Source organism: Procambarus clarkii, chromosome 63 (genome assembly GCF_040958095.1).
Source record: "Procambarus clarkii isolate CNS0578487 chromosome 63, FALCON_Pclarkii_2.0, whole genome shotgun sequence".
Lineage (NCBI taxonomy): Eukaryota > Metazoa > Arthropoda > Malacostraca > Decapoda > Cambaridae > Procambarus > Procambarus clarkii.
Window position 1 is genome coordinate 28987144 of NC_091212.1, and position 144179 is coordinate 29131322.

At 42.8% G+C, this 144179-nt stretch overlaps 1 protein-coding gene across 1 annotated transcript; it reads right to left on the reverse strand.

The window, feature by feature from the left end:
* Positions 1 to 22651: 22651 nt before the first annotated feature.
* On the reverse strand, positions 22652 to 114295 carry LOC123769443 (uncharacterized). The gene is made up of 6 exons (XM_045760546.2): positions 113620 to 114295; positions 84453 to 84572; positions 61148 to 61275; positions 54857 to 55593; positions 52436 to 52607; positions 22652 to 23359 (listed from the first exon to the last, which is right to left on the reverse strand). Exons 1-6 carry the CDS (start codon positions 113627 to 113629, stop codon positions 22757 to 22759), a joined length of 1770 nt encoding a protein of 589 aa, XP_045616502.2. The 5' UTR covers positions 113630 to 114295; the 3' UTR covers positions 22652 to 22756.
* Positions 114296 to 144179: the final 29884 nt, after the last annotated feature.

Here is a 144179-nt window from a genome sequence, read left to right on the forward strand (position 1 = left end):
GGGATGCCAATTATGTTACGGCCCTCTCGGGACGCAACGGGGTTCTTACTCTGATGTTGTTAGAGTTATATCCGACCCCAAGTCAGTAGTGGCTTTCAAGGAATGAGATCCGTGACGCAATAAACTTAACAGGGGAAGGGAAAGAAAGTTAAGAACTTAAGACTATAATTTTCACCATCACCAAATAAATAATATATAAAATAATGCACAGGGGGAGGGGTATTAACACTTTACAAGGGAATTGTCTTCGTACTGAAGAATCGCACAATCGTCTTCTCCTGAAGACTCTGGTTCAACTCTCTCGGTGCTGAGTCCTCGGTGCTTTCGTGGCCACACAACGAATCCTCTGAGAAGTTGAGCCTACCCTGGCCACAGGTCAGCCAAAACACAGGTCCACTGGGGGCACCGCCGTGGAGGCCGTCAACCACACGTCCAGCTGGTCTGCTGGCAGGTTCCGGATCAGCAAGGCTGGTCAGGCCACTCCACGAACGATATAAGGGGAACGCCCTAGACAGGAGCCTCGTGTGACACCACAAATCACTCTCCTGTCCTCAATACCCCAGTGGATGAACGTCTCCAGCAGTCGGTCCCGGGTAATCCTTCTACTGCCACTCCACTGGCAGGGTAGCACCACAGTGTTCTTCCGGGGGACGACTTCACAGCTGCTGCAGCAAAGCACAAGGTATGGAGACGGCTGCCTTGGGTAGACTGACTCAACTTCCATCACAGCAGTCCCAGGTCGACTCTGTAAGCAGACACGTCATCAATAACTGGGACACACTAAGGCACCTCACTTACAGGCTCAGACACAAACGCCCACCTATCCACTCCATAGATGGCGCTGGTGTCTGAGCACCACCTCACCAGAGGTCAGCAGCGGCTGTGTTGAGCGCTGAACAGGACTGGAAACTGGCCCTCGAGGCCAGTACACGTCGTCCTCACCAGGTGTCGTCATCCGTTTGGAGGGGGTTTCAGGAGCTGACCCACAGATGGCGCGGTCGTCACTGCTACGGGCTCGGACGCTGGATCCGGGTTCGTAACACCAGTCTAAGTGCTAGTAAGCCCTACTTGTAGTCACACCCCCTTCTCCTTATTCATTAGGTCTTTTACGGCCTCTTGGCCGGGTACATTACGTGTTATGTGGTCTCTCACTTATTAGTTATTCTTTGTGTCCTGCTTGTTATATCCTAGTGTTATATAATTACTACACATTTTCACTCGGCCTTAATTCTAGTACCAGTTAACCTTTAGGTTTCTGCAGAATTAGTTTCCATGTCACTATAGGCTAAGGTCTCATACTTACTATGGGTGTACCTTTTAAGTTAAATCTAGTCCTCGGACTTGGAATTGTTACTGTTAATTCTTACTTTATATATTTACTTTATATATTTTAATATAAACGTTATATATTTACTTACTTTATATATTTGAAACTTTATATATTTACATGTTCAATATTAAGTTTAATATAATATAAACTTTGTTATAAGTCTATAATATAAACCGTGTTTAATATAAACTTTATATATTTACTTACTTTATATATTTGAAACTTTATATATTTACATGTTCTGCAGAATTTAATCTTCAATAAATTTAAAGCCCCATACTGCCAGTATCTTTCTCCCCCTGATCAGAAAAGGAAATGTGTGAAACATTAAACAAAATTTCCAAAGTGTGCTTGTACAAAATTAAATCTTCAGGGAACAAGACACAACAAGAATTCCAGAGAAAAACATAGAGCACATAGAGGTGTCTAGAGATGAAGTGGAAAAAATGCTCAAGGAGCTAAATAAGAACAAAGCAGTTGGTCCAGATGGAGTTTCACCAAGGGTTCTGAGAAAATGTGCACCTGAGCTCAGCAATCCACTTCAACTGATTTTTCAGGCATCCCTGTTTACAGGAGTTGTAGCTGATGTGTGGAAAAAGGCTAACATAGTTCCAATCTACAAAAGTGGAAGCAGGGAAGAGCCCCTTAATTATAGACCGGTATCATTGACAAGTGTAATAGTCAAAATATTGGAAAAAAATATTAAAAATAAATGGGTAGAACACCTGGAGAAAAACGATATAATATCAGGCAGTCAGTATGGTTTTCGATCTGGAAGATTCTGTGTAACCAATGTACTCAGTTTCAATGATTGAGCCACAGAGATTTTACAGGAATGAGAGGATTGGGTTAACTACATCTATCTGGATCTAAAAAAGGCTTTTGGCAGATTTCCACATAAGAGGTTGTTCTGGAAACTGGAACATATTGGAGGGGGTGACAGGTAAGTTTCTAACATGGATGAAAAATTTTATGATAGAAAAATGAGGGCAGTAATCAGAGGCAATGTACCGGACTGGAGAAATATCACAAATGGAGTACCACAGGGTTCAGTTCTTGCACCGGTAATGTTCATTGTCTACATAAACGATCTACCAGATGGAATATGGTCACTGCTTGATCGCAAGCGGGGATTTTTCTGGCGGGGGAGAAAGAAACAATTGCGCAGCGCGTCCCGCGGCGTTGCGCGGGCAGTTTGGGGCCGTATAAATACGGGCGCACAATGGGGCTCTGCCTCACTCCGCTTGCCCTCGCCGCTGCCCTCGCAACCACTCCCCGGCCGCCCGACTTCGCACGAGATGGACAACACGCCAGCCGCCTCGGTACCTGACCTCTCTCTCACGGACATCCTGGGGCCCTCGACACCCCAGACTGTTCCGGCAGGGCCCTCCTGCCCTACACTTTTAAACCCAAGGTGAGGTTTTCTGTTCAATTCTAGTCAGGTCTTCCCCAGTGCGGCGTGTGCCTTGCGCCATCCCCTCGCGGTACGTGTGTGCCGCCTTAGTTAGTCCTTTGGGCTCTCTGCTGTTAGTTCCCGGAGAGCTGGGGCGCCCTCCTTGGGCCTGTGCCGGGCGCCCCCGTGCCGTGCTGGTCGCGTGGCTGGCTTAGGGTCGGCGTGCCCCGGGCCGCGTCCCTAGTGGCCTGCGTTCGGTCTCCTCTCTTCTGGGGCCCCGTCCAGCCGTGCCCGTCCGTGTCCAAGGGGCCCCGCAGCGCGGCGTGCCCAGGCGCACGCCCTGCCCGGGGCCCCGTCGGCGGCCAGGCGTGCCCTTGCCGGCGTCGCCATGTGGCAAGGCGTGGTGGGCCCTACGCACTTTGTGCTCTGCCTTGGGGCCCTTCCCTCGCCGCCATCGACCACGTGTCTGGTCGTCTGGGCGTGCTTCGGCGTCCTTCCCGCCTTTCCTTCGGGGCTCCCTGTCGCCGGCCCGCCGGGTTTCCCTGGGTGTCTCAGGGGGCCAGGCTTCGCCTTGTCCGAGGACATGTGTCGCCGTCGACGACGGATTGTGGCCAGGTTCGGTCCTACGCCCGGGGCGCATGTTCTCGGCGGCGGCGACACGTGGCCAGGCGTGGGCGGCCCTATGGCGGGCCCCGCCTTGGGGCCCATGCATGCCTTGCCGGGTCGTCACGTGCCTGGCCGGCAGGGCGTGCTTCTGCGTCTTTCCTGTTTTTCCCTCGGGTGTTCCCTGTTGCCGGTCTGCCGGCTTCCCTGGGATGTCCCCAGGGGTCGGGTCTCCCTGAGCGGACAAGCGTCGCCCCTGGCGACGACTCGTGGCCAGGTCCAGCCCTCCGCCCGGGCCTGCTACGGGGCACGCGCCTGGTCATGCTGCCACGTGGCACGGCGTTCCGTGGCGCGCACGGTTGGGCTGTGTCCCGCCCTTCCTGTTCCCTTTTGGGTGCTAATCCACGTGGCTTTGCGCCACAGCTTCCAACGTCGGGGCTCGGGCTGCCTCGCGCCCGTACGGCCGCGCCTGTGTACGCCCCCCCCCCCTCCCCTTTTCGTCTAGGCCCTGAGCATGCCGTGTGGCAGCGCGTGGTTGGTAGGCCACGGGGTCCTTGCCGTGTGTGGTGTGTTCTCTGCTAGGCACGTCGCCCTCGGACGTCTCGCCCGGCCGTGTTGCCCGGGGTGTTAGCCCCAGGCCCTTCGGTGTCCCGGAGTCCCCAGGTACGTCTTCCCCAGAGTGGCGCCGATCAAGATGTCCCCAGACGTCCGTCGGCCGGTGTAGTCCGGCATGTAGTCCCCAGACGTACGTCTGGCCGGTGTTGCCCGGTGTGTTATTTCAAGCTTTCCGCCGTCCAGGCCCTCAGGCACGTGCCCTGCTTGCCTGGGGGGTAGCCAGGACCGTTACTCCATGTCCTCCGTCTGGCCGGTGTTGCCGGCAGGTTGGTTCCCAGGCGCTCCCGCCTGGCCAGTGTAGCCTGGTGTGTTTGTCTTAAGCGCCCTGCACGTCCGTTGTAGCAGGGATTCCTCCTACGTCGTAAGTTCAGCATTCGTCCGCCTGCCCGTCCGCCTGTGTCGTCTGTTGTTCTTCTTCGTCGGAGGGAGACGCCGGCTTTGGAGCAAGGACCCGAGATCAGCTCGACGACGACGGCAGGTTTACGTCTAACGGTACGCACCACAGGCCCTGGGTTCGGCGTTGCCGCCGGCAATCCAGGATGACTTCGTTATGTCCGTTAAGTCCTCGGCGTCCAGTTCCAGGGGCCGTGCCCTGGACAGGGGGGTGGCCCCCATGTTGCCTGGGGCACGGTATCCTCCAGCAGATGGCGGCGTCGAAGCGTCGTCGGGAACGTCGTATATTTAATGATTCTCATTCGTTGCCTTCCTAAGACACTGTAAATTAAGACTTTCTCACACTTGGTGTGAGAAAATATGGAAGGTTTCTTATTTTGTACTAGCAGACATCTCGCGACATGCCTTGCCCTTATTCATATTTATGTTCTACATTTCAGCACTGACATGCCTCTGCTTCCAGATCACCTCGGATTCACTTTGCCACCAGCCTAACTTTTTACTCAGGCATTCGTAGCCTTGTGCATGTCGCACGTTCAAATCTTCGCGTTCGCTGTGTTACAGTATGCTTGTTCACTTTTCCTTGTCTTACGTCATTAAGTAAAGTCAGCCATGATGTCCTATTTGCAGAGTTATAAGTAATTTATTAAGTAAAGTCAGCCAGTAGGTGCTATTTGCAGTATTTGCGGGCCCTTAATTTGCTTTACGTTCCCTGGCCCTGCATTTTGCCTAGTTTCCTCAGTAGTTACAGTACTTTCGCTTGGCTCTTGCAGTTTATTCACGTCGCTTATTTGGTTATATTTATGTTATGCATCTCCTCCGTTCTCTTAATGTAAAATGGCTATATATCCACGCCGATCGTATACCCTTATTTTGTACTTGCAGATACCACGTGCCATGCCTTGCCCTATTCATAATTATGTTCTACATCTCAGCGCTAACATGCCTCCTGTTTCAGGTTACCTCGGACTCTCTTTCCCAAACAGCCTCCTTAATTTACCCCGACAGTTGATGCGTTGCTCATGTCGCATGTTTAATTTTGCGTTGCTGTGTTCAGTATGCTTGCCCACTTTTACCTTGCCTTACGTCATTAAGTAAAGACAGCCAGGATGTGCTATTTGCAGAGTTACCAAGTAATTTATTAAGTAAAGTCAGACAGGCAGTGCTAGTTGCAGAGTTACTAAGTAAATTATTAAGTAAAGTCAGCCAGGATGTGCTATTTGCAGAGTTCCTAAGATTTATTAAGTAAAGTCAGACAGGATGTGCTATTTGCAGTATTCGCGGGCCCTTATTTTAGCTTCACGTCTCCTGGCCCTGCATTTTTGCCTAGTTTCATCGGTAGTTACAGTAGTTTATGCTTAGCTTTGCAGTTTGGTTTCCTCAGTGGTTACAGTATTTACGCTTGGCTCTTGCAGTTTATTCACGTTACTTATTTGGTTATATTTATGTTATGCTTCACCTCCGTTCTCTTAATGTAAAAAGGGTTATATACGCACGCCGATTGTATACCCTTATTTTGTACCTGCAGATATCACGTGCCATGCCTTGCCCCTATTCAGGTGACCTGGACAGGGGGGTGGCTCCCACGTTGCCTGGGGCACGGTACACTCCAGCAGATGGCGGCGTCGAAGCGTCGTCGGGAACGTCGTATATTTAATGATATCCCGTTCTTAGCCTTCCTAAGACAATGTAAATTAAGATTTGTTACACACTTTATATGGAAGGTTTTCTTATTTTGTACTGGCAGACATCTCGCGACATGCCTTGCCCTTCCTCTTAATTACGTTCTACATTTCAGCACTAACATGCCTCCTGCTTTCAGATTACCACGGATTCCTTTTCCCAAACAGCCTACCTTAATTTACTCCGACAGTTGATGCTTTGCTCATGTCGCATGTTTATTTTGCGTTGCTGTGTTCAGTATGTTTGTTCATTTTTCCTTGCCTTACGTCATTAAGTAAAGTCAGCCAGGATGTGCTATTTGCAGAGTTACTAATTAAATTATTAAGTAAAGTCAGCCAGGATGTGCTATTTGCAGAGTTACTATGTAATTATTAAGTAGTCAGCCAGGATGTGCTGTTTGCAGAGTTCCTAAGTAAATTATTAAGTAAAGTCAGCCAGGATGTGCTATTTGCAGAGTTACTAAGTAAATTATTAGGTAAAGTCAGCCAGGATGTGCTATTTGCAGAGTTCCTAAGTAAATTATTAAGTAAAGTCAGCCAGGATGTGCTATTTGCAGAGTTACTAAGTAAATTATTAAGTAAAGTCAGCCAGGATATGCTATTTGCAGAGTTACTAATTACTAATTACTAGTCTTTTGCTGGGTTACCTTTATGCTTCTCCCCTTCCTGTCTAGGTATGTTTAGGTATGGCTAGCGGTGCGCGAGCCGCGGCTTATCGGTTGCCCCCCCCCCCCCCCTGGTTCCCTGTTTACTCGGTCTCGCCCGCTTACTTCCGCATTCTTCCATCCCATTCTACGTTATCGCCTCTCGCTTTTGGGCCTATGTCCTTTCTCAGACCGGGTTGTGTGCCGTCCAGCGCGCCTCGGCGACGTTATCTTCTCTTCGGCCCTCTGTCATTTCCGCCCCCCCCCCCCCCCAGCCGTGCGGGCTCGCCTGTGGGAAACGTCCCCTTGGTTCCTCCTACGTCTGCGTATCTGTTAAATTTGTTATTGTTGGACTCGCAATTTGATTTGTATTTATTACGGCAAATTTTTCTCCCGCAATTTACTCTTTGTTTAAGTTTCACGTTCAATTTCTTTAGAACAGGAGCACGTGCTCCATTTCTAAAGATGTTGACGAAGTTCACGGCGTACTAGCTGCGGCTCGCAGACGCTCATTGACAACACAAGACTACACTCAGCGGCCACTTAAGGCAGACTCCTTGGCTTCTATCCAGCCCAATCACCCGTCTGGAGGCAGAGATGGGATAGAGACCAAGGGTAATGTTCCCCGCTCACATTCTACATCCGCTTAGGACACAAGCATGTTATAGATTTGGCTTTAAGAATTGGTTCTTATTCCATTTTATTGTTTATGTATATGTTGCTTAGTTGTTATACCCGTTCTTGGTATATGTATTGTTTATATTCAAGATTTATAGTGTTTCGTCTTACCCTGTTATAGTTGCTTTGTGCTTCCTTGCTGTTCTCCTACTGGTTTTCTCCCACCTTTGCTCTTAGCAAAGGTACTTCCCCCTTCCGTTTGCTGGAAGATTCTTAGAATTGTTAGCCCCCTTCATTGCTACAGTATAATTATTCGGATGCTCTTTATTCATCCAGGATTGTTAATTAAGGTTTCTCTTAATTCCTGCTGCCGGGCTCCCTCCCCCGTTTTTCGTCTCCGTATTGATTCAGCTAGGGTTTCCCTCTCGTCTGTGCTCTTGCCTGTCACGATAACACTGCACGCCGCTTCTGCCCACCCTTACTGCCTTATATCTTTCAGCCCGGGGGAGGTGAGCTACGCGACAAAAAATCGACGCACGCTCCGACTGAACCAGGTATCGCTTACATGGTCAGGAATCAACACTCTTCGGATCCTACAAGCGCTCCTGTAACCAGCCGAGATTTCTCCAGGATCCTACGCGCTGCCCTCTCGGCGCTAGGCGTGACTTCAGATGACTACGCTCCGCACCCAGCTGTCTCGGGACGGGCTCGCCACATCAGAAATAATGGCAGACGGCAGGCGGAAGAGTAGTGCTCACATCCTACGTCAGACGGGACGTTGTTGCTCTGCTACTTTGAGTGCCTCACGCTGCAGCTGGCACTCGCCCTTCGGGGGGGGGGGGGTCCGGCCGCTGGCCTGCGGTGGGGGTGCAGCGCCGGTCCCCAAGTGTCCCGCTGTCCGCAGCTAATACTTTGCCCAGTCTAGGTGCTAGTAAGCCCTACTTGTAGTCACCCCCCTTCTCCTTATCCATTAGGTCTTTTACGGCCTCTTGGCCGGGTACATTACGTGTTATGTGGTCTCTCACTTATTAGTTATTCTTTGTGTCCTGCCTGTTATATCCTAGTGTTATATAATTACTACACATTTGCACTCGGCCTTAATTCTAGTACCAGTTAACCTTTAGGTTTCTGCAGAATTAGTTTCCATGTCACTATAGGCTAAGGTCTCATACTTACTACGGGTGTACCTGTTAAGTTAAATCTAGTCCTCGGACTTGGAATTGTTACTGTTAATTCTTACTTTATATATTTACTTTATATATTTTAATATAAACGTTATATATTTACTTAATTTATATTTGGAAACTTTATATATTTACATGTTCAATATTAAGTTTAATATAATATCAACTTTGTTATAAGTCTATAATATAAACCGTGTTTAATATAAACTTTATATAATTACTTACTTATATATTTGAACTTTATATATTTACATGTTCTGCAGAATTTAATCTTCAATAAACTTTAACGCCCCATACTGCCAGTATCTTTCTCCCCCTGGTCAGAAAACAGAATTATATGAACATGTTTGCTGATGATGCTAAGATATGGTCACTGCTTGCATCACAAGCGGGGATGTTTCTGGCGGGGGAGAAAGAAACAATTGCGCAGCGCGTCCCGCGGCGTTGCGCGGGCAGTTTGGGGCCGTATAAATACGGGCGCACAACGGGGCTCCGCCTCACTCCGCCTGCCCTCGCCGCTGCCCTCGCAACCACTCCCCGGCCGCCCGACTTCGCACGAGATGGACAACACGCCAGCTGCCTCGGTACCTGACCTCTCTCTCACGGACATCCTGGGGTCCTCGACACCCCAGACTGTTCCGGCAGGGCCCTCCTGCCCTACACTTCTAAACCCAAGGTGAGGTTTTCTGTTCAGTTCTAGTCAGGTCTCCTCAGTGCGGCGTGTGCCAAGCGCCTTCCCCTCGCGGTACGTGTGTGCCGCCTTAGTAAGTCCTTTGGGCTCTCTGCTGTTGTTCCCGGAGAGCTGGGGCGCCCTTCCTGGGCCTGTGCCGGGCGCCCCCGTGCCGTGCTGGTCGCGTGGCTGGCTTAGGGTCGGCGTGCCCTGGGCCGCGTCCCTAGTGGCCTGCGTTCGGTCTCCTCTCATGTGGGGCCCCGTCCAGCCGTGCCCGTCCGTGCCCAAGGGGTCCCGCCGCGCGGCGTGCTAGGCGCGCGCCCTGCCCGGGGCCCCGTCGGCGGCCAGGCGTGCCCTTGCCGGCGTCGCCATGTGGCCAGGCGTGGTGGGCCCTACGCCCTTTGTGCTCTGCCTTGGGGCCGTCTCCTTTTAATTGGCCTTGGGGTCGTCTGGGGTGCTTCGGCGTCCTTCCCGCCTTTCCTTCGGGGCCCCCTGTCGCCGGCCCGCCGGGTTTCCCTGGGTGTCTCAGGGGGCCAGGTTTCGCCTTGTCCGAGGACATGTGTCGCCGTCGGCGACGGATTGTGGCCAGGTTCGGTCCTACGCCCGGGGCGCATGTTCTCGGCGGCGGCGACACGTGGTCAGGCGTGGGCGGCCCTATGGCGGGCCCCGCCTTGGGGCCCATGCATGCCTTGCCGGGTCGTCACGTGCCTGGCCGGCAGGGCGTGCTTCTGCGTCTTTCCTGGTTTTCCCTCGGGTGTTCCCTGTTGCCGGTCTGCCGGCTTCCCTGGGATGTCCCCAGGGGTCGGGTCTCCCTGTGCGGACAAGCGTCGCCCCTGGCGACGACTCGTGGCCAGGTCCAGCCCTCCGCCCGGGCCTGCTACGGGGCACACGCCTGGTCGTGCTGCCACGTGGCACGGCGTTCCGTGGCGCGCACGGTTGGGCTGTGTCCCGCCCTTCCTGTCCCCTTTTGGGTGCTAATCCACGTGGCTTTGCGCCACGGCTTCCCACGTCGGGGCTCGGGCTGCCTTGCGCCCGTACGGCCGCGCCTGTGTGCGGCCCCCCCCCCCTCCCCTTTTCGTCTAGGCCCTGAGCATGCCGTGTGGCAGCGCGTGGTTGCTAGGCCACGGGGTCCTTGCCGTGTGTGGTGTGTTCTCTGCTAGGCATGTCGCCCTCGGACGTCTCGCCCGGCCGTGTTGCCCGGGGTGTTAGCCCAGGCCCTTCGGTGTCCCGGAGTCCCCAGGTACGTCTTCCCCAGAGTGGCGCCGATCAAGATGTCCCCAGACGTCCGTCGGCCGGTGTAAGTCCGGCATGTAGTCCCCAGACGTACGTCTGGCCGGTGTTGCCCGGTGTGTTATTTCAAGCTTTCCGCCGTCCAGGCCTTCAGGCACGTGCCCTGCTTGCCTGGGGGGTAGCCAGGACCGTTACTCCATGTCCTCCGTCTGGCCGGTGTTGCCGGCAGGTTGGTTCCCAGGCGCCCCCGCCTGGCCAGTGTAGCCTGGTGTGTTTGTCTTAAGCGCCCTGCACGTCCGTCGTAGCAGGGATTCCTCCTACGTCGTAAGTTCAGCGTTCGTCCGCCTGCGTCGTCTGTTGTTCTTCTTCGTCAGAGGGAGACGCCGGCGTTGGAGCAAGGACCCGAGGTCAGCTCGACGACGACGGCAGGTTTACGTCTACGGGTACGCACCTCAGGCCCTGGGTTCGGCGTTGACGCCGGCAATCCAGGATGACTTCGTTATGTTCGTTAAGTCCTCGGCGTCCAGTTCCAGGGGCCGTGCCCTGGACAGGGGGGTGGCCCCCACGTTGCCTGGGGCACGGTATCCTCCAGCAGATGGCGGCGTCGAAGCGTCGTCGGGAACGTCGTATATTTAATGATTCCCATTCTTTGCCTCCTTAAGACACTGCAAATTAAGTCTTTCTCACACTTGGTGTGAAATAAAAATTTGGAAGGTTTCTTATCTTGTACTAGCAGACTTCCCGCGACATGCCTTGCCCTTATTCATATTTATGTTCTACATTTCAGCACCGACATGCCTCTGCTTTCAGATCACCTCGGATTCACTTTGCCCCAGCCTAACTTTACTCAGGCATTCGTAGCCTTGTGCATGTCGTACGTTCAATCTTCGCGTCCGCTGTGTCACAGTTTGCTTGTTCACTTGTCCTTGTCTTACGTCATTAAGTAAAGTCGCCAGGATGTCCTATTTGCAGAGTTATAAGTAATTTATTAAGTAAAGTCAGACAGGACGTCCTATTTGCAGTATTTGCGGGCCCTTAATTTGCTTTACGTTCCCTGGCCCTGCATTTTGCCTAGTTTCCTCAGTAGTTACAGTACTTTCGCTGGGCCCTTGCAGTTTATTCACGTCGCTTATTTGGTTATATTTATGTTATGCATCTCCTCCGTTCTCTTAATGTAAAATGGCTATATATCCACGCCGATTGTATACCCTTAATTTGTACTTGCAGATACCACGTGACATGCCTGCCCTTTTCATAATTATGTTCTACATTTCAGCGCTAACATGCCTCCTGTTTCAGGTTACCTCGACTCTCTTTCCCAACCAGCCTCCTTAATTTACCCCGACAGTTGATGCGTTGCTTGCCGCACGTTTATTTGTACGTTGCTGTGTTCAGTATGCTTGCCTATGTTACCCTGCCTTCCTCATTAAGTAAAGTCAGCCAGGATGTGCTATTTGCAGAATTACTAAGTAAATTATTAAGTGAAGTCAGCCAGGCAGTGCTCGTTGCAGAGTTACTAAGAAATTATTAAGTAAAGTCAGCCAGGATGTGTTTTGCAGAGTTCCTAGAATTATTAAGTAAAGTCAGACAGGAAGTGTTTTGCAGAGTTCCTAGAATTATTAAGTAAAGTCAGACAGGCTGTGCTATTTGCAGTTTCGCGGGCCCTTATTTTAGCTTCGTTTCCTGGCCCTGCAATTTGCCTAGATTCATAGGTAGTTACAGTAGTTTATGCTTGGCTATTGCAGTTTATTCACGTTACTCTATGGTTATTTATGTTATGCTTTCCTCCGTTGCTTAATGTAAAATTGGTTTTATTTATTCTAGGGCGATATGTTCCATTTAGCCTACCACAATTTAATACATCTTACTTATTTGGTAACATTTGTGCTGTGCTTCATTTATGGTTGTCATTAAGTGTTTCTATTTATTATAGGGCGAAATGTCCCATTCACCACTATCCATCCCTGTTACTTATTTGGTTACACTTGTGTCGTGCATCCTTTATGTTTGTTATAAAAACATTTTTTGTTTACTATAGGGCGATTTGTTACATTTAGCTTACGTTATTCTTTGTCTCAGCCATCCTTTGTTTCCTTGGCAGTGTCTTCAGTTAGTAGTCCCCTTTCCTTCGCTGTGGCTTCTAGGCAGCCAGGATGCGCGAGGTGCAGTTGTGGCCCCTCGCCTCTTGCTTTATGCCTCCGGCCCTGCACTTGTTGGGTTCCCCTTTCTTTATTCTCGTTTACGCCTAGTCTCGCTGTTAGCTATGTTCTTCCCCCGGTTCCTCTGTCGTTCAACTACGCTTGTTGCTTCTACGTCTGTAAGGTCTTCTAGTTCGCCTTGCCTTCGGTGTTGCGGCCCCCTTGCTTCTCGCTTGTTTATTCAGGCTACGTTCCCCCCCCCCCTTTCCTGGGGTCTCCTTTTTTCTCTTTTTTTGAATGTGCCGCAGCAGGAGTGCCGCAAAATCCTTTTTTTGCCTAGTTTCATCGGTAGTTACAGTAGTTTATGCTTAGCTTTGCAGTTTAGTTTCCTCAGTGGTTACAGTATTTACGCTTGGCTCTTGCAGTTTATTCAAGTTACTTATTTGGTTATATTTATGTTATGCTTCACCTCCGTTCTCTTAATGTAAAAATGGTTATATATGCACGCCGATTGTATACCCTTATTTTGTACCTGCAGATATCACGTGCCATGCCTTGCCCTATTCAGGTGACCTGGACAGGGGGGTGGCCCCCACGTTGCCTGGGGCACGGTACACTCCAGCAGATGGCGGCGTCGAAGCGTCGTCGGGAACCTCGTATATTTAATGATATCCCGTTCTTTGCCTTCCTAAGGCAATGTAAACTATGTTTTTACACACTTTATATGGAAGGTTCCTTATTTTGTACTGGCAGACATCTCGCGACATGCCTTGCCCTTCCTCTTAATCACGTTCTACATTTCAGCACTAACATGCCTCCTGCTTTCAGATTACCTCGGATTCCTTTTCCCAAACAGCCTACCTTATTTTACTCCGACAGTTGATGCTTTGCTCATGTCGCATGTTTAATTTCGCGTTGCTGTGTTCAGTATGTTTGTTCATTTTTCCTTGCCTTACGTCATTAAGTAAAGTCAGCCAGGATGTGCTATTTGCAGAGTTACTAATTAAATTATTAAGTAAAGTCAGCCAGGATGTGCTATTTGCAGAGTTACTATGTAATTATTAAGTAGTCAGCCAGGATGTGCTGTTTGCAGAGTTCCTAAGTAAATTATTAAGTAAAGTCAGCCAGGATGTGCTATTTGCAGAGTTACTAAGTAAATTATTAAGTAAAGTCAGCCAGGATGTGCTATTCGCAGAGTTCCTAAGTAAATTATTAAGTAAAGTCAGCCAGGATGTGCTATTTGCAGAGTTACTAAGTAGATTATTAAGTAAAGTTAGCCAGGATGTGCTATTTGCAGAGTTACTAAGTAAATTATTAAGTAGAGTCAGCCAGGATGTGCTATGTGCAGAGTTACTAAGTAAATTATTAAGTAAAGTCAGCCAGGATGTGCTAGTTGCAGAGTTACTAATTACTAGTCTTTTGCTGGGTTACCTTTATGCTTCTCCCCCTCCTGTCTAGGCATGTTTAGATATGGCTAGCGGTGCGCGAGCCGCGGCTTATCGGTTGCCCCCCCCCCCCGGGTCCCTGTTTACTCGGTCTCGCCGCTATTACTTCCTCATTCTTCCACCCATTCTACGTTATCGCCTCTCGCTTTTGGGCCTATGTCCTTTCTCAGACCGGGTTGTGTACCGTCCAGCGCGCCTCGGCGACGTTATCTTCTCTTCGGCCCTCTGTCATTTCCGCCCCCCCCCCCCCCAGCCGTGCGGGCTCGCCTGTGCGAAACGTCCCCTTGGTTCCTCCTACGTCTGCGTGTCTGTTATTTTGTTATTGTTGGACTCGCAATTTGTTTTGTATTTATTACGGAAAAATTTTCTCCCGCAATTTACCCTTTGTTTAAGTTTCACGTTCAATTTGTTATTAAGGGACTATCAATTAGGATTTGTATTAATCTATTGCTTTGCCTCTGTGCCTTTAAGTTATTTTCAGCTAAGGTACGCTAGTTGCAGTGCATTCGGGTGGCCCCCCCCCCCACATTTTTTTTTTCCTCCGGTTATTTCGTCCTATTACACTCGTTTCCCTCATTATATATTCTATTCTGAATTTTGTGCATTATATCTGACCACCCATTCTTCATCGTATCGACAGTGCATTAAGTTACATTTGGATGCTACCGAGAAGTTTAGCATGGCCTCGCGCACGGTGTCATGCAAAAATCTGGCCATTCGGCCTTCCTTTCGGCAAGCTCAAGCCAGTCAGTTAGCATGACGTCGGCCAGCTTGTGGTTGGCCAGCGCAGCCAGCATGCTGTTGGCCATAGGTCGCTAACGTTCTTTGGCCTCCGGCCTTCTGGGCTATTTTACTCTTCTTGTTCCTTCGCCATTGTTGTTTCCTACTACGTAATAGTATTCTATTTAATTTTACCTCATCTATCATTAGGTTAGGGGCCCCTTACCCCCAACCGCTATTCCTTCCACTGCGCTCTGCCCGCTTGGCGCTCAATGCCGGTTTCTTCTGTTCCCTTTATTCGCAGCCACGACAAGCCGGAACCCCCCCCCCCCCCCTTCACTCCCTACTGCGGCGAGGAAGAGAACGCGAGCCGGATATTCCTCTGATCACCATCAACGCACGCAGCGGTGCCGGGATGCAGCCGCCCAGGGCCTACGTTAATACTATTATCTTCTCTTTATTTGCTGGGCTATATGGCAGTATTAATATTATTCCGTACCGTTACTGTCATTCCAGTATTATTTTATTAAAATATAAATTGTTATTATGGTTTGGCGTTGCTTTCTTAATTTCTTCCATTCTGCGGCACTTGCCGTCATCTGTTATTTACGATATTACATTGTATTCTGCATTGTACGATTATTTACGACATTGTACTCTTATTATTATCCTTATTACAGTTACTGAATGGCAGCTCCCTGCCGTCGATTTCACTTTGCTCCTGTTCTAAAGATGTTGCCGAAGTTCACGGCGTACTAGCTGCGGCTCGCAGACGCTCATTGACAACACAAGACTACACTCAGCGGCCACTCAAGGCAGACTCCTTGGCTTCTATCCAGCCCAATCACCCGTCTGGAGGCAGAGATGGGATAGAGACCAAGGGTAATATGTTCCCCGCTCACATTCTACATCCGATTAGGACACAAGCATGTTATAGATTTGGCTTTAAGAATTGGTTCTTATTCCATTTTATTGTTTATGTATATGTTGCTTAGTTGTTATACCCTTTCTTGGTATATGTATTGTTTATATTCAAGATTTATAGTGTTTCGTCTTACCCTGTTATAGTTGCTTTGTGCCTCCTTGCTGTTCTCCTACCGGTTTTCTCCCACCTTTGCTCTTAGCAAAGGTACTTCCCCCTTCCGTTTGCTGGAAGATTCTTAGATTTGTTAGCCCCCCTTCATTGCTACAGTATAATTATTCGGATGCTCTTTATTCATCCAGGATTGTTAATTAAGGTTTCTCTTAATTCCTGCTGCCGGGCTCCCTCCCCCGTTTTTTCGTCTCCGTATTGATTCAGCTAGGGTTTCCCTCTCGTCCGTGCTCTTGCCTGTCACGATAACACTGCACGCCGCTTCTGCCCACCCTTACTGCCTTATATCTTTCAGCCCGGGGGAGGTGAGCTACGCGACAAAAAATCGACGCACGCTCCGACTGGACCAGGTATCGCTTACATGGTCAGGAATCAACACTCTTCGGATCCTACAAGCACAGATCCTACAAGCGCTCCTGTCACCAGGCGAGTTTTCTCCAGGATCCTACGCGCTGCCCTCTCGGCGCTAGGCTTGACTTCAGATGACTACGCTCCGCACCCAGCTGTCTCGGGACGGGCTCGCCACATCAGAAATAATGGCAAACGGCAGGCGGAAGAGTAGTGCTCACATCCTACGTCAGACGGGACGTTGTTGCTCTGCTACATTGAGTGCCTCACGCGGCCAGCTGGCACTCGCCCTTCGGGGGGGGGGTCCGGCCGCTGGCCTGCGGTGGGGGTGCAGCGCCGGTCCCCAAGTGTCCCGCTGTCCGCAGCTAATACTTTGCCCAGTCTAGGTGCTAGTAAGCCCTACTTGTAGTCACACCCCCTTCTCCTTATCCATTAGGTCTTTTACGGCCTCTTGGCCGGGTACATTACGTGTTATGTGGTCTCTCACTTATTAGTTATTCTTTGTGTCCTGCCTGTCATATCCTAGTGTTATATAATTACTACACATTTGCACTCGGCCTTAATTCTAGTACCAGTTAACCTTTAGGTTTCTGCAGAATTAGTTTCCATGTCACTATAGGCTATAAGGTCTCATACTTACTACGGGTGTACCTTTTAAGTTAAATCTAGTCCTTGGAATTGTTACTGTTAATTCTTACTTTATATATTTACTTTATATATTTACTTTATATATTTTAATATAAACGTTATATATTCCTTAAATTATATTTGAAACTTTGTATATTTACATGTTCAATATTAAGTTTTATATAATATCAACTTTGTTAAGTCTATAATATAAACCATGTTTAATATAAACTTTATATAATTACTTACTTTATGTGAACTTTATATATTTACATGTTCTGCAGAATTTAATCTTCAATAAACTTTAACCCCCCATACTGCCAGTATCTTTCTCCCCCTGGTCAGAAAAATAGCTATCTTCCCTAGGGAAGATAAGAAACTTAGATGATTGTCATGCCCTTCAAGAAGACATGGACTAAATAAGTATATGGAACACCACTTGGCAAATGGAATTTAATGTGCATAAATGCCATGTTATGAAATGTGGAATAGGAGAACATAGACTCCACACAACCTATAAATTATCTGAGAAATCTGTAAAGAATTCTGATAAAGAAACAGATCTAGGGGTAGTTCTAGATAGAAAACTATCACCTGAGGATCACATTAAGAATATTGTGTGAGGGGCCTATGCTACACTTCTAACTTCAGAATTGCTTTTAAATACATTGATGCGGTCCGTCTATAATTACCAAAAACTACCAAATGCTACACACGCTTCAGAAAACTTCCTGGCAATACATTAGTAATGAATAAATATGATATATTTACTCATTACAATGTTGGTGCTGAACATACAACATGAAAAAACATAATTTTAATCCGAAAAAGTTTCTTTTTATAAAGAAATTAGACGAAAATAAAAAGCTGGTGACGCCAAATCAAGTTGACGATCCAAGCTTCGGTTAGGTTAGGTTAGGTTTGGTTAGGTTAGGGTAGGTTAGGTTAGGTTAGGTTAGGTTAGGTCAGCCTAACTTAATATATCATATTTATTCATTACTAACGTATTGCCAGGAAGTTTTCTGAAGCGTGTGCATGTAGTATGTGGTAGTTTTTGGTAATTAGACGGACCCCATTGATGGAGAAATACTAGAGAAATTGTTGACAACTTTTGTTAGACCAAAGCTGGAATATACAGCAGTTGTATGGTGCCCATATCTTAAGTAGCACATCAACTGGAAAAGACGCAAAGACATGCCACTAGGTCTCTCCTAGAACTGAAGAACAAAAGCTATGAGGAGAGGTTAGAGGCATTAAATATGCAGAACTAGAAGATATAAGAAAAAAAGGCGATATGATCACTATGTACAAAATAGTAACAGGAATCGATAAAATTGATAGGGGCAGAATTCCTGAGACCTGGAACTTCAAGAACAAGAGGTCATAGATTTGAACTAATGAAACAAAGCTGCCGGAGAATTATAAGAAAATTCACTTTTGTAAACAGAGTGGTAGACGGTTAGGTGAGAAGGTGGCTCACCTTCAGTGGTAGACGGTAAGGTGAGAAAGGTTAGACAAGTTAGGAGAGAAGGTGGCGGAGGCCAAAACCACTAGTAATTTCAAAGAGTTACGTGACAGAGTGCTGCGAAGACGGGACACCACAAGCGTAGCTCTCATCCTGTAACTACACTTAGGTAATTACCAGTTGATTTACAGTTGAGAGGCGGGATCAAAGAGCGAGAGCTCAACCCCCGCAAGCACAACTAGGTGAGTACACACTGGCCCAAAGACGCCAGCTGAATTCAAAGATGAGCTCCCGATAAGGTGAGGAAAGAATAAAAATCCATCCTCCGAGATGAGAATATTAGATGAACTTATAGTTAGTTTTTGAGCTACACTGTGTAATTTTTCATATACTGTAGAATAGAGTAGCAACACATTGCTGTGTATACCTAAGCTTGTTAATAATAAAAAGAAAGGGAGTGAGAGCGCTTGTCTCTTCTTTCTCTGCTAGGCTGGTCGGTTGTCTCCCACCAGTTCCTTTGTCATTTTTTCTGATTTCTGCAGTGTTCTAGGGAACACAGAATCTACTACAGACATGTTCCCAAAATTTTTCATATTTTTTCACCATACACCTTTGTGTTGCAACCTGTCCTTAGGGGGTTTGAACCTTTGAGGTAATCACTTCACAACCACTTACGTAATTATTTAAGTTATGTTATGTTTGCTTACATATAAAACATTGTACAGCTGTATTTTCTGAGGTGAAATATGAAATTCAAAAATTATTTAAGTACAGTATTTTCTAGCTGAGCCTAAGCCAAGCAGTAGTAATATTTAAGAGTATGCTAATTTTATTGCATGATTCATAGATGTGTGGTTCTTCTTGCATGATAGTAAATTGATAGAAATGCTTAGGCTAGCCTATCCTACCCTTACACAGAAGCCCACAAGAATTTAATAATAATAATAATAATAATAATAATAATAATAATAATAATAATAATAATAATAATAATAATAATAAAAATAATAATAATAATAATAATAATAATAACAATAATAATTTATTTGGAAGAAGGTACTGTACAATAGGTTGGTGAGATTATGTAAGATTGGTATTTTTACATTCATGCAAAGCCACTAACATGTACAGCATTTCAGGCAGGTCCTTACTCTAACATATCAGGTAAGATGAAAGGGTACATTGTAGTAAGGTCTTTATATCAACAAATAACTACAACATAAGTTGGCAGAGGTGATTACACTGGTAAGGATAATTGTCTTAACCACAGTACATTGGGGAAGTGGGTAGTAAAACATACAGTGTAAGTTTGAAGCACAAGGTAGGAAACTATGTGGATGAAATTAGGTACTCTTTGTATTTTACTTTTGAATAGGGCATGGGTTGGATAATTGTTTAATTCATCAGGAAGTGAGTTCCAAAGACTGGGCCCTTTTATGTGCATAAGAGGGTTTGCACAGATTTAGTCTGACTGAGGATATTAACAAGATATTTATATCTGGTGTGATGCTTATGGGTTCTGTTATACCTATCAAGGAAAAGTTTCAGATCAAAATTAGTATTTAGGAACAAGGTTTTGAACATGTAGATAGCACATGAGAATGTGTGGAATGAGTGTATGTTTAGCATGTTAAGGGATTAAACAGAGGGGCTGTGTGTTGTTTGTTATCTGAAGACAGAGTTTGTTATAGTTCTGATAGTAGATTTTTGCTGAGTGATGATAGGCTTGAGGAAATTTGCAGTGGTTCAACCCCATGCACAGATACTGTATATAAGATAAGGATAGATTGGTGCATAGTATAATAGGAGGAGAGTAGAGTGGGGAACATAATATCTGATTTTATTAAGTATACTAACCATTTTTGAGACTTTTTTGGCTATGTGTTGTATGTGGGTGCTGAAGTTCAGTCTCTTGTCTATGTATAGGCTAAGGAACTTCCCCTCATTTTTATTAATAATGTTAACATTGTCTATCTGAAGTTGAATCTGATTTGATGATTTTCTACCAACTAAAATGTAGAAGATCTTTTCTATGTTTAGTGTAAGTTTGTTGGTTGACATCTAACTTTTTTTAATTCACTGTTGACATTATTATTTAGTGTGTGGGGTTGGAGTCAGAATAGACGAAGGTAGTATCATCTGCAAGTAGTATAGGTTTAAGAATGTTAGAAACATTTGGCAAATCATTGATGTATATAAGAACTAGGAAAGGTCCCAAGATGCTGCACTGTGGTACCCCTGCTGTCAATGGTAGAGTGGGTAGAGTGCTACTTCAACTTTTTTATTGAAGGTCAACATTGTTCATAATGGAGAACTAAAATGGGAAATGAACTCAAGATGTATCAGACTTATAATTTGTACCAAGAGAGACAACAATGGCACTTTCCTGCACCATAGGAGAGTACTACGTTTCCAATTTGAAGCCTTCACTTTCCACCCTAGAAGCACAATAAATTTCAGCCCAAGTTTCGTCTTGAGGTAAAGTTTGACACCTTAAGCCATACTGATGCTCTGTTCACAGAACATTCTCTCAAACCATATATGTACACTGATGGTTCCCTACACCTGCTCCAGTGGATAAGGGCAATAGGAAGCAGAGAGTTACTATGAGGGGTGAAAACTCAGATTGGCATGAAGTCACCAGCAGAGTTCCACAGGGTTCTGTACTTGGATCTATTATGTTTCTGATATACGTAAATGATCTTTCAGAGGGGTATAGACTTATTCCTCTCAATGCTTGCTGATGATAAGCCCATATCAAGAGGATAACATCAGCAACATATGCCAGGTTGGCCAACATTAGAACGGCCTTTGGGAACTTGTTTAAGGAATCATTCAGAACCTTGTATACCATGTATGTCAGACCAATCCTGGAGTTTGCAGCTCCTGCATGGAGTTCATATCTTGTTAAGCGTAAGACTAAATTGGAGAAGGTTCAGAGATTTGCCACCAGACTAGTGCCCAAACTGAGGGCATGAGCCATGAGATTACAGGAATTATACCTCATGTTGCTGAAAGACAGAAGTTGGGGGGGGCATGATCACCACATACAAGATACATTCCTATCAAAGGAATTGATTGGGTATACAAATTCAATTTTTTTTAACACAATGGACACATATACTAGGGGACACAGGTGGGAACTGAGTGGCTAAATGAGCCATAGAGACATTAGAAAGAATGTTTTTAGTGTCAGAGTAGTTAATCAATGGAATGCATTAGGAAGCAATGTGGTAGAGGCAGACTCTAAACACAGTTTCAAGTGTAGATATGATACAGTGGAGCCCAATACGCTCAGGAACCTGTACACCAACTAGTTGATTGATAGTTGAAAGGCGGGACCAAAGAGCCAAAGCTCAATCCCAGCAAGCACAACTAGGTGAGTACACCTTATGGGTGAATGGTGAAAAAGTATCTGCTGTTTTCTGCTCTACATTGTGGCTTAATGAGCTATAGAAACCATGGCTCCTTGTTTGTGTTACATGAGACCTTTTGAAGGTAAAGAAATGAACCTGAATGTTTTGCCTTGTATGGGAATCAAACTCATATTTTTCAGTTTTGAGATGACTGCAATCTGAATTGTGTTATTTCTAAGACTTGCCCGAAACTGTGTAATTACCTAAGTGTAATTACCTAAGTGTAGTTACAGGATGAGAGCTACGCTCGTGGTGTCCCGTCTTCCCAGCACTCTGTCATATAACGCTTTGAAACTACTGACGGTCTTGGCCTCCACCACCTTCTCACCTAACTTGTTCCAACCGTCTACCACTCTGTTTGTGAAAGTGAATTTTCTTATCTTTCTTCGGCATCTGTGTTTAGCTAGTTTAAATCTATGACCTCTTGTTCTTAAAGTCCCAGATCTCAGGAAATCCTCCCCATCGACCTTATCAATTCCTGTCACTACTTTGCATGCAGCAATCACATCACCTCCCCTTCCTCTGTCTTCCAGCTTCCATTCAACGTGTGCGTGTGTTAGTGGGTTTGTGAGATTGTACCAGTTAATCACAAAAATCTGAAATAACATACCCATTGTACCTTTGTGCACATATATTCAGTAAATCAAAATAAAATACTTTGGAATGTGTTTCTTTTCTTATTAGCAGAACTGTTATGCTGCTGATGAACAAAGCCAATAATGTGAAGATTAAATTTGGCAAAACAGATTATTCTTCTGTATGAGCTATGTAAATAATTTTGAATTGTACAAATTGTTGCAAAGCATTACTTTCATAAATCAATAAAGAACATATGAAAATTAAACCCACATATTAAAGAAGAGAAAATGACAATGACTTCAATCATTGCAAGGTAGCCTTGGTCCATACTTTGGCTAAACTATATTTTTCATGTGTAAATTTTAAAGGTAATGTAGATGCTCTGTTAGCACACTCTTCACCTCTCACAGTCACTGTGTCTGCCCACCTTTAAGCACAGGGGATATAATAAAAACAAATTTATTAAAATATTTTCCCACAATAGGATTATATTTATAAGCGTACATCAGTATAAAGCACCTGAATTTTTTTACCCCACGTAAAACTTTCCCACGTGTTTAGAATTAAGATTGTTGAACATAGTGAAGATATTCATCAACGGAATAATCAAATAACTCAAAGTCTGGCTTATATTTTTCATATAACTTCGTCAATTCTGTTTTGGTGATAGTGGCAAAGTATTTCTGAACAGTTTCTGAAGTCTTCTTGCCTTTTGTCAGATGCTTCCAAGATGGTTTAATCTTCTTTTCCAGATGATTTTTTTCTATTATATAATTTTGGTCTCGGTTAAGTGTTTCAAATTTGGCAATGACATCGTAATCAATGAGACATGGAGTGCAATAAAGGTAATATGGCATCCAGTGGTCATCTGCATAATGAATTAAATCTGTATCAATTATATACTTAACAAACTCGGCAAAGGTTGGTTCAATGCCACTAGGAGCTGGTAAGTTTGGATCATCCATATCCTGAGAGTAACGATTTGGAGGAGGACCTTGGCCTGCTGGCCGATATTTTGCCACAATTTTCTTTCCATACTTCTGATAGAAGTGATCAACACCATTTTCCTTGCCAATGTTCACATTTTCGAGCTTGTCCCGGTAGGCAGAAACCAGTCGCTCAAATGGATGGCGCACAATCATGAATTTCAGACACACCTTTAAAGCCTGTTCAGAAAAAAAGGAAAACTTATAAATTTGCACTTGTAAAAATTAAGTAATGAAATAAATCTTAATCTGGGCTTAGCATTCACCAAATACTAAAACATATGTTAACCTTCATTAACCTTACTGATATTTGGTTGCCACAACTATAATGACTGTCTGAATTTGTCTTTAATTCACTGTAGCTTTATCTCCCTATAACGATATTTATGTATCACTATAAACATAATGTATTTTGATTTGTTATCTAAAATATGGAGATTTGTTATAAAATCAGAGAGGTGGTTGTACTGCTCTTTACTACCACCAAGAACTGACATGCTTAAAAATACTGTACTGTAATTAGAACTAGACTTTTGTGGCGAGTATATCTTTGCCCATTTCAGAGTCAAGAGTGCTGAGGCTGACCTGACTGTGGGAGCAGTTTACTGAATTCCTAACACTAATATTGCTGAATTCAACTCTAACCTTTGAAATCTAATTCTAGCAAATAACTTAACATAAACCAACTAATAATTTCAGGGGATCTTAATATAGCCCTCTGTGAGGCTGATAACCCACAAGTTGCTAGTTTCCTCAACTGTATGAATTCCTGCTTCTAAATACCCTTATTTACTAAACCTACTAGAATTACTAAATACTAATACAAAATACAAATATTTATTCAGGTAAAGTACAAAAGGTAAGATACAAAAGTTGATGGATGTATAGATAGAGCTAGTACATACAATGCCTAAAGCCACTATTACGCAAAGCATTTCGGGCAGGAAAAACACTAAGACAAACTTAATACTAATTGAGATTAAAGTATAAATTGTGTTGAGAAAAAATAAGAAAAAAATGGAAAAAGGGGGGGGGGGAACATTGCAGAAAAAAAAGCAAAAATACAATTTGGTCAACAAACAGCATTGTTTAAAATAGTAGACATGGGTTGACATTTTGGGGGTGAGGTAGGTTACATTGAGTTAACTAGGTAGTGCTTCGTTTTTATCTTAAAACTGGTTGGGAGAGGTACAGTCTTTAACATAATTGGGAAGGTCATTCCACATTTGAGGTCCTTTGATTTGTAGAGCATTTCTAGTTTGACTAGGTTGTACTCTTGGAATAACAAAAAGGTATTTGTTTCTGGTGTGGTGCCCATGGGTTCTGTTACAGCACAACCTTCTAGGAAGTCTAACCTCTAGCAGTTGTATCTACTAATACAACTGCCTCTTCTTGACCACATCTGGACTAACAACCTCTCCAATTACTTCAGGGATAATCACTGATAGGACCACAGACCATTATCCAACATTTCTTCTAACCAACATTAATAAACCACCTCTATATACAATGAAGATAAGTTTTAGGCTTCATAGAGAAACTTCTATAGGCAACTTTATTGCTGCTGCTGCTGCTGCTAATATTAACTGGAGACTGAATTAGGTAACATAGTGAACATCAACCTAGCAGTGCAAACATTTCTTCAGAAAACTCTGAGCCTCTATAACACCCACTGTCCAATGCTAACGAAATAAGTCACAACTAAAAAGTTAAACAATCCATGGCTTACTAAGGGTATACTTAAATCTATTAATAAAAAACATGACCATGAGAAAAAGCATAGGTTAAGGGTCATCGCCAAAGAAGTTTCAGGGAGATACTCATCAATGCTGTCCAAATTAATTAGGAGAGCCACAATAAAATACTATGAAAATAAATTTGACCAAATTACAGGCAACATTAAAAAACTTGGAACACTATTTTCCAAATATGAGAATCAAAGAAGATCTTGAATAAAAAACCAATACTCCTATGCAATGACAATGGTGTGTTTCTGCCTCTGAGACTGCTGTTAAATTCAATAGTTTCTTCTCATCCATTGGCACATCCCTTGCAAGTAATATCCCATCTTCCCTAACTACCCAGTCTCCCAATCTTTATGTACCCAATCTGAACATCTTTACCATTGTGATCATTGCTGTCTTATATGTGCTGTCAATCTGCTGTATGGTGTCTATTAACCTTATTTAAATTACTAATCAAGCTGTTAATGTAATCAATCAGAGCTTTAATATAACAATGTGCTTTAATATACTTACTTATCTCTCTCATCTCATTTTTCTCTTGTAATGTATCTTTATCATTTATCAATTCTGATTGAAATTACCTACTTAAAATTATCTGCTAGATTAAGGACCTACCCGAAACGCTGTGCGTACTAGTGGCTTTACAAGAATGTAAATACTGTACTATCCAATGTATTCTCACAAACCCAATGTACCTTCTTGTATATATATAAATAAATAAATAAATAAATAAATAAATAAATAAATAAACTAATGTTAAGTACTACCATACAGTAAACTATCCAGAGCCTCTGTCCCTAACTCCTGCTAATTCCTTTGATGTCAGTGAGATAATCCTTTCTCTTAAAACAAAATCAAGTGCCTTTGCTGAGATACCAACTCTATTTCACAAAAAAGCCTCTAGATTTCTAGCTCCAGCCGCTGCATTGCTCTACAATAAATCACTTGAACTCCAAACCTTTCCAGACGTTCTAAAAAAAAAAAAGTGAGAGTAACCACAGTCCATAAATGTGATGATTTCACTGATGTCAACAATTTCAGACCTATATTAATTCTGCAGGCGATGAGTCACAATAACGTGGCTGAAGTATGTTGACCAGACCACACACTAGAAAGTGAAGGGACGACTACGTTTTGGTCCGTCCTGGACCATTCTCAAGTCGATTGTGATGATTGATTGATTGATAAAGATTAAGCCAGCCAAGAGGTGGCATGAGCATGAATAGCCCGTGTGATGATTGATTGATGAAAATTAAGCCACCCAAAAGGTGGCACGGGCATGAATAGCCCGTAAGTGGTGGCCCTTTTGAGCCATTACCAGTATCAAGAGCTGATACTGGAGATCTGTGAAGGTGCGATTGCACCCTGCATGACGGGAGATGTCTCCCATGCGAATGTGTTAAGATGAAGATGAAGCCACCCAAAAGGTGGCACGGGCATGAATAGCTCGTAAGTGGTGGCCCTTTTGAGCCATCACCAGTGTCAGTAGATGATACTGGAGATCTGTGGAGGTGCGACTGCACCCTGCGACGGGAGATGTCTCCCGTGAAGGAGAAGGGAGAGAGAGAGAGAAGATTAAGCCACCCAAAAGGTGGCTTGGGCATGAATAGCCCATAAGTGGTGGCCCTTTTGAGCCATTTCCAGTATCAATAGATGATACTGGAGATCTGTGGAGGTGCGACTGCACCCTGCGTGACGGGAGATGTCTCCCGTGAAGGAGAAAGTGTGATGATTGAAGGAGAAGGCAATAAATAGGCAGAAGAGAGGTGAGGAGAAGAAAATCTTAGAGGAAGAGAAGGCAAGGCAAATGTAGGGAAGGTAAGGTGTAATAAAGGGGATAGTAAGAATGAGAAAAACAAGAACACAAGAACAAAGATAACTGCAGAAGGCCCATTGGCCCGTACGAGGCAGCTCCTATTTATACCACCCAAAAGAAGGGGATAGTAAAAGGAATAAGAAGAGGAAATGGTAGGAATAAGCAAGAGATCATAAGAGAAAACAATGGAAAGATAAAGAAAGAAAAAGGAGAAGAAAAAGAAAGATAAATGGAAGTGTAAGCTTATGTTAGGTCACGTTTGTTAGAAAGTTTAGAGCATTTAAGCATGTGAAAGGGAAGAGTCAACAGCAACAAAGCCAGGACTCAAGTTCATGTTGGGTACGTTGTGTATTAGAGCCAATTCAACAAGACGGCATCTGTGTAGAGTAGAGAAGAGGCAGGAAAGATAATTTTGGAGGAAGACCAATCAATAGTATGATTAGAATCCCTAACATGACAGAAGAGAGTATTGTTTGTGTCTGCAGACTTAACACTTCTTTTGTGTTCTTAAGTCTGTCATTAAGTGTACGGCCAGTTTTTTCAAAGTATTTGGGAGGACAAGACAAATATGAAATAGAGTAGACACCAGCAGCATTAGAAGCAGGAGTAGTGTGAACTAGATTGCTACGAAGTGTTTTAGTTTGTCGAAAGGCGAGCTTTGTCTTGCTATGAAAGGCGAGCTTTAATTCTTTCATCCTAAACCTGTTTCCAACACTAGTAGCACTGTACTCTGCCTTCCTGCCTTGACATAAAGCTCGCTTCTTGACAAACTAACTCCCGCACCGTGCTGTGAGCCCGATGGAAAGATTGACCCCATTGCCCCTGGCCGGCCTGGTAAATACTGGTCACAAAACCCCAACCAAGAGATGACACATCCGTAAATACATCGAGTGAAGGCTCGGGTAGGCGCCAAGACACTGAACCCTGAAAAACCCGAAGAGGAGGCCGGCGATGCAGCAACCGATGCAATGCCCCTGGAGGACGAACCCAGTGATCGCGAGAGAGGCAGAAGGGGTATCCCCGAAGGAACCAGAACAGACGCCGAAGCCAAACCCAACCCAGAGGGAGACCAACACGGTGAAGTTCAGACTCCCGCACAACTGCTCGAGCAATCGCCAAGTGACCTGGGATCCCCCCCAGAAATAGCTGAAGGCAGGACCGCAGCAACATCTCCGGAGGGAGAGACATGGAAGCGGTTCGAGAGTCCCAAACAAGACCCAGCCGCGTCCGAATCTGGGATGGAACCAAACGGGACTTCCTCCAGTTCACCAGGAACCTGAATCTGGCAAGCTGGGAATGAATCACACCCCTGGCGAGCAGACAAGCAGACCAACTGGGAGACCACACCAGACATATTCGAGGTAGGCCAGGACCCAAACCCCTAACAGACACAGACGGGTCACAATGACCTGGGTAAGAAGCATGAATACGCGAGGTGCCAGGTTCAAGCCAAATGGAAGGCAGGAAAAGGGGTAAGCCTGACACCCCACCATGAAACCTAATCAGTCCCTGAACCCCATGTGAATAAGAATGTGCCAATAGGCATCCCTGAGGTCCAGGGACACCATCCTGGCTCCAAAAGAAGCCGGATCCGAGATAGAGTGGTCATCCGAAAGGAGGTGCAAGGAATCCAAGGGTTCAGATGGGACAAGTCCAGAATGAACCGCAGATCTGCACAGTCCCGTTTCGATATTGGAAACAGGTGGGAAACCCACCTGAGGAACGGGGTCGTTTCAGCCAGGCCCAAGTGCACTCACTCCGAGATGACCCGACGAAGTGCAGGGGACGATGACTGCCTCATGAGCCCCGAATCCCCTGAAGGAGGAGCAGCCCAACTCCACCACAGGCCGGTGGAGACGAACCAAAATGCCCACAAATCATGGAACCAAAAGAAAGGAACTATCAGGGAAGAAAACACTAAACCATTAAGACTATATAGCACTTGGAAGGGATCGGGATAAGGATTTGGGATGGTAAGGAGGGAAGGAATGGTGCCCAACCCACTTGGACGGTTGTGGATTGAACACTTGCTTGAACACTCGCTTGAAGCGAGACGTGAGCAAACAGTGCGAGCCTCCCCACATCGCCCCGTCAACGGGGCAAACAGCAAAAGGGCCAACGCCCCTTACGAGAAGCCAACCGATGAACAGAGAGATCACAGCCCTGACCAGACGACGTCGGCGCTGAAGGCAGTGTTGGCTCAAGAAACTGGCACCAATGGCCCACCTCGACCAGCAGAACCCCAAGCCCTGGAATGACCCTTCTGAAAAGGCCGAAAATGGCCACCCTGGAGAACCAACAGGTTCGACGTGGGATGACATCTAGATGAAGCCGCCTGCAGAAACTGCATGAGCGCAGTCTCTGTAAACAGCAACGGACAAAACAAAGACGAAAATCTAAGAACTAGGGCCCAAGCAGATTCCAAAGAAAGAGCAAGTACAGCCTGACGGCACGCAAGGCGAGAAGCAAAGAACAGAGACACCACTTCCTTGAGAATCGGTGAAAAGAGCTTCAATAGCGCAGACGTTGCTCGAGCCACTGAGGTCAGCGCAACAGATGAAGACCTGGCACTCAACGCCTCCACAAGACAGGTCGAAAACAGCTAGAGATAGGAAAAGAAATGCATGACCGAAGCCAATTGCCCATGGGCATGCAAATTCTCAGCGACCAAGGATGCGAAAAGGGAAGGAACCTGCACATGGAGCTGAAAAAGGCCAATGTCTCAAGGAAGCACAGGGGCAAACAAGCATGGATTAAGATTCTCAAACTGGCCTCCCCCCCCCCCCTCAGGTAAACCTGCAGAACAGTAGAAGTTTCACGCCAATCAAGTGTGCGGGTCCGACAGAATCCATGCCACGCCTCAAATGAAAAGAATAGGCAGTCTGCCAGTCAGGAAGACTCCGGAACCTCCAAACACACCCAATACGGGGAAGAAGAGCCAACTCAAACAAAGACAGATCCATCATGGAGGCAGAATCTGGGTCTCGCAGGAGGTATGCAGCAAGAGTCTCCCGAACCTCCTTAGGTGAGATTCGAGAGGCAGAAAACCGCCAGAAGAATGGGGCCAAGGAACCCAAGGTAACCCAGACTCAAACCCAGGGAGGAGCTGACCCCCAAATCATACTCATACAGGAAGGGGGGGTAAGAAAACCCCTCTTGCTGCAACAACAAGCCCCATGAAGAGGGCACCAACACTCATGCGGGGTCAAAGGGGGCCCAAGGTCCCCAGGTCAACTCCTCTAGGCCCAGGGATACCCTACATCGGTGTGAGGGAATGAAAATTCCCTCAGCTAGTTTTTCTAGATTAGGCTAGTGTGTATGGTGCACTCTAGACAAGAAGTTCACCAACTACATGCCCTTGTGTGATGTCGGCTGAAAGCCCATGCTTAGACCTATGCATTAAGACTACAAGGAAGTCTGTAGTTGCTCTGTGTAAAGAGTTACATAATTTAACATGTTTTACTGAAAAAAATGTGTACAGCACATGGGACTAGAGAGTGAGTGTGGTACAAGGGAGAGAGGCCAACGGTTTCAGGGGATGGGGGTATGATGTCATCCTCCTAGGCCTCCTCCGCCCTGTGTGATGTCACGAGATGCCGCACACCCGAGGACATCTGTGATTCGTCGAGGCACGCCAGCCTTGGGTGATGTTTTGGGCGGGAACGTCTGTGATTGAAAGCGGCATCGTAGGGTTACCAGCTTCCCCCTGATTGGTCAAGGCAAGATGGGGGGGGGGGGAGGCCAGCATGGTGGCTTTCCCCTAAGCCACCAAAATTCAGTTTAGGACTGGCATTGTGAGAGCAAGACGTGTTGGTGGTGGCAGCCCAGCTAAGACCGCCACCACCTCTGTTATCGCAGTGTTATCACCTATTCCTCATCACCACGATGGATTGTGCCTGGATCGAATTTGCATGATCGTGAGCCGATTAATGATTAATGATTAATGATTAATTTTTTTTTTTTTTTTTTGTCATCTTTGCCTGTTTTATACTCTTAATTATTTGTTCTTAGTTAATCCCCTTGTCACTAAACCTAGGGCTTTTTATTACCCTGTTAATTAACCATTACTAAGCTAATTATCTTCAAGATCATTTTTTTATGATTATCATTTTTCTTATTATTTTTTATTTTACATTAATATTGTCAGTCTCTACTGATTTTTTGTTTTTTTATTTTATGTAACTTCTGTGTCCTCCCTGGCTAACTATTGGATCTTTATTTTACTTCTAAATTGTTACTATTTTATTGTATTTGCTTTTATTCTTGTGTTTTGCTTTATCGTGTATCTTATATCGTGATCCCTCTGCATCTCTATGCTCACTGATATTGATCCTGATCAAAATCTTCTGTCTCATATCTACACCAACCAGCACATTGATCATCATTATTGCAAGTATTTCACAGCACACCAGGCTAAAAACAAACTTCAAAATAGCACCTGTCTATCAGTTTATAACCAAAATGTTAGATCACTTGGTAAACATTTTGACGATTTAAATGCATTACTCACAGCAATAGGTACTAACCTATCGTTCATTATTTTAACAGAAACTTGGCTAAATAAAGACTATACCCAACTCTACAACTTAGCTGGTTATAAAGCCATTCATAACTGTAGGCCTAATAAAAAAGGTGGTGGCACAGCTATATATTACCGAGATACATTTATCTGCAACAGTGTTATTAGTGACAGAGATGACTACTGTGAATATACTTTTGCTCAGTTTTCAATTAAATCCCTTAAATCTTCTTTGACTATTGGAGCCATCTATAGATTTCCCAATACTAACATAGCTTCTTTCTCAGACAACCTAAGGAATCTTATTATAAACAACAATCTCAACAAAAACCACTTCATTCTGGGAGGAGACTTTAATATTGACCTGGGTCAACAAAATTGCTCTCAAGTTGACTATTTCCTTAACAGCATGAACTCCTGTATGCTAATCCCCACAATCACCAAACCTACCCGAGTCACTCAAACATCAGCCACTACCTTGGACCACATATGGACAAACATAACAGCTCCCCTTGTATCTGGTATAATTTACGACAGAACAACTGACCACTATCCTACCTTTCTCATAGCGAACATGGACATAACACCACCAAAAAGCAAGAAACTTTCATTTAGGCTACACAGTGAATCAGCTTTAGACAATCTTACAGAGGCACTTTATAATATTAACTGGGATTCTGAATTCAATAATACCCATGATATAAATTCATTAGCTAACCTCTTCATCTCCAAAACTCTAAGCCTCTACAACATTCATTGTCCCCTTCTTACCAAGCAAGTAACTGACAAAAGATTAAACAATCCATGGCTCACAAGTGGCATTCTCAACTCAATCAACAAGAAACATGAATATGAAAAGAAAGTTAGGATTGGCCTAGTTTCAAAGGAAGTAGCTAAAAGGTACTCATCAATGCTTACCAGTATCATAAGAAAGGCAAAACTTGCATATTATGTCAATAGATTCAATGAAGCAAAAGGCAACATGAAAAGCACTTGGAAAACTATCTCTAGTATCCTAGGAACTAAACAACACTCACATAACCAAATAAAACTCTACAAGGATGGGGGTATACCGTCAACTGACTTAGAAATGGCAAATGAATTTAATAGTTTCTTTTCATCGGTTGGTGCTAATCTTGCCAGTAAAATCCCACAGACTCAGACACATATTAACACATATCTCTCAGGCAGCTATCCAAACTCTCTTCTCCTTTCACCAATCAGCCCGGCAGATGTTGTGTCCATCATACATTCTCTAAAAACCAAGGCAGGGAACACCAGTGAAATTCCGTCCATTGTGTACAAGAGAGCCTCCCATGCCCTTTCCTCACCCATAGCACTACTGTTCAACAAATCTATAGAGTATCACACCTTCCCTGATATCCTCAAAAAAGCAAGAGTAACGCCAGTCCATAAAGGAGGCAATCCGGCGGACATAAACAATTATAGACCAATATCAAATCTACCCATTCTATCAAAAATATTTGAAAAAATTATTTACAAACAGCTCTATTCCTACCTCGTAAAATTCGACATACTCAGCCCCTGCCAGTTTGGCTTCCGGTCCCAAAAGAGCACCAATGATGCAATCATTAGTCTCCTTGACATTATCTACTCAGCCCTTGACAAAAATGAGTTTCCGATTGGACTCTTCATTGACCTAAGAAAAGCCTTTGATACTGTTAATCACAACTACCTCTTACTTAAACTCCAGCATTATGGAATCCGAGGCCTTGCCCTTGACTACATCCGATCCTATCTTAGTGACAGACACCAGTATGTAACCATCAATGATACAACTTCTTCCACTCTACCAATTACCGTTGGAGTGCCACAGGGCAGCATCTTAGGACCTCTTCTATTTCTTATATATATAAACGATCTGCCTAATGTCTCTAATATTCTCAAACCTATATTGTTTGCTGACGATACTACCCTTATCTACTCAAACCTCAACCCACATACACTAAATAATGTTGTGAATAATGAATTAAAAAAAGTCCACTTATGGATGTCAACGAACAAACTAACATTAAACATCGAAAAGACTTACTACATCTTATTTGGAAGCAAATCATCAAATGCAATTCAGCTACAGATAGACAACATTAACATCAGTAATAAAAATGATGGCAAGTTTCTTGGCCTATTCCTAGACAAGAGACTCAACTTCAGCACCCACATTCAACACATAACTAAGAAAGTCTCTAAGACAGTTGGTATACTCTCCAAAATCAGATATTATGTTCCTAACTCTGCTCTCCTCTCACTATATTATGCACTAATCTACCCCTATCTTAATTATGGTATCTGTGCATGGGGGTCTACCACTGCAAACCACCTTAAGCCCATCATCACACAGCAAAAATCTGCTATCAGAATAATAACTAACTCTGCTTTCAGACAACACTCAGCTCCCTTGTTTAAATCCCTAAACTTGCTAAATATTAACTCCCTCCACACATTCTCTTGTGTCAACTACATTTACAAAACCCTGTTCTTAAATGCAAACCATGCTCTGAAACTCTCCCTGGACAGATGTAATAGGACCCATTATCACCACACCAGAAATAAATATCTCTTTGATATCCCCAGGGTCAAACTTAATCTGTGTAAACACTCTATGCAAATTAAGGGACCTAGTCTATGGAACTCACTCCCTAGTGAATTGAAAAACTGTAAAACTTTTGCCTTATTTAAAAGCAAAACCAAAAAGTACCTAACTTCATCTATTTAGTTTCCTACACTGAGCTTTAAATTTGCTCTGTACCTAGTGTTACCCAATCTCCTAATTTTTATGTAATATCAAACAACCTTATAATTGTGTTCATTGCTGTCTTCTTTTATGTGCTAGCCATATGCTGTATTGTGACTACCAATTTTTGTCAACTACCATCCAAGCTGTCATTGCAATCAATCTTATATTGTTTCTGCTGTATTGTGCCTACCAATTTGTTGTCAACTACCATTTTAAGCTGTCATTGCAATCAATCATAGCTACCTATGTGCTTTAATATACTGTACCTATAATTTTCTCTCATCTTCTTTTTTTTCATTCCATGTAATCTGTTGTCATTTTTTTGTCTATAAATTTTGCAAGTATTTACTTCCTTAAAATTTTCTTAGATTAAGGACCTGCCCGAAACGCTGCGCGTGCTAGTGGCTTTACAAGACTGTAATTACCATATTTGTATCCTCACATTCCTTATGTACATTCTTGTATATGCATAAATAAATAAATAAATAAATAAAATGAGAATTTGAGGGAGAAAAAACTCTGTATGGGTGAACACGTGTTCAGACGGGGCACGAGGCAGCCACATTGTGATCTGACGTTTTTTATAACATCCAGCGTTATGCATTATCTTGTCTATGTGGTGGAATCGGGCAGGGTTTCCCAGTGTTCAGGGGAGCCCTCGTGTGTAATATTTGGGAGATTACAGGCCCATATTGGACTTTGAAATTCCACCTTGTCATGTCGTCCATGTTGTTTCACCTGGCATCCATCACACCTGGTGTATGAGCGAGCCCGCTCATGGTGTGTGTGCGTGTGAGTGAATCTTCAAAACCCATTGTGTACGTCTGAGGGTGACATGCGCCGCCTCAACCCTGTGCGCGACACCGAGACTGCCACGCACCACTCCATGGCCACACCCTGGGGCCACACGCCCCATGGCCACACCCTGGGGCCACATGCCCCATGGCCCCACACCCTGGGGCCATGCCCTGGCCACATGCTGGGGCCACACTCTATGGCCACATCCTGGGGCCACATGCCGGTCGCTGCAGTGGGAGCGAGTTGGGTGTTTTTCAGCTTCATTGTTTCAGCAAGGAGGGTGAATGTGGATGAATGTGGAGACTGGTAACATGAGTACACATATTTTATGTAATGTAGCTACAGAGTCTCCGGGTTGATGTTAAATCAGGTACCAGCTATATTGTCCCATAGCGCCTGCTAGGCGAGGAAAGCCAACTTGGAGGAGGCATCTGTATGGACATCAAGGTGAGTGGGCACAGACTGAGTGTATTGTGATGTGAGAGTGCATGTTATTCACAGAGACACAATTTCGATGTATATGTAATACAAATTGTGTGTTGACTGACTCGAGTATGTAAACCGGTCAGTGTGGAGATTTTTCCCATACAATGTTATGTTGATCTGACGATTCAATATATATCGTTCAGAGTCAAGATTAATGCCATGTTGCTGCATACAAGTATATCATTTCAGAGGTAGGCAGGCCAGAGTATTTAGGGTTGGTCAAAGGACACCCTGAGGTTTGTATATCTGTGTATATTTTTCTCTAGTGATATATATATTTATGATTTATTCATGTGGGATAATGTGTATGATTTTTATTATCATAATTTGGTGTGCCATTTCCATGAGTTTTTCATTGCATGTCCAGTAATTTGTTAGACCAAGGTCATGGATGGTCAGTTGACACCCTTGTGTCTGTAATTACGGTGTTGTGTGGTGAGTCAGTAATTGTGATTACTGACTGATTGCATAGTGATGTCATTAGCATATGGGGTATGCTAATGACAGTATGTTGTGTGTTTGAGAGGGTGGGAACCTGCACGCGAAGCTGCACAATGCCGACATCCTGAGGAAGGGCAGGGGCGAACAAGCATGCATTGAGGTGCTCAAATTCGCTTCTCAGGAAAACCTAGAACACTGTATGAGCCTCACACCACTCAAGTGCGCAGGACTGACAGAACGTTTGTCAAAAAAAAAAGGGGCAGTCCGCAAGCCAGGACAACTTTGGAACCTCATAACGAACCCAGTAAGGTAAAGAAGATCCAAACGTGAAAGAAGAAGGATCCATTATAGAGGCGTAATCCAGGTCGCACAGGAGGTAAGCTGCAATGGCTTCACATGAGGCAGGATGCAGGAGGCCAAAAAATCCTGGAAGGATGAGACTGACGAACCCAAAGGTGCACGGAACCGAACCCGGGGAGGAGTAGATGCCAAATCCAATTCATATGAGGAGGGAGCGAAAGAGAACACCACTCCTTGTAACACCAAGCCCCGCTCAGTGGGGTATAAAAACCCAAGTGGGGTCCCACTGGGCCCAAGGCCCCCAAGTCAACCCCTCCCCACCCCCAGGGCCGAGCCATCCTCCAAGTCTCCTGCCTCAAAAGAAAAGGCAGGAGCAGCCAAAAAAGCAGGAATGGAGGGGACCCCACTGGTCAGACCCAGAAGCTCTGGCTGGAGTAACATGCTCAAATGCTTCCGTCTCCACACCAGAAGGGGCATCCCTCAAAACTGCCGGAGTCTCAACACCAACTAAATCCTGCCCTGACTCCAAAACCCTCAGACCCAGAAGCTCTTTTTAACAGAAGGGGAAGGACAAGGAGGTGCAGACTGAACCAAAGTCAAAGCAACTAACACTCCCAAGTCCAGGTACCTATAACCAAAACTGGGTAGTCTCAGGGCATCCGGGGTAGCAACCAACCTAGCACGCTGCTGCAACCTAAACCGAGCATGCAACGCCGAAGCTGCCTGCACCCGAATATCATGATCAGTGGACTGGGTGTATTGGAGTTTAAACAAGGAACAAAACTCACAGCACTCTGGGTCGAAGGTGTCATCGATCCAACAGGTAGCATGACGGAGGCACAAGCCTCCGTCATGCTACCGTCATGCTAAATGTCTCCCTGAGATAAGGGGACAGAGCAACCTTCAAACTCACACGAAGGTAGAGGGGACCCCAGGGATCGCATCCATCGGACCAAAGAGCCCCTACGGGGTTTCCACCAGGACTCTTAGTTGCGTAATCTCGCTAAGGGAAGCCCAGGCAGGGTACTGCTAACTGGCACCCAAAGTTGCCAATCAGACAGCTAAAGCTGAACCCCCCCCCCCCTGGGATGTGTACACTCAGGGGGGCCTAGTGAAGGGCCACCAAGATATAAATGGATGTGACCAAAACCAAAGGGCAGACCCCCCACCAGGCAGGAAAACAAAAACAAAAGAAAAACCCCGCAAGAGGACAACGTGCCCAGGCGGAACAGAGTCGGCTGCTATGAAAGGTGAAAACTAGCTTCATAGTACCCTGCACCCCAACCAGTGACAAAACTACCTCCTACCCAGAGGCAAACAGTGGTGCATGAAGCACCCCCTGCTGACTCCAAGAGCAGTCAATCACCGAGCAGCAAAAGACCTTGTGGAGGTAGACCCCAAGGTGACAAGTGGGAGGTGGCCCCAATCCCCAAGGGCAGTACTTACAAGGCACCTAGGGAAGGGGACCCTAGACAATGCAGCCCGAGTACTTGTGAATTAACTCCTGGCTTGCACACCACCACTGAGACAGCACCACACCACAAGGCACAAAACTGGAAACACAGGAGCCAGAGGCGCACGACCTTGCCAGTTCACATCAGCCTCAGAATTGCAGGGTGGATAGCCGGCACGCGGAAGTCTGGGGCTTCCCCTTCCTCCTCTTGGGGAGGGGAGGGGGTTGTACAGACACCAGCATGATGACATCATGCTCGTTTGCTCGTTTTCATTTGTGGAGTTCTGTCCACTAGTTCGGCTTTCATTAACAATATTTTAATCAGAATAGGGGTTTGTTCTGCCGTGTTTACCTTTCTGGGTATCTGACCCAGTCAATGGCTCGTGGTCCCTGGTAGGCCTAGAACTCCATGTGCATTGACAGATCCAGGGTCTAATACATTCATATCAGCTCCAGGGAGCCGAAGGGGCTTCCCTCAGAAATGGCTATTATTTCCTTCAAAATTTGTTTTGACTTTCGCCTTAAACAGCTAAGAGAGTTGGCAGCCTTCCTGTTGTCTACCTGTTGTTGGGGATCAATATTGCCAAGGCCCAGTCTCTGACCAGACACACCTGGTTGGCAATCTTCCCTAAGCTGTTTTAAGACAAAGGTCAAAGTTTGAGAGGAAATAAAAGCCACTTTCTATGCTTTGGAGTCATAAGGGGTCCATCTAATTACCCAAAGCTACCTAAACCTACTCAAAGCTTCCTAGCATTATGTTAGTAATGAATAAATATGATATATTATTCGTTATAATGTTGGTGCTGAATGTAGAACATGACAAACTTATTTTTACTCTGAAAAAGTATCATTTTATAAAGAAATTACACAAAAATAAGAAGCTGGTGACGCCAAAGCAAGTCAACGGTCTAAGCGACAATGTTTGCTGGCATATGAGCCTCCTGTACCTACCTAACCTAACCATCCTACCCAAACCTAACCTAACCTAACTAAACCTAACCTATCCAAACCTAACTTAATATAACCTCTAGGCAACAATATATCTTGAATGATTTGTTCGTCTTGGATCTACACTCTACAACATTGTCACTTGGATCGTCAACTTCCTATGGCCTCTCATGCCACTTAGTTTCGTCTAATTTCATTATAAATTTATATTATTTTAGAATAAAAATATGTTTTTCATGTTCTACATTCAATACCAAGAAAGCATTGAAATTCAGAAAGTATTCAGAAAGTGTAACGTGAGAGGCAGTAAAGGTGTAATGATAACAATGAGATGTAGTGGTGGTGGCGAGGATGTAGTAGTGGTGGCAAAGGATGTAGTGGGGGCTGTGGCAGCTGCGAGTATGTAGTGGTGATGGTATTCACCTAGTTGTATTCACCTACAGTAGTTGTTTTTGCGGGGGTTGAGCTTTTCTCTTTCGGCCCACCTCTTAACTGTCAATCAACTGTGTATTACTATTTTCTGGGGGGAGCCCCGTCGGCTCCCCGGAGCTATCCCAGGCTGATATGCTAATGTCAGACTTTGGCATCAGTCATGTGTATGGAGTTCTTAGGCCTACCAGGGACCACGGCCAGAACTGGGCCCCCTCAGAGAGGCAAGGGGAGCAATGGCCTATAGAAGCCCCCGTGTGGTTGGAAGCATTCTATGTCTCCCATCGACCGGAACAGGCACCCAGAAAGGTAAGCACCTCAAAACAAACCCCTATTCTGGTTAAAATTGCTACCAAAAACCGAACTAGTGGATAGAACTCCTCAACCGAAAACAAGCAAACTAGTGTGACGTCACACACCGCCGCGCCGCTGTCTGCGCAGCTCCCCCCTCCCCGGGAGGGGGAAGGGGGAGCCCCAGACCCCCCGCGCCGGCTACCCACACCTCAGTTCTTGAGGCGAGGCTATAGGCGATGGTCGTGTGCTCTGGCTCCGGTGTCGCTACTGCACTGTGCTTTGCGTGTGGTGTTGGTTTTGTGGGTGCGAGAGCCAGGAGTTATCTTCAGTACTCGGGCTGCATGCACCTAGGGCTGCCTTCCCTAGGTGCCCTGTAAGTACTGCCCTTGGGGCTTGGGGCCACCTTCCACAGGCTCCTCGGGGTCTGCCTTTGCTGGTCCGTTTTGCCTTTCGGTTTTTTGGCCGCCTGTTGGGCTCTTGGGTGTTCTGTTCTCCTTTGTTACCGGCAGGTAAGAGGCAGTTTGCACTGGTAGGGGCGTAGGGTGCAGCTCAGCTTGTATTTCCCGACATCGCGGCCGGCTCTGTTCCTTGGGGTTCGCTGTCCTCTTGCGGGGTTTTCTTTTTCTTTTTCTTTTTGCCTGGTGGGGGGTTCTGTCATTTTATTCAGTTTGTTTTTGCCCTTCCACTGTTCTCCTCGGTGGTGCCCCCTACTAGGTCCCCCCATGAGTGTACACGTCCCTGGGGTTCAGCTTTAGAAGTTTGCTTGGTAGTTTTGGGTGCCGGTTTGCAGCACCCTGCCTGGGACTACCTGAGCGCGAGTCCTCTTAAAGTAAACGCTCAGGACCCTGGGAATCCCCTAGGGGGCGCGTGGGTCCGATGGATGTGACCCCGGAGTCCCCACTCGCTGTGTGCGAGTTTGAGGGTTGCTCGGTCCCCTTGTCTCAGGGTGACCCTCATTGTTTTTGCCTCTGCCACGCTGCCTGTTGGGTCGGTGATACTTTCGACCCTGAGTCCTGTGAGTGTTGCTACTTGCTTGTGACTCAATTTACCCAATCCTCTGATGATTCTATTCGGGTACAGGCGGCGCGTGCGTTGCAGTCTAGGTTTCGTCTGTTGCAACGCGCTCGGTTGGTTGCTTCCCCAGATGCCCCGGGGCTGCCCTGCTTTGCTTTTCGAGACCCGGACTTGGGGGTGGGGGTCGCTTCGATCCTGGTTCAGTCCGCACCTCCTCGTCCTTCCCCTTCTGTTCGCAGCCTGAATAAACTGCGCCGTGGCGCAGTTTATTCAGGCTGCGTCGGCGGCTTGTCGTCCGATGTCGGACTTGTTGGTTTTCCGGGGGTCCCGGGGTGGGTCTTCCCGGAAAGGTCGTGCCAGGGCTCGGGGTTCCTCTAGTCGTGGTAGGCCTCTGGTGTCAGGTTCGGGGTTGGCTCCTCCTGCGGACCCTCCCACGTCTGGTCGGCGCGGTGTTCGCGCTGTGCGGGGTTCTGGGTCTTGTAAGGGTCGCCGGCCCTTTCGCGGTTTGCCCCCTTGACGGGGCGATGGGGGGGCGGCTTGCACTGTTTGCCCGTGCCTGGTCCCACGATTCGTGGGCCTTTCGGGTCGTGTCTCACGGCCTGCGGTGGCGTTGGGGGGTCAGGGTGTAACAAGAGAGCAGTACATAGTACATGAACATCATAACAGCATGAACAAGCCGCGTGGAGGATGAACAAACCACGTTCCCTCTTCCCTCATGATACGCCAACGCGGATGCACGATTTGCATCTTGGGCCTACAATCATGTGCATGATGGGATAACGAAGAAAGTCGTAAAGGCCTAGTACGACGTAGCAGAAGAAACACCTGTAAGTGGATGGAACCCAAGAGTTGGAGCCGGGACCCGAGGGTTCTGCCGCCACGCCCACCCCGCCTCAACGAACTGGAGCTGTTCACTCATCAAGCAAGACCTCGTCTGGTGTCATAGTCTCAGTACTCCCAGGAAGACAGTATGTATGCGGCAGACGTTCAGCAGGCGATAACATCTTACAAGAGGATGGAACCCAGGTACGCCAGAGTTCCCCCCTGTGACCGGACAGCAAGTCAATCATCGCTGTCAACACCGACGTCATCGCCTCGTCGACGACCCAGAAGGATGGCCCAGCAGCGCGGATGTACTGCGGATTGTGGACTAGATCAGTGGAAGACTCTAGTCAGGAGGGGAGTGGATCTCTTCTCACAACAACTGAGGCCAGCTGAAGAACATCGTTGGTGAAGAACACGACGCATCGTTGCAGAACTACAGTGAGAATACAGCAAGGGGCGAGTCAACAACATCGTGACAACGGATTCGTCGGGAATAAAGACTTTGTTAATTTGTTTATACAATATATGTATTTTTTTAAGTTCAGAAAACTTGGTGTTCACCGTTACAGAGAAAATAAGTTATGAATGAAAATTTTTGTGTAGACTCTGGTGAACTGGGGAACCAGCGGAAAGATGGTTCCAATATAAATTTAATTGTTTATTATAAATTGTGTTATTTTTTTTTTCAAATTAATGTTGATTTGTCGTCTGAGAGGAAAGATGGGCTGCCATGCAGGTATGGTCAGCCTGGATTTTGAGTTACCATGGTAACTGTTATTGTTGAGAGTTTTTTTTTATAAATATTTCTCGACTGTGAGATATGTATATTTAGATAGGGTACCTATTTTTTTTCGAGGCATGTGCTAGTTCCTTTGTGGTCTGGGATAAGAAAAGCCATGTTCAAGTTCCTCGCCCACAGTTTTTCTTAAACCGGGACATTGGGGGATATGTAACAAGAGAGCAGTACATAGTACATGAACATCATAACAGCATGAACAAGCCACGTGGAGGATGGACAAACCACAGGCACCAATCAGGCGGCAGCAGACAATGTAAAAGTTACACCTCTGTACAAGTTAGCCATTGAGTCAGGTCAACGGTCATCGAATCACGAAGAGGTCAGAGTTGATGCCATCATGATAATCTTCAGGGATTAACCCCTAAACATCAAATGCAAAACCCTCATGTCCAGCTGAAGAGGAGGAGATCATGCGACAGACAGTAGAGTGGGCGAAGCCCAGTAGGGAGGTGTGTGTGTGGACTCGGGGAAGGAACATCATCTCCAGGAAAACTGTGGAACAACATACGAGTAAGTACGGCTCTCTTGTACTAAAGCACCTCATTCAGTACCCTTGGTCTCTAGTAGGGAATATAGTTAGGGAGTGTCTTATTTAATTATTTCAAATAAAGTCATATATTAAGTGTTATAAAATGTGTATTAATGGTTCCTTGTCTTAGAGATATTGGGCCTACCGTCCCCTTTGCCCCAGTGACCTAGTGTTCTTAATTATCCAGTACTCCTCCCCCCGATCGTTTTCCGTGTTGAGGTGTTAGTATTGGGTGTGTCCCGCCTTATTCTTGTGTACACTATAGTTCCCAAGTGGTCAGGATTATTCGAGTGTCAGGCCAGGATCCTTGTACCGTTCAATTGTCCCCTACACCTGTCCTGGTAGGTTATTCCATCTGCAAGACCTACGAACCTCACTCCGGTCCCCTGTCCGGTAACTCAGGGTGGTGGCAGCGTCACTCGGTAACTCATACGATAGGCTGTGACTACGATTATCTCTATCTTTCTGTCTCACTCTCCCTCGCCCTCACTCGCTCTCGTTCTCCCTCCCTTGCTCTCGTTCTCGCTCTGCCTCACTCTCTCTCTCTCTCTCTCTCTCTCTCTCTCTCTCTCTCTCTCTCTCTCTCTCTCTCTTCTGTTTACTGGTTTACGTCTTTGTATGACGGCCCGAGTGTTAACATCTTACATGATCGGTATAGCATCTGTTATTACCATAGAAAGAGCGGAGATTGCACGGTTAGCTCAGTGGTAGTAGCGGGGTGCGCGGTCGAGAGATATACAAGGCGGGTTATTACGGGGCTGGCAGGGCAGGTTTCTTCCCCTGCGCTCTGTCGAGTCGTCTTGGAGTGGGTATGCTTGGGCGTCGTTGAAACGACGTCGTCCCTCAGATGGGTTTCCCGTCTGTTTCCGGTCCCGAAACGGGACTGCGCGGACCTGCGGTTCATTCTGGACTTGTCCCGTCTGAACCCCTGGGTTCATTGCCCCTCCTTTCGGATGACTACGCTGTCTCAGGTTCGGCTCCTCTTCGAGCCGGAAGCTTGGATGGTGTCCCTGGACCTCCGGGACGCTTATTGGCATGTCCCGATTCATCCGCGGTTCAGGGACTGGCTCGGTTTTGTTGTGGGGCGTCTGAGTTACCGCTTTCGTTGTCTCCCGTTCGGGTTGAACCTGGCACCTCGCGTGTTCACGCGCCTTACACGGGTTGTGGTGGCTCGTTTGCGTCTCCTAGGTGTTCGGGTGTTGGCCTACCTCGACGACTGGCTGGTTTGGGCTCCCAGCCAGTCAGCTTGCTTGCTAGCCAGGGATTTGGTTCTTTCCCAGCTCACCGAGTTCGGGTTTTTGGTGAACTGGAGGAAGTCCCATCTGGTTCCCTCTCAGGTTCGGACTTGGCTGGGTCTCGTTTGGGACTCTCGAACCGCCTCCTTGCCTCTCCCTCCGGAGTCTCTCCTGCGGCTGCGGTCCCGCCTTCGTCTGTTTCTGGAGGGCCCTCGAGGGGCTGTGCGGGAGCCTGAACTTTGCGATGGTGGTCTACCCGCCGGGTCGGGTTTGGCTTCGACGGCTGTTCTGGTTCCTTCGGGGTTCCCCCTTCCGCCTCTCTCGCGATCGCAGAGTTCGACCCCCGGGGGCCTTGCGTCGGTTGCTGCGTCACCGGCTTCCTCTTCGGGTTTTTCGGGGTTCAGTCCCTTGGCGCCTACCTGAGCCCTCGCTCGATGTGTACACGGATGCGTCGTCTCTCGGCTGGGGTTTTGTGACCAGTGCTCACCAGGCCGGCCAGGGGCGTTGGGATCCGTCCTTCCGTCGAGCTCACAGCACGGTGCGGGAGTTCGCGGCAGTGTGGTTTGCTCTGGGGAGGATTCGGGTGGCCCGCGGATCGACGATTCGGCTCCATTCAGACTGCTCTCCGGTGGTTCATTGCCTGAACCGCGGGGGTTCGATGCGGTCCTTGTCTCTTTGGGGTTGGTCGCTTTGGGTGACTCGTCTGCTGAGTTCTCGGGGTTTGGCTCTCCTGGCGGTTCACGTACGGGGTGTGTCCAACGTCTTGGCCGACGCCCTGTCTCGCTTCGTTCCCCTCTCCACGGAGTGGACGGTCGACGACGAGTCCTTCCGTTGGCTTTGCCAGACGTTCGGGCGCCCCGAAGTGGACCTCTTCGCGTCGGCGTGGTCGCGGCGTCTTCCCATTTATGCGGCGCCCTTCCCCGATCGCGAGGCCGTCGGGGTCGATGCCTTTCGGCTAGACTGGTCGAGGTGGGGGTTCCTGTACCTCTTTCCCTCGGTTCAGCTGTTGCTCCAGGTCCTGACTCGCTTAGAGACTTACCAGGGGAGAGTTGTTCTTCTGGCCCCTTGGTGGCCGGCCCAGCCTTGGTTTCAGGCGCTGGTTGCTCGGTGTCCGAACCCGAGGGTTTTCCCGCGGCTCCGCCTCTTTCAGCAGATCGGGCCGGTATGTTACGTGGCTGGTTCGATCTTCTCCTCGAGTCTTCGCGTATGGTTTTTTTGACTCGAGTCTATCATCATCTCTATGGTGATCAGGTGGCCTCCTTGTTGGTGTCCCACCTGAGGGCTTCTTCTCGGCGGCAGTATGAAGTTTCCTGGCGGTCCTTCCATTTCTTTTTGCGTCTTCGTCGTGTTAGTTCCTTGTCTGTTCGGGTGGTCTTGTCCTTCCTCTCGTGGTTGTTTCAGGACCGTCATCTTATGCCTAACACTGTCGCTTCGTATCATGCGGCACTGGCGGAGCCGCTTCAGCTTGCTTTCGGTATCGATGTTACGTCTGCGCCGTTTCGCAAGCTGTCTCGTGCATTGCTTCACCTCTGGCCTGCTCATGCGTCGCCTGAGCCGTCCTGGTCTTTGGACAGAGTGCTCGCTTTCCTTTCATCTCCTTGTTTCGTTGTGGCCCCTTCGGTCCAGGATTGTTTTTCCAAGGCACTTTTCTTGTTGGCTTTGGCCTCTGGGGGTCGGGTAGGGGAGCTTCATGCTCTCCTCCGGCGCAGGGGTTTCTGCTCTTTTGGTCGTGGTGATTGTTTTGTTCGTTTGCAGCCGTCTCCTTCTTTTCTGGCGAAGAATGAGACTGCTGCGTTCCGGAGGGGTCCATGGGTGGTTGATGCTTGGTTGGTCAGGCCGGGGGTGCATCATGTTTTGTGTCCGGTTGCGGCGCTTCGCCGTTATTTGCGCGCCACAGCTTCTGTGTCCGGGGACGCGCTGTGGGTTGATCCGGTTTCCCTTCTTCCCTGTTCGCGGGTTCGGGTCTCTCAGGTCGTCCGCAGGGTTATTAAGTCCAGCCAGCCTGCGGTCTATCCCCGTGCCCATGACGTTCGTAAGTTCGCGGCTTTTGCTGCCGTCTTTGGGAATATGTCTTGGTCTGATATACGGGCGCGGGGATTTTGGCGGTCGAACAGAGTCCTGGCTGCTCGTTACCTTGTGAATGTCCCTGGGCCTCGTCGGGCCTGTGTTGCTTTGGGTCGGCGGTTGCAGCCAGTTGTCTCGGCTTCGAGTTGAGGAGTGAGCGACGACCGCCTCCCGGGTAAGTCCCTCTTTTTTCTGTCTGTGGGTAGTTAGCTCCGGGGAGCCGACGGGGCTCCTCCCAGAAAACCAGCGTTGAATGTAATGAAACGCCATTTTCTGGGAGAATCCCGGAGGCTCCCCGGCATCCCTCCCTCCTTCCGGTCGGCGGTTTTTCACGTTTCTGACATCCAGCCTCAAGAACTGAGGTGTGGGTAGCCGGCGCGGGGGGTCTGGGGCTCCCCCTTCCCCCTCCCGGGGAGGGGGGAGCTGCGCAGACAGCGGTGCGGCGGTGTGTGACGTCACACTAGTTTGCTTGTTTTCGGTTGTGGAGTTCTATCCACTAGTTCGGTTTTTGGTAGCAATTTTAACCAGAATAGGGGTTTGTTTTGAGGCGCTTACCTTTCTGGGTGCCTGTTCCGGTCGATGGGAGACATAGAATGCTTCCAACCACACGGGGGCTTCTATAGGCCATTGCTCCCCTTGCCTCTCTGAGGGGGCCCGGTTCTGGCCGTGGTTCCCGGTAGGCCTAAGAACTCCATACACATGACTGATGCCAAAGTCTGACATTAGCATATCAGCCTGGGATAGCTCCGGGGAGCCTCTGGGACTCACCCAGAAAATGGCGTTTCATTACATTCAACGCTGGGTTTTTTTCTCTCCACACCACACACACACACACACACCCCAGGAAGCAGCCCATGGCAGCTGACTAACTCCCAGGTACCTATTTACTGCTAGGTAACAGGGGCATTCAGGGTGAAAGAAACCTTGCCCATTTGTTTCTGCCTGGTGCGGGAATCAAACCCGCGCCACAGAATTACGAGTCCTACGTGCTATCCACCAGGCTACCAGGCCCCTGAGGAGGTTGGGAGGTGGTGGGGAGGATGTAGTGGTGGTGGGGAGGATGTAGTGGTGGTTGGGAGGATGTAGTGGTTGTGGCAAGGATGTAGTGGTGGTGGAGGCAAGGATGTAGTGGTGGTGGTGGTGGCAAGGATGTAGTGGTGGTGGTGGTGGTGAGAATGTAGTGGTAGTGGTGGTGGTGGCAAGGATGTAGTGGTGGTGGTGGTGGCAAGGATGTAGTGGTGCTGGTGGTGAGGATGTAGTGGTAGTGGTGGCAAGGATGTAGTGGTGGTGGTGGCAAGGATGTAATGGTGGTGGTGGCAAGGATGTAGTGGTGTGATGGTGAGGATGTAGTGGTGGTGGTGAGGATGTAGTGGTGGTGGTGGCAAGGATGGGGTGGTGATGGTGGCAAGAATGTGGTGGTGGCGAGGATGCATTGATGGTAGCAGCAAGGATGTAAGGGTGGTGGTGGCGAGGACGTAGTGGTGGTGGTGGCAAGGATGTAGTGGTGATGGTGAGGATGTAGCGGTGGTGGTGGCAAGGATGTGGTGGTGGCAAGGATGTATTGATGGTGGCGAGGATGTAGTAGTGGTGAAGATGTGGTGGTGGTGGTGGTGAAGATGTGGTGGTGGGGGTGGTGAGGATGTGGTGGTGGTGGTGGCGACAAGGATGTTGTGGTGGTGAGGATATAGTGGTGGCAGCAAGGATGTTGTGGTGGTGGTGGTGGCGAGGATGTTAAGGTGGTGGTTGCGAGGATGTTGGGGTGGTGAGGATATAGTGGTGGTGGTGGCAGTAAAGATGTTGTATTTTTTCTTTTTATTGATAAAGCACATTAAATACACATAAAAACAGAAAGGCAAAAAACCGAACAAGCAGTGATCCATAAAACACAAAACAAAACATGAGAACAACAGAGGAAGGAAACACAAAACTGAAAAACAAAACAAGCACACAACAGGAAACACGGAAAAAACACTGAAATGACATTTTACAAAATAACAATGACTTAACTAGTTACACAAGCCAGCCTGAAGGTCCATGCAGACAGAACAAAAACCCAACACAGACAGTAATGCAAAACCAAAACATGCAGGGACCGGGAAAAAACTTACACACTCACACACCCAACATCCTTAGAAACAACACAACCAACAGAACACAAAGCACACACAGGACACAAACACCACAGCACAACCAGAAATGCACACTGAACACACAAACAAACACACCGCTCAACAGGGTAAAATCAAACACGGAGACAAACATACATAGAACAGCAGACACGGCAACAAAAACAAAGACATGGAGTATATAATAACAGGAATACAGGCACTAAGTCTCATGAGCATCATATTTCTCAGGGTACTCCTTCCATGGAAACTTACTCTCATAAGCCTCCCACAGTAACCAGTCCCGGTCAGTTGAGTAGACACTGCGGGCGTAGTATGTAGTCCGGCACCACGAAATCAGGAGGAAGCTCGGGCGGAGGCGGATGCCCCCGAGCAGAAGACAAAGAAGAGGATGGGCAAGACTGGGGACGCAGTAACACCGCCGCCGCCAAAGCAGGAGACACCGATGAAGAGGGCGGAGACAGGAGAGGCAGCAATACTGTCACCTAGCAGGAGGCACAGAAGAAGAGGGCGGAGACTGGAGAGGGGGCAAGACCGCCGCCAACGGAACAGGGGGTGCAGGCACGGACCCCACCAGGCAAGCAGCCTTCTTCAGGACCACCACGAGTCCACTACACTCACCAACACCCCCGGCAGGGGAAACCATTCCCCACAAGGATCCAGAACCAACAGACACGTGCGAGGCACCCGAAGAAGGACCCAAGGGCCCCACACCGGCCCCTACCCCGACAACCGGTGCCATACCAGGGCCCACACCACTCTCCGGAACTACACCAGCTCTCAGTACACCATCCTCGCACTCCACAGAGAAATAGCTCACAGAAGTGTCTACATCACACTCCTCAACCTCACATTCTTCAGCCCACGCACAAGGAGGCGATGCACCCCTATCCGAACGAGAACGCTTAGGATCCGGTCGTTAATCGTCGGAGCTATCACCCCCTGCAGGAGGCGCCCGAGAAGAGCCGTCGTCAGGCTACCCCATAGCTGGGGGGAGCACGACCCCTCAGAATGTCAGCCTCAATGACATTGGGGACGAGGCCGCCACCCACAGAGGAGACTGTAACTGGAGAAATAACAGACGCTGCTGGCGAAAGGGAAGAGACCAGCATAAGTGAGGGAGCCCGTGGAGAAGAGGCGTGTCTAAGCGAGGAATCCTTCTGAAGCGAGGTGGGGGCGGGGCCGCACACACCACCACCCCTGTCATGCACACCACCACCCGTAGTCACAGGCACACCAGCTGGGGAACCAGGTAACACCACCGGGTCAACAGATGGCAGGGAAGCCTCCCCACCAACTCCATTACACAGCGACAGGTCTTGAGCCACCAACAGGGAAAAATCCTCTTCACTAAACAAGTTAACAGGTGCAGCCGCTACCCCAGTACAAGCGGCCACCTGGTGCCCTTCAAGGCCACAAGGAAAACATGATCTGGGCTGCCCTGCATAAAAAGCACGTATGGTGTAGCCCGGCAATGTAACCGAAGATGAATCAGGTGACTTGAGCCGCATGGTGATAGTCCTGGTACCACACGAGACCCCGCACCACCTGCCAGAAGAGACGGAGTTCATACAGAGGGAAACCACGATACCAAACTGTCCAAAGTACCTCCGAAACAGGGCCTCAATGAACTCGAAGGGCACACTATGCAGTCCCCAGGGAGGGTAAACTATTGCCCATCATAGCAGGCCACGAATTCTCGATACACAGCCGCGGAGTGAAACTTAACAGGCACCCGGTGGGTAGTTAACAGCTGGAGTCCATACACATCGGGCACACGAACACATACTATATTCAGTAGAAGAACCTCAATAGCAAGGCACGATGCACGCCCAGAAAACTCCAGACCAATAGTTTCTGAACGGCGAATAGGGGAAGGGGGGGACCCCATGGCGCCGACACAAAATATCCGGTGGGCAATGCCCCCGACCCGGTCGTTAGAACAGGTGGGGTAGCACTTTGGATGTTGTGGTGGTAGTGGCGAGGATGTTGTGGTGGTGGTGGCAAGGATGTTGTAGTGGTGGTGGCAAGAATGTTGTAGTGGTGGTGGCAAGGATGTTGTTGTGGTGGTACTGGAGAGGATGTTGTGGTGGTGGTGGCAAGGTTGTGGTTGTGGTGGTGGTGGCAAGGATGTGGTGGTGGTGGTGGTGGCAAGGATGTGGTGGTGGTGGTGGCAAGGATGTTGTGGTGGTGGTGGTGGTGAGGATGTGGTGGCGGTGGTGGTGGTGGCAAGGATGTGGTGGTGGTAGTGGCAAGAATGAAGTGATGGTAGTGGCAAGGATGTGGTGATGGTAGTGACAAGGGTGTTGTAGTGGTGGTGACGAGGATGTTGTGGTGGTGGTGGCGATGATGTTCTGGTGGTGGTGGTGGTGGTGGTGGTGGCGAGGATGTGGTGGTGGTGGTGGCAGCAAGGATGTAGTGATGGTAGTGGCAAGGATGTGGTGGTGGCGGTGGTAGGGAGGATGTAGTGGTGGTGAGGGTGTAGTGGTGGTAGTGGTGCGGTTGTTGTTAGTGGTGGTGGCAAGGATGTTGGTAGTTATGGTGGCAAAGATGTTGTGGTGGTGGTGGCAAGGATGTGGTGGCAAGGATGTAGTGGTGGTGGTAGTGAGGATGTTGGGATGGTAGGGAGGATGTGGTGGTGGCAGGGAGGATGTGGTGGTGGCAGGGAGGATGTGGTGGTGGCAGGGAGGATGTGGTGGTGGCAGGGAGGATGTGGTGGTGGCAGGGAGGATGTGGTGGTGGCAGGGAGGATGTGGTGGTGGCAGGGAGAATGTGGTGGTGGCAAGGAGGATGTGGTGGTGGCAAGGAGGATGTGGTGGTGGCAGGGAGGATGTGGTAGTGGCAGGGAGGATGTGGCGGTGGCAGGGAGGATGTGGTGGTGGCAGGGAGAATGTGGTGGTGGCAGGGATGATGTGGTGGTGGCAGGGAGGATGTGGTGGTGGCAGGGAGGATGTGGTGGTGGCAGGGAGGATGTGGTGGTGGCAGGGAGGATGTGGTGGTGGCAGGGAGGATGTGGTGGTGGCAGGGAGGATGTGGTGGTGGCAGGGAGGATGTGGTGGTGGCAAGGAGGATGTGGTGGTGGCAGGGAGGATGTGGTGGTGACAAGGAGGATGTGGTGGTGGCAGGGAGAATGTGGTGGTGGCAAGGAGGATGTGGTGGTGGCAAGGAGGATGTGATGGTGGCAGGAAGGATGTGGTGGTGGCAGGAAGGATGTGGTGGTGGCAGGGAGAATGTGGTAGTTGCAGGGATGATGTGGTGGTGGCAGGGAGGATGTGGTGGTGGCATGGAGGATGTGGTGGTGGCAGGAAGGATGTGGTGGTGGCAGGGAGGATGTGGTGGTGGCAGGGAGGATGTGGTGGTGGCAGGGAGGATGTGGTGGTGGCAGGGAGAATGTGGTGGTGGCAGGGAGAATGTGGTGGTGGCAGGGAGGATGTGGTGGTGGCAAGGAGGATGTAGTTTTGGTGGTGGTAGTAGGAAGGATGTGGTGGTGGTAGGATGTGGTGGTTGTGGTAAAGATGTGGTGGTTGTAGTGAGGATATGGAGGTTGTGGTGAGAATGTGGTGGTGGTTGTGGCAAGGATGTGATGACTGTGGCGAGGATGTGGTGTGTTAATTTAATGTTTTTTATTTTGACATTTATCTTACTTTTATTTATTTATTTATTTATTTATTTATATACAAGAAGGTACATTGGGTTTGTGAGAATATATTGGATAGTACAGTATTTACAATCTTGTAAAGCCACTAGTACGCACAGCGTTTCGGGTAGGTCCTTAATCTAACAGATAATATTAAGTAGATAATTTCTATCAGAATTGATAAATGATAACAAATACATTGCAAGATAAAAATGAGATGAGAGAGTTTAGTAAGTGTATTAAAGCACATTGTTATATTAAAGCTCTAATTGATTACATTGACAGCTTGATTGGTAATTTAAACAATGGACACCATACAGCAGATTGACAGCACATATAAGACAGCAATGATCACAATGGTAAAGAAGCTCAGATTGGGAGACTGGGTAGCAATATATACAGATAAACAAGATTAATAAACACCATACAGCAGATTGGCAGCACATATAAGAAGACAGCAATGATCACAATGGTGAAGATGTTCAAATTGGGAACATAAAGGTTGGGAGATTGGGTAGCAATAGATACAGTGCAATTTTAAGGCAAAAGGTGAAAAACTATGAAGATGAAATTAGGTACTTTTTAGTATTGATTTTGAATGATGTAAAAGTTGGACAGCTTTTCAATTCAATAGGCAGTGAGTTCCATCAACTGGGTCCCTTTATTTGCATAGAGTGTTTACACAGAGTGTTTTGTGTAAAGATTATTTACTTTTGTATATATTTCACATGAAAATTAATATGCTTACCACAGCCCTGGTTCAAATAAAGGTACATAGATATTTTATTATGACAATATTATGACGACTAAAGTCTAGGGGGTTAACTGCTATGTTATATAATATAAATATAATAATCATTAAAGACTCATTAGAAGCAAATACAAAAAGAAAAAGAAAGGTACACCTGAATTCCAGCCAGTAGCATTTAAATCATCATGACTTGCCAATCTTGTTAATTTTCTCATCATATTTTCTTCTCCATCAAGTCATTTTATTAATGATAATACTGTACTGCATTTGCCATTTCTTCTACCCTCACCTGTTTAGCATTCTCATAGTCGAGGGATGGCCAGACTCTTCTGGCAACATGAGACACTTGCTCCTTGGTGTTGTGAACGTAACTCTCAGACAGACTAGCTAGCCGGAGGAAGTTGTACAGCCAAGATGTTGATGCTGCCTTGTATATAGGACACCATGCAAGCCGGTCTGGTCTGAGGATATTAACACATACAGTTGAATACATAAGATGTGCAAGCATTATAAAAAGTTAATGGGTACAAAAAAAATATAAAAAACATAAAACTAAAGGAAATAAAGCTACTGTTTCAGGACAATTTTGATTATGTAGACTATATTTTTACAGAATACACCCAGTACCAAAAACAGTGTGTCTGCAACACAAGATATAATGCGTATCTAATTTAATAATGTTTTGTTATAAAAAATGGCCATTATAGAGCTTTAATGCAGGAACAAATTATTAAAAACCATACATAAACATCTTTATTATCTTTTTTTGTGAGCATACAGCAGATGATGTTATATAGAGGGTGTATAAATATATTATATGTTACAGAGTAGGTGTATATACTGTATTCAATTTTGTTGGGGACAGGCAGTCTGTGTATATGTGCAGTATATGTTAGGCATATATCAAGGTTCGCCCAAGGTGGAACTACTGACCCTCCCCATAATGTAACCCCACAACAACTAACTATGGTGTACTAGGTATATATTTACTGCTAGGTGAACATTATGGAAGGGAATTATTAGGAGAAAGCACCTAGCCATTATGACTATACAGTATAGCACTTGGAAGGGATCAGGATATGGATTTGGGATGGGACAGGTTGTAGGAAGGGTACCTAACCACTTGAACAGTCGGGGATTGAACGCTGACCTGCATGAAGCGAGACTGTTGCTCTACCGTCCAGCCCAATTGGTCCGACGAGGTGAACATTAAGCGATAGCAACTTGTCCAACCATTTCTGTCCTACCTGGGATTTGAACCCGAGGTTCATGATTGTGAGTCAAGAATGAACGCAACTGTAATACTGAGACCCTATGTATAGTCATGTTGTATTTAAATTTATCTTATAAAGCCCCCCTAATTATGCAGACAATTTTTAGAAAAATTAAATTTGTATGTTATATGGCCACTTATTGGTTTTGTTAAATAATAATACAGTAATACTATATTTATAAGATAATACTGTACTGTATACATAAAATAATATTGAATTAAAGTACAGTACTTGCATATTATAATGACCAGTATTTGTTACAAGACTATCAATTACACACAACATTCCAGGTAAATCTTAGAGCTAAAGTAACATATATGATCTTGTTATATTGTTAAAGCTTATTGGATATTTAGATAGATATTTGGGAAAACATTTAAGGTTTATACTATACAATTTAAGTTTAATCTTAAGAATTGAGTAGTACAAGTAAGGCTATAACTGGCTCTCACCCTTCTTGAATCACTTGTTATTAGCCAACTTTTCTTGATAAAGAATCTACATTTGTTTATAACGATTAATCCCTGTTGTCGAGGACAGGAATCCTGTACTTGGCTTATTGAGGTCCCCCTAGGCCAACTATTGACCTCCCCCAGGATGCAACTCACAACAGTTGCCTAACTCCTCGTACGGGTACTTATTAACTGCTAGGTGAACACAGGCGTCAAATGAAAGGAAATGTGCCCAACTGTGTCTGTCCCACCCTGGTATTGAACCCTGGTACTGCTATGATGAGGACATACACTACTGTGCTCATGGCCTGTTGATAATTGTGTAGAACTTTTGCAAGTTCTAAACACAAAGTATAATTTCACCATACCAAGGAAGACTAGATGATGCTCAAGTGTATGCCCTTCAAATTAAAACAATGTTAAAACAAGGTGATTGGGTGTCTTATTGACATTTCTAAAATTTTCTCTGAAAATCAACATTTATACATTTAAAGCATTTTCAATTGCCAAATTCTGAGAATAACATGACATTCTTGGTGCTGACAATTAGCATCAAGCAGACTCAATCGTCATGACATACATACCTGTTAGGGTAGTGGCTCTGCCAGAAAGAACATTTTACACTCAATTTTGCAAAAAATCCATTGTAATTTCTTGTAAATATAGATAACCAATTAAAACTTGATTAATAAATTTGTACCTCATGTTGTAATGGTCTACATTAAATTCTCTGGCATACAGTTGGGAGTGATCTGTATATGGTCTCAATATAGGTTGTCAAGCCTGGCCTCGGGCTGGGCTTGGGGAGTAGAAGAACTCCCAGAACCCCATCAACCAGGTAATAAAAAACCTTAAGATTTTCTGTGCTCTTTTATCTTTCCACTCAGGCTGTGGTATTTTGGAGAAGGAACAAAATTTTAGTAATATTTTTACAGAGAATTGAGAATTCTGAATAATTAGTAAGGAATGAATTCACGGTCTCACCTGTCGATGTAGAAAACTTCATGGTTGGGCGTTGGTGGATGTTTTAGTCTTGGTCTGCCAGGAACTGCATTGGGTCCAAGGCCATACTTTCTACACACTTCCTTAACTCTTGACCTTCGTGCAACCATAATATTTTCAATAGATTCCAAGTCACCTTCTAAATCAGGCGCATCATTTACAACAAAAACTTTTTTATTTTCTAACATCATTTGACCTTGCACTCCTGCCTCAAAATTGTGTTTTCCTGGCATGCCACTGTCTACCCTAATTTGCCGATTTACCCTAACTAAATTTTTATCATTGTTCTCTGCTTCCATATTTACCTTAGGATGCCTGTGCTTCTTTTTACCTTTCTTTTTCTTTAAGGCTTTACCACCAATATCTTCTAATTTAACGTCAACCTTAGGAGCACCTGGATCATCCTCCTCTTCAATAGCATTATTATCATCCTCAATTCTATTCCTGCCTTTCCACTTCCCTTCTTCATCTCCTTGTTTCTCGTCATCAGAAACGTCTTCATAATCAGGATCATCATAATAATCTTCATAGTCTTCTCCAGGAATATCTAGTTTCTTTTGCTGAAAAAAAATCTTGTTTCTGAATGGTTTTGGTTTATGTTCTTCCAATTTGTCCTTGACAGCCTTTGCATTGTATCTTGGATTTATGTTGTCACTATCAACACGTGCAGCTCGGGCTACATCCAGCATTGGGTTCTTTTTAGTGTCCTGGTCCTTTATCTGTGAAAGGAAGAGGAATTTCTTGGAGAAATAGATTCACCCTAGAATAAAGAGTTCATTTTAGTATTTAAGCTCTCAAATTCAGTGATTATATATAAAACATTAGACAACAAAACATTAACAAAACTCTTATAATAAATTGCATAAACTCTGTACTGTAATATGCTTGGATAAAGTTAATATGATAACGAGGAAAGAGTGCCATATTAACAAAGTTGGCAAGTTTTCAGTCCTCCACAAGGAAATCACATGAATGCAATATATCTACAAGAAAATACTGTATTTAGTAGTAATGTATAAGACTCCACTAAATGACAGAAGACCAAGAGAAGACTATGATTGAAACAACATGGCAACCATTAATATAATAAAGAGAGCAGCTTCTGTCACCTGCAGGAATGGATTCAGATTGTTAATCACATGGGAAACTTCAACCATGGAAAGCTAGAACAGAGAACCACATAGAGGTACATATACATAGACAACTAAAGTATTTGACATAGCAACGAGAAACTTTCTAAGGTTTCTAAGGTAAACCTGATATTTACACTGAATGAGTTAGACATAAAGGAAGTCAAATTAGAAGCTCCCATGGGAATGAGTGACCACAGTGTACTAACATTTGATTATCGGGTAGAAGTAGGAATAACCTACCCAAGGAAGGGACCAGAAAGCAAAGGGCTGGCATAATAAAGGAGGAACTATGATGAGATGAGAAAATTCCTAATGGAAATACCATAGGAAATAGAACTCAATAAAAAGACTGTACAAGACATAATTATACACAATAGACATGATGACCACATCACCCAGAAGTGTCAGGAGGCAATAGACAAGTTTATCCGATGCAAAAGGAAAAGAGAAATCCATTGTTCAAACAGGAATGTAAGGAAACAAGGCAATCAAGCTTAAGGGCATGGAGAAACTACCAAAATAGCAGAGTAGAGAGAAGAGGGGACTACCAGAGGGTGAGGAATGAGTACCTCAGTGTAAGAAAAGAAGCGGACAAACAGTATGAAAATGACATAGCAAATAAAGCTAAGACCCAAACCAAAACTTCTCCACAGCCACATCAGGAGAAAAACAGCACTGAAAGAACAGGCAATTAAATTGAGAAAAGGGGAGGTCAGGAGCAGAGAGAATGACAAAGAGGATGTGAAGAACTCTACAAGATATTCCTGGAGATTTTCACAATAGAGTAAGAGAGAAGTTCCATTTTACAAACAAATAACAGGTAGGAAGCACTGAACTAAAGGCCAGTATCTCTAACTTGTATACCATGAAAAGTGTTAAGAGAAGATAATAAGAAAAAGCTAGTAGCACATCTGGACAGATGAAGCTTTGTAACACAGGTTTGGAGATAGTAAATTGTGCCTCACAGGTATAATAGAATTTTATGATCGGGTGACAAAAATTAGGCAAGAAAGAGAAGTACTGTATGGGTAGACTGTATTTTCATGAACTGTTAGAAAGCCTTTGATACAGTAACCTATAAGAGGCTGGCACCTAGGTTGAAGAAACAAGCAAGTGTAACAGGTAATGTGCTCCAGTGGATAACTGAGTACCTTATCAGTAGAAAACAGTGAGCTATTATGAGGGAGGAGATCTAAGAATGGCGAGATGTCACCAGTAGAGTCCCACAGGTTTCTGTACTTGGACATAACCTCTCCTGTTTCTGATATACAAAAATGATCTTTCAGAGGATATAGACTAATTCCTCTCAATATTTGCTGATGATACTAAAATTATGAAAAGGATTAAGACACAGGAAGATAGCAAGAGACTACAAGATGACTGGAACAAACTGAAAGAATGATGAAAGATCATTCATCATTTCAGCAAACTGAATGATCATACAAATGGCTACTAATGTTTATTGCAAGTAAGTGTAAAGTAATGAAAATAAGGGTAATGTAAATCTCAACCTTGTATATTGCATGAAGCATAAAGCCCATATCTAATCAAACACAAGATGAAGTTAAAGAAAGTCTAAAGGTATGCATACAAGGAAAGGCTACTGGAATTAACTCTCACATCATTGGAAGACAAGAATTAATGGAGACATTATTACCACCTCCAAAATTCTCAGAAAATGACAGGGTAAAGAAGGAAACAAGAGACATTAGAAATAATTTTTTCAATGTCAGAGAAGTTAACAATTGTAATTAGAAGTAGCACTAGTAAGTGATGTGATAGAGGTAGATTCCATACACTGTTTCACTGTAGATATTATAGAGCCCAATAGCCTCAGGAACCTGTACACCAGGCAGGACCAAGGAGCCGAAGGTCAATTCTCGCAAGGACAACTAAGTGAATATATCCCTGGCAGCTCATCCTTCTGTTTAGATAATAATTTTTGTAACTATGTGTACCATAGTACATACATTGACATAAAAGGCAATTAGATTGTAAAATTTGGTACTACAGTGGTACCTCGACTTACGAGTGTCCCTGGTTACGAGTTTTTCGGGTTACGAGCAGGATTTGCTCGGAAAATTTGCATCGGGTTACGAGTTTGTTGATACGCGTACGGGCCGACCTAGCTCGTGGTGGCTCGGCGATCGCTGCTCAGTTTGCCAGTGCCTCGCACCCAGTGACTATCCCGCCTGAATTCTTCACAAGGATTTACCATTTATTTTCGAAGTTTTTGTTATTTGAACATAAAATTTGTTATAATATACATCGCAATGGGTCCCAAGAAAGCCAATGGTAAGGTTCAAGGCAAGAAATCGCATGTGAGGATGACAATAGAGGAAAAGCAAGAGATTATTCAGAAGCATGAAAATGGTGCATGTGTTGTTGAACTTTGTAGGTAGTACAACAAATCCACGTCAACGATATGCACTATACTTTCCAAGAAAAAGGACATTATGCATGCCAAAGTGGCAAAAAGAGTATCAACAATCACGAAACAAAGACCACAAATACTTAAGGAAGTGGAAAAGTTGTTATTAATTTGGATACACAACAAGGAGTTAGCGGGTGATAGTGTTTCGGAGGCCATCAATTGTGAGAAAGCCAGGGTATTGCACGAAGACCTTATAAAGAAAACCCGTGGAACGAGTGCAGAAAGAGACTTTAAGGCAAGCAGGGGATGGTTTGAGAAATTTAGAAAAAGAAGTGGTATTCATAGTGTTGTGAGCCATGGGGAGGCTGCCAGCTCAGACAAACCAGCCGCTGAGAAATTTATTGAAGAATTTAAGGAGTTTGCAAAGGCTGAGGGTTACCTACCGCAACAAGTGTTTAATTGTGATGAAACAGGACTGTTCTGGAAAAGATTGCCTTAGAGGACATACATTACCAAGGAGGAAAAAGCATTGCCCGGACACAAGCCTATGAAAGATAGGTTTACGCTTGTGCTGTGTTTAAATACGAGTGGTGATTTGAAAATCGAACCCTTGCTAGTGTATCATTTTGAAAATCCAAGGGTTTTCAAACAGTATAAAGTGCACAAAACCCAAATGTGTGTGATGTGGAAGGCTAATAATAAGGCATGGGTGACTAGGATTTTTTTTACGGAGTGGGTGAATGAAGTGGTGTGCTCTGTCATAGAAAAATATCAGCAGGAGAAACATTTGCCACTCAAGGCCCTGCGGCCCTGCTTCTCCTCAACAATGCGCCTGCTCATCCTCCAGGCTTGGAAGATGATTTGTTGCCCAGATACAATAAATTTATCACAGTAAAGTTCCTTCCTCCTAACATCACTCCTCTAATTCAGCCTATGGACCAGATAATCATAGCAAATTTTAAGAAACTTTATGAAAGGGCACTTTTCCGGAAATGTTTTGAAGTGACTGAAGTCACAAACCTCACCCTCAAAGAGTTCTGGAAACACCATTTTAACATTTGTAGTGCTTTAAAACTCGTTGACAAAGCCTTGCAAGAAGTGACTCAAAGAACCCTGATCTCTGGCTGGAGAAAATTGTGGCCTGAATGTGTGACATTACTAGACTTTGAGGGGATTGAGCCTGTAAATGATGCACCTATTATTGAGGAAATTGTTAATCTGGACCGGCAAAAGGGGTTGGAATTGGATGGTGATGATGTGGAGAAGTTGGTGGAAGAACACAACGAAGAACTGACCACCGAAGAACTCCAAGCCCTTCAAAAGGAACAGCAAGACGACCGAGCTGATGATTCTCCAGTGGAGGAGGATGAGGCAGTAGCAAATGTCCCTTCTGCAGAAATTAAGAAGGTGTGTCAGATGTGGGAAGAGATTCAAACTTTTATTGAAAAGACTCACCCAGAGAAAGCTGTAGTAGGTCGTTGCCTTAATCTTTTCAATGACAATGTGATGCCTCACTGCAGAGACATCTTGCGCAGAAGGGGAAAAACAAGCTTCAATGGACAGATATGTTGTGAGAACATCGAGCAGTGAGCCACAACCAGGACCTAGTGGTATGCAGGCAAAACGTGCCAGAGAATGCACCCCTGAGAGGTCCTCACTGCCTGATGTTAAATTGGAAGGGGACTCCCCTTCCAAACAGTAACTCCTCTCCTCCTCTCCCCTCCTCACCATCGTCCATATGCCTAGAGCATTCATCACCAATGGTAAGTAATAACTTGAACATAGTTTTGTAGTGTAGATTTAGATGAATTATGTATAAAATTTAGTTTGAAGTGAGGTTTTTGGGTAGTCTGGAACGGATTGAATCATTTCCCATTATTTCTTATAGGGAAATTAGCTTCGGGTTACAAATTTTCGGGTTACGAGTTGTCTCCAGGAACGGATTAAACTCTTAAACCGAGGTACTACTGTATTCACTGTATAGAATCCAAAAAATGAAGCTAAAAAAATTATTCTTAGGCTAGTACAGTAAACATGTAATATATTAGGCCTTAGATATAGCATGTATTAGGATTAGGAAGGTTAGGTTAGGTTAGTTCAGATTGTCTTTGCAATATAAATATAAAACCTTTTTCCGGTTTGTCTAAATTCTAGTAACGATTTCTACTTTCTAATTGTCCATTATATCAAATATGCATGATGATCGTCATTGTTACTATAAACACTAACTAAACAGGAGAATGGGCTGTACCTGGACACTCCCAGGTGCACTCATTAGACTGAACTATGTGAAAGGAAGTGTGATAAGGGCAACACTCTTATAATATAGAATTCTTAGAGGCAATGGCAAATAGACAGATGAAATGTTTAGTAGGAACAGCAATAAGACAAAAAGACATTGGTGGAAACTAGAATTTATAGAGCCTTATGCATGTAGGAAGACACCTCTGTGTGAGAGAACTCAGACTAACTCCAAACACATTTTCAAAATTAGTTACTATGATAAGTAAGAGAGTTGGGAGCCACTGAACTAGGTAATAAACTGTTGTGCACATAAGTACTGTACAGGAACATACACTTAAAACTGTAGAATATATAGTATTATCAGTCAATATAGCTTTAAACACAGCAGCAGGATGACAGAAACATGTCCATTGGAGAAGTTTTTTCTTTCAAAACCTCCTGTTGGGCAGGACTACTTTTCCCTTATCACAAATAATTATAAAATTATGCAGTACCGGCATCACTCAATTTAGCAAGACTTGCCTGAAAGGGCTCCTCCAAGGGGTGTGGCAGGGCATGTGGATGGAGGTTAACATGTCCAATGTCAGCAACCTGCACTACATCTGGTGGGGCAGCCACCTGGAGATTTGGACTTCGACTAAACCTGTCACCTGCAGATATAAATATATACAGTACAGTAATAATAATAATAATAATAATAATAATAATAATAATAATAATAATAATAATAATAATAATAATGTTTATTCACGAAGAAGTACTTTTTTTATTATTATAATTTTCTACCACAGATGTGGCCACACATTTACAATGCTAATCAGCATGTATACATTTTCTTCTGTCCTGCATGGACAGGGGTGAGAGATCTGTTGAACATATAGGTCTGGGATTTATTGACCAATCAACCACAGAAGGTGATTGTAGTGCTTTTAAAATGCTAATTTAACCTACAGACATAAATACATGATGGTAAAAGTACATACTAGTACAGTGCATACAAAATGAGTTACAAACAGAATGTTGGATTTCTAGATAGTGCTAGTATATACTGTACTATGCCTAAAGTCACTAATACACACAGTTTTGGGCATGTTGTGTGAAACACACTTAAAAACTAAGACTTAAAACTAATTGAGATCAAATGCATTAATTGAACTGAAATAGGGGGAAAAATAATTATATGCTGGATGGAACAGCAGAAATTGCAACAGAACAGCAGAAGTAATTTTAACAAATCATACAGACAGATTACAATACAATTTTCTTTAAGTTCATACATGGCAGATATCAGCAGTTATACAAGTTGGTCATTAATCAATATTGTTTGAAAATAGCAAGACATAGGTTGACATTTAGGAAGTAAAGTAGGTTACATGGAGTTGATTAGGTAGTACTTAGTTTTTCTCTTAAACTGGTTGAGAGAGGGGTAGTCTTTGACATGATTGGGAAGGTCATTCCACATTTTGGAATGGTTAAGTTTTGGTGAGTTTGGTTTAACATCTAGTTTGGTTAAGTCACACTCTTGGAATATCAAATAGATATATGTTTCTAATGTGGTGCCCATGAGTTCTGTTACAACCTTCTAGGAAGCATTTAAGGTCAGGATTGGTATTACAGTTCAGAGTTTTATACAGTATATATAGAGTACACTTGAGAGGATGTGCAGTGACTTAATATCTAACATATTCAAAGATTTAAGGGGACCAAGTGCTGTCTGAGGCCAAAGTTTGTTACTGTTCTAATAGCAGATTTATGTTGAGTAATTAGAGGACGTAGATGATTTTGGGAAGTAGAACCCCAGCCACATATACCATAATTGAGATAAGGATAGATGAGAGAGCAATAGAACATTACCAGGGCAGGGCGAGGAACATAATATCTGATTTTAGAAAAAATGCAAACTGTTTTAGAAACTTTTTTAGCTATATTTTGAATGTGGCTTGTTATCAATGAGAACATCGGGGAATTTACCAACTTCTTTGTTACCAATTTGTTAATTCTTAGATTATAAGTGTAAGAATATAATTATTAGAGTATACAAGTTAAAAGTTATAAACATCATGAGTTACCTATAAACATAGATATGTAAGCAGATATACATTTATTCTTCAAAATATTACTAGTAAAATAACTAATATTATATATATATATATATATATATATATATATATATATATATATATATATATATATATATATATATATATATATATATATATATATATATATTTATTTATATTTATTTATATATATATACACAGTGGTACCTCACATAACGATCGCCCCAAAAGACGAACATTTTGGGTAACGAACGGCCCGATCGGCGTCAAATTGTCCCGTGTGACGAACGCTGGTTTGAGTAACGTCAACACCACACGGTGGGGTCGTGCTGCTTCTTGCACATTCTTAGACGCCTCCGACGATGCACATAAATTATGTTGTTCTTGTTTAAAGATGCTAATGATGTTGGGATATAAAAGGGTGACTGCTGAGATGTTGCAAAGCATTGATGTTTTTGTAGGAAAAAAGAAATGAAATGTCTGATATACAACAAATGTCAAAAAGGTTTGTTCGGTGTTCGGCAGGTAGGCTGCTCCATTATAACAATCTTTCTTTGTTTCAAATGTGTTCCATTTGTTTTGTATTTGTCATTTACGTCTCAATAATGGAGAAGCCTACCTTACATACACTGAATAAACCATTATGACATTTTCCTTTCTTCAAATGTGTTCAATATTTATTTTTCATTTGTCTTATAGCAAAAGGTTCGTTCGGTGGTTGGCAGGTAGGCTGCTCCATGTTTCTTACATACAAAAAACGTAAATAATAAAAAAAAAATGAGGAATTTTGAAAACCAGTACAAATGTCAAAAAGGTTCGTTCGGTGGTCTACAGGTCGGCTGCTCCATGTTTGTTAAATAAAAAAAAAACGAAAAATAAAAGAAATGTTGAAACAATTTGAAAAATGGACAAATGCCATAAAGGTTCGTTCAGTGTTTGTCGGGTAGGCTGCTCCATTATTGAGACGTAAGTGACAAATACAAAACAAATGCAACACATTTGAAACAAAGAAAGATTGTCATAATGGAGCAGCCTACCTTGAGGTTCCCTTGAGGTGCTTCCGGGGCCTAGCGTCCCCGCCGTCGACCAGGCCTCCTGGTTGCCGGACTGATCAACCAGGCTGTTGAATGCGACTGCTCGCAGCCTGACGTATGAGTCACAGCCTGGTTGATCAGGTATCCTTTGGAGGTGCTTATCCAGTTCTCTCTTGAACACTGTGAGGGGTCGGCCAGTTATGCCCCTTATGTGTAGTGGAAGCGTGTTGAACAATCTCGGACCTCTGATGTTGATAGAGTTCTCTCTCAGAGTACCTGTTGCACCTCTGTTTTTCAACGGGGGTATTATGCACATCCTGCCATGTCTTCTGGTCTCATGTGATGTTATTTCTGTGTGTAGGTTTGGGACCAGCCCCTCTATTATTTTCCACGTGTAAATTATTATGTACCTCTCCCGCCTGCGCTCAAGGGAGTGCAGTTTTAGGCTCTTTAGTCGGTCCCAATAGATTAGATGTTTTACTGAGTGGATTCTAGCAGTAAAGGATCTCTGCACACTCTCCAGGTCAGCAATTTCTCCAGCTTTGAAAGGTGCTGTCATTGTGCAGCAGTACTCCACTCTAGAGAGCACAAGCGTTTTGAAAAGTATCATCATCGGTATAGCATCTCTAGTGTAAAAAGTTCTTGTTATCCAACCTGTCATTTTTCTTCCAGTTGTGACGGCTACTTTATTGTGTTCTTTAAAGGTACTACGTGAGCAACCATTTGTGGCACACGTGCCTCTGGCTCTCAAACACCTGTCCGACACGGTGTTGAAATACTGCGCTGTCAGTGCAATTCAGACTCTATTGTTTGAAGAACATAAGGGTCATAACATTGGTGAAGCTAGGCGCAATAAGGGCTTAACACAACGGTCGGATGCCAGTGATACAGCACCTATGAGGATGATACAGAGAGCGTATCCAGGTGTAGCTCTGAGCCCCACCCTTGCCATCTCAAATTTATATAGATGATACATAGATGAATCGTTTTCTGCGTTCAGTGATGATGCATCTGATACAAGTAGCATAGATGAAGTGTTAGCGGCTTCCATGGTGGTGGTGTTCATTGATATTTTCAAGAATACCTGAATCTCTTCCTGACTGATGGACACTCTTAGAGGATAGCTGAATCTCTTCCTGTGTGGGACCTTACAAAGCTATCTTTTCAAGACTACCTTACAAATTGAGCTTTTCCTATAATCATTTCAATACTACCTTATGCTTTACAAGCTTGGCTACATACCACCTACAAGTACTAAAGCCAAGGGTGCACATGAGTGCGTTATTTGCAAGCTCACAGAACGATGAAACAGGAAACGAAAATCTATCTGTAGCTGGTGCAAGGAGAGCAAAGTCGCACTGTGTACCATGGACTACTTCGTTGACTATTACGCACCTCCAAAGTACTGAGTGTGTAATACAGTGTGTTACTGTGTAAATAGTATGTGAAACTGTACATATTGTAATTTTAGTGAATTTTTACCATGTAATATTGTGACAATAAACATTTATTGTGGACACATTACTGACACATGTATTACAGTTCCATGGAAAATTATGAACATTCTACTGTATACATATTGTAAAGGTCACAAATATGCATCATATACGATAAAAGAAACAAATAAAACCGCATTGGAAATGCATAGAAAAAATATTTGAAAATATATTTGTGGCAACACGCGGTGCTTGAATGGCCTGCGCGACCATGTCTGGGAGCTTCACACACGGGCGACCAGGCCCTGATGACGTCACAGTGCACCTTGTCCACGCCCTCACAGCCAAAGTAAGTGGAATTTGGTAATTATTTTTACAGACATGTTCAGGGACGGTAATTTATCATTTTGCAAAGAAAAATGATATTTTGGGGAACATTTGATGTCATGCACTCTGGGGGAATTTCACAATAAACACAATGCATCACACTGGTTACATGGGGGGTCACTCGTTTTGTATGACGTCCGTTTCACATGACAAACATGGAACGGATTAAATTTGTTATGCGAGGTACCACTGTGTATATATATATATATATATATATATATATATATATATATATATATATATATATATATATATATATATATATATATATATATATATATGCGAACAAGCCTGAATGGTCCCCAGGACAATATGCAACTGAAAACTCACACCCCAGAAGTGACTCGAACCCATACTCCCAGGAGCAATGCAACTGGTATGTACAGGACGCCTTAATCCACTTGACCATCACGACCGGACATAATGAGGTGATAGCCTAAGCTATTTGAACCACCCCACCGCCGGCACTCGGATAGTAATCTTGGGCATAGCATTTTACCAAATCACCTCATTCTTTGGGGCACACGTGAGGAACACAAATGCGAACAAGCCTGAATGGTCCCCAGGACAATATGCAACTGAAAACTACATACCAGTTGCGTTGCTCCTGGGAGTATGGGTTCGAGTCACTTCTGGGGTGTGAGTTTTCAGTTATATATATATATATATATATATATATATATATATATATATATATATATATATATATATATATATATATATATATATATATATATATATATATGTCGTACCTAGTAGCCAGAACGCACTTCTCGGCCTACTATTCAAGGCCTGATTTGCCTAATAAGCCAAGTTTTCCTGAAATAATATATTTTCTCTAATTTTTTTCTCATGAAATGATAAAGCTACCCATTTCATTATGTATGAGGTCAATTTTTTTATTGGAGTAAAAATTAACGTAGATATATGACCGAACCTAACCAACCCTACCTAACCTAACCTAACCTATCTTTATAGGTTAGGTTAGGTTAGGTAGCCGAAAAAGGTTAGGTTAGGTCAGGTTAGGTAGCCGAAAAACAAATAATTCATGAAAACTTGGCTTATTAGGCAAATTGGGCCTTCTATAGTAGGCTGAGAAGTGCGTTCTGGCTACTAGGTACGACATATATATATATATATATATATATATATATATATATATATATATATATATATATATATATATATATATATATATATATATGACAATGTCAGACCACGGAGGAAAATGAAACAGGAATTTCCTTAAGTACTTTCGTATATTAAATACATCTTCAGAAGGAAGATTCCTTCTGAAGATTTATGCCCGAAACGCTTTGCGTAATAGTGGCTTTAGGCATTGTATGTACTAGCTCTACCTATAATTCAACCAATCCTTGTAAAAATTTATTGTATGTATGTACCTTACCTAAATAAAATTGTTGTAAATTGTATTTCATGAAAACTTTGCTTATTAGGCAAATCGGGCCTTGCATAGTAGGCTGAGAAGTGCGTTCTGGCTACTAGGTACGACATATATATATATATACACATACACATACACATATGTGTGTGCATATCACGAAAATAAACACGTGATTAAAAATGTGACATTGTCAGACCACGGAGGAAAATTGAAACAGGAATTTCCTTAAGTACTTTCGTATATTAATACATCTTCAGAAGGAGTGATTTTACAGGTCGAGTACTGGACATAAATAGGCAGGAGAGAATGGTGGCGTGAGGTGAGGTACAATACGTGGACACTGCAGAGGGCCTATTGGCCCATCCGATGCAGCAACCACACACAGGCCCACACATGGATAATAATAGCATAAAATAGTAAATATTTACAATGAATTAGTGAGACAAATGTGTTCCAATGATCCTGCTTAAATTACCCTTTAATTGACCTATTAAAAATGGATCTAAGTTATATAAACCACTGCTAATGTTCAAATTACTTTCTTTTGTGATCTGTATCAAAGTAGATTCAATTATGTTTCTGTTATAGGTGCTTTTACAATTCGTTATTGAAGACGCCATCTCCCAATCAATTTGGTGAGCATCTTCTGACAGATGAACAAACAAAGCATTAGACAATTGGCCATGTCTTACAGAGTATTTATGTTGCGAAATTCTACATTTCAAATCTTTAGAAGTTTGCCCAACATAGAACTTATTACAGTCTTTACAAGGTATTTTATAAATGACACAACTATCACTACGAGGGCTGTTCCTAACTAATAGCTTACCAACAGTATTTTAGTAGCAATAGCTTACCAACAGTAGCAAAGCACGTCATACATATGATAATAATATATGCCGTGAAAGAATTCACCCAAAGAATGTGTTATGTTTACCATATTTCTCTGGGTTTGAGAATATTGTCAAGGCCTTGAAACTTTTTAATATACATGTATTGTTTAGCTACGAAAATACTGTTGGTAAGCTATTAGTTAGGAACAGCCCTCGTAGTGATAGTTGTGTCATTTATAAAATACCTTGTAAAGACTGTAATAAGTTCTATGTTGGGCAAACTTCTAAAGATTTGAAATGTAGAATTTCGCAACATAAATACTCTGTAAGACATGGCCAATTGTCTAATGCTTTGTTTGTTCATCTGTCAGAAGATGCTCACCAAATTGATTGGGAGATGGCGTCTTCAATAACGAATTGTAAAAGCACCTATAACAGAAACATAATTGAATCTGCTTTGATACAGATCACAAAAGAAAGTAATTTGAACATTAGCAGTGGTTTATATAACTTAGATCCATTTTTAATAGGTCAATTAAAGGGCAATTTAAGTAGAATCATTCGAACACATTTGTCTCACTAATTCATTGTAAATATTTACTATTTATTTATTTTATTTATTTATTTATTCATTTATGCATATACAAGAAGGAACATTGGGAATGTGATGATACATAAAATGGTAATTACAGTCTTGTAAAGCCACTAGTACGCCCAGCGTTTCGGGCAGGTCCTTAATCTAAGAAAATTTTAAGTGGGTAAATACTTGCAAAATTTATAAAAAAAAATGATAACAGTTACATGGCAAGAAAAAAAAAAAAAGATGAGAGAAAATTGTAGGTACAGTATATTAAAGCACATAGGTAGCTAAGATTGATTGCAATGACAGCTTTAATGGTAGTTGACAAAAATTGGTAGGCACAATACAGCATATGGCTAGCACATAAAAGAAGACAGCAATGAACACAATGATAAGGTTGTTTGGGTTAAATACATAAAAATTAGGAGATTGGGTAACACTAGGTACAGAGCAAATTTAAAGCTCAGTGTAGGAAACTAAGTAGATGAAATTAGGTACTTTTTGGTTTTGCTTTTAAATAAGGCAAAAGTTTTACAGTTTTTCAATTCACTAGGGAGTGAGTTCCATAGACTAGGTCCCTTAATTTGCATAGAGTGTTTACACAGATTAAGTTTGACCCTGGGGATATCAAAGAGATATTTCTGGTGTGGTGATAATGGGTCCTATTACACCTGTCCAGGGAGAGTTTCAGAGCAGGATTTGCATTTAAGAACAGGGTTTTGTAAATGTAGTTGACACAGGAGAATGTGTGGAGGGAGTTAATATTTAGCAAGTTTAGGGATTTAAACAAGGAAGCTGAGTGTTGTCTGAAAGCAGAGTTAGTTATTATTCTGATAGCAGATTTTTGCTGCGTGATGATGGGCTTAAGGTGGTTTGTAGTGGTAGACCCCCCATGCACAGATACCATAATTAAGATAGGGGTAGATTAGTGCATAATATAGTGAGAGGAGAGCAGAGTTAGGAGCATAATATCTGATTTTGGAGAGTATACCAACTGTCTTAGAGACTTTCTTGGTTATGTGTTGAATGTGGGTGCTGAAGTTGAGTCTCTTGTCTAGGAATAGGCCAAGAAACTTGCCATCATTTTTATTACTGATGTTAATGTTGTCTATCTGTAGCTGAATTGCATTCAATGATTTGCTTCCAAATAAGATGTAGTAGGTCTTTTCTATGTTTAATGTTAGTTTGTTAGTTGACATCCATAAGTGGACTTTTTTTAATTCATTACTCACAACATTATTTAGTCTATGTGGGTTGGGATCTGAATAGATAAGGGTAGTATCATCAGCAAACAATATAGGTTTAAGAATATTAGAGACATTAGGCAGATTATTGATATATATAAGAAATAGAAGAGGTCCTAAGATACTGCCCTGTGGCACTCCAACGGTAATTGGTAGAGTGGAAGAAGTTGTATCATTGATGGTTACATATTGGTGTCTGTCACTAAGATAGGATCGAATGTAGTCAAGGGCAAGGCCTCGGATTCCATAATGCTGGAGTTTAAGTAAGAGGTAGTTGTGATTGACAGTATCAAAGGCTTTTCTTAGGTCAATGAAGAGTCCAATCGGAAACTCATTTTTGTCAAGGGCTGAGTAGATTACATCAAGGAGACTAATGATTGCATCATTGGTGCTCTTTTGGGACCGGAAGCCAAACTGGCAGGGGCTGAGTATGTCGAATTTTACGAGGTATGAATAGAGCTGTTTGTAAATCATTTTTTCAAATATTTTTGATAGAATGGGTAGATTTGATATTGGTCTATAATTGTTTATGTCCGCCGGATTGCCTCCTTTATGGACTGGCGTTACTGTTGCTTTTTTGAGGATATCAGGGAAGGTGTGACACTCCATAGATTTGTTGAACAGTAGGGCTATGGGTGGGGCAAGGGCATGGGAGGCTCTCTTGTATACAATGGATGGAATTTCACTGGTGTTCCCTGCCTTGGTTTTTAGAGAGTGTATGATGGACACAACATCTGCCGGGCTGATTGGTGAAAGGAGAAGATAATTTGGATAGCTGCCTGAGAGATATGTGTTAATATGTGTCTGAGTCTGTGGGATTTTACTGGCAAGATTAGCACCAACCGATGAAAAGAAACTATTAAATTCATTTGCCATTTCTAAGTCAGTTGACGGTATATCCCCATCCTTGTAGAGTTTTATTTGGTTATGTGAGTGTTGTTTAGTTCCTAGGATACTAGAGATTGTTTTCCGAGTGCTTTTCATGTTGCCTTTTGCTTCATTGAATCTATTCACATAATATGCAAGTTTTGCCTTTCTTATGATACTGGTAAGCATTGATGAGTACCTTTTAGCTACTTCCTTTGAAACTAGGCCAATCCTAAGTTTCTTTTCATATTCATGTTTCTTGTTGATTGAGTTGAGAATGCCACTTGTGAGCCATGGATTGTTTAATCTTTTGTCAGTTACTTGCTTGGCAAGAAGGGGACAATGAAGGTTGTAGAGGCTTAGAGTTTTGGAGAGGAAGAGGTTAGCTAATGAATTTATATCCTGGGTATTTTTGAATTCAGAATCCCAGTTAATATTGTGAAGTGCATTTGTAAGATTGCCTAAAGCTGATTCACTGTGTAGCCTAAATGAAAGTTTCTTGCTTTTTGGTGGTGTTATGTCCATGTTCGCTATGAGAAAGGTAGGATAGTGGTCAGTTGTTCTGTCATAGATTATACCAGATACAAGGGGAGCTGTTATGTTTGTCCATATGTGGTCCAAGGTAGTGGCTGATGTTTGAGTGACTCGGGTAGGTTTGGTGATTGTGGGGATTAGCATACAGGAGTTCATGCTGTTAAGGAAATAGTCAACTTGAGAGCAATTTTGTTGACTCAGGTCAATATTAAAGTCTCCTCCCAGAATGATGTGGTTTTTGTTGAGATTGTTGTTTATAATAAGATTCCTTAGGTTGTCTGAGAAGAAGCTATGTTAGTATTGGGAAATCTATAGATGGCTCCAATAGTCAAAGAGGATTTAAGGGATTTAATTGTAAACTGAGCAAAAGTATATTCACAGAAGTCATCTCTGTCACTAATAATACTGTTGCAGATAAATGTATCACGGTAATATATAGCTGTGCCACCACCTTTTTTATTAGGCCTACAGTTATGAGTGGCTTTATAACCAGCTAAGTTGTAGAGTTGGGTATAGTCTTTATTTAGCCAAGTTTCTGTTAAAATAATGAACAATAAGTTAGTACCTAGTGCTGTGAGTAATGCATTTAAATCGTCAAAATGTTTACCAAGTTATCTAACATTTTGGTTGTAAACTGATAAACAGGTGCTATTTTGGAGTTTGTCTTTAGCCTGGAGTGCTGTGAAATACTTGCAATAATGATGATCAATGTGCTGGTTGGTATAGATATGAGACAGAAGATTTTGATCAGGATCAATATCAGTGTGCATAGAGATGCAGAGGGATCACGATACAAGATACACGATAAAGCAAAACACAAGAATAAAAGCAAATACAATAAAATAGTAACAATTTAGAAGTAAAATAAAGATCCAATAGATAAACAGGAAGGACACAGAAGTTACATAAAATAAAAAACAAAAAAATCAGTAGAGACTGACAATATAAATGTAAAATAAAAAAAATAATAGGAAAAATAATAATCATAAAGTAAAATGATCTTGAAGATAATTAGCTTAGTAATGGTTAATTAAAATCCTATAATTGGTATGAACCTAAGAAAACAAAGTGAGCTCAAATAGATAATTCCGAGAGAAAAACAACAAAAAAGATGACATGTAAATCTAATTAAATCTTGAAATTTACTCTAATATAAATCTAAGTGTAAAAATAAACAGGGTGAGAGTATATTAATGTGGAAGATTTTACTATGATACTGAGGTAGATGCTTATATAAACAATTATACTATTAATTAATTCCAATAAATGATTACAAGAAACAAATACCAAGTTACTTTATGTTATTTTATGCTATGATTATCCATGTGTGGGCCTGTGTGTGGTTGCTGCATCGGATGGGCCAATAGGCCCTCTGCAGTGTCCACGTATTGTACCTCACCTCACTCCACCATTCTCTCCTGCCTATTTATGTCCAGTACTCGACCTGTAAAATCACTCCTTCTGAAGATGTATTAATATACGAAAGTACTTAAGGAAATTCCTGTTTAAATTTTCCTCTGTGGTCTGACAATGTCATATATATATATATATATATATATATATATATATATATATATATATATATATATATATATATATATATATATATATATATATATATATATAATATAATATAATATATATACAGTATATATATATATATACACACAGTATATATATATATATATATAATAATATATATATATACAGTATATATATATATATGTCGTACCTAGTAGCCAGAACGCACTTCTCAGCCTACTATGCAAGCCCCGATTTGCCTAATAAGCCGAGTTTTCATGAATTAATTGATTTTCGACTACCTAACCTACCTAACCAAACCTAACCTAACTTTTTCGGCTACGTAACCTAACCTAACCTATAATGATAGGTTAGGTTAGGTTAGGTAGGGTTGGTTAGGTTCGGTCATATATCTACGTTAATTTTAACTCCAGTAAAAAAATATTGACCTCATACATAATGAAATGGGTAGCTTTATCATTTCATAAGAAAAATATTTGAGAAAATATATTAATTCAGGAAAACTTGGCTTATTAGGCAAATTGGGCCTTGCATAGTAGGCTGAGAAGTGCGTTCTGGCTACTAGGTACAACATACATATATATATATATATATATATATATATATATATATATATATATATATATATATATATATATATATATATATATATATATATATATATATATATATATATATATAGGGGGGTACCATTACTGGTGCAATTATAGGGACCCACAGCCTCAGAGAAGGGAACACAGAGCACTCAGGGAAAAACTTGCCATTTAATTTTAAAGTGTTTAAATTACTGCGATGGCAGACCAATATGGTCGTCATGGTCTGGTATGTCGTAAATTACAGGGAATGATTGCAAGACGTGAAGAAGTCAACGACTTCATCAAGAGGAGCCTCGCCACAGCCCGCTGCCCGGCACAAAGAGAACCACACTCATTCAGACCTAACAACTCGTAGAAGCGTCCAGATGGAGTCACCTTGTTTCCTTGGAAAAATGGTAAACTAGTAGTGGTGTGGGACTACACTTGCGCTGCAACACTGGCCAGTACCTACCTCCACTACAGCACACGTGAAATGGGTGGTGCTGTTTCTTTCAGGAAATCACAGAAAATTATTAAATACAGAGGTCTGGCACACTGCTACAGCTTTGTTTCGATCGACTCAGAGACCTTCGGTTTGTGGGGAAAATGTGCATTGAAGTTCCTGAAGGAATTGGGGAGACAAATTGATCAGCACTACAAAAGATCAGAGAGCAAAAAGTTTCTTGTTCCAGCGCCTCAGTGTTGCGATTCAGAGGGGGGATTGCCTGTTGCATCTTTCCGCACTAGTACAATTTCACAGGAATTTGAAGAAGTGTTAGACTTGCAACAATGATTGAACCTGGTCTGTGACATTCATCAATGTTTCCCATTGTCGTGTTTTTCAAGAGATCCATAACCTTTAAGCCCTTTTTGTATTATTTTTGTATCAACCCATGTATATCTTGTAACCATCAAATACATAATAAAGCACAAAAAAAAGGAAGGGGGTGGTAGGAGAAAAGCACACAGAAACTGTATTGGAGGAGATCTAAACATTCCCTCTAATGCGTTATGCATGGATTCCTCTGAGGCTAAGGATCCCCCTTCTTCCAGCCAGAGGTGGTACTCCCTTTGAGTGTGTGTGTGTGTGTGTGTAATTACCTAAGTGTAGTTACAGGATGAGAGCTACGCTCGTGGTGTCCCGTCTTCCCAGCACTCTTTGTCATATAACGCTTTGAAACTACTGACGGTCTTGGCCTCCACCACCTTCTCACTTAACTTGTTCCAACCGTCTACCACTCTATTTGCGGTGTGTGTGTGTGTGTGTAATTACCTAAGTGTAGTTACAGGATGAGAGTTACGCTCGTGGTGTCCCGTCTTCCCAGCACTCTTTGTCATATAACGTGTGTGTGTACTCACCTAGTTGTACTCACTTAGTTGTGTTTGCGGGGGTTCAGCTCTGGCTCTTTAGTCCCGCCTCTCAACAGGCAATCAACAGGTGTACAGATTCCTGAGCCTATCGGGCTCTAGCATATCTACACTTGAAACTGTGTATGGAGTCAGCCTCCACCACATCACTTCCTAATGCATTCCATTTGTCAACCACTCTGACACTAAAAAAGTTCTTTCTAATATCTCTGTGGCTCATTTGGGCACTCAGTTTCCACCTGTGTCCCCTTGTGCGTGTTCCCCTTGTATTAAATAGACTGTCTTTATCTACCCTATCAATTCCCTTCAGAATCTTGAATGTGGTGATCATGTCCTCCCTAACTCTTCTGTCTTCCAGCGAAGTGAGGTTTAATTCCTGTAGTCTCTCCTCGTAGCTCCCTCCTCGTGTGTGTGTGTGTGTGTGTGTACTCACCTAATTGTGCTTGCGGGGGTTGAGCTCTGGCTCTTTGGTCCCGCCTCTCAACCGTCAATCAACTGGTGTACAGATTCCTGAGCCTACTGGACTCTATCATATCTACATTTTAAACTGTGTATGGAGTCAGCCTCCACCACATCACTTCCTAGTGCATTCCATTTACAAACTACTCTGACACTGAAATGGCCACTGCCTTTTGACGAAAGGCGGTGGAGTTTCTGATGGGGAAGGAAGAGACAATTGCGCATCGCGTTCCGCAAGGCGCGGTGCGGCCAGCCTGGGTGGCATAAAAAGCGCGCGAAGTCAGGTCTCGCTCTCACTCCCTCTCCCGTCCCGGTCCACGATTCACGAAGCGCCCACCCTCCTCCCCCTTTCTGCTGGCTACCAGTTTCCACGGTTTTGACTACGTCAGTCGTTGTTCCTCACGTTTTTCCTCCCGTTTCACTGGGGATGGGTGGGGGGGGGGGGGTGCAGCGCCCGTCCCCAAGTGTTCCGCTGTCCGCAGCTACTACTTTGACTTTACAGCCATTCTACTAGTAAGCCCTACCTTGTCAGGTAATTCCTTCCTTGGCGGTCGGCCTCTGGCCTGGGGTTATTTTCTTCTCCAAATACATATCAGGCTTCCCCAGTCACTATGTATTTTCTGCCGCCTGATTATTCTCCAGCTAAGGTTTCCCTTATGTTATGTTGTTCACTTTGGTGTCCTGTTATACTTAGAATTAGATTTGTTACATTCGCCTCACTGCTAATTATAGACTTTAGGACATTAGGTTTCTGCAGAGTTTGTTACTAGGCTATAAGATTACGTTCTTTTACTACGGGTGTACAATTTAAGATGTTTCGTGTACTTTGAGTTAGCCACGGCTATGTTATACATTTGTTAAGTCCTATTTAAAAGCCTGTTTTACTTCTGCAGAATTATTTATCATGTCAATAAAATTACGCCCCCATGACTTGGTGTCTTCCTTTCCCTGATCAGAAAAAAGTTCTTTCTAATGTCTCTGTGGCTCATTTGAGTACTCAGCTTCCACCTGTGTCCCCTTGTTCGCGTCCCTCCAGTGTTGAATAGTTCATCCTTGTTTACCCGATTCCCCTGAGGATTTTGTAGGTTGTGATCATGTCCCCCCTTACTCCTCTGTCTTCCAGTGTCGTAAGGTGCATTTCCCGCAGCCTTTCCTCATAACTCATGCCTCTTAGTTCTGGGACTAGTCTAGTAGCATACCTTTGGACTTTTTTCAGCTTCGTCTTGCGCTTGACAAGGTACGGGCTCCATGCTGGGGCCGCATACTCCAGGATTGGTCTTACATATGTTGTGTACAAGATTCTGAATGATTCCTTACACAGGTTCCTGAACGCCGTTCTGATGTTAGCAAGCCTCGCATATGCCGCAGACGTTTTTCTCTTTATGTGGGCTTCAGGAGACAGGTTTGGTGTGATATAACTCCTAGATCTTTCTCTCTGTCTGTTTCATTAAGTACTTCATCTCCCATTCTGTATCCTGTGTCTGGCCTCCTGTTTCCACTGCCTAGTTTCATTACTTTGCATTTACTCGGGTTGAACTTCAACAGCCATTTGTTGGACCATTCACTCAGTCTATCTAGGCCATCTTGTAGCCTCCTACTATCATTCTCTGTTTCAATCCTCCTCATAATTTTTGCATCATCGGCAAACATTGAGAGGAACGAATCTATACCCTCTGGGAGATCATTTACATATACCAGAAACAGTATAGGTCCAAGGACTGACCCCTGCGGGACTCCACTTGTAACGTCTCGCCAATCTGAGACCTCACCCCTCACACAGACTCGTTGTCTCCTGTTGCTTAGGTACTCCTCTATCCACCGGAGTACCTTCCCTTTCACTCCAGCCTGCGTCTCCAACTTTCACACTAGCCTCTTGTGTGGCACTGTATCAAAGGCTTTCTGACAGTCCAAAAATATGTAGTCTGCCCACCCTTCTCTTTCTTGCCTTATTTTTGTTGCCTGGTCGTAGAATTCAAGTAACCCTGTGAGGCAGGACCTGCCATCCCTGAAACCATGTTGATGCTGTGTTACAAAGTTCCTTCGCTCCAGATGCTCCACTAGTTTTTTTTCGCACAATCTTCTCCATCAGCTTGCATGGTATGCAGGTTAGGGACACAGGCCTGTAGTTCAGTGCCTCCTGTCTATCCCCTTTCTTGTTTATCGGGACTACGTTAGCTGCTTTCCAAATATCTGGCAGTTCCCCTGTTGCCAGTGATTTGTTATACACTATGGAGAGTGGTAGGCACAGTTCTCCTGCTCCTTCCTTGAGAACCCAAGGGGAGATTCCATCAGGGCCTATAGCCTTTGTCACATCCAACTCTAGTAAACACTTCCTTACTTCCCCGCTGGTAATCTCAAACTCTTCCAGTGGTGCCTGGTTAGCTATTCCCACACTTACCTCTGGAATTTCTCCTTGCTCTAAGGTGAAGACCTCCTGGAATTTCTTATTCAATTCCTCACACACTTCCTTGTCATTTGTAGTGAATCCTTCTGCCCCTATCCTTAATTTCATAACCTGTTCCTTTACTGTTGTTTTTCTCCTGATGTGGCTATGCAACAATTTAGGCTGAGTCTTTGCCTTGCTTGCGATGTCATTTTCGTATTGTCTTTCTGCCTCTCTTCTCATCCTGACATATTCATTCCTGGCATTCTGGTATCTTTCTCTGCTCTCCAGTGTCCTGTTATTCCTATAGTTTCTCCATGCCCTTTTACTTTGCTGCTTAGCTAGCCCACATCTCTGATTAAACCACGGGTTTCTCATTTTCATTTCTCTGTTTTCCTTTTGGACTGGGACAAACTTGTTTGCTGCGTTCTTGCACTTCTGTGTGATGTAATCCATCATATCTTGGGCCGTCTTTCCCCTGAGCTCTGTTTCCCATGCTATATCTGTTAGGAATTTTCTTATCCCCTCATAGTTTCCCTTTCGGTATACTAACCTTTTGGTTTCAGTATCCCTCCTCGAGTTCAATAACCCTTATTCAATCAAGTACTCAAACACCAGTACACTGTGGTCGCTCATTTCTACTGGGTCCTCAAAACCGATTTTTCTTATGTCGGAGTCGTTCAGAGTGAAGACTAGGTCGAGTCTCACCGGTTCATCATTGCCTCTCATCCCTGTGGGTTCTCCTACATGCTGGGTTAAAAAGTTTCTTGTCACCACCTCCAATAGTTTGGCTCTCCACGTATCCTCACCTCCATGCGGTTCCTTGTTCTCCCAGTCAATCCTTCCGTGATTGAAGTCGCCCATGATGAGCAGGTGGGATCTATTTCTACAGGCAGCAGAGGCTGCCCTCTCAATTATAGTGTTAACTGCCATATTGTTGTTTTCATACTCTTGACTGGGTCTTCTGTCATTTGGTGGAGGGTTGTATATTGCTGCTACTACTATTCTTGGTCCTCCCATTGTTATGGTGCCTGCTATGTAGTCTCTGAACTCCTCACAGCCCGGGATGGCCATCTCCTTAAAACTCCATTCCTTTCTCATGAGTAGGGCCACTCCTCCACCTCCCCTACCTTCTCTCTCTTTCCTTTTTACTGTGTACTCCTGGGGAAACACGACATTCGTTATGATTCCAGAGAGTTTTGTTTCAGTGAGTCCGATCACATCTGGGTTAACTTCCTGTGCTCTTTCCCTTAGTTCACTTGTCTTGCTTGTGATCCCATCTATGTTCGAGTACATCACCCTGAAACTGACTCTCTTCTGCTTCTTCTTTGGGGGGGACCTTTGGGATCTGGGGTGAGTGGGAGCTGGGGGGGGCCTGGCACGGGGAGACTGGTGGAGGAGGGAGGGCTTGGGAGGGTGGGAGAGAGGGGGAGGGTAAGGGGGGTGGGTAAGAGGGGGAGGGTAGGGGGGAGAGTGAGAGGGAGAGGGTTGGGGGGGAGAGTGAGAGGGGGAGGGTTGGGGGGGTGAGAGAGGGAGGGTTGGGGAAGCATGGGGGGAGGAGAGGCTTTGGGGGATAGGGGAGATGGGGGGGAGAAAAGGGTGGAGGGCTTGGGGGGCGTGGGGGAAAAAGAAGGGCTGAGGTGGGTGAGGAAGAGAGGAGGGTTTAGGGGAGTGGGGGAGAGGGGAAGACTTAGGTGGGGTGGGGGAGAGTGGGGGCTTAGGGGGGCGGGGGAGAAGGGAGGGCTTGGGGGTGGGAGAGACGGGAAGGCATGTGGAAGAGGGGAGGGCTTGAGGGATGTGGGAGAAGGGAGGTCCTGGGGAGAGGGGTGAGTGGGAGGAGGGGGGTGGGGTGGGGGGAGGGTGCCCTAGGTGGGTCCTTAGTGGGGGGTTGACAGGGAATGGGGCAGGTTGGGTGTCAGTTGGGTAGAATGTGGGGGTGGTGCCCCAATCCCTGTGGCTGTTGCACTGTTTGAGGAGGGTTCCCCATTCCCCTCTGAGATTGTAGGGATCGGGGTTGTGTGAATGTATGTGTGTGTGTGTGTGTGTGTGTGTGTGTGTGTGTGTGTGTGTGTGTGTGTGTGTGTGTGTGTGTGTGTGTGTGTGTGTGTGTGTGTGCGCGCGCGTGTGTGTGCGCGCGCATATATATTCAAAATTCAAAAATTCAAATGTTTATTCAGGTAAAGTACATACCTACAAGGTGTGATACAAATATTGATGAATTTATAGATAGAGCTAGTACATACAATGCCTAAAGCCACTATTACGCAAAGTGTTTCGGGCAGGAAAAACACTAAAGACTAAAACTTAATACAAATTGAGATTAAAATATAAAATGCGTTGAGAAAATAAAAAAATAAAAAAGGGGGGGAACATGGCAGAAAAACAGCAAAAAAATACATTTGGTCGACAAACAGCATTGTTTAAAATAGCAGACATGGGTTGACATATAGGGGTAAGGTAGGTTACAGGGAGTTAATTAGGTAGTACTTAGTTTTTATCTTAAACTGGTTGAGAGAGGTACAGTCTTTAACATGATTGGGAAGGTCATTCCACATTCTGGGTCCCTTGATTTGTAAAGCATTTCTAGTTTGATTAAGTCGTAAGAGCACCACACTAGACACAAATACCTATTTGATATTACAAGAGTACGACCTAGTCAAACTAGAAATGCTTTACAAATCAAGGGACCCAGAATGTGGAATGACCTTCCCAATCATGTTAAAGACTGTACCTCTCTCAACCAGTTTAAGATAAAAACTAAGTACTACCTAATTAACTCCCTGTAACCTACCTTACCCCTATATGTCAACCCATGTCTACTATTTTAAACAATGCTGTTTGTTGACCAAATTGTATATTTGCTATTTTTTCTGCCATGCTCCCCTCCTTTTTTATTTCTCAACACAATTTATACTGTAATATCAATTAGTATTAAGTTTTAGTCTTTAGTGTTTTTCCTGCCCGAAATGCTTTGTGTAATAGTGGCTTTAGGCATTGTGTGTACTAGCTCTACCTATAAATCCATCAACTTTGTATCTTACCTTGTATGTATGTACTTTACCTGAATAAATATTTGTATTTGTATATATAATAAAAAATAATAAAATTGAATTGAAAAGCACTCGGCACCCTTACTTAAATCTTTGAAACATTTGATTTGATAAATAAATGTTTATTTAGGTAAGGTACATACATACAAGAAATTTTTACAAAGATTGGTTGACTTATAGGTAGAGCTAGTACATACAATGCCTAAAGCCACTATTACGCAAAGCGTTTCGGGCATGAAAAACTTAAATGACAAGCTTAATACTAATTGAGCATAAAGAGTAGAATGAAAACAAGAAATGAAAACATAGCTGAAAAAGCAGCACAAATACAATTATGTCGACAAACAGCGCTCTTTAAAAAAAAAAACAGACATTGGTTGACAATAGAAGGGTAAGGTAGGTTACGGGGAATTTATTAGGTATAGCTTCGCTTTTATCTTAAACTGGTTGAGAGAGGTACAGTCTTTATCATGGTTGGGAAGGTCATTCCACATTCTGGGCCCCTTGATTTGTAGAGCATTTCTAAAATTCAAAAAAATTCAAAATTCAAATGTTTATTCAGGTAAAGTACATACATACAAGGGGGTGATACATATATTGATGAATTTATAGATAAAGCTAGTACATACAATGCCCAAAGCCACTATTAAAAGCGTTTCGGGCAGGAAATAATATATATATATATATATATATATATATATATATATATATATATATATATATATATATATATATATATATATATATATATATATATATATATATATATATATATATATATATATATATATCTCACATTGACAGTGGCTTGATGGAAAATGCAGACTGACCCCACACTCATCTGGTGCCTTCGGGAAGTAGAGATGTTTGAGATATATATATCTCGAACTATCTACTTCTTTTGAAAGGTCTGATGGTGTAGTGGGTTAAAGCATACTAGTTATGCCTGCTACTGGAAGGTAGTTGTGCTTTCTGGGTTCGAGTCCCACTGGTGGGTGTTGTCCAAAGATTATTTAATCTTCACTTGTGGTTTATGCAAGTATAGGCTTATAAGCTGGACACGAGTTCTCTCACATTGACAGTGGCTTGATGGAAAATGCAGACTGACCCCACACTCATCTGGTGCCTTCGGGAAGTAGAGATGTTTGAGATATATATATCTCGAACTATCTACTTCTTTTGAAAGGTCTGATGGTGTAGTGGGTTAAAGCATACTAGTTATGCCTGCTACTGGAAGGTAGTTGTGCTTTCTGGGTTCGAGTCCCACTGGTGGGTGTTGTCCAAAGATTATTTAATCTTCACTTGTGGTTTATGCAAGTATAGGCTTATAAGCTGGACACGAGTTCTCTCACATTGACAGTGGCTTGATGGAAAATGCAGACTGACCCCACACTCATCTGGTGCCTTCGGGAAGTAGAGATGTTTGAGATATATATATCTCGAACTATCTACTTCTTTTGAAAGGTCTGATGGTGTAGTGGGTTAAAGCATACTAGTTATGCCTGCTACTGGAAGGTAGTTGTGCTTTCTGGGTTCGAGTCCCACTGGTGGGTGTTGTCCAAAGATTATTTAATCTTCACTTGTGGTTTATGCAAGTATAGGCTTATAAGCTGGACACGAGTTCTCTCACATTGACAGTGGCTTGATGGAAAATGCAGACTGACCCCACACTCATCTGGTGCCTTCGGGAAGTAGAGATGTTTGAGATATATATATCTCGAACTATCTACTTCTTTTGAAAGGTCTGATGGTGTAGTGGGTTAAAGCATACTAGTTATGCCTGCTACTGGAAGGTAGTTGTGCTTTCTGGGTTCGAGTCCCACTGGTGGGTGTTGTCCAAAGATTATTTAATCTTCACTTGTGGTTTATGCAAGTATAGGCTTATAAGCTGGACACGAGTTCTCTCACATTGACAGTGGCTTGATGGAAAATGCAGACTGACCCCACACTCATCTGGTGCCTTCGGGAAGTAGAGATGTTTGAGATATATATATCTCGAACTATCTACTTCTTTTGAAAGGTCTGATGGTGTAGTGGGTTAAAGCATACTAGTTATGCCTGCTACTGGAAGGTAGTTGTGCTTTCTGGGTTCGAGTCCCACTGGTGGGTGTTGTCCAAAGATTATTTAATCTTCACTTGTGGTTTATGCAAGTATAGGCTTATAAGCTGGACACGAGTTCTCTCACATTGACAGTGGCTTGATGGAAAATGCAGACTGACCCCACACTCATCTGGTGCCTTCGGGAAGTAGAGATGTTTGAGATATATATATCTCGAACTATCTACTTCTTTTGAAAGGTCTGATGGTGTAGTGGGTTAAAGCATACTAGTTATGCCTGCTACTGGAAGGTAGTTGTGCTTTCTGGGTTCGAGTCCCACTGGTGGGTGTTGTCCAAAGATTATTTAATCTTCACTTGTGGTTTATGCAAGTATAGGCTTATAAGCTGGACACGAGTTCTCTCACATTGACAGTGGCTTGATGGAAAATGCAGACTGACCCCACACTCATCTGGTGCCTTCGGGAAGTAGAGATGTTTGAGATATATATATCTCGAACTATCTACTTCTTTTGAAAGGTCTGATGGTGTAGTGGGTTAAAGCATACTAGTTATGCCTGCTACTGGAAGGTAGTTGTGCTTTCTGGGTTCGAGTCCCACTGGTGGGTGTTGTCCAAAGATTATATATATATATATATATATATATAATATATATATATATATATATATATATATATATATATATATATATATATATATATAATATATATATATATATATATATATATATATATATATATAATATATATATATATATATATATATATATATATATATATATATATATATATATATATATATATATGTAGATGTAATGAGCACAGGGAATTACCTGAGTTTACCTGAGTGACACTAGTAGCCTCAATGAGGACAGGAAGCCGGCAGCTTGTCGAAGGTCCCCCATTTACTTTGATTAAATTAACAGAGGTTTGGCATTTACGGCTTCGGCGGGTAGGCTGTTCCGTGAGTTTATAACCCTGTGAGTGAAACAGCCTCGCCTGTTCTCTGTCCTACATTGTGGCTCGTTGAGCTTGAAGCCGATGCTTCTTGTTTGTGTTACATCTGACCTTTTGAAGAAATTTTCCTGATCGACATCAAAATTACACCTTTTGAATGTAATTAATAATTGTTGCAGTGGGTGTTGCATGGTGATAGCATTTTTTTTAATGCAGGTGGGCACAGGAGTAAACGGTTCTAATTCCTGTTAGTAGGCTTATAGCTTTCCCATGCCATACCTCATCATATGCCTCAAGCTACTAGATTTACATGAAACACGGAGAGCCATTCAGTTCACAAACAAATAGAATCCTTTTTCAGGACTCGAATCTGGTCAAAATTGTTGGCGAGGTACTAGGCGAGAATGCAACAACTGCTCTACGGTGGCGATGATGATTGCAGTGGTTACCTTGAGGTTACCTTGAGGTGCTTCCGGGGCTTAGCGTCCCCGCGGCCCGATCGTCGACCAGGCCTCCTGGTTGCTGGACTGATCAACCAGGCAGTTGTGATGGACGCAAGTTCAAGTATGTTTATTGAGACAAGAAAATACATCTCAAAGGGTGACTCCAAGAAATAGCTCAGGCTATTTCTACTCCCCCCCCCCCCCCCCACCTCTCCCGATGGTGACGAAGTAGCTTGTTGCCATTAGCTCTTGGTTGCCATGGTCCTTCCTTACGGAAAGTGAGGGTTCGCTCTTTATGATCAGCCTCCTATAGCCTTTCATGTCAAGTGAGTTTGTTAACATTCAAATTCTGTGTCATATCTCTTCTTGAAGTTGTAGATGAAGGTGGCTTCCACAATTTTTTCTTTGAGTGCATTCCACTTACTGATCATGTATACCAGTTGATTGGTTGATTGACAGTTAAGGGGCTGGTCCAAAGAGCCGAAACTCAACCCCCACAAGCACAACTAGGTGAAAACCAGAGTATAGTATTTCCTTATGTTTCTTCGACTCGTGTGGAGAAGGCCACACACGCCCACAACAGAAAGAACACCTAGCCACTGACGAATACTTACTGAGGGTGGTAGGAGGAAGGTTGTGGGAGTGCTGGGAGAAGGCCACCCACGCCCACAACAGAAGGAGCACCAGGCCGCCCACACGCACCGCCCGCCACCGCACACCCCGTAGCCGGACACCTGGTTAAGGCACGGAGATACCTGCATTAACGTTAATTGGTAAAACCTATCTTCTTCCATATGATGTTTTTTTCTTTCCTGACGATGTCTTTAATGGTGGTGAAGGTGGTGTTGATGTTGGCATTAGTGGTGGTGATGTTAGCTTTAGTGTTGGTGAAGGTGGTGGTGTATAACGAACTATGTAAACTGTGACGCAGTACAATACTGTGCTCTATTCCATGATGAGAAGCGTCACCTGGTGGAGGGAGTGTGACCTTCCTCTTTGTGTGTGTGTGTGTGTGTGTGTGTGTGTGTGTGTGTGTGTGTGTGTGTGTGTGTGTGTGTGTGTGTGTGTACTCACCTAATTGTACTCACCTAATTGTGCTTGCGGGGGTTGAGCTTTGGCTCTTTGGTCCCGCCTCTCAACTGTCAATCAACTGGTGTACAGATTCCTGAGCCTACTGGGCTCTATCATACCTACATTTGAAACTGTGTATGGAGTCAGCCTCCACCACATCACTTCCTAGTGCATTCCATTTATTAACTACTCTGACACTGAAAAAATTCTTTCTAACGTCTCTGTGGCTCATCTGGGTACTAAGTTTCCACCTGTGTCCCCTTGTTCGTGTCCCACCCGTGCTGAAGAGTTTGTCTTTGTCCACCCTGTCAATTCCCCTGAGAATTTTGTAGGTGGTTATCATGTCTCCCCTTACTCTTCTGTTTTCCAGGGATGTGAGGTTGTGTGTGTGTGTGTGTGTGTGTGTGTGTGTATTCACCTAATTGTACTCACCTAATTGTAATTGCGGGGGTTGAGCTCTGGCTCTTTGGCTCAACTGTGTGTGTGTACTCACATAACTGTACTCACCTAATTGTTTTTGCGGGGGTTGAACTTCTGTTCTTTGGTCCTGTCTCTCAACTATGGTATGCAGTTCCTGAACCTACTGGGCTCCATCATATTTAAAAAAAAATAAATAAAAAAATAAAATAAAATGTTTATTTAGGTAAGGTACATACATACAATAAATTTTTACAAAGAATGGTTGACTTATAGGTAGAGCTAGTACATACAATGCCTAAAGCCACTATTACGCAAAGCGTTTCGGGCATGATAAACTTAAATGACAAGCTTAATACTAATTGAGCATAATGAGTAGAATGAAAACAAGAAATGAAAACATAGATGAAAAAGTAGCACAAATACAATTATGTCGACAAACAGCGCTCTTAAAAAAAAAAAAAAAAAAAAAAAAAAACAGACATTGGTTGACACTAGAAGGGTAAGGTAGGTTACAGGGAATTTATTAGGTATAGCTTCGTTTTTAACTTAAACTGGTTGAGAGAGGTACAGTCTTTAACATGGTTGGGAAGGTCATTCCACATTCTGGGCCCCTTGATTTGTAGAGCATTTCTAGTTTGATTAAGTCGTACTCTAGGAATATCAAAACTGTATTTATTTCTGGTGTGGTGCTGGTGCAATTTACATTTGAAACTGTATAGGATCTGCCTCCACCAAATAATTTCCTAATGCATTCCATATGTTAACAAATCTGACACTGCAAAAAAAAATCTAATGTCTCTGTGGCTTATTTCCGTACTCAGTTTCCACCTGTGTCGCCCTTCAGCGAGTGTCACCCGTGTTAAATAGCCTGTCTGTATTTGCCCTATTAATTCTGAGAATTTTTTATGTGATAATAATCATGTTTCCCCTAACTTCTGTCTTCCAGCGACGTGAGGTTCAATCCGTGTAGTCTTTTGTGTATATATAATTATATAGGTGTAATTACCTACGTGTAGTTACAGAACGAGTGCCACGCTCATGGTGTCGCGTCTTCCAAGCACTCTTTGTCATGTAACGCTTTGAAATTACTGACGGTTTTGGGTGTGTACTTACCTAGTTGTGCTTGCGGGGTTTGAGCTTTGGCTCTTTGGTCCCGCCTCTCGACCATCAATCATCAATCACATCTAAGTATAATGACCTAAGTGTAGTTACAGGATGAGAGGTACGCTCGTGGTGTCTCGTCTCCCAAGCACTCTTTGTCATATAACGCTTTATCTTACAGGTAACAGGTAAGGACTATCTTACAGGTAACTATCCACAGTCTCTGTACCTAATGCCTACTAATTCCACTGATGTTACTGACATAATCCTTTCCCTTAAAACCAAGTCTAGTGCCCTTGAGGAGATACCAACTCTAATTTACTAAAAAGCCTCCAGGGGCCAGATTCACGAAAGCACTTACGCAAGCACTTACGAACGTGTACATCTTTCCTCAATCTTTGACGGCTTTGGTTACATTTATTAAACAGTTTACAAGCATGAAAACTTCCAATTCAACTGTTGTTATTGTTATAAACAGCCTCCTGGGGCTTCGGAGCTCATTAACTGTTTAATAACTGTAAACAAAGCCGCCAAAGATTGAGAAAAGATGTTCAGGTTCGTAAGTGTTTGCGTAAGTGCTTTCGTGAATCTGGCCCCATATCTTTAGCCCCTGCTATTGCATTGCTCTTCAACAAACCACTTGAACTCCAAGCCTTTCAAGATATTCTAAAAAAAAAAAAGCGAGAGTAACCCCTGTCCACAAATGTGGTGATCCCGCTGATGTCAACAACTTCAGACCTATATCAATTCTGCCAAACTTGTCAAAAATATTTGAAAAACTAATCTACAAGCAGCTTTACTCTTATCTAGCCAAACTCAATATACTTAGCTCTTGTCAATATGGCTTAATCTTACCTTACTAACAGGCTCCAGTATGTTTCTGTGAATAATTCAATTTCTCCCACCCTACCCATCAACATTGGTGTTCCCCAGGGCAGCATACTTGCCCCTCTCCTCTTTCTCATCTACATTAATGACCTTCCAAATGCCTCCCAACATCTCAAACCCATTTTATTTGCTGACGACACGACCTTCATTTACTCCAGTCCTGACCCCCTTGCTCTAAATGTCACAGTGAATACTGAGCTAAATAAAGTCCATCACTGGCTAACTGCGAACAAACTCACCCTCAATATTGACAAAACTTTCTATATTTTGTTTGGCAATAAATCCTTAAATCAAATTAATCAGCAGTCTCCGTGGTGTAGTGGTAAGACACTCGCCTGGCGATCCGCGAGCGCTATGTCATGGGTTCGTATCCTGGCCGGGGAGGATTTACTGGGCGCAATTCCTTAACTGTAGCCTCTGTTTAACGCAACAGTAAAATGTGTACTTGGATGAAAAAACGATTATTCGCGGCAGGAGATCGTATTCCAGGGACCTGCCCGAAACGCTACGCGTACTAGTGGCTGTACAAGAATGTAACAACTCTTGTATATATCTAAAAAAAAAATGACATGGTCACTTTTACCCAAGGGAGGAAGGTACTGAATATCAAATATCTCTTCCTCTTTCCTGGTAAATATCAAATCTAACATTGAGGGAACATCCCCTTCCCTCATCCTCGTAGCTTGTTTAACATGTTGATACAAGAACGTTTCATAGAATGAGGTCTACGAATCTACAGGTCCACAAGTCCTCTGTTCTGGCTTCATATGCTTCCCAATCTATGGCTTTCAAGTTGAAGTCGCCGACTACCAACAGTCGTGATCTATCTTTATCCATGCTGGGGCCGCATACTCCAGGATTGGTCTTACATATGTGGTATACAAGGTTTTGAATGATTCCTTGCACAGGTTCCTGAAGGCAGTTCTGATGTTAGCCAGCCTTGCATACGTTAACCTTGCAGCCTTGCATTGTTATTCTTTTTATGTGGACTTCAGGAGACAGGTTTGGTGTGATATCAACTCCTAGATCTTTCTGTCGGTTTCGTGAAGGATTTCATCTCCCATTCGGTATCCTGTGTCTGGCCTCCTGTTTCCTCCACCTAGTTGCATTACCTTATGTGTGTGTACTTACCTAGTTTTACTTACCTAGTTGTGCTTGCAGGGGTTGAGTTCTGGCTCTTTGGTCCCGCCTCTCAACTAATGTACAGGTTCCTGAGCCTTCTGGGCTCTATCATATCTACACCTGAAGCTGTGTATGGAGTCAGCCTCCACCACATCACTTTCTAAAGAATTCAATTTGTCTACTACTCTGACACTGAAAAAATTCTTTCTAACTCATTTGGGCACTCAATTTCCACCTGTGTCCCTAGTGCGTGTGCCCTTTCTGTTAAATAATCTGTCTTTATCTACCCTGTCAATTCCTCTGAGAATCTTGTATGTGGTGATCATGTCCCCTCTAACTCTTCCGTCTCCCAGTGACGTAAGGTTTAATTCCCGTAGTCTCTCTTCGTAGCTCATACCCCTCAGTTCGGGTACTATTCTGGTGGCAAACCTTTGAACCTTTTCCAGTTTAGTCTTATGCTTGACTAGATATGGACTCCATGCTGGAGCCGCATACTCCAGGATTGGTCTGACATATGTGGTACACAAAGTTCTGAAAGATTCTTTGCACATGTTTCTAAAGGCCGTTCTTATGTTAGCCAACCTGACATATGCCGCTGATGTTATCCTCTTGATATTGGCTTCAGGGGACAGGTCTGGCGTGATATCAACCCTCAGGTCTTTCTTTCTTTCTGACTCTTGAAGTATTTCATCTCCCAAATGATACGTTGTATTTGGTCTCCTGCTCCCTACACGTATATTCATTACATTACATTTGCTTGGGTTAAACTCTAACAACCATTTGTTCGACCATTCCTGCAGCTTGTCCAGGTCTTCTTGAAGCCTCAAGCTGTCCTCCTCTGTCTTAATCCTTCTCATAATTTTGGCGTCGTCAGCAAACATTGAGAGGAATGAGTCTATACCCTCTGGGTGATCATTTACGTATATCAAAAACAGGATAGGTCCGAGTACAGAGCCCTGTGGGACTCAACTGGTGACTTCACGCCAGTCTGAGGTCTCACCCCTCACTGTAACTCTCGGCTTCGTCCCTTATCCACTGGAGCGTCCTACCAGTTACTCCTGCCTGTTTCTCCAGCTTATGCATCAGTCTTTAATGGGGTACTGTGTCAAAGGCTTTCCGACAGTCCAAAAAAATGCAGTCCGCCCAGCCTTCTCTTTCTTGCTTAACCTTTGTCACCTGATCGTAGAATTCTATCAAGCCTGTAAGGCAAGATTTACCCTCCCTGAACCCATGTTGATGGGTTGTCACGAAGTCTCTTCTCTCCAGATGTGTTACTAGGTTTTTTCTAAAAAAAAAACAAAAAAAAAAACTGTGTGTGTATTCACCTAGTTGTGTTTGCGGGGGATGAGCTCTGCTCTTTCGGCCCGCCTCTCAACTGTCAATCAACTATTACTAACTTCGTTACTACTACTTAACTACAACTGTTACTATTAACTTACCTTTTTTCCCCCACACCACAAATACTCCCCAGGAAGCAGCCCGTGACAGCTGACTAACTCCCAGGTACCTATTTACTGTTAGGTAACAGGCACATCAGGGTGAAAGAAACTCTGACCATTGTTTCTCGCCGGCGCCGGGAATCGAACCCGGGACAACAGGATCACGCGTCCTGCGTGCTGTCCAGTCAGCCACCGGCCCCCCTGTGTGTGTGTGTGTGTGTGTGTGTGTGTGTGTGTGTGTGTGTGTGTGTGTGTGTGTGTGTGTGTGTGTGTGTGTGTGTGTGTGTGTGTGTGTGCATTCACTTAGTTGTGCTTGCGGGAGTTGAGCTCTGCTCCTTCGGCCCGCCTCTCAACTGTCAATCAATCAACTGCTATTAACTACTATTTTTTTCCACACACACACACACACACACACACACACACACACACACACACACACACACACACACACACACACACACACACACACACACACACACACACACACACACACACACACACACACACACACACACACACACACACACACACACACACACACACACACACACACACACTATAAAGGATAATATTCAGAGGTTGAAAATGGGAACTAGATTTACGGAAAATGAAAAGGAAATGTGTGAAACATTAAACGAAAAGTTCCAAAGTGTGTTTGTACAAAATGAAATCTTCAGGGAACCAGACACAATAAGAATTCCAGAGAACAACATAGAGCACATAGAGGTGTCTAGAGACGAAGTGGAAAAAATGCTCAAGGAGCTAAATAAGAACAAAGCAGTTGGTCCAGATGGAGTTTCACCATGAGTTCTGAGAGAATGTGCACCTGAGCTCAGCATTCCTCTTCAACTGATTTTTCAGGCATCCCTGTGTACAGGAGTTGTAGCTGATGTGTGGAAAAAGGCTAACATAGTTCCAATCTACAAAAGTGGAAGCAGGGAAGACCCCCTTAATTATAGACCTGTATCATTGACAAGTGTAATAGTCAAAATATTGGAAAAAATAATTAAAACTAAATGGGTAGAACACCTGGAGAGAAATGATATAATATCAGACAGACAGTATGGTTTTCGATCTGGAAGATCCTGTGTATCGAATTTACTCAGTTTCTATGATCGAGCAACAGAGATATTACAGGAAAGAGATGGTTGGGTTGACTGCATCTATCTGGACCTAAAAAAGGCTTTCGACAGAGTTCCACATAAGAGGTTGTTCTGGAAACTGGAAAATATTGGAGGAGTGACAGGTACGCTTCTAACATGGATGAACAATTTTCTGACTGATAGAAAAATGAGGGCTGTGATCAGAGGCAATGTATCGGACTGGAGAAATGTCACAAGTGGAGTACCACAGGGTTCAGTTCCTGCACCAGTGATGTTTATTGTCTACATAAATGATCTACCAGTTGGTATACAGAATTATATGAACATGTTTGCTGATGATGCTAAGATAATAGGAAGGATAAGAAACTTAGATGATTGTCATGCCCTTCAAGAAGACCTGGACAAAATAAGTACATGGAGCGCCACTTGGCAAATGGAATTTAATGTTAATAAATGCCATGTTATGGAATGTGGAATAGAACATAGACCCCACACAACCTATATATTATGTGAGAAATCTTTAAAGAATTCTGATAAAGAAAGAGATCTAGGGGTGGTTCTAGATAGAAAACTATCACCTGAGGACCACATAATGAATATTGTGCGAGGAGCCTATGCCACGCTTTCTAACTTCAGAATTGCTTTTAAATACATGGATGGTGATATACTAAAGAAATTGTTCACGACTTTTGTTAGGCCAAAGCTAGAATATGCAGCAGTTGTGTGGTGGCCATATCTTAAGAAGCACATCAACAAACTGAAAAAGGTGCAAAGACATGCTACTAAGTGGCTCCCAGAACTGAAGGGCAAGAGCTACGAGGAGAGGTTAGAGGCATTAAATATGCCAAAACTAGAAGACAGAAGTAAAAGAGGTGATATGATCACTACATACAAAATAGTAACAGGAATTGATAAAATCGATAGGGAAGATTTCTTGAGACCTGGAACGTTAAGAACAAGAGGTCATAGATATAAACTAGCTAAACACAGATGCCGAAGAAATATAAGAAAATTCACTTTCGCAAACAGAGTGGTAGACGGTTGGAACAAGTTAGGGGAGAAGGTGATGGAGGCCAAGACCGTCAGTAGTTTCAAAGCGTTATATGACAAAGAGTGCTGGGAAGACGGGACACCACGAGCGTAGCTCTCATCCTGTAACTACACTTAGGTAATTACACACACACACACACACACACACACACACACACACACACACACACACACAGCCCGTAACAGCTGTCTAACTTCCAGGTATCTATTTACTGCTAGGCAATCAGGGTGAAAGAAGCTCTGCCCATTGTTTCTCGCCGGCGCCGGGAATCGAACCAGGGCCACAGGGTTACGTGTCCAGCGTGCTATCCACACAACCACCGGCGCCCCACACGCGCCCACACACGGGCGTGTATACTCACCTAATTGTGCTTGCGGGGGGTTGAGCTCTGGCTCTTTAGTCCCGCCTCTCAACCGTCAATCAACTGGTGTACAGATTCCTGAGCCTACTGGGCTCTATCATATCTACATTTGAAACTGTGTATGGAGTCAGCCTCCACCACATCACTTCCTAGTGCATTCCATCCGTTAACTACTCTGACACTGAAAAAGTTCTTTCTAACGTCCCTGTGGCTCATGTGGGTACTCAGTTTCCACCTGTGTCCCCTTGTTCGCGTACCACCCGTGTTAAACAGTTTATCTTTATCTACCCTGTCAATTCCCCTGAGAATTTTGTAGGTAGTGATCATGTCTCCCAGTACTCTTCTGTCTTCCAGTGTCGTGAGGTGCATTTCACGCAGCCTTTCCTCGTAACTCATGCCTCTTAGTTCTGGGACTAGCCTAGTGGCATACCTCTGAACTTTTTCCTGCTTCGTCTTGTGCTTGACAAGGTACGGTCTCCATGCTGGAGCCGCATACTCCAGGATTGGTCTAACATATGTGGTATACAGGGTTCTGAATGATTGCTTACACAGATTTCTGAAATAAGTTTTGATGTTAGCCAGCCTTGCATATGCCGCTGATATTATTCTGTTTATGTGGGATTCAGGAGACAGGTTTGGTGTGATATCAACTCCTAGATCTTTCTCTGTCCGTTTCGTGAAGGACTTCATCTCCCATTCCGTATCTTGTGTCTGGCCTCCAATTTCCTCCGCCTAGTTTCATTATCTTACATTTATTTGGGTTGAACTTTAGTAGCCATTTGTTGGACCATTCCTTCAGTTTGTCTAGGTCATCTTGTAGCCTCATACTATCTTCCTCTATTTTAGTCCTCATATTTTTTTGCATCATCAGCAAACATTGAAAGGAACGAATCTATTCCCTCTGGGAGATCATTTACATATATCAGAAACACTATAGGTCCAAGGACTGAACCCTCTGGGACTCCACTGTTAATGCCTCGCCACTCTGAGACCTCACCCCTCACAGTGACTCGCTGTCTTCTGTTGCTTAGGTACTCCCTTATCGAATGAAGTGCCTTCTCTTTCACTCCTGGTTGCATCTCCAGCTTGTGAACTTTCTGGCAATCCACAAATACCCAGTCTGCCCGCCCCTCTCCTTCTTAAATGATTTTTGTTGCTTGATTGTAGAATTTATTTAATCCTGTGAGGCATGATTTGCCATCCCTGAACCCATGCTGATGCTGTGTTACAAAGTTATTTCACTCCAGATGTTCCACTAGTTTTTTTGCACAATCTTCTCCGTCAACTTGCATGGTATGCAGGTTAGGGACACTGGCTTGTAGTTCAATGCCTCCTGTCTATCCCCCTTCTTGTATATCAGGACTACATTAGCTGTCATCCAAATTTTTGGCAGTTCACCTGTTACCAGTGATTAGTTATACACCATGGAGAGTGGCAGGCACAGTGCTTCTGCTCCTTCCTTTAGTATCCAGGGTGAGATTCCATTTGGGCCTATAGTCTTTGTCACATCCAACTTTAGCAAATGCTTCCTTACCTCCTCACTGGTAATCACAAACTCCTCTAGTGGTGCCTAGTTAAATATTCTCTCTCTTATCCCTTGACTTTCGCCTTGCCCTAATGTGAAGACCTCCTGGAATTTCTTATTGAGTTCCTCACTCACTTCCTTGTCGTTTGTAGTGAATCTGTCTGCTCCTATCCTTAATGTCATTAAATGTTCCTTCACTGTTGTTTTCCTCCTGATGTGACTGTGCAGTATTTTAGGTTGAATCTTTGCCTTACCTGCTATGTCATTTTCGTATTGTCTTTCTGCCTCTCTTCTAACCCTGATGTATTCATTCCTGGCGCTCTAGTATCTTTCTCTGCTCTTAAGTGTCCAGTTATTTCTATAGTTTCTCCACACCCTTGTACTTTATTGCTTTGCTAGTTTACATCTCTGATTAAATCATGGGTTTCTCGTCAGCATTTCGTTTTTTTTTTCTTTTGGACTGGGACAAACGTGTCTGTTGCCTCCTAACACTTCTGTGTGACGTAGTCCATCATGCCTTGGGCCGTCTATCCTCTCAGCTCTGTTTGCCATGATATATCTGTTAGGAATTTTCTTATCTCTTCATAGTTTTCCTTTCGGAATGCCAACCTTTTGTTTTCAGGTCCCTTCCTTGAGCAAATTTACCCTAAAAACCCTACTTCGATCAGATGCTCAAACATCAGTACACTGTGATCGCTCATTCCCACGGGGGCTTCGAAACCGAATTCCCTTATGTCGGAGTCGTTCATAGTGAAGACTAGGTTGAGTCTCGCTGGTTCATCGTTGCCTCTCATTCTTGTGGGTTGCCTGACATGCTGGCTTAAAAATTTTTTTGCCGGAACCCTGTGAGACTCCACTGGTAACTTCACGCCAATCTGAGGTCTCACCCCTCACTGTAACTCTCTGCTTCCTATTGCTTAGGTACTCCCTTATCCACTGGAGCACCTTACCAGCTACACCTGCCTGTCTCTCCAGCTTATGTACCAGCCTCTTATGCGGTACTGTGTCAAAGGCTTTCCGACAATCCAAGAAAATGCAGTCCGCCCAGCCCTCTCTTTCTTGCTTAAACCGTGTCACCTGGTCGTAGAATTCTATTAAGCCAGTCAAGCAAGATTTACCCTCCTTGAACCCATGTTGGCGATTTCTCACGAAGTCCCTTCTCTCTAGATGTGTTACCAGGTTTTTTCTCACGATCTTCTCCATCACCTTGCATGGTATACAAGTCAAGGACACTGGCTTGTAGTTCAGTACCTCTTGTCTGTCGCCCTTTTTGTATATTGGGACCACATTCGCCGTCTTCCATATTTCTGGTAGGTCTCCTATCTCCAATGACCTACTATACACTATGGAGAGTGGCAAGCAAAGTGTTTGCACACTCTTTCAGTACCTATGGCGAGATCCCGTCTGGACCAACAGCCATTCTATCATCCAGATCCAGCAGGTGTTTCGTGACCTCCTCTCTCGTAATTGCGAACCCTTCCAAGGCCGCCTGGTTTACTTCTCTTTCTCCAAGCACAGTGACCTCACCTTGTTCTATTGTGAAGACCTCCTGGAACCTCTTGTTGAGTTCTTCACACACCTCTTTGTCATTCTCTGTATACCTGTCCTCGCCTGTTCTAAGTTTCATTACCTGTTCTTTCACTGTTGTTTTCCTCCTGATGTGACTGTGTCGTAGCTTTGGTTCAGTCTTGGCTTTGTTTGTTATATCGTTTTCAAATTTTTCTCTGCTTCTCTTCTCACCCTAACATACTCATTCCTGGTTCTTTGGTATCTCTCTCTGCTTTCTGGTGTTCTGTTATTCCGGAAGTTCCTCCACGTCCTTTTGTTCAGACCCTTTGCTTCCATACATGCCCTATTATACCATGGATTCTTCTTTTGCTTCTCGGATTTTTCCCTTTGGGCCGGGATGAACCTGTTTACTGCTTCCTGATACTTTTGGGTGCAATAGTCCATCATATCTTGTACAGACTTATCTCTGAGGTCTGTGTCCCAAGGTATTTCGTTTAGGAAACTTCTCATCTCCTCATAATTCCCCTTTCGGTATGCCAACCTTTTGTTTCCTAGTTCTTTTTGGGGGGAGATAATTCCTAGCTCTACCAGGTATTCAAAGTTCAATACACTGTGATCACTCATTCCCAAGGGTGCTTCCATCTTAACTTCCCTTATATCCCACTCATTTAGGGTAAATATCAGATCGAGCATGGCTGGTTCATCTTCTCTCATTCCTGTTGGTTCCTTGATGTGCTGGCTTAGAAAGTTTCTTGTTGCCACGTCCAGCAGCTTAGCTCTCCATGTTTCTGGTCCTCCATGCGGGTCTCTGTACTCCCAATCTGTCTTCCCGTGGTTGAAGTCTCCCATTATTAGTAGTCCAGATCCATTCCTGCTGGCAACAGAAGCTGCTCTCTCTATTATGTTAATGGTGGCCATGTTGTTTCTATCATATTCCTGTCTGGGTCTTCTGTCATTTGGTGGTGGATTATATATGACTACGACTATAATTTTTTGTTCTCCAGTTGTTATGGTACCTGCAATGTAGTCACTGAAACCCTCACAGCCCTGAATAACCATCTCCTCAAAATTCCAGTCCTTTCTTACTTAATTCCAGTCCTTACCAGCAGAGCTACACCACCACCTCCTCTTCCTTCTCTCTCTTTCCTCATAACATAATAGTCACACATAACATAATGTGTGTGTGTGTGTGTGTGTGTGTGTGTAATTACCTAAGTGTAGTTACAGGATGAGAGCTACGCTCGTGGTGTCCCGTCTTCCCAGCACTCTTTGTCATATAACGCTTTGAAACTACTTACGGTCTTGGCCTCTACCACCTTCTCACCTAACTTGTTCCAACCGTCTACCACTCTGTTTGCGAAAGTGAATTTTCTTATATTTCTTCGGCATCTGTGTTTAGCTAGTTTAAATCTATGACCTCTTGTTCTTAAAGTTCCAGGTCTCAGGAAATCTTAGCTATCGATTTTATCAATTCCTGTTACTACTTTGTATGTAGTGATCATATCACCTCTTTTTCTTCTGTCTTTTAGTTTTGGCATATTTAATGCCTCAAACCTCTCCTCGTAGCTCTTGCCCTTCAGTTCTGGGAGCCACTTAGTAGCGTGTCTTTGCACCTTTTCCAGTTTGTTGATGTGCTTCTTAAGATATGGGCACCACACAACCGCTGCTTATTCTAGCTTTGGCCTAACAAAAGTCGTGAACAATTTCTTTAGTATATCGCCATCCATGTATTTAAAAGCAATTCTGAAGTTAGAAAGCGTGACATAGGCTCCTTGCACAATATTCTTTATGTGGTCCTCAGGTGATAGTTTTCTATCTAGAACCACTCCTAGATCTCTTTCTTTATCAGAATTCTTTAAAGATTTCTCACATAATATATAGGTTGTGTGGGGTCTATGTTCTATTCCTATTCCATAACATGGCATGTATTAACATTAAATTCCATTTGCTCCATATACTTATTTTGTCCAGGTCTTCTTGAAGGGCATGACAATCATCTAAGTTTCTTATCCTTCCTATTATCTTAGCATCATCAGCAAACATGCTCATATAATTCTGTATACCAACTGGTAGATCATTTATGTAGACAATAAACATCACTGGTGCAAGAACTGAACCCTGTGGTACTCCACTTGTGACATTTCTCCATTCCGATACATTGCCTCTGATCACAGCCCTCATTTTTCTATCCTTTTCATTTCTTTTCTACCATTTTCTTTCCTTTTCATATGTGTGTGTGTGTGTGTGTGTAATTACACCTAAGTGTAATTACCTAAGTGTAGTTACAGGATGAGAGCTAGGCTCGTGGTGTCCCGTCTTCCCAGCACTCTTTTTCATATAACGCTTTGTGTGTGTGTGTGTGTGTGTACTCACCTATATGTACTCACCTATATGTGCTTGCAGGATCGAGCATTGACTCTTGGATCCCGCCTTTCTAGCTATCGGTTGTTTACAGCAATGACTCCTGTCCCATTTCCCTATCATACCTAGTTTTAAAAGTATGAATAGTATTTGCTTCCACAACATGTTCCCCAAGTGCATTCCATTTTTCTACTACTCTCACGCTAAAAGAAAAAACCATCATATGGAAAAAAACATATTTGGTTGTGTGTGTGTGTGTGTGTGTGTGTGTGTGTGTGTGTGTGTGTGTGTGTGTGTGTGTGTGTGTGTGTGTGTGTGTAATTACCTAAGTGTAATCACCTAAGTGTTGTTACAGGATGAGAGCTAGGCTCGTGGTGTCCCGTCTTCCCAGCACTCTTTGTCATATAACGCTTTGTGTGTGTGTACTCACCTAGTTGTACTCACCTAGTTGTGTTTGCGGGGTTTGAGCTCTGGCTCTTTGGTCCCGCCTCTCAACCGTCAATCAACAGGTGTACAGATTCCTGAGTCTATTGGGCTCTATCATATCTACACTTGAAACTGTGTATGGAGTCAGCCTCCACCACATCACTTCCTAATGCATTCCTTTTGTCAACCACTCTGACACTAAAAAAGTTCTTTCTAATATCTCTGTGGCTCATTTGGGCACTCAGTTTCCACCTGTGTCCCCTTGTGCGTGTGCCCCTTCCAACGAAGGGGTCTTCGTTGGAAGACCAGCGAAGTGAGGTTTAATTCCTGTAGTCTCTCCTCGTAGCTCATACCTCTCAGCTCGGGTACTAGTCTGGTGGCAAATCTTTGAACCTTTTCCAGTTTAGTCTTATCCTTGACTAGATATGGACCCCATGCTGGGGCTGCATACTCCAGGATTGGCCTGACATATGTGGTATACAAAGTTCTGAATGATTCTTTACACAAATTTCTGAATGCCGTTCGTATGTTGGCCAGCCTGGCATATGCCGCTGATGTTATCCTCTTGATATGTGCTGCAGGAGACAGGTCTGGCGTGATATCAACTCCCAAGTCTTTTTCTTTCTCTGACTCCTGAAGGATTTCCTCTCCCAGATAATACCTTGTATTTGGCCTCCTGCTCCCTGCACCTATCTTCATTATATTACATTTGGTTGGGTTAAACTCTAACAACCACTTGTTCGACCATTCCTGCAGTTTGTCTGGGTCTTCTTGAAGCCTCAAACAGTCCTCTTCTGTCTTAATCCTTCTCATAATTTTGGCATCGTCCGCAAACATTGAGAGAAATGAATCTATGTGTGTGTGTGTGTGTGTGTGTGTGTGTGTGTGTGTGTGTGTGTGTGTGTGTGTGTGTGTGTGTGTGTGTGTGCGTGCGTGCGTGTGTGTGTGTGTGTACTCACCTAGTTGTACTCACCTAGTTGTGCTTGCGGGGGTTGAGCTCTAGCTCTTTGGTCCCGCCTCTCAACTGTCAATCAACAGGTGTACAGGTTCCTGAGTCTATTGGGTTCTATCATATCTACACTTGAAACTGTGTATGGAGTCAGCCTCCACCACATCACTTCCTAATGCATTCCATTTGTCAACCACTCTGACACTAAAAATGTTCTTTCTAATATCTGTGTGGTTCATTTGGGCACTCAGTTTCCACCTGTGTCCCCTAGTGCGTGTGCCCCTTGTGTTAATCAGCCTGTCTTTATCAACACTGTGTAATTACCTAAGTGTAATTACCTAAGTGTAGTTACAGGATGAGAGCTACGCTCGTGGTGTCCCGTCTTCCCAGCACTCTTTGTCATATAACGCTTTGAAACTACTGACGGTCTTGGCCTCCACCACCTTCTCACTTAACTTGTTCCAACCGTCTACCACTCTATTTGCGAAGGTGAATTTTCTTATATTTCTTCGGCATCTGTGTTTAGCTAGTTTAAATCTATGGCCTCTTGTTCTTGAAGTTCCAGGTCTCAGGAAGTCTTCCCTGTCGATTTTATCAATTCCTGTTACTATTTTGTACGTAGTGATCATATCACCTCTTTTTCTTCTGTCTTCTAGTTTTGGCATATTTAATGCTTCTAACCTCTCCTCGTAGCTCTTGCCCTTCAGTTCTGGGAGCCACTTAGTAGCATGTCTTTGCACCTTTTCCAGTTTATTGATGTGCTTCTTAAGATATGGGCACCACACAACAGCTGCATATTCTAGCTTTGGCCTAACAAAAGTCATGAACAATTTCTTTAGTATATCGCCATCCATGTATTTAAATGCAATTCTGAAGTTAGAAAGCATTGCATAGGCTCCTTGCACAATATTCTTAATGTGGTCCTCAGGTGATAGTTTTCTATCTAGAACCACTCCTAGATCTCTTTCTTTATCAGAATTCTTTAAAGATTTCTCACATAATATATAGGTTGTGTGGGGTCTATGTTCTCCTATTCCACATTCCATAACATGACATTTATTAACATTAAATTCCATTTGCCAAGTGGTGCTCCATATACTTATTTTGTCCAGGTCTTCTTGAAGGACATGACAATCATCTAAATTTCTTATCCTTCCTATTATCTTAGCATCATCAGCAAACATGTTCATATAATTCTGTATACCAACTGGTAGATCATTTATGTACACAATAAACATCACTGGTGCAAGAACTGAACCCTGTGGTACTCAGAACCCTGTGGAACTGTGTGTGTGTGTGTGTGTGTGTGTACTCACCTAGTTGTGCTTGCGGGGGCTGAGCTCTGGCTCTTTGGTCCCGCCTCTCAACCGTCAATCAACAGGTGTACAGGTTCCTGAGCCTATTGGGCTCTATCATATCTACCACATTACTTCCTAATGCCATTTGTCAACCACTCTGACACTAAAAAAGTTCTTTCTAATATCTCTGTGGCTCATTTGGGCACTCAGTTTCCACCTGTGTCCCCTAGTGCGTTTGCCCCTTGTGTTAAACAGCCTGTCTTTATCAACCCTGTCGATTCCCTTGCGAATCTTGAATGTGGTGATCATGTCCCCCCTAACTCTTCTGTCTTCTAACGAAGTGAGGTTCAATTCCCGTAGTCTCTCCTCGTAGCTCATACCTCTCAGCTCGGGTGTGTGTGTGTGTGTATGTGTGTGTGTGTGTGTGTATGTGTGTGTGTGTGTGTGTGTGTGTGTGCGTGCGTGTGTGTGCGTGTGTGTGTGTGCGTGCGTGTGTGTGTGTGCGTGCGTGTGTGTGCGTGTGTGTGTGTGTGCGTGCGTGCGTGTGTGTGTGTGTGTGTGTGTGTGTGTGTGTGTGCGTGTGTGTGTGCGTGTGTGCGGGTGTGTGCGTGTGTGTGTGTGTGTGCGGGTGTGTGCGTGTGTGTGTGTACAATACAATACAATACAATTTTATTTAGGTAAGGTACATACATACAATAAATATTTACAAGGATTGTTTAACTTATAGGTAGAGCTAGTACATACAATGCCTAAAGCCACTATTACGCAAAGCGTTTCGGGCATTAGTGTGTGTCTAACCAAACAACAACTGTGGCCGAGGTGCGGGGAGCATCTACAACCCGGCCTGGGAAGCACATACGAGCAGTGAATGTTAAACACCGAGGTATAAGCGGGAGGAAGGTGCACGAGCCCAATACATGAGCCTCGCGGCTCCCCCTCCACTGTCACCCAGCGAATAACCAACATCCTCTTGTCATTTGTATGTGCTCAGTTATGCATCAGCAGTGTCGATCACTCTACCGTGCACTGTGTCCTCACTACGGCACCATCCTCACCATACTGTGCACCGGTGTCCTCACTACGGCACCATCCTCACCATACCGTGCACCACTGTCCTCACTACGGCACCATCCTCACCATACTGTGCACTAGTGTCCTCACTACGGCACCATCCTCACCATACTGTGCACCAGTGTCCTCACTACGGCACCATCCTCACCATACTGTGCACCAGTGTCCTCACTACGGCACCATCCTCACCATACCGTGCACCACTGTCCTCACTACGGCACCATCCTCACCATACTGTGCACCAGTGTCCTCACTACGGTACCATCCTCACCATACCGTGCACCAGTGTCCTCACTACGGCACCATCCTCACCATACCGTGCACCAGTGTCCTCACTACGGCACCATCCTCACCATACTGTGCACCAGTGTCCTCACTACGGCACCATCCTCACCATACCGTGCACCAGTGTCCTCACTACGGCACCATCCTCACCATACCGTGCACCAGTGTCCTCACTACGGCACCATCCTCACCATACTGTGCACCAGTGTCCTCACTACGGCACCATCCTCACCATACCGTGCACCAATGTCCTCACTACGGCACCATCCTCACCATACCGTGCACCAGTGTCCTCACTACGGCACCATCCTCACCATACTGTGCACCAGTGTCCTCACTACGGCACCATCCTCACCATACCGTGCACTGTGTCCTCACTACGGCACCATCCTCACCCTACCGTGCACCAGTGTCCTCACTACGGCACCATCCTCACCATACTGTGCATCACTGTCTTCGTTACAGTTACATCTTCACTGCACATCGTGCAACTGGGAAAAAAACATACAGATAGGCCTAGATAGGCCTAGATACATATAGGATACATATAGATAGATAGATAGATACACATAGGCATAGGCCTAGAATAACACATACTGCATGTGTACTATATTAGGCTAGAGACAAAGTAGTTTAATCCTAGGATTGCTAGGAGAGGTTTGACTAGTTCTTGTATTTATGTTGTTAGTAATAAAAAAAGTTTCTTGTTTGTCCAAATTAAATTTTAAAAAGTATCTTTTTTCTGGTGGTCCATCACGACATATTGGTACTGTCATCCACATAGTTACTATAAGTATTTTCATTTTAGAAGGATGGGCTGGATTATTGACATGAAATCCAATAACCACATTATATACAAAATTTCGTTATGGTAAAATAGGATTAGGTTCAACGTATTTTCTTTGTGTTATAATTCGTGTTGGCCTGGGTTCGTATCCAGGCCGGGGAGGATTGACTGGGTGCCAGTCCTTAACTATAGCCGCTGTTCACCCAGCAGTGAATGGGTACCTGGTTGGTAAATGATTTGGCGAGTTGTATTCCGGGGAAATATTAGGATTAAGGACCTGCTGTGTGCTAGTAGCTCTACACAAATGTAAGAACTCTTGTATATATAAAATAAAAATATAATAAAATAATATGTATTGAAGGAGACTACAGAGACACTACATGCTCTCCCCGGCTTGGCGCTTTCTTCTGATAATTACTTACACATTACTGAGCAAGCAACTCCGCCTTTGTTGTGGCTCCATAGAAAGATGTCTTCATTCATTTTATCTTTATGTCAACTGCAAAGAACAAATTCTTATTAATCTTCAACTGTATTTGAATTAAATTTAGATTAGCGTTAAGCATTGGCGTTGCCAGGTTCAGTCTAGCTAATTTATCTATTATTTTTTTATAATCCACCTCAGTTACCAACTCTCTTTCAGTGGAGAGCAAAGGTAACCCAAGACAATCTATCCTCGCCCATTGTAGAACGAAGTATAACTTTGTGTTTCAGCCGACTAAAGAGTTTAAGAAAATGCTGAAACAACGGCACTTTTGACAAATTTGATGAGGGGAAGCGTTTGCTAACCCAACCACTTGGGCTGGACGGTAGAGCGACGACCTTGCTTCCAGCGTTCAATCCCCGACCGTCAAAGTTTTTTTATTATTATTATTATTTTCTACCACAGATGTGGCCACGCATTTACAATGCTAACCAGCATATATACAATTTCTTCTGTCCTCCATGGACAGGGTTAGAGATGTGTTAAACATATAGTTCAAGGGCTTATTGAACACTCAACCACAGAAGGTGATTCGGTGCTTTTAAAATGCTAAGCTAACCTACATACGTAAATACATAGTTACACAGATTTACGTATGCCTTACATAAAGTATTCGATGTGTCTTTTACATAGTGTCATTAATGTGCATTTACAAAGGTGAAATGTAATTCTGATCAGTTTCCATATATACTTTATACACATACATATACATACACACACACATATTCGTACATATACATATATACATACACACATGCATTCACATACATTTGTCTCTTTTACTCTGACAGGGTGAGATAGCTGATAGAGAAACTAGAGAGATTAAGGTGCTTTTACAAGCTCAGGTTATATAGTTACATCACATACATACATTGTATGTATGATACATTACATGGTTAATCTTGGGTACAAGTCCAATATATCATCAAGTGTTCCAGTACTCATTTAGTAATTACACAGTTCAGCATACCTTAGCCCAGGAGGGCGAAAGTCAGTCAATATGGGACATTCTACAATATAATGTTCAAGAGAGTGCATGTTTTCTCTTTCACAAAGTTGACACATTGTGTACTCGACATTTGGGTTTTGAGAAAGCTGCCAGATACGTCTATATCCCAGGCGTATTCTGGCCACTATAACATCACATTGCCGGGTTCTTGTTCTATTAGTCCCATATGTGAATGTCTCCTCACGATATCTATCATAATATTTAATGCTACAACTTTTAGGTCTTTGTGAATTTGTTAGGTCGGTGAGATCTTCAGTAGATATTTGTTTAAGTATTCTCTTTGTCACTGCTAATGAAACACCCATATCAATTTCTACCACTGGTTTTCTACAGGCTGTCTTTGCAAGCATATCAACAGTGTCATGCCTTGAGATGCCAACATGTGATGGTATCCATAGGAATTTAATTTCAAATCTGTTTTCTTTAGCAGCTAAAACATTCATTCGAATATCACTGACTATTTTCTGGGTGTCACTACTATGTGCGTTCAATGCCAGGAGTGCACTCTGCGAGTCACAGTATATAAGTCCACTGCCTTTGTCTTTTAAAAATTCAGTAGCAAGGTATATGCCTGCAAGTTCGGTTTGAGTTGTACTTGCCCAGTCATTGACGCGCTTCATTGCTGTATGTACGAGAGAAGATTGTTCAAATATATTGCATGCACATCCGGTACATCGTCCACCTTCTACAGAGCCGTCGGTATAGCACTGATACACATCGTTACCCATACTCTGAGTACTTTCAGTGATGCTTTTCAGTGTTAACTGTTTTAATAATGTAGAGTGCACACTATCTTTCTTGGGCGCATTTACAAAATCAACTGATAGATCCCAGTTATCCCATGGAGTAATTGGTTGATTAATCATTAATTGAGTTGGGTACATATTTAATATTTTGATGGAGTTGGCTACCTTGTAGAACCAAAATACATAATCAGATTTCGTTCTTCTTCTATAGACCTCAGGTGAGTGCAGCATATTAGAAAGTTTAGCTTGAAACTTCATGTGTTGTCTAGATCTACTCAATGCCTTCACGCCGAAAACTGTGCTAATAGACAAAACTCTCTCACTTATGGTAGGTAATTTTAACTCTGCTCTCATATTAACTATTCTCGTGGACTTTGGAGCCTCAAGGACGAGACGCATAGCTTCATTTTGCAAGGTTTCAAGATATTTCAGCTCTTTGTCAGTATACAGTGTGAGATGTAGAGCATTGTAGTCAATCACAGAGCGTATAAATGATACATAAAACATTCTAGCAAGTCTCACGTTAAGCCCATGATTGACACCAACAAGGACCCGTAAGGGCTTTAATCTCTCCCACAGTCTCCTCTTGAGAGAAGAAAGGTACCCAGGGTCGTTAATGGGGACACCAAGGTATCTGTAAGACTCGCAGTTCTCAAGTACTCGCCCATCTATATGTGCTGCTCTTTACTACCACCAAGAACTAACATGCTTAAAAGTAATTAGAACTAGAGACTACTGTGGGGAGTATATCTTCGCCAGTTTCAGAGTCAAGGGTGCTGAGTCTATCCTGACTGTGGGAGCAGTCTATAGAATTCCTAACACTGATGTGTCCGAATTCAGCTCTAACCTTAGAAATCTAATACTAGATAACAGACTGAACAAAAACCATCTAATTATCGCAGGGGACCTTAATATTGATCTCTGCGAGCCTGAAAACCCTCCTGCTGTCAGCTTCCTCAAATGTATGAATTCCTGCTTCCTCATACCCTTAATCACTAGACTTACTAGAATCGCTGATAGTACTGCCTCTGTTCTTGACCACATCTGGACTAACATAACCTCTCCACTTACTTCAGGGATAATCACTGATAGGACCACAGACCATTACCCATCATTTCTCCTAACCAACATTAATAAACCACCTCTAGATACAAGGAAGATAAGCTTTAGGCTGCACAAAGATACTTCTATAAGCAACTTTTTTGCTGCTGCTGCTAATATCAACTGGGAGGCTGAATTAGGTGACATAGTGAACATCAACCTAGCAGTGCAAACATTTCGTCAGAAAACTCTGGATCTCTATAACTCCCACTGTCCAATGCTAACGAAACAAGTCACAAATAAAACGTTAAGCACTCCATGGCTTACAAAAGGTATACTTAAATCTATTAATAAAAAACATGACCTTGAGAAGAAGTATAGGTTAGGAGTCGTCTCCAAAGAATTTTCAAAGATTTACTCATCAATGCTATTTAAAATAATTAGAAGAGCCAAAATAAAATACTACGAAAATAAATTTACCCAAATTAAGGGCAACATTAAGAAAACATGGAGCACTATCTCCCAAATATTGGTATCAAAAAAGATTTTGAGTAAAAAACCAATTCTCCAATCCAACGATGATGGTGTGCTTTCAGTATCTGACACTGCTATTGAATTCAATAGGTTCTTCTCATCCATTGGGACATCCCTTGCTCATGATATTCCATCCTCACTCACTAATATTAAAGACTACCTTACAGGTAACTATCCAGAGTCTCTGTACCTAACTCCCGCTAATTCCTCTGATGTTAATGAGGTAATCCTTTCCCTTAAAACTAAGTCAAGCGCCCTTGATGAGATACCATCTCTAATTCACTAAAAAAGACTCCAGCTTTCTAGCTCCTGCCATTGCATTGCTCTTCAACAAATCACTTGAACTCCAAACCTTTCCGGATATTCTAAAAAAAAAAAAGCGAGAGTAACCCCAGTCCATAAATGTGGTGATCTTACTGATGTCAACAATTACATACTTATATCAATTCTGCCAACCTTATAAAAAATATTTGAAATGCTAATCTACAAGCAGCTTTACTCATATCTAGCCAAACTCAATATACTTAGCTCTTACCAATATGGTTTCAGACCCAATAAAAGCACTAACGATGCATTAATTAGCATGATTAACTTGATATATGCAGCTCTTGTTAAAAATGAGTTCCCTGTAGGATTATTTGTGGACCTACGTAAGGCTTTTGACACTGTCAACCACCAAAACCTTCTTCTTAAATTACATCATTATGGAGTCAGAGGTCACTCCCTGCAATACCTTCAGTCTTACCTTACTGGCAGGCTCCAGTATGTTTCTGTGAATAATTCCATCTCTCCTACCTTACCCATAAACATTGGTGTTCCACAGGGCAGCACACATGGCCCTCTCCTCTTTCTCATCTACATTAATGATCTTCCAAATGCCTCTCAACACCTCAAACCAATCTTATTTGTTGATGACACAACTTTCATTTTCTCCAGTCCTGACCCTCTTGCTCTAAATGCCACGGTGAATATTGAACTAAGTAAAGTCCATCTTTGGCTAACTGCCAACAAACTCATCCTTAACATTGACCAAACTTTCTATATTTTGTTTGGTAATAAATCCTCAAATGAAATTAATCTAAGAATAAACAGTAGACAAATTAGCAACAAAGTTGATGGTAAATTCCTTGATGTCCTCAATGATAACAAGTTGAATTTCCAGGAACACATTCTAAATATAGCAAAAAAAAATGTCTAAAACTGATGGCCTTCTTTCTAAGATCAGATATTATGTACCTCGCCCTGCCCTGTTGACGCTCTATTACTCTCTCATCTATCCTTATCTCAACTATGGTATTTGTGCTTGGGGTTCTACTACCTAAAATCATTTACGTCATCTAATTACCCAACACAAAGCTGCTATTAGAACAATATCTAACTCTGGCCCCAGACATCATTCGGTACCCCTTACTCAGATCTCTGAATATGTTAGATATTAAGTCCCTGCACATCCTCTCATGTGTATTTTATATATATAAAACGCTGAACTGTAATGTCAATCCTGACCTTAAAAGCTTCCTAGAAGGTTGTAACAGAACCCATGAGCACCACACCAGAAACAAATACCTATTTGATATTCCAAGAGTATGACTTAATCAAACTAGAAACGCGTTACAAATCAAGGGACCCAGAATGTGGAATGACCTTCCCAATCATGTTAAAGACTGTACCTCTCTCAACCAGTTTAAGATAAAAGCTAAGTTCTCTCTATTTAATGCCATGTAACCTACCTTACCCCTAAATGTCAACCCATATCTTACTATTTTAAACAATGCTGTTTGTTGACCAAATTGTACATTTGCTATTCCCCCCCCCCACTTTCTTTATTTTTTATTTTTCAACACAATTCGTTGTCGGTGACTGAGCCGGTAACGGGGAGCCGGTGGCTGAGCGAACAGAACACTGTACGCGTGATCCTGTGGTCCCGGGTACGATCCCGGGCGCCGGATTGAAACAATGGGCAGAGTTTCTTTCAATGGGCAGAAAATAGGTACTTGGAAGTTAGTCAGCTGTCACGGGCTGCTTCCTGGGGGTGGAGGCCTGGTCGAGGACCGGGCCGCGGGGACACTAAGCCCCGAAATTATTTCAAGATAACCTCAAGAATCAAGAATTTATACTTTAATCTCAATTCGTATTAAGTTTTAGTCTAAGTGTTTTTTCCCCCTCACCTTGCCCGAAACGTATGCGTACTGGTATGGCATAGGTATGGCGTATAGCATGGTATTGCTATTAGAACAATATCTAACTCTGGCCCCAGACTTCACTCGGTACCCCTTACTCAGATCTCTGAATATGTTACATATTAAGTCCCTGCACATCCTCTCATGTGTATTTTATATATATAAAACGCTGAACTGTTTTATAAGACGCTGATAGGTCTTATAGTTTTATAAGACTGATAGTTTTATAAGACTGTTTTTATAGACGATGATATGTTTGAACTATATATAAGACGCTGATAGGTCAATCCTGACCTATATGCGTCTTTAGGTATTGTATGTACTAGCTCTTTCTTTAAATCCAACATTATGTTTGTAACTCATCTGCAATAAATGTATCTTTACCTGAATACAGAATCTGAATCTGAATGGTAATGTTCCTTGAGAAGGGTCGCAACGCCAGATTTGACACCAAGCATGACACTTGCCCCATCACTAGCAAATTCTATAAGAATGTTTCAAATATGTCATCAAACCCATGTTAACTGAGACAGCTCAAAACATGCCTAGCAATAGTTGCTGCTTTCTGATCAGGTTTCTGAAACCTATTTTGTTTGCTGATGATACTACCCTCGTCTACTCTAACCCCAACCCACATACACTAAATAATGTTGTTAATAATGAACTAAAAAAAAGTACAATTATGAATGTCAACCAACAAACTAACACTTAACATAGAAAAGACCTACTACATCTTATTTGGAAGCAAATCTACAAATGCAATTCAGCTTCAGATAGATAATGTAAACATTAACAATAAAAATGATGGAAAGTTTCTTGGCCTATTCCTAGACAAGAGACTCAACTTCAGCACCCACATACAACACATAACTAAGAAAGTCTCTAAAACAGTTGGGATACTCTCCAAAATCAGATATTATATACCTAACTCTGCTCTCATCTCTCTATATTATGCACTAATCTATCCCTATCTTAATTATGGTATCTGTGCATGGGGTTCAACCACTGCCAACCACCTCAAGTCCATCATCACCCAGCAAAAATCTGCTATCAGAATAATATCAAATTCTGCTTTCAGACAACACTCAGCCCCCTTGTTTAACTCCCTAAACATGCTAAACATAATCTCACTCCACAAATTCTCTTGTGTCAACTACATTTACAAAACCCTGTTCTTAAATGCAAATCCTGCTCTGAAACTCTCCCTGGACAGATGTAATAGGACCCATTATCACCACACCAGAAATAAATATCTCTTTGATATCCCCAGAGTCAAACTTAATCTGTGTAAACACTCTATGCAAATAAAGGGACCCAGTTTATGGAACTCACTAATGAATTGAAAAGCTGTCCAACTTTTGCGTCATTCAAAAACAAAACTAAAAAGTACCTAATTTCATCTTCATAGTTTTTTTACTTTTTGCTTTAAAATTGCACTGTATCTATTGCTACCCAATCTTTATGTACCCAATCTGAACATCTTTATCATTGTGATCATTGCTGTCTTCTTATATGTGCTATCAATCTGCTTTATAGTGTCTATTAATCTTGTTTAAATTACCAATCAAGCTGTCAACGTAATCAATCAGAGCTTTAATATACCAATGTGCTTTAATATACTTAGTAATCTCTCTCATTTCATTTTTCTCTTGCAATGTATCTGTTATATTTTTATTAATTCTGATAGAATTTACCTACTTAAAATTATCAGTTAGATCAAGGACCTGCCCGAAACGCTGCGCGTACTAGTGGCTTTACAAGATTGTAAGTACTGTACTATGCTATGTATTCTCACAAACCCAATGTACCTTCTTGTATATAAATAAATAAAATAAATAAAATAAGGTATTCAATTACACCTAAGAACATGAAATGGGGATTACCTTCCTTATCACTTTCACATTTCAAGTAAATTATGAAGGTTGTTCTAATGCTGTTGATTCAACAATGAGAACATAAATTTTGTCAGTTATCTGCTTCATATGCTGGGAAATTTTCATTGTTCATATTATTTTCTTTTTCATGTCAGTTTTGTCGTTTTACCTGCCTAGTATTTAATACTAAAATATACTATTGTAAGAATAAAGAATATCTGGCTAATGAACTACTGCTAAAGCCATGAACATTATCGCTGAATATTCGTATCCAAAATATTTGCATGTTGCCAACAGTAGGTTGGCAACTTTCATACCGTTTGTCTGGCATAAATGGACAGGAAGCGTTCACCTGCGTCAGGTATTATGTTCCCATTCCTACCACCACAATTATTCTCCTTTACTTGTTAAATATATACAAATTTAAATATTGTTGAATCTTTAAAGAAAACGAAAAAATATCATAACATTATTAACTTATTAGTGATGTATACTAATATTTTCCTGCCACGATCAGCCATCACCCACACCCCATCATCTCCCTTTCCCTTCCTCCTCTCTCTCCCTTTCCCCTATTCCATCATCCACTTGCAGAGACGCTCCGGCGAGCTTCGGCAGCACTGCACCACTGGTGATGAACAGAACTTGATGACCAGAAGACCTGCACGAAGCGCCAATATGTATCGTAGGCTATACTCTCTTTTTACCGTAGGCCTAAGTTTTTTCTTACTTTAGAGGGAAGGCCTACAGAAGTAGGAATTGCCTTCTATCTTCAGACTATAATAAAAGCTGTACCTACTAGAGCTCACTTTAAAGTCTCATATAATACGTTTCCCCAAAACGCGATCTTCTATTGGCTTTACTGCCAGTTACTAATGCTGAAGGTAGATTTTATTTGCAGTTAAGCTTTCGCCTCCTTGGGATTCATTCATTTCCGGAATCTAGTATACGACTAACCTTATGGTAACTAGGCTAAACTAATTAAAACTGTAAATAGACTCTTGCTGTATATTAACAAACTCTACAACAATTCTTTTTCAGTTTTGTAAATTGCATAACTGAACGAATAGTGGGGTTCACCTCTTGAACCTATTATACATGTCCCAATGTTATCTTTCCACTATCACTTACCCTCAATTCATATCATATCTTCTCAACACTGTAATAATAATAATGATCATGATAATAATAATATTAATAATAATAATAACTAGTATTGTCCGGGGACAGACAGCCTGTGTATGTACATACGTTAGGCTTGTATTGAGGTCACCCCAAGTACTGTATATTCTTTTGATGTGGGCTTCAGGAGATAGGTTCGGTGTGATATCAACCCCAAGGTCTTTCTACCAGATTCTTCAAGGATTTCATCTTCAAACTGGTTGTTTGTGCCCGGCCTCCTGGTCACTATACTTATTTTCATTGTTTTACACTTAACTGAGTTAAACTCTAGTCGCCATTTGTTGGACCATTCTTTCATCTGTAGTCTCATGCTATCTTACTGTTTTAATCCTCCTTATAATTTGTGCTTTTGCAAACACTAAGGATTAAGTCTACATCCTCTGGAGGATTGTTTACATATGTGAGAAGCAGAATAGGTCCAGGTAAAAAAAAAACCTGTGGGGTTCTTGATGGTAACATCTGGCCATTCTGAGATATCTCCCCTCACAGTAACTCACTGTTTTCTGTTACCTATATACTTCTTTGTCCACTGGAGCACCTTACCTGTTTCTCCTGCCTGTCTCTCCAACTTATTCATCGACCTCTTATGGGGTTACTGTCAAAAGTTTTCCGAGTAAACAAAAATGGTCTGCCCACTCTTCACATCTAATTTCTGTCGTCTAATTTAAATATTCCGTTGAACTTGTGAAGCCCGATTTACAATTCTTGAAACCGCGTTGGTGGTGTCACAAAATTCCTTCTTTCCAGATGTGCTACTAGCTTTTTTCTAACGATCTTCTTATTTTCCTTGCATGGTACACAATTTATGGACACCGAACTGTAATGCAGTATCTCTTTCCTGAACCTTTTTTGTATAATGGGACTACTTTAGATGTCTTCCAACTTTCAGGTAGGTCTCCTGCTTCCAGTGACCTATTATACACCATAGTGTATTGACCTAGTTGTGTTTGCGGGGGTTGAGCTTTGCTCTTTCGGCCCGCCTCTCAACTGTCAATCAACTGTTTACTACTTTTCCCCCACATCACACACACCCTAGGAAGCAGCCTGTGACAGCTGACTAACTCCCAGGTACCTATTTACTGCTAGGTAACTGGGGTATTCAGGGTGAAAGAAACTTTGCCCATTTGTTTCTGCCTGGTGCAGGAATCAAACCCGCGCCACAGAATTACGAGTCCTGCGTGCTATCCACCAGGTTACTAGGCCCCCTTGGTAGTGGCACTCATAGTGCTTCTGCTCCCTCTTTTCCATAGCAGTTCCAACAGTTGCCTCCTAACCTCATCTCTGGCAATTTCAAATTCTTCTAAAACTGTTTGGTTTACCTCTATCCCTCTCAGTTCAGGTACTTCTTGCTCTATTGTGAAGACCTGGAATCTCTTGTTGAGCTCTTCTCATATCTCCTTGTCATTCTCAGTGTATTTGTCGTCCCTTATCAGTGTCTACTGAAAAATGAGGTCTAGTCTTTTATGCCTGCCTACTATAGCTATGCCCGCCTACTATAGCTATGCCCGCCTACTATAGCTTTGTTGTACCTGTTTTGATATAATTATCTATTCTAATGTTTGAATTCATTGTCAAATTTGACCTTAAAGTGGTGGATGGAGGTGGCTTCTACAACTTCCTTCAGTGCATTCTATTTGTGAGTGCGTGCACACGGCATTTTTGGATTATGAATATTATGAATAAAGTTGCTTTAATAACGAAAAGCTACAGATGCGTAAATTAATGCATAGTAACTTGAACACTCCAATAAAGTCAAGTACCGTATGATAAGCGCAGTTAATCAGCAGACATTTTAAGATCAATAATACAAACCCATATATAAATAATAAATATGTAATATATATGGTCAACATATAAAAATATATTTACCTATTTAAAAGCCAGTATTAATAATGGGTTTAAATACGGAACAGCACACTGTTTGAAAAGCGAAAATATGAAGTGTTTCGTTATTGTGTACTTACACTTGATCATCTTGGTGTGGAGGAGCGCTCCTTATCATGCTACGGTCTCAAGTGACGCCGTGCCCTCCAGTCTTCACCTTCTGTGCTGCATCGGGTAAATATTAACAGCCTGGGAAGTGCATTACTTTAAATAATCATAGGACCTTATTCCTCACATGTCTATGAATTTATATTAAATGTTCTGGAGAGAGCAGACAGATGGTTACATCAATGTTCTCTCTCTTCTTGTAAACCTCTTGATTATAGCTTTGGGCTATTGGCAGAGCTGGCTAAAACTGCCATGGCATACGTGACACAACTGACCTTGCCCAGTACACAGCAGCGTACATCAACACTCATACGATGCAGCAAATTACGTGTCAAGCGAAGTTATCTCATACATAAAAAGTTTGTTTTGACGACTCGAGCAGCCAGGTGACCTCTCCGCACAAGGTGCACACGAGGATATCATATACTGTTTTCTTCGCCAGGATTGACATCATGACACATGTAGCAGTTAGTACTTTTCACATCGCAGCATCACTAGCTCCTATATAACGGGCACATTGATAGCGGTAACACCTGGTGGTTGCCAGGGAAGGTGAAGGATAGTTGGACAAGTGAGCATGCAGGGGCTGGAGACCCTAGCCAGCACCTTGTGGGACGCCACACTCGCTCTCACTGTCTGCCTCACGCTACTCCCTCCTCTATTCTACTCTTCCTTACTTAAAACTCAGATACCATTTTTTCTACGCGATAGTTGTATTAAACTAGAACTCTGCATAATGAATAATTTATTTGGATAAAGTAATTGGCGAAAACTGTTTCTGCAACTTTTTTTCCATAGTTAAAATACGCATTGATAACTGTACAATCCAATGGACGCGTTGTCAGCTTGTCATTAAATAGTAACTTTGTGCTGTAAACTAATGCCGTTTAACGATTCAAGTTGACGTGATAAAAAACGAATTACATTAAACGTGACTTCCTTTCATGATAACAACTTCGAGAATCATAAATCAACGACCAATGAGGAATAAAAATATCAATTCTTGTATGGTAACAGGTAGCAAGGTTCAGTGCACGCCTGGAGGCGCTCTCCGCGAGGTCGCCACCCACGGATTTTCATGTACGGAATAATTAAATTAGTGTCCATAGATTTCATAAATCAGAAAGCTCAATTTTGTTGACATTACAACAAATATCACAGCAAGACAACAGTGAATGCACACTCGATCTTGAAAAGTTGCAGTTATAGGAATTATCAATGCGAAAATGGGAGTTATCGTACTACACCTGGTATCACCCAGTCATGGAGGATATCATAAATTATATATTTTCGTCAGCGAAAACAGGTCTGAGCACAGAAAACTGACTACACAAAATGATACCAAACAATATGAAAACATAACAATAATGAAAGCAGACGAAAAATAGAAGAAAATATATGAATATTGAAACTATGAGTAAATTATCAATAAGGAATAAAGAAAACATACGATTAGCTAGGAAAGTATAGTGCTGAAGATCAAGTACAGGAGTGGCTGCAACATGCAGGTAGCCTACTAAAGCCAAACACCAAATTCAGGCATTAATTAATAATTATAATTCATTGTGTCGGGGGACAGGCAGCCAGTATATATACACAGTATATGTTAGGATCATATCGAGGTCCCATCCTTCCCCCCAGGATCGAATTACTGACCCTCCCCTGGATGCAACCACACAACACGCTAACTCCTGGTTACTTGTCTACTGCTAGGTGGACTGGGGCAGTAGGTGATCGGAAACATGCCCAACCATTTATGTCATGTCTGACATTCGAACCCGGGATTCCCGATTGTGAGTTGAGAACCAACCCGACTGAAACTATTTCAAAGTCTGTCTTTGTATTTTGGAAGTTCTGCCACATCCACTTTAAAACCAATATCAGCGTCACTGCTAAAATGAATACCTATAGAAGTATAGAAACACGAAAGAAAGATATGCAATAGTTACCCCCATCCATCCTCTTTGAATATCAATAACAAAAAACGGATGGCACTTAAAAGCGCTAACTATATTAAATTTCACGTAAACGCTTACTTTCCTTTGCGGTTACCTTGCGTTGATTCCAGGGGGTCAAGGTCCCCCGCGGCCCGTTCTCTGAACTAAACTAAAAAAAAAAAAAACGTTTTCTGACCAGCCCTCCTGGTTGATGGTCTAGTCAACCAGGCTGTTGGACGCGGCTGCTCGCAGATTGACGTATGTATCACAGCCTGGTTGATCAAGTATCCTTTGGAGGTCCATATAATAATAATAATAATTTATATGCAAGAAAGTACTATCGGTTGGTGATATTACATAAGATTGGTATTTTTACATTCATGCAAAGCTCCTAACACGAATAGCGTTTCGGGCAGATTCTTAATCTAACATATCATGTAAGATGAAAAGGTACAGTGTAGCAAGGTTTTATATTCAAATTCAAATTCAAATTCAAATGTTTATTCAAGTAAAGTACATACATACAGGGTGTGATACAAATATTGATGAATTTATAGATAGAGCTAGTACATACGATGCCTAAAGCCACTATTACGCACAGCGTTTCGGGCAGTAATAACTGCAAACAAATAACTGCAATATCTATTTACTTATTTATTTATTTATTTGTTTATATAAAAGAAGGTACATTGGGGGTTAAGAGAGTACATAGAAATGATGTTGATTTTACATTCTTGTAAAGCCACTAGCACCCATAGCAAGTCCTTAAACTAAAAGATAATTTTAAGTAGATAATTTACAGTAAAATTGACAAAAAAATTTACAGGTACATTGTATGAAATTTTGAAACAATAAACAAAGATTAGATTAATACACAATAATAACAGATAATTTAAAAGATAATTTACAGAAAAATTTACAAAAACTGTTTACAGGTATATTATAAGGAATTTTGACACAATAAACAAAGATTAGATTAATACACAGTAATAACAATACACAATAATGAACAAGGATTACTAGGCACATTAGGATAAAATTTGAGGGTTATACATTGGTTCACTGTAGTACAATTTGAGGATCATTTCAAGGAGTAATGCAGTAGAATATGCACTCAATATAACAACTATGATATCAGATGATATCAAAGATTACAATGGTAAAGTTATATGGTTTAGGTACATATATTGGGGGATTGGGTAGCACTAGATATAGTGCGAGTTAAAGCATTAGGTAGGAAACTATGAAGATGAAATTAGGTACTTTTTGGTTTTATTTTTGAATAAGGCAAAACTTGGACAGCTTTTCAATTCATTAGGGAGTGACTTCCATAGACTAGGTCTCTTTATTTCCATTGAGTGTTTACACAGATTAAATCTGACTGGATATCAAAGAGATATTTATGTCTGGTGTGGTGATTATGAGTTTATATAAGTTGACAGTGATTACACTGATGAGGATATATGTCTTAGGTACTAATATTGGGGAAGTGGGTAGTACAAGATACAGTGTGAGTTTGAGGCACAAGGTAGAAAACTATAAGGATGAAATTAGGTACTTTTTGGTTTTACTTTTGGGCATGGGTTCGAAATTTGTTTAATTCATCAGGAAGTGATGTCCAAAGGCTGGGCCCTTTTATTAGCATGGAGTGTTTGCACAGATTTAGTCCGACTCTGGGGATATGAAAGAGATATTTATTTCCGGTGTGGTTCTTATGGGTTCTGTTACATCTATCAAGGAAAAGTTTCAAATCAAGATTAGGATTTAGGAACAAGGTTTTGTACATGTAGATAGCACATGAGAATATGTGGAGTGAGTGTATGTTTAGCATGTTAAGGGACTTAAACAGAGGGAGGCTGTGTGTTGTCTGAAGACAGACTTTGTTATAGTTCTGATAACAGATTTTTACTGAGTGAGGATGGGCTTGAGGTAATGTACAGTTTATGTTTATGTTTATTGTTTATTCAGGTAAGGTACATACATACAAGTGATGTTACATTAATGGATCAATATATAGATAGAGCTAGTACATACAATGCCTAAAGCCACTATTACGCAATGCGTTTCGGGCAGACTGTGACACTGCAGCCAACAGTGGTTGACCCCCATGCACAGATACCGTATGTAAGATAGGGATAGTTTAGTACATAGTATAATGAGAAGAGAGCAGAGTGGGGAACATAATATCTGATTTTAGAAATTATACCGACCGTTTTTTGAGAGTTTTTTGGTTATGTGTTGTGTGTTGGTGCTGAAGTTCAGTCTCTTGTCTATGTATAGGCCAAGGAACTTCCCTCATTTTTATTGGTAATGTTAACATTGTCTAACTGAAGTTGAATCTGACTTGACGATTTACTACCAAATAAAATATAGCAGGTCTTTCTATGTTTAGTATAAGTTTGCTGGTTGACATTCATGAGTAGACTTTTTTTAATTATTTGTTGACAATATTATTTAGTGTGGGGGGTTGTGGTCAGAATAGATGAATGTAGTATCATCAGCAAAATAGTATAGGTTCAAGAATGTTAGAAACATTTGGCAAATCATTGCTGTATATAAGAAATAGGAGAAGTTTCAAGATGCTGCCCTGTGGCACCTCCTATTGTCAATGATAGAGTATGGTTGTTGTTAAAGATTCGCTACATGGAACAAAAAGTTCCAAGTAGCACGGGCTATGGTGAGCCCGTAGTGTGTGTATATGTGTAAGAGTATGGAAGGTTATGCTACTGATGGCTACATATTGGTGTCTGTCACTGAGATAGGAACGAATATAGTCCAGAGCAAGGCCTCGGATACCATAGTGGTGAAGTTTAAGTAGAGGTAGTTATGGTTTACAGTATCAAAGGCCTTTTTCAGGTCAATGAAAATATAATAATTTTGAATAAAATATTGACACATCGCTGGAACATTGGTTATAGAATTGTCTCTAAATTCACGTATCTTTTCGTACTCCATCACATAGTGACGGAGGGTGTGCGAATAATTTTGTTGACTCAGTTTACATTTGGTCAGGTCTACATCGGCAGATAATGAGAATTCCCAGAGATACTTGTAACCGAGTCTAAGCCGAGCAGCAGTAACATCTAGAAGTCTGCTGACTTTATTGGATGAACCATAGATGTGTGGCTCCTCTGGCATGATAGTATGATGATAGATGGAATTACTGGTGTCAATTTCACTTTGCCTCAGATCTACAAGATCTTGTTGAAGTTCTCGGTGTACTGCTGCTCTCAGATTGCTCATGGACAATCCAAGGTTACACTCCTCTTTACGTTCCTTTACGCTCCTTACGCTCCTTTACGCTCCTTACGCTCCTTTAAAGGCAGATTCTTTGGCTAACTTATCAGCTCTATCATGCATTCGAAGGCCAACATGAGATGGAGACCACATGAAATGGACTCTGGGAACTAATTTCTGTCAAGAGCTGTGTAGATTATATTAACCAGACTAATAATGTCATCATTCGTACTTTTTTGGGAATGGAAGCCAAACTGGCAGGGACTTAATATGATGAGTTTTACCAAGTAGGAATAGAGCTGTTTGTAAATAATTTTTTCAAATATTTTTGAAAGCATAGGTAGATTTCATATTGGTCTGTAATTGTTTATGTCAGCTGTCTCGCCTCCTTTATGAACTGGCGCCACTCTTGTTTTTTAAGGATATCAGGAAAAGTATGACACTAGAGATTTGTTGACTAGCAGAGCTATGGGTAGAGCAAGAGCAAGGCCAGCACTCTTATATACAATAGATGGTATTTCATTAATTTTCTCAGCTTTGGTTTTTAAGTGATTGAATTATGGATATAATGTCTATCGGGCTGACTGGTAAAAGGAGTAGAGAGTTAGGATAGCTGCCGGTGAGATATGTAGTAACATGTGTCTGGGTCTCTCGGAATTTTCTGGCAAGGTTAGCACCAATTGATGAAAAGAAACTATTGAATTTAGTTGCAATATCTAAGTCTGTTGGAAGTGTGTAATCATCTTGGGAGAGTTTTATCTGCTTGTTACGTGATTATTGTTAAGACCCTTGGATGTTAGAGATGGCTCTCCATGTACTTTCATATTTCCTTTTGCTTCTTTAAATCTATTCTCACAAAAGGAAGGTTTGGCTCTACGTATTACAATGGTAAGCATTGATGAGTATCTCTTAACTTCTTCTTTTGTAACTAGGCCAATCTTATGCTTCTTGTTAATTACTTTAAGGTTAAGTGTTGTATGTAACCCACTTGTCAGCCAGAGGTTGTTTAATCTTTTGCCAGTTACTTGTTTGATGAGGAGAGGACAGTGAGTGTTGTCGAGGCTTACAGTTACTTGCTTGATGAGGAGAGGACAGTGAGTGTTGTAGAGACTTACAGCTACTTGCTTGGTGAGGAGAGGACAGTGAGTGTTGTAGAGGCTTACAGTTACTTGCTTGATGAGGAGAGGACAGTGAGTGTTGTAGAGACTTACAGTTACTTGCTTGGTGAGGAGAGGACAGTGAGTGTTGTAGAGGCTTACAGTTACTTGCTTGATGAGGAGAGGACAGTGAGTGTTGTAGAGACTTACAGCTACTTGCTTGGTGAGGAGAGGACAGTGAGTGTTGTAGAGGCTTACAGTTACTTGCTTGATGAGGAGAGGACAGTGAGTGTTGTAGAGACTTAGAGTTACTTGCTTGGTGAGGAGAGGACAGTGAGTGTTGTAGAGGCTTACAGTTACTTGCTTGGTGAGGAGAGGACAGTGAGTGTTGTAGAGACTTACAGTTACTTGCTTGGTGAGGAGAGGACAGTGAGTGTTGTAGAGACTTAGAGTTACTTGCTTGATGAGGAGAGGACAGTGAGTGTTGTAGAGGCTTACAGTTACTTGCTTGGTGAGGAGAGGACAGTGAGTGTTGTAGAGACTTACAGTTACTTGCTTGGTGAGGAGAGGACAGTGAGTGTTGTAGAGGCTTACAGTTACTTGCTTGGTGAGGAGAGGACAGTGAGTGTTGTAGAGGCTTACAGTTACTTGCTTGGTGAGGAGAGGACAGTGAGTGTTGTAGAGGCTTACAGTTACTTGCTTGGTGAGGAGAGGACAGTGAGTGTTGTAGAGGCTTACAGTTACTTGCTTGGTGAGGAGAGGACAGTGAGTGTTGTAGAGACTTAGAATTTTGGAGAGCAAGATGTCAGCTAATGAATTTATATCCTGTGTATTGTTGAGTTCAGATTCCTAGTTTATATTGTGAAGTGCATTTATGAAGTTCCCTATTGGTGGTGTGCTGTGTAGTCTAAAGGTAATCTAACTGAGGATGTTATGTCCATGTTTGTTGAGAGTAAGGTGGGATAGTGATCAGTTGTTCTGTCAGTGATTATACCAGAGACAAGGGGGGGGGGGGGCTGGTCCATATTTGGTCCAGGGTTGTAGCAGATGGTTCAGTAGTTCGTGTGAGCTTGGTGATTGTGGGGGAGCAACATACAGGACTTCATGATATTTAGGAAGTATTCGACTTCCTACGGCTATTTTGGTGACAGAGCTCAATGTTGAAGTCGCCCCATATGATGATGTAATTTTTGTTGAGTTTGTTGCTTATGATTAGGTTCCTTATATTATCTGAGAATGAAATTGTATTTGTATTGAGAAATATATAAATAGTTCCGATAATTATTGACGATTTAAGGGATTTGACCGAGAATTGAGCAAAGGGATATTCACAGCAGTCGTCTCTATCCGATTGGACTCTTCATTGACCTGAGAAAGGCCTTTGATACTGTTAGCCACAACTACCTGTTACTTAAACTCCCCCATTATGGAATCCGAGGCCTTGCCCTGAACTATATCCGATCCTATCTTAGTGACAGACACCAATATGTAGCCATCAATGATATAACCTCTCCCACTCTACTATTAACCGTAGGGGTGCCACAGGGCAGCATCCTAGGACCTCTCATATTTCTTATATACATCAATGATCTGCCTAATGTCTCTAACATTCTTACACCTATACTATTTGCTGACGATACTACCCTCATCTACTCAGACCCCAACCCACACACACTAAATAATGCTGTAAACAATGAACTAAAACAAGTTCACCTATTAATGTCAACCAACAAACTCACATTAAACATATAAAAACTATTACATCTTATTTGGAAGCAAATCAACAAATGCAATTCAGCTTCGGATAGACAATGTCAGCAATTAAAATGATGGAAACTTCTGTTAAGTTTAAGGCGGAAGAAAAACAATCTTCGTCCACATGGTTTATTGTCAATAACCAACAACAACAACAACAACAACAGGTATACGGTACATAACTTACTATTTACAAGATTATAAACAAAAGAGCATCTGCTCAAAATATGTTACACTTAACATCTGTAGTCCTTAATCCTAACATTCCTCCCTTTTTAATTAAACTCTACCCCTACAGATTAAGTCTATCAGGCGGTCGTATGACTCTTCCTGATTCTCTCAACTGAGGCTCCAGACCTGTTACTTTTGGGAAACATTCTTTTGAATTACTCACTGTAGAGTTCTTAGGGATAACTGTATCCCCATTACCCTCTGTTGCCCCTTGCTGTGCCTCTCTGTCTCCTACAGGTGCTGCTGCCCCTTCAGTATTAGGATGGGTATCATTAGTTGCCCCCCCCCCCCCCACCTGAAGGGTCTTCAAAATTCCCCGTGAACCTTGGCATGAGTTGATCAGCATGCCTTTTCCAATTAATGTTTCCAAAACTCTGCCCTTTGCACGGTGAAATTCCTGCGGCCCAGGACTTTCCTAATTTTGTTCCTTCAACCCAAGGCTTCCCCATTCCAAAATTCCTTGCATATACAGCATCCCCCTCATTAAACAACAATTCCTCTCCTTAAGTCAACTGATTGGCCAAGATAGTTACCGATTTCTCTTTATCGGGATCTGTCTTTACTGCTTCCGTATGCACTCTAAAGTTCCTATTAAACAGTAATTTAGAAGGAGATTTACCAGTAGTAGAATGAACAGTTTTCCTTTGATTATATAACAATCTACAAAGCCTTGTATTAATAGTACCTTCCGTAAACCGCTTTAACCCTTCTTTCAAGGATCTCGTTGCTCTCTCTGCTAGACCATTTGAAGAAGGATTATAGGGGGCAGGTGTTACATGCTTAATACCATTTTTTCTAAAAAAAAAAATCCTCCATTTCCACAGAAACAAAATAAGGAGCATTATCTGAGGCCACCATGTCTGGTAATCCAAAATTACAAAATGTTTTCCTTAGCAGTTCACAAGTTACAGATAATGTGGTGGAATTACACACATGAACATCCAGAAATTTTGTGTATGAATCCACCACGACCAGGTAATATTTGTTATCCATAGGTCCCGCATAATCTGTATGAAGTCTAGATCAGGGTTTCCCAGTGCATGGCCAAGAAAGTACTGGGGCCTGGGGTTTGTGATAATTCTTAAAGCAAATATGACAATTTTTTGTTACCTCAGCAGTACCCTGGTCTTCACACAGAGATCACGGTAACGTTAGTGTGATCTCTGTGTGTAATGATGTAAGGGCGAAGAGGGAGACCGGCCTATTGACATAGCTCGGGTGCAGGGGGGAGTTGTGTAAAATCCTGGTTCGTGCCTCGGAGATGCTAAGGGATCCAGTTAGTTCAGTAGAACTTCGGTTTCAACTCTTTTACCCTGTCGTAGCTCAGTCGATTAAGGCAGTGTCTGGGATGCTCCCGGACGCAGGTTCGAATCCTCGTCACGGCCCTTGTGGATTTGTTCACCCTGGTCTATTTTTGGCCACCAAACCCAGCTTCTAGCTTCTGCTTTCGTAACATTTATGCCATTATGGCCTACATGCAGCTGTCCCAAAATCTTACCTCTTAGTTCCCCAGGCACCACCACTCTAATCCTATACAAGAGTACATCCTGGTGAATACTAAGGTCAGCCTTTACTGCAGCATACTCTGACAATAATAAATTATCATTCCAACCATATTTGACATACTTCATCAACACATTTAATTTGGAATCTCTACCAGTTGCCTTCCTAATCATCTGGAATGAAATATCCTCAAAAGACATAGATTCCACCAGGTTAACATACTCCACTGGAATACTGGAATTCAATTCTTCTATCACAGGCAATCTACTTAATGCATTAGCTACTACATTATCCTCGCCTGGCTTAAACTCTAAATCATACTCAAACTACGAGAGTAGTAATAACACACAGCCCACTCCTACTGGGGAAGCATCTACCTCCAGTTTTAACGGGAGTCTACCAGTAAAATAAGTGAGCACTGGAGAATTTATCAATTCCTGCTTAATATTCCTGAAGGCGTTCTCCTCTCTTGCTGCCCACTTAAATCTAGCCACTTTTTTCAACAATTCATACAAGGGTGCTAATTTTGTTGAAAAGTTCTTCATGAACTTACAATAATATGAAACAATCCCAACAAAAGACTGTACTTCCCCAACTGATGTTGGGGCTGGGGCATATTTGTTAGAACAGCTACATTTTTGTTAGAAGGAGTAAAGCTCTTACTTGAAATATGGTACCCCAGGTATTCAATGGCCTTGGTCTTCAAGGTTGTTTTGCCCTTATTAATCTTCACATTGTGCTCTTGCAGGAGATTCAAAACGATGCCATCTAGCATCGTGCTCTTCCTCATTCTCCCATTTCCTCATTCTTCCTCATACAATAATGTCATCTAAAAAACTAGCCACACCTTCAATGTTAACTAACAACTGGGACATGAATCTGAAAAATTGCTGGAGACGAGGAGAGTCCAAAAGGAAATCTTTTATACTTAAATAACCCCTTATGGGTATTAATCACTAACAATTTCTGGCTCTCCTCCTCTACATCAATTTGCAAGTAAGCATCTTTCAGGTCAATCTTAGAAAAAATTGCCCCCTTGCAGACCACTGACAACAACTCATCCATCTTAGGTAAAGGGTACTTCTCACAGTGTATGCGGTTGTTCAGTTCCTTGAAGTCTGCACAGATTCTCATGGATTTCCGATCTGCCTTCAACACTGGTACAATTGGGGCTGCCCACTCACTAGGCGTAAGTGGCTCTAAGATACCTTCTGCCACATGCCTTTCCAAGGCTGATTCTACCAGTTGATTGTGTTGAAATGGAACTGTTCTTGCATTGAAAAATTTAGGTGAAGCCCCACTTTTCAAGTGAATTTTTGCCACCATGCTATTAATTGGTTTCCCTGCCTCCACTGAATATTTGTCTAACATATGTTCGGCACTTTTAATTGTTTTAACTATCGACAATTCATCTAGGCCCGCCAAGAAAATTCCCACCTTTTCCATGTTATCCTTACCACATAGGCTAGGATTATGTGAATCCAGTACATAAAAATCCTGGACAATTTCTTTTCCAATATAGCCTACTTTTGCCGACACCTTGCCATAGACCTAAATCGGTATATTATCATATGCACTTAATGATTTTTTGCCTGGTTTTACATTAAATTGCAAGGTATCTGCCCAATCTCTAGACAATGTTGACTCTGCAGCGCCAGTATCCAGTTCCAAGGGAACTCACTTCCTATTAATTATAAAATTCACCACTTGTGACTTCACCGAATATACCTTTTCTTTCACCGAATATAGTCTGCTTTCCTTATCTGCAGTTTCCTCAGAAGGTTTATCTTCCTCTACTGCCTTGACCACATTACTTGACATTACATTACATTACACATTACTTTCCACTTGAACTCCAAACTTTTCCAGATATTCTAAAAGAAGCAAGAGTAACCCCTGTCCATAAATGTGGTGATCTCACTGATGTCAACAACTTCAGACCTATATCAATTCAGCCAAACTTGTCAAAAATACTTGAAAAACTAATCTACAAACAGCTTTACTCTTATCTAGTCAAACACAATATACTTAGCTCTTGTCAATATGGCTTCAGACCCCAAAAAAGCACTAACAATGCACTTATTAGTATGATTAACTTGATACATGCAGCTCTTGATAAGAATGAGTTCCCTGTTTGGTTATTTGTGGACCTACGTAAGGCTTTTGACACTCAACCACCAAAACCTTCTTAAATTACATCATTATGGAGTCAGAGGTCACTCCCTGCAGTACCTTCAGTCCTACCTTACTAACAAGCTCCAGTATGTTTCTGTGTATAACTCCATTTCTCCGACACTACCCATAAACATTGGTGTTCCCCAGGGCAGCATACTTGGCCCTCTCCTCTTTCTCATCTACATTAATGACCTTCCAAATGCCTCCCAACACCTCAAACCAATCTTATTTGCTGGTGACACAACTTTCATTTTCTCCAGTCCTGACCCTCTTGCTCTAAATGTCACTGTGAATACTGAACTAAATAAAGTCCATCTTTGGCTAACTGCCAACAAACTCACCCTTAACATTGACAAAACTTTCTATATTTTGTTTGGTAATAAATCCTCAAATGAAATTAATCTAAGAATAAACAATATGCAAATCAGTAGTAAAGTTGATGGCAAATTCCTTGGTGTCCTCATCGATAAAAAGCTGAATTTCCAGGGACACATTCTAAATATAGCAAAAAAAGTTTCTAAAACTGTTGGCCTTCTTTCTAAGATCAGATATTATGTACCTCGCCCTGCCCTGTTGACGCTATATTACTCTCTCATCGATCCTTATCTCAGCCATGGTATTTGTGCTTGGGGTTCTACTACCTAAAATCATTTACGTCCTCTAATTACCCAACACAAAGCTGCTATTAGAACAATATCTAACTTTGGCCCCAGACATCACTCGGTACCCTTACTCAAATCTCTGAATATGTTAGATATTAAGTCACTGCACATCCTCTCTTGTGTATTCTATATATTTAAAATTCTGAATTGTAATGTCAATCCTGACCTTCAACGCTTCCTAGAAGGTTGTAACAGAACTCATGGGCACCACACCAGAAACAAATACCTATTTGATATTCCAAGAGTACGACTTAATCAAACTAGAAATGCTCTACAAATCAAGGGACCCAGAATGTGGAATGACCTTCCCAATCATGTCAAAGATTGCACCACTCTCAACCAGTTTAAGATGAAAACTAAGTACTACATAATTAACTCCATGTAACCTACCTTACTTCTAAATGTCAACCCATGTCTTACTATTTAAAAAAAATGCTGTTTGTTGACCAACTTGTATATTGGCTATTTTCTACCATGTTCCCTCTTTTTTTATATTTTATTATTTTTTTTCTTTCAACGCAATTTATACTTTAAGCTCAATTACTATTAAGTTTTAGTCTAAGTGTTTTTTTCCCCACCTCTCCTTGCCGGAAACGCTATGCGTACTAGTGGCTTTAGGTATTGTATGTACTACCTCTAGCTTTAAATCAAACAGAATGTTTGTACTGTAACTCTGCAGCTATGTATGTACTGTTCCTAAATAAATTATTATTATTATTATTATTATTATTATTATTATTACCACTACCTCTTCTTCCTGCATTCCCTGATCATCTCCCCTCCCAGGCCTTGCTGTTCCTGTTCAGGTATGCTCTACACACATTCTTCAAGTGGCCTTCCTCGTTACAAAAGTTGCATATATATACTCACGAAACTTGCACTTGCTACTACTGTGATTGTACCCACAGTGTTTACATCTGGTCTGGCCCTGTACCACCATAATTTCTTGAGTAGATTTCTTACTTCCAAAAGCCCTTTCCAGGTTCAATATCTTCTCTAGCACTGTCCATGAAGTCATCGATTGTGGATCCACGTTTTCTGCCACCAGGTTAGAGAAAAATATCTCATTTTCTACTGCAATGAACAACTGGTCCCTCACCCGGCCGTTAAACTGTGCTCCGAAGTAGCAGTGGTTCGACAACACCTTCAATTCCCCATATAAATCCTGTACGGATTCCTGCTGCTTTTTCGTCATCTTCTGGAAATCCATCAAACTCCTGTGATATGAAGGTTTTACTACATAATGACGTTTAAACAGGGTAATCAGGTCTACATAGGTCTTCGTGTGGGGGTAGCTCTGGCGCACACAAGTTACCCAGAACACTATATACTTCTGGACCCAGTGAAACTAAAAGTACAGCTTTCTTGTTGGCGTCCTCCTTAATCTCACGGTACTGAAAGTTTGCGTCCCAGCTCCATTGAGATGAGCGGGATAGCCATGGCCACGCGGTGGGTTGCACGACTCATTGTTGTATACCATTCGTCCACCCATCCACACGACGTACCCTGCTCTCTCCTGATCCTTATACCTCGTCTCGTACCCAGGCCCTCTGCCCAGGGTGTTTAATAATCCTCGTCGCCATTGTTGTTGTTGTTGTTATAGATTAAGCTACTCGGAACAAGTTCCAAGTAGCACGGGCTATGGTGAGCCCGTAACTTACCTGGCACAGGAGCGGGGCTAGTAGCACAGGCCATGGTGAACCCGTAGTGGACTTACCTGGCACAGGAGCGGTGCTGCCGCCATTGTTAAGTTTAAGGCGGATGAGAAACAATCTTCGTCCACATGGTTTATTGTCAACAACAACAACAACAACAACAACAACAACAACAGGTATACGGTACATAACTTACTATTTACAAGATTATAAACAAAAGAGCATCTGCTCAAAATATGTTACACTTAACATTTGTAGTACATAATCCTAACTGTTCCTTGGCCTTAACTTAGACAAGAGACTCAACTTCAGCACCCACATACAACACATAACCAAGAAAGTCTCAAAAACTGTGGGTATACTCTCTAAAATCAGATATTGTGTTCCAAACTCCGCTCTCCTCTCACTATACTATGCGCTAATCTATCCCTATCTTACATATGGTATCTGTGCATAGAGCTCAACCTCTGCAAACTACCTCAAGCCCATCATCACCCAACAGCAGACAACACTCAGCCCCCCCCCCTCTCTCCCTGTTAAAATCCCTAAACATGCTAAACATAACCTCACTACACACAATTCTCTTGTGTCAATTACATTCACAAAATCCTGTTCTTAAGTGCCAACCCTGTTCTGAAACTCTTTTTAAACGGATGTAATAGAACACATAATCACCACACCAGAAATAAATATCTCTTTGATATCCCCAGTCAAACTTAATCTGTGTAAACACCTTATGCAAATAAAGGAACCTGGTCTATGGAACTCACTCCCTAACGAATTGAAAAGCTGTCAAACTTTTACCTTATTCAAAAATATAACCAAAAAGTACCTAATTTCATCTTCATAGTTTCCTACTAAGTGTTTGAAACTCGCACTGTATCTAGTGCTACCCAATTTACCAACATATGTACCTATGCCATTCAACTTTACCATTGTAATCATTTTTTTTTTTTTAGGGATATTCCTGCGCGGGCCCTAAGCCTCTGGCTGGCCCACTAAGTGTTGCTTGTTTCTGTTTCACTTGGGCGGAGTATGAGTATTTATGACTCGTATGGTCGCTTCAGTAAGATTTTGTCCCATGTGTTTAACAACTTCTTCTGCTCTGTTGATTCTAAGTTGAAATCTTATTGGGTTTGTAACTGTACACTGTGTTAGATAATGTTCCAGTGGTCTGTTGTGGTTGTAACTGTGCACTGCGTTAAATAATGTTCCAGTCGGGACTGTCGGGCATTTCTCCACAGTGCTAACATTTCCTCTCATCTTCCGGAACCTGTAAGCCTATTTCCCATGCACATGGGTATCCAAGCCTGATGCGATGTAAGTGTACTTCTGTTGTTCTACTGCTCCCTTTCATCAAACTAAGTGGTTCGTAGTTGGTTGGCTTGTACCAACCCGCAGATCCTGATGTTGTAACTACTGTGTTGTGGTCACTGTACATCTTTTGCATTGCTCTGTTTCTAATTACTTTCTTAATCTGTGATAGACTCTGTGGTTTGTAAATGTCTACATTTCTTCTCTTAGTTGCAAGTTTTGGAGCTTCATCTGCAATGTCATTTCCTATTATTCCCACATGACTTGGCACCCAGTTGATTAGTACCTGACGGCCTTGATGTTTGAGTGTTTGCGTTAATGATATAACATTTGTGATCAGATGGATGTTATCACGTATTTGTTCTTGTTACAAGGTTTCAATAGCAGTTATCAAATCTGCATGTATGATAACATGTTGTCGGTGTTCAGCAAAAGCATGTTCCAAAGCCTTTTAAATGGCTAGCATCTCTGTAAAGTTGAACACCCATTTGAGAGTCTCCAACTATTTACAGTTTCCTGCTTTAACTGCCGCTTCGCTGCTGGTCTACTGATCCATCTGTGAAGTATATAAAGTTGTCAAATGCCATGTTTGCTTCTATATGCATCTGTGCAATATTACGTAGCAGATGAGGATTAGTCTGGTTCTTTTTCCTTCAAGAGCCATAATCTTATAGTCTGCTGGCGGAGATTCCCAAGGGGCTTGCATAACGAAGTCTGCATGTATTTCATCGACACCCTTCTCAGTGCTTGTGTTTGTTATATCGAATGTATTGATGGTGTTTATCGCACAATGGGTCCACCTGTTGCTATTGGAGGCTCTTCTTTCCCGAGAAAGTGCTCCAGTGATTATATCTTTAAGTGAACTGATTCTAGGTCTAGTCAATATCTTGGTCAGCATGCATGCAGCAATTCCTCTTACCCTTATTTCAATCAACGTTAGCTTGGTTTCTAGTCTTAGGTTCAGTATTTTAGTCCATCTGGGAGCTCCTGTTATGACTCGCATTGCATTATTTTGAATAACCTCAACCTTTGCCCACTGGCCAGGAGAAAGAGTGAGTAAGGCAGGCGCTGCATAGTCAACTAGGGAACGAACGGCGTGTATGTAAAACATTCTTAACACTTTGTGTCTCGCTCCTAGACGAGGCCCTGTGATTGCTTTCATTATATTCAGTTGTGATTTTGCTTTCTCCTTCAGATATTTAATTTACTTGTTGAATGTCATTTTAGAATCTATCCACACTCCGAGATATTGATATTGTGTAACCCACTGAAGGTTAATGTCTTGAATGTGTTGGTGTCTGTCTGGAGTGTTGCCGCCTAGTCTCATTGCCTTAGACTTCTGTGCAGATATTTTTAGCCCTAAAATGCTGCATTCAGATGTTACTTTATCTAACGCCTCATGTGCTTTATTTAGAAGTGAAGGACCTGTAATGACTAATGCTATATCATCAGTATAGCTTAGCAATTTAATCCCTTCTGCAAATGTCATAGTAACGAGGTTTTCCATAAGGATGTTAAAAATACTAGGACTGAGGACTCCTCCTTGTGGAGTCCCATTCTCATGCAAGTGGTAGTCCGACACTTGTCCTTGCAACTTCACTCTGGCATGCCTGTGACTTAGGTAATCTTGAATCCATCCTAGCATATTTCCTGTTCAACTTTTTTTAACTAAGGTGTGTAAAATTGCTTGCGGGCTTGCAAGTTCGAATGCTTTTTCTAGATCAAGGAAGATCACTATAGCTGGACCTGAGCTAACTGTTCCTAGTACTGTTGCTATACAGTTGGCAGCACCTACTCCTCTAGTGAAGCCAAATATGTGTTTCTGCAGGTCTCCAGTCCTCCACAGTAGCCTATTTAAGACTATCTGTTCTGAGGTTTTACTAATGAATGATGTTAATTAAATGGATCTGTAACTGCCAGGTTCTTTCGGCTTAGAAATCAGAATGATGTCTGCTTTCTTCCAAGAGGTTGGTAGTTTGCCTTGCTGCCAAGATGCATTGATGACGTCCAATATTCCTTGTTCTCCAGCAGGACCTGCATGTGCGATCATTGAGTATGTAATGTTATCAGCACCTGGTGCAGTGTCCTTACCACCTTTTTTGGCTCTGATTAGTTCTTGTTTGGTGAAGGGACAGTCACATTCGTCATTTGTAGCTATGCTCTCATGAATAGTCTCAATCTCTCTTGTTTTAATTGTTCTTGCTGCCTTCTGACCATTGCAGGAAGCTGATACGAAGCCGCTCTTTCTGCAAATTGGAGAGCAAGTATTTCAGCCTCCTGCAATGGTTGAATATATGTCTGTGGTCGGGATGGTCGACCTGATATGGTTTTAATCTGACCCCATATCTTGCCAAGACTACTATTTTCATTTAGAGTTTGACACCACTCAAACCATCTTGCCTCCTTTACCTCTCTAGAAACTCGTCTTGCTTCAGATATCACCGCTCTTAGCAGAGTTCTTCCTTCTGGTGTGGGGTTTCTCTTTGGATGTTTTCTGAAGATATTGACTTTGTGGTTTTGTTCTTTAACTTCATTACTATAGAACTAATAGTTCTTTCGTTTTGTGTTTCCTGGGATAATGCTTGGAATAGCTTTGTTTGCAGCAGCTGCAATGGCTTCCTGCAGATTGGTCTCGTGAATGTTCAAATCCTCAGGTGGCGTGTATGTTGTATACCATATTCAAGTTCCTCTTGGTATATATTCCAGTTGGCCTTCTTTAAATTCCACCTAGGTTGTGCAGGTGGTGTAGGAGGATGTTCTATGTTTAGTGTCGTGACAGTAGCATAGTGGTCACTGGTGATCACCGGGTCTACTTCCCACTTCGCCTGATGCTTGAGTGCTGTTGAGATTAATGTAAGATCAAGGGAACCCCTTGAATGTGAGTGGGTTCCCCGGTGTTGAGTAGTGTAATCTCAGGTACTTCTCGCAGAGCTGCAGCTAAATGGTGCCCATCTGCATTGGCTGGCCCAGTCGCACCTAACTCTTGATGATGAGCATTAAAATCCCCAGCAATATTTACATTTTCCTGCGTGGCCAAGGCAAGCACTGCCTCTGTTTTTGTTTACGTCTAGGGGGGCTTGTAGACGTTGTATATGAGGAGCTCAATATTAGCCATATTCACTGTTACTGCTAATACCTCTACTTCATCCCCACATGAAACTGGATCTATTCTTTGCTAGGTTTGGTGTTCCTGACTAGGGTCATTAACCCTCTTTGTCTCCCCCTGTTCATACGGTATAACATAGTGCTGATATCCAGCTAATCTGAAGGACTTCGTGGCTGGGAAAAGAGCTTTTTCCAAAACGATTTTATCTGCTTTCGTACTGATTGCAGCTTCCGGAAGGGTGTGATTTTTATTTCCAAGACCTTGTATGTTCCACTGTAGTATTTGTAATGGCCAGACGACGGTTTCGGTTGGTGTTGCCTGTTCTAGTAGAACTCCTTTTCGGAATCGACGTCTATATTCTCCACCTCGCAAGTCGTGTCGCTGCAAATTGGACTGCACTGATTGCTCATGGTCATCCCCGGCATTGTTGGAATCTGTGCATAACTGTGGTCCATCACTTTGTTGTTGGTATTACTACATATCGGACTGCATTGATTGCTCCTGGCCGTTTCTTGTGTTGTCAGAATCTGTGCATCTCTCCCATCCAGTATTTCGTTGTTGATATTGCTGCATATTGTGCTGCATTGATTGTTCATGTCCGCCTCTTGTGTTGTTGGAACCTGTGCATCTCTGCTGTTCAATACTTTTTTGTTGGTGTTGTTGCATATCAAAGTGCATTGGCTGTTGGTGTCTGTCTCTTGTGTTGTAAGAGTCTGTTGATCTTGGGTGGTCACTGCTTCTTGCAGTTGCTGTTGTAAATGTTGATGTTCTGGTGTCTTGACTACTCGACTGTTGTTGGTAGTCTGTATGGCCATGTTGCGTTGTTTGTCCTCTTGTGCTCCGTCTTGTCTCAGACTGTCTGTTTCTTGTGTAACTGTGGTCTGCTGCACGATCTTGTCCATTATTACACAAGAGATTTCTTGAGTCTGTTGTTGTGAGGCGCTCTGCGTCATCTGTAGGCAACTGATAATGGTCTCTGCCATGATCTTCACAATGTTTTTCAGCTGGTCCTCGGTAAAACTGTAAATTTGTTGTGTTGTTTCCGAAAAAAATGCGTTTTGCTTTTTTGCTTTTGTTGTATTTCTGTAGCATTTTTGTGTATTTTCTGATTTGGAATAAATAGATTCGGGAAATTTTACTCTGTGAGAGTGAGTGTCTGTTGTGGGTGTGCACGAGTGTTCCAGATGTTGGTGTATGTAGTGCTGGTCTGTGTGCTTATTCTGGCTTGAGCTGTCTGCATTTTTACTTTCTGTACAGAGCAGGTTGTGCTCCAGGCACAATGTTTGCCTCCACAATTCAGACATTTGGCTGTTGTGGTCTGGTTTGCCTTGTGCTTGGCTATACAGTCTTGGGTTGGATGCTTCAGGCTGCACACTCCGCGTCTCTCCTGTCCGGTGCAGCGTGATTGATGGCGGCCGTATTTCTGACACCTGAAGGAGCGCAGGGGTTCCGGGACGTATGGTCTCTGGCGGTTTGTTCCCCAATTTCCAAGACAATGTTACTGGCACATGTCCCAAGACGGTCACCAGAACCTGACGTGTCGCTGCTTTGTCTACTTTTGTGCGGCATCGTTCCGCATTCAGCATTTGCTTGTGTTCTAGTATTGGATCCAGAGGAAAGTCGATTGGGTATCCCAAAAGCACGACTCGTGTGCGTCTTTCTGAAGGGTCCAGCTTTTCCAAGCATACAGGGTTTCCTTGCAGGACTCTTACTTTTTCTAAGTAACTTGCAGTATGTTGATCTTGAGGTGTCATTATTATTTATCCTTTCAGGTTGACTGATGGATAATCTTTAAATTTACTTTAATATACTTACATTTTTTCTGTCAAATTTTTTATACAATGTATTTTTTATACTTTCTTACAATGATCTTTATCATTAGCCAAAAAAAAAATTTTTGATCATTGAAAAAATCATTGATAAAATGAACAAAAATAATCATTGAAAAAATTAAAAATTTTTATACTTTCTTATAATGTACCTGTAAACATTTTTTTTTAATTTTTGCTAAAAATTACCTTCTTAAAATTATGTTAGATTAAGGATCTGCCCGAAACGCTATGCGTGCTGGTGGCTTTACCAGAATGTCAAACCTCGCGTCTGTACTCTCATCTCAATGTACCTTCTTGTATATAAATAAATCAATCAATAAATAATAACACTTGTGCAGTTAAAGTTATCTTGATAAAAGATAGCTGTACTACCTACTTTTTTGTCCGGCCTGCAGTTATGAATGGCTCTATATCCGGCTAAGTTGTATAGTTGGGTATGGTCATTAATTAGCCATGTTTCCGTTAAAATAATGAAAGATCGAGTTTTCTCTTGAACACAACAAGTCCAACTCGGGCTCACCATAGCCCGTGCTACTTGGAACTTTTGTTCCGAGTAGCTGAATCTAAACAAGAACAACATCTTAAACTCTGTGAGGGGTGGGCCAGTTATGCCCCTTTTGTGTGGTGGAAGCGTGTTGAACAGTCTCGGGCCTCTGATGCAATACAGTTCTCTCTCAGAGTACCTATTGCACTTCTGCTTTTCAACTTTTCAATGCTGTACATATTTAGTTACGAAAAGTAACAAAAATAAGTATTAAAAAAAATAATAAATTATAGGGAGAGGTCAGGGAGGTTATATATATAACCATAAGACGTACTGTCTTATGTATGATCGTGTCTTGTGTGGCAGTTATTATAACCAGGAAGCAGCAGTCTCACTGTAATAATACCTATTTAAATGTCTCCGATAAGACAAATCTGTGCATTAATTTTGTCAATAAAGATGTTACTAATAATAATAATAATAATAATAATATGGTGACGTTAACAACGGAATCAACGCACACGACACTTTCAACACAACTCATACAAATATAACACAAACACACACACACACACACACACACACACACACACACACACACACACACACACACACACACACACACACACACACACACACACACAAACACACACACACACACACACACACACACACACACACACACACACACACATGGGGTTGAATAATCTAACCGCTTCTCTTACCTGACTCTAGGCCTAAATCCACATAACATACGATTTAGCGTGCAGTCAGTAGAACCGACTTGCCATATATGTACAAAAAAACTTTTTACAGAATCAATTCTTTACTCACCAAAAAATTTAATTGTGACTCTAGTAAAATATATATATGAAGGTGGTGAGGACATGAGAACAGATCAGAGGGAGATGAGGCAGAGGGATAAGAGCCAAGGGTATCTGGCTCTATCACTCTCACGTGAGCACTAGGCTGCTAGAGGGTAAACAAACACGACAGGAAAGTGAAAGGTTATCTTCAGGTAATACAATCACCCACCGTGACCTTGAGAATTCTTGAAAAACAAAAACAAAAAACCGTGGGAAACCTCTTCATCGGTGAACTGTTAACTTTTGTTAAGAAGTACTGGGCCAATCTCAGCTGACAGTAACAAAAAATAATCAAATAACTTGGTGTTAGATTACAATATTTGCGAGTACAGGTGCTGAAGACATCAGCAATGTTAAATGCTACGCTGATTTATAACCTAGAACAAACTATGAGATTCAAAAGATGACCTTGGCGAGTGAAGAGGTTTGGACATACGCCTCCCGGCATATATGAAGCTGCCAGGGTACACGAGGATGCACTCAATCACCACTCACTCTACAAACGTTGCAACACGTGTATGTATGTATCCTCTATGAAACGCTTACACTAAACTTCTCCTGACCATTGCCGACTGAAGAAGTTAGCCAATTATGCAACTAACACGAAGCCTGCAATAAGAAAGAAACTAGCCTATTGATGGAGGGAAAATCTTTCATTAATTGTTGTCTTGCACGAGGGTTCATTAAAGTACTAACAGCGTAGGTGTAACAGCGAGTGCGCTGTTAAGGGTGAGCAAGACAACACGCTTGAGTTCCACAAGGGTCAGTAGTCTCACACCATCCGTCCTGTTTCCGTTCTCAGTAACTTAACTCAGGCAGTGCGACTCTGTGATTAGGAAATACAATCCTATAATAAGGAAAGGGGAGGGGAGGGAACGTTCAGGAGAAAGCGACAAGTCATTACGACTATATAACACTGGGAAGGGGTCAGGATAAGGATTCGGGAAGGGACGGGGGGAAAGGAATGGTGGCCAACCACTTAGACGGTTGGGGATTGAACGCTTACCTGCATGAAAGGAAACCGTCGGTCTACCGTCCAGTCCAAGTGGCTGGCATATAATAAGGAAGTACCATACTGTACTAAGGAAGTATCATCCTACATGTAAGAAGGTAGTACGAGCCTATAATAAGGTAGTACAGTACTATCCTCTAATAAGGGAGTACTGTCCTGAAATAAGGAAGTACTTTCCAGTAATAAGGAAGTACGACTCTGTAATAAGGGAGTACTATCCTGTAATAAGGACGTACGACCCTGCAGTAAGGCAGTACCATCCCACATCTGACGGAGTATGATTCTGTGAGAATGTTTACAGAAGATGAAAGACCGATGAAACTATTCAGAAGAGAAATAGCAGGAAAATGGAATGAACTACAAGAGGAAGCAGTAGTAGCCATCTCCTTCCAACACATTTAAAAGTTGATGTAATAGAGAACATGTAGATCGTTAATCACTACATTAGACGACGAACGGCTGAAAAGGCATGGTCTAAGACCTGAAGCTCGATCTTGCGTGCACTTTTAGGTGAGAGAAAATCTGAACACACACTCACACGCTGAAAGTTACCCCTTGTTTCAATTGAAAAGTTACCCCCGTGTTACAATGGAATAGTTACTTTTTGTCAATGCTGAAATTTATCCATTTGTATTTGTCAGTACTGAAAATTCACCATTTTCAGAACCTGAACCTTTGCCATAAACCTAAAATTTTCCCTTATTGCCTGGTGAATGCTATTCTATATGAGTAAACTAGAAAGTAGAAATTTTCGTGTTGTAATTCAAGATAAATATCCCTTGTAACGTAAGAGATACCACTTCCTTTTACCTTTCGTAAACTGAAAGATATCACTTATCTTAAGGTGAACGTTACGCCTGCTAAGCCGAGAGATATCACTTGTCGCAATCTGAAAGTAATATAGTCAGAACAATTCAATACCGTCCATGTCAGCACTTACTGACGACGCTACTTTGAATGTATGAGGCTATAATTATAATCATTACTATTACAGATAACAAAATATCTCTAACAGCTAACTGCCCCAACCCAGCAAGTAATGCAGAGTCGACCCGCCGCATCAGCTTGCTCACTTACGCTTGTGTTGTGAGGTTCCTTGATCAATGTTATTTTTGCTATAAGGGACAAATGACTTAACTTGAATCTAGCTTGAGGTGGTTTCATAAAATTACAAAATGCATATAGAGGGAGTTCTAATAACTCAAGTTCTATAATAATAATAATAGCCAAGTTCTAATAACAAAACTATATATCGCGTCTATATAAGTACTGAACCGTATAGAGAGAGATCGTAGCAAAGGAAGACGACAGTCATGTTGTCAGCTCTTGCTGTGTCCCCCCAAAAAACTCGCCACATCATGCGAAAATTAATGCCAATTGGGACAATTAACTTTTTTCTTTGCCGTCTTGGAAGATAAAGAAACAATGGTGGGCTTGGGGAGCCTTTCTGTAATCTGATTGGCTGGTGTGTAGGGGCTGGGTAAGATTTGTTGCATCATGGTTGGCTGTTGGTGGTGGCGTGGCTTGACCGCTACATGGCGTGAGAGCAGTTTGCGTGAGACCAAAATACCCCAGCAGATCGCGAAGGCCAACAAGCAATGAGAGCCGCAGCATGGAGAGCGCTGCTCAAATACCAAGCAAGGTCTTCTACTAATTAAATGTTAGGAGTCATTAAACCCTCGTAAGGCATGGACCAATCTTAATGTTTCCCAGAAAATACATGTTGATCTTACTCTCCCGCATGATGCTGACCGGTCATACGCGATCTCACATGACAGTGACTAGGCAGTTAGTTTAATTAATTTATTATGGAGACCATAGCCATCCCGCGGTGGGTCGCAGGAGGGGCAGTCACACAATGCAAAATTAAGGAACTGGACCCCAGTGTTCTACACTTGAAGCTGTCCGTAAAGTTTGCCTCCCCCCAGCACTTCTTAGTGATATATTCACATTTTAGACAGACAAGCACGAAGAGTGAAAGTCCAGTCCAGTGTCCAAGTGAAAGTCCAGTGATAAGTAAGATACAGCCTCCGTGGTCACTAAGATACAGCCTCCGTGGTCACTAAGATACATCCTCCGTGGTCACTAAGATACAGCCTCCGTGGTCACTAAGATACAGCCTCCGTGGTCACTAAGATACATCCTCCGTGGTCACTAAGATACAGCCTCCGTGGCATTGAAAACAAATTTGCCAGATTCGACAAAAAATTAGAACATTAGAATAGTTAAATTATAACGCAACAGATACAACAAGACTAGTAGATGGGGCATAATGTGGTAGACCTCACTTCCTTGTAATCCGTGATAGGTAAGTACAGAAGATAGGACCCACTACTCGGAGAGTTATATCCCCGCTCCTGTACCAGGTAAGTCCACTACGGGCTCACCATAGCCCGTGCTACTTGGAACTTTTTGTTCCGAGTTGCTGCATCTAAAACAACAACAACAAGCCACGACTGTCACAGCATCTGCACCAGTGAGGTAGGGAAGTAAGGGAACCAACCAGCGGGTAAGGAGTCGGAGGGCTCTTGAGTTAAGTATCATTCCGGTTTAATTCTCAAACTGCGGACCGAAGCTTGGGCTAATTTTTAATTTCCTTTCAATTGTCGGGAACAGAAAGCCTAACCTATACAGTCCCTCTCTAACTAAACCTAAACTAACCTACATAGTCCCTTAAGAGCAAGGTTTAGTGTAGCGTAACAATGCAAGATTTTGTGGTTCGTAACTACAATGCGAGCGTAAAAAAAAAGTTTATTGTGATTTTACTTTGCAAAGCTTTTGTGTCATAACAACACGTATATAAAGTACGTATAAACACAAGACCAACATACATGAAACACTGCGTAAAACAAACGAAAACAATGAGACATTCCGCACGCACACACACATCTAATTGTCTTTATCTGCCACCATGTAAGTGGCTGTGTGTTTACCCCGACCCCGAGGAACCAACGACGCCACAAGATGTAATTTCACAAAATCTAGTTGAAAGGCTCTACTGAAAGTGATGCTTTACATGCAAAGCCTTTATAAAATTTAACAGACTAAGGCAGACTGATGGCAAGAGGATTAAAGCTGTCAGAAAGAGAACAACGTTCCATAGAACTGTATCCAAACAGCAGTGCCTAGTGGGTCAATCCTGTACGCTTCCATTGTTGAAAAACTAATATCAATCTGTAAAATAAGATGCTATACATAAAAAGATACGAATGAGACTTGCCTCAGTGCCCAGCAGAGAGAGAGCTTCGCATCCTAACGGCCAAAACCCAGACGATCCTATGCATCACCCTGATGGCATCACAATATACTACTGACAGAGGGACAAACAGCTGGTGTGAGACTACACACATGTATCCACCAGCCCTGACACCTACACGCACGTCAGTGCTGATCAAGCAGGTGATATTGCCAACCACAGAGAAACAGCAAAATTAAACAAGTACAGACAACTGGAAAGTTAATACACCTTTCTTTCCATAGCATCTGAGACGCTCGGCTCCTAAGGTGCACCTTGAGCTTTCTTAAAGAACTGGGTTCCAGGCTAGTTGACACCATCAGAGACCCAAGAGCTGCCAGTTTCCTGTTTCAGTTCATTATGGTGATTCAGAGGGAAGGTGCCTGGTGTGTCCTCAGTTCCTGTCCTGAGATTACAACTTTTAACCATTCATTGTATTCACCGATGCATAACTTGTAAGCTTTAAGTATCTAATAAAGCAAAACAAAATAGAGAAATAAAGGAGTGATAGGACAAAAAATGAGAATTACATTGGATGAAACCGAAAAATCACCTCCAATGCGTTGTGTGCTTTTCTGTGTGTGTGTGTGTGTGTGTGTGTGTGTGTGTGTGTGTGTGTGTGTGTGTGTGAGAGAGAGAGAGAGAGTGTGTGTGTGTGTGTGTGTGTGTGTGTGTGTGTGTGTGTGTGTGTGTGTGTGTGTGTGTGTGTGTGTGTGTGTGTGTGTGTGTGTGTGTGTGTGTGAGAGAGAGAGTGTGAGTGTGTGTGTGTGTGTGTGTGTGTGTGTGTGTGTGTGTGTGTGTGTGTGTGTGTGTGTGTGTGTGTGTGTGTGTGTCCCACATCCATCGAGATAAATACGTACAAGTAGCAGAGTAGACAGCTACTTGTATATATAACCCATTTTTCATGTTATGAAGAGAACTATTAAAACGCATTTTCCAGATGCGTCATTTATTGATCTTGGAAATGTTTGTGTAACTTACCGCGTCAACATGAAGCAACGGAAGCGAGTAGGATCGTATTTGTTTACTGTCCTCCGTGGGTATTATCTGTGCTGCACCAGTTACGCCACCAACACTTAATGCTTTATCGTCAACTCTCAAAGCAATCTCGATACTCCTCCACATTCTCAATGAACCTACCAGGTCTAACCACAAACCTAACCTGACCAGGTCTAAGAAACCTAACCTGATCAGTTTCAAGAAACCAAGCCTAATCAGGTCTAACCTCAAACCTAACCAGATCAGTTCTAGCCTCAAACCTGATCGATTGTTAAGTACTCTAGACGTAAGAAAATGTTTGGGAAGTCAATATACAAATCAGACGTTGTGCGATGGTTTTTAGTTTGGTGTTGGGGTTAAATTCCCTCGAAGGACAATTGTTTCATAATACACATTGAAAATATAATGCTGCGTATTGACCATTTTCACTCTTCATATATAATTTATTCTAACTAGATTTGTGGACTACTGTATACTAAATAAATTATTTAGCAGGCTTTCGTTATCTGTGAAAAATCTAATTAAGAGATGATAGTCAGATAAGTTTTGTAAGATGGATATTGGAGAGCTGGACACGATATCACTGGCCACAATCTATCATTAGGCTAGATGGAAACACTTCACTCACCGTACACAACAATGTGTACAGTGAGTGAAGTACCGTGCGTACTTCACACACCGTACTCCCGTGTGAGAGTACACCGTACACCCGTGTGAGAGTACACCATACACCCGTGTGACAGTACACCATACACCCGTGTGAGAGTACACCGTACACCCGTGTGAGAGTACACCGTACACCCGTGTGACAGTACACCATACACCCGTGTGAGAGTACACCATACACCCGTGTGAGAGTACACCGTACACCCGTGTGAGAGTACACCGTACACCCGTGTGACAGTACACCATACACCCGTGTGAGAGTACACCGTACACCCGTGTGACAGTACACCATACACCCGTGTGAGAGTACACCATACACCAGTGTGAGAGTACACCGTACACCCGTGTGAGAGTACACCGTACACCCGTGTGAGAGTACACCATACACCCGTTTGAGAGTACACCATACACCCGTGTGAGAGTACACCGTACACCCGTGTGAGAGTACACCATACACCCGTGTGAGAGTACACCCGTGTGAGAGTACACCATACACCCATGTGAGAGTACACCATACACCCGTGTGAGAGTACACCATACACCCGTGTGAGAGTACACCGTACACCCGTGTGAGAGTACACCATACACCCGTGTGAGAGTACACCATACACCCGTGTGAGAGTACACCGTACACCCGTGTGAGAGTACACCATACACCCGTATGAGAGTACACCCGTGTGAGAGTACACCATACACCCATGTGAGAGTACACCATACACCCGTGTGACAGTACACCATACACCCGTGTGAGAGTACACCATACACCCGTGTGAGAGTACACCATACACCCGTGTGAGAGTACACCGTACACCCGTGTGAGAGTACACCGTACACCCGTGTGAGAGTACACCATACACCCGTGTGAGAGTACACCGTACACCCGTGTGAGAGTACACCATATTCCTACACGGGTTATAACCTTTATGTTAACGCATCGAATCTATTTTGATGTATTTGGAACACGCCACAAGGGAATTACGTAGTTTAATCGTGATATGTCGCCAAGATAATTAATGGTAGCCTAGTATGCTTCGTGGGGGGGAGGGGGGGGGGAGTTGTTGTAACTAGATATAACAACTATTGTAAAGATAAAACGATATTGAGAAATGTAAGTCCCAGCTGCGTCAGGTGACAGGATGAACAATCCAGTGGGCTTTCTTCTTACTTGGGGGGGGGGTGGAATGGAGGGGATTCACTCATAGGATAAGTGGCGCTGCCCAATACTGTCACTGGCGGTATGTTCACTCACAGATTGAGTGACACGGTCACTATGGCGGCATGTTCACTAACAGGATGAGTGACGCTGCTTCTAGGGCATCAGATTATAGATGCTGAAATTAGTGACATGTATAATCAAGAGTTCAATTTAAAATACCTTGTCTTTCATTAACTAAGCTTGCTGAATTACTCGTAGTACTTATAAGTATAAGAAAACTTGTATGCGTTGTACAGTTGAAGAATTAGGGAATAGCATATCTCCATTCAGTCGTAACACTTCCATTATTCGATATAATGTTTATGGATCTTAATCTACTCAGGTGTAGTTGGGTATATAATCCCAAACCAATATCTCTCTGTCCCTTCCTCATCACCACTGGAGACATCTCCCGTCACGCAGGGTTCAGTCGCACCTCCACAGATCTCCAGTATCATCTATTGATACTGGTAATGGCTCAAAAGGGCCACCACTTACGGGCTATTCATCCCGTGCCACCTTTTGGGTGGCTTAATCTTCATCAATCAATCAATCGCAATTACTGAGGGATGGAGGAATTTTCTAAAAGATTCAAGCCAAATATATGTGTAAGTATTCACATACGAAAAATTATACGAAAATTTCCAACGTTTTTGTGTTTAACACATTTCCAAGGAATACAGACAGAGAGATATTGTCGTTGTTTTAGATTCAGCCACTCGGAACAAAAAGTTGCAAGTAGCATAGGCTATGGTGAGCCCGTAGTGGACTTACCTGGTACAGGAGCGGGGCTGTATGGACACAGAGATTGATGATTGATGAAGATTAAGCCACACAAGAGGTGGCACGGGCATGAATAGCCCGTAAGTGGTAGATTTTTGGAGTGAATGTGATCTTTGGACAGAGAGATGATGATGAAGATTAAACCACCCAAAAGGTGGCACGGGCACGAATAGCCCGTAAGTGGTGGCCCTTTTCAGCCATTACTAGTATCAATAGATGATACTGGAGATCTGTGGATCTCCACAGGGGAGCCGGTTGGCCGAGCGGACAGCACACTAGACTTGTGATCCTGTGGTCCCGGGTTCGATCCCGGGCGCCGGCGAGAAACAATGGGCAGAGTTTCTTTCACCCTATACCCCTGTTACCTAGCAGTAAAATAGGTACCTGGATGTTAGTCAGCTGTCACGGGCTGCTTCCTGGGGGTGGAGGCCTGGTCGAGGACCGGGCCGCGGGGACACTAAAAAGCCCCGAAATCATCTCAAGATAACCTCAAGATAGATCCCTTATCTAGATGATATAATTGCAACGCCATGCCAACAACTAATTTATTATGGTTGTGGGAAGGTTAGTGAGGCCCAGGAAGAGGAAGATGGCTGAGTGTGAGCCTCGCGTCCCCGCCATCGCTTCCTTTTTCTCTAATTTGTCATACTTTACGTATAGCTCTTCCTTCCCCACTTCACCCCATGCTTTAGCATTCAAGGTTTCCTGAAACACTGACTTTAATATTCGTATACCACTCAGGTCCACAACTGAAGGCGAGGTGTACAGGCCAACCCGTCCTCGACTCA

What these genes read in the sequence shown, in the direction of transcription:
- LOC123769443 (XM_045760546.2), bottom strand. An exon ending in CCTTCCTCCTACCACCCTCA is followed by an intron (nt 61,276 to 84,452) that starts GTAAGTATTCGT and finishes TTATATCTGCAG; the next exon opens with GTGACAGGTTTAGTCGAAGT. An exon ending in ACTATGAGAATGCTAAACAG is followed by an intron (nt 23,360 to 52,435) that starts GTGAGGGTAGAA and finishes TTTTCTGAACAG; the next exon opens with GCTTTAAAGGTGTGTCTGAA.